This window comes from Procambarus clarkii, chromosome 87 (assembly GCF_040958095.1).
Source record: "Procambarus clarkii isolate CNS0578487 chromosome 87, FALCON_Pclarkii_2.0, whole genome shotgun sequence".
Lineage (NCBI taxonomy): Eukaryota > Metazoa > Arthropoda > Malacostraca > Decapoda > Cambaridae > Procambarus > Procambarus clarkii.
This window is the reverse complement of record NC_091236.1, coordinates 17,948,063-18,092,241: the sequence shown is the minus strand read 5'-3', so window position 1 is coordinate 18,092,241 and position 144,179 is coordinate 17,948,063.

The window sequence follows — 144,179 nt, the reverse complement described above, 5'->3', positions numbered from 1 at the left end:
GTAGTGAGACACTCTGGTGGCGTGAGGCACTCTGGTGGCGTGAGACGCTCTGCTGGCGTGAGACACTCTGGTGTAGTGAGACACTCTGGTGTAGTGAGACACTCTGGTGTAGTGAGGCACTCTTGTGTAGTGAGGCACTCTTGTGTAGTGAGGCACTCTTGTGTAGTGAGGCACTCTTGTGTAGTGAGGCACTCTTGTGTAGTGAGGCACTCTTGTGTAGTGAGGCACTCTGGTGTAGTGAGGCACTCTGGTGTAGTGAGGCACTCTGGTGTAGTGAGACACTCTGGTGTAGTGAGGCACTCTGGTGTGGTGAGACACTCTGGTGTAGTGAGACACTCTGGTGTAGTGAGGCACTCTGGTGGGGTGAGACACTGGTGTAGTGAGACACTCTGGTGTAGTGAGGCACTCTGGTGGGGTGAGACACTCTGGTGTAGTGAGACACTCTGGTGTGGTGAGACACTGGTGTAGTGAGGCACTCTGGTGGGGTGAGACACTCTGGTGTAGTGAGGCACTCTGGTGTGGTGAGGCACTCTGGTATAGTGAGGCACTCTGGTATAGTGAGGCACTCTGGTATAGTGAGACACTCTGGTGTAGTGAGGCACTCTGGTGTAGTGAGGCACTCTGGTATAGTGAGACACTCTGGTGTAGTGAGGCACTCTGGTGTTGTGAGGCACTCTGGTATAGTGAGACACTCTGGTGTAGTGAGGCACTCTGGTGTAGTGAGGCACTCTGGTATAGTGAGACACTCTGGTGTAGTGAGGCACTCTGGTGTAGTGAGGCACTCTGGTATAGTGAGACACTCTGGTGTAGTGAGCCACTCTGGTATAGTGAGACACTCTGGTGTAGTGAGGCACTCTGGTATAGTGAGACACTCTGGTGTAGTGAGCCACTCTGGTATAGTGAGACACTCTGGTGTAGTGAGGCACTCCTACTGACACAAACTTACTTTTTTACTCCCAACTGTGACGACCACTGGTCTGAGAACACGGTGCACAGTAGCTAATTGATCTCTACTTAATACGACTACTGGGCTCAGAACGTGGTACACAGTAGCTAATTATACATACCGACTACTGTTATCTTAGTTTAGAGTAGCCAAGTTATCAACATTTACTTATGAGTGAGAATGAAATCACGTATTATATATTATAATTCTTTGATATTATAGTCAAAATTTGTTCACAATAAAAGTGTCCATTAGCAAAGAAATCAAAGTTTATATATTATTAATTTTTAATTTTCTTTTATTTTTCTTACTTTAATTTTTATACAAAACTTAAATAGTTATTTAAGGAAATTTAAAGTTTTTTAACAACTTTACTCAAATTTATATAGGAATTTTAATTTTTATATAAATAAATTTTTTGGCTAAAAACTAATTGTAATTAAGATTATATAAATGCTCTTTATTTGATTGTCCTCCCAAACTCAAGAGATAGACAGTTGTGTTTTTTTATATCTTTAAAGGGTTACTAAAATATTCACAATATATTGTGATCATTCATTGTTTCGAGAGAAGTGCGATGGTGGAAGATGACCATTTGTTGATGGGTCAAGACTATAGGCGCACCCTTTCTCTCCTCTTCTAAACCTTCTTTCTCTTTATACACGACGACCACTAGGAAGCCTCGTGATGGTGCGAGTCACCAAACTCTTGTGGGTTGCAACCACACTGGTCTCAGAACACGGTACACAGTAGCTAAGTGAGCCATACTCACGACTGTGACGACCAGTGACCTTAAAACATGGTACACAGTAACTAAGTGATCCCCACTTACTGACAACTGTGACGATCGCTGGCCTCAAAACACGGTACACAGTAGCTAAGTAATAACCACATACTGATGACTGTGTGACGACAACTGGTGCAGTGAGGCACTCTGGTGTAGTGAGACACTCTGGTGTGGTGAGGCACTCTGGTGTAGTGAGACACTCTGGTGTAGTGAGACACTCTGGTGTAGTGAGAGACTCTGGTGTAGTGAGACACTCTGGTGTGGTGAGGCACTCTGGTGTAGTGAGGCACTCTGGTGTAGTGAGGAACTCTTACTGACACACACTTACTTCTTTACTCCCAACTTAATGACAACTGTGACGACCAATGACCTGAGAACCTCCTTACCTGGTTAGTACCTGCTGATGGAGTTCTGGGAGTTCTTCTACTCCCCAAGCCCTGCCCGGGGCCAGGCTTGACTTGCGAGAGTTTGGTCCACCAGGCTGTTGCTTGGAGCGGCCCGCAGGCCCACATACCCACCACAGCCCGGCTGATCCGGAACTTCTCTTAGAAAACAGTCCAGTTTCCTCTTGAAGATGTCCACGGTTGTTCCGGCAATATTTCTTATGCTCGCTGGGAGGGTGTTGAACAACCGCGGACCTCTGATGTTTATACAGTGTTCTCTGATTGTGCCTATGGCACCTCTGGTCTTCACTGGTTCTATCTTGCATTTCTTCCATATCGTTTACTCCAGTATGTTGTTATTTTACTGTGTAGATTAGGGACCTGGCCCTCCAGTATTTTCCATGTGTATATTATTTGGTATCTCTCTCGTCTCCTTTCTAGTGAGTACATTTGGAGAGCTTTGAGACGATCCCAATAGTTTAGGTGTTTTATCTCGTCTCTGCGTTCCGAATATGTTCTCTGTATTCCCTCTGTTTCAGCAATCTCTCCTGCTCTGAAGGGGGAAGTGAGTACTGAGCAGTACTAAAGACGGGACAACACAAGTGACTTGAAGAGTACAACCATTGTGATGGGATCCCTGGATTTGAAAGTTCTCGTAATCCATCCTATCTTGTAATCATCCTATCAGAACACGGTGTACAGTAGCTATAAAATCCTAACTTACTCATGACTGTGTGAAGACTATTGGTTTCGGAACACGGTGCACAGTAGTCAGGTGTTCCCTACTTACTGATGACTGTGTTACAACCAGTGGCCTCAGAACACGGTGCACAGTAGCTAATTGATCCCCACTTAATGACGACTACTGGGCTCAGAATGTTGTACACAGTAGGTAATTACACATACCGACTACTGTGATCTCGGTTCAGAGTAGCCAAGCGATCACCAATTACTGGCGAGAGAGAATCAACTCTTGTTTTTAACCACTATAATTATTAGATGTTTAAAAAAATTATTATAATTTTATAGTAGTCCTACAAACAAGTTTATTCATAGATATTCGTATTTTCCTAATAAATTAATTTATTCAGTTTTTATACAAAATTTTTCTTTAAAACTGCTCATTGCTTTATATATATGCTAATAACTTGTATATGAAAAAATATTTGCCTAAGAATTGATTGTAATTAATAAGATATAATGGCTATTTAATTTCCTCACTCATGCCAAAGGCAGAGTGTAGTGTTCTCTATACATAGTTATTTTTTTTTAAATCTTTTAAGGGTGACTGTAATATTCACAATATATTGTGTTCATTCATTGTTTTGAGAGAAGTGCGATGCTGGAAGATGACCATTTGTTGATGGGTCACGACTATCCGTTTTTCTCTCCGGTTCTAAACACACACACATACATTATGAGAAGGATTAAAACAGAGGAGGACAGCTTGAGGCTTCAAGAAGACCTGGACAAGCTGCAGGAATGGTCGAACAATTGGTTGTTAGAGTTTAACCCAAGCAAATGTAATGTAATGAAGATAGGTGTAGGGAGCAGGAGACCAGATACAAGGTATCATTTGGGAGATGAAATACTTCAAGAGTCAGAGAGAGAGAAAGACCTGGGGGTTGATATCACGCCAGACCTGTCCCCTGAAGCTCATATCAAGAGGATAACAGCAGCAGCATATGCCAGGTTGGCTAACATAAAAACGGCCTTTAGAAACTTGTGTAAGGAATCTTTCAGAACATTATATATACCACATATGTCAGACCAATCCTGGAGTATGCGGCTCCAGTATTGAGTCCATATCTAGTCAAGCATAAGACTAAACTGGAAAAGGTTCAAAAGTTTGCCACCAGACTAGTAACCGAGCTGAGAGGTATGAGCTACGAGGAGAGACTACGGGAATTGAACCTCACGTCACTGGGAGACAGAAGAGTTAGAGGGGACATGATCACCACATACAAGATTCTCAGAGGAATTGATAGGGTAGATAAAGATAGACTGTTTAACACAAGGGGCACACGCACTAGGGGACACAGGTGGAAATTGAGTGCCCAAATGAGTCATAGAGACGTTAGAAAGAATTTTTTCAATGTCAGAGTAGTAGACAAATGGAATGCATTAGGAAGTGATCTGGTGGAAGCTGACTCCATACAGAGCTTTAAGTGTAGATATGATAGAGCCCAATAGGCTCAGGAACCCTGTACGTTAGTTGATTGACCGTTGAGAGGCGGGACCAAAGAGCCAGAGCTCGACCCCCGCAAGCACAACTCGGTAAGTCCACAAGACAGAGAAGGATAGTATGAGGCTATAAGATGACCTAGACAAACTGAAGGAATGGTTCGACAAATGGCTACTAAAGTTCAACCCTAAGTAAATGTAAGGTAATGAAACAAGGAGGAGGAAACAGAAGGCCAGTCACTGGATACCGAATGGTATCCAGTGACATGAGTTTTGAGGACAAACTACGTACTGCACCTCACGTCGCTGAAAGACAGAGGAGCTAGGGGAGACATGATCACCACATACAAAAATTCTCAGGGGAATTGACAGGGTAGACAAGGATGGATTATTTAACATGGGTGGTACATGCACAAGGGGACACAGGTGGAAGCTGAGTACCCAAATGAGCCACAGAGACATTAGAAAGAACTTTTTCAGTGTCAGAGTAGTTAATAAATGGAATGCACTAGGAAGTGATGTGGTGGAGGCTGACTCCATACACAGTTTCAAATGTAGATATGACGGAGCCCAGTAGGCTCAGGAATCTGTAAATCACTTACTGACGACTGTGACGACCACTGGCCTCAGAACACGGTGCACAGTAGATAAGTGATCCCTACATAAGATTGTGACGACCAGTGGCCTCAGAACAAGGTGCACAGTAACTAAGTGATTCTCACTTACTGGCGACTGTAACGACTACTGGCATCAGAACACGGTGCACAGTAGCTAAGAGATTCCTTCTTACTGATGACAGTGACCTCAGAACACGGTGCACAGTAGCTAAGAGATCCCTACTTACTGATGACAGTGACCTCAGAACACGGTGCACAGTAGCTAAGAGATCCCAACTTACTGATGACAGTAACCTCAGAACACGGTGCACAGTAGCTAAGAGATCCCTACTTACTGATGACAGTGACCTCAGAACACGGTACACAGTAGCTAAGAGATCCCCACTTACTGACAATCGTGACGGCCACTGGCCTCAGAATACGGTGTACAATAGCCAAGTGATCCTCCTGGGAAGGATATTACTCTCAAATTTGCTTTGGTACAGATACGTTGACGATATTTTGTGCCTGTGGCCGGTTAACCATGACGAAACTGATTTTCTCAATCAAATTAATTCGCTGATTCCGTCAATTAAATTCACAATTGAGAACGAAGTGATTGGTGTTCTGCCTTTTTTAGACATCATGATTCATAGAATTGGTAGGAGTTTCAAATTCAATGTGTATAGGAAACCTACCAATGTGTGCTCGTATGTACATTTCTATTCAAATCATCATGTTCAGGTCAAGCGGGCAGTTTTTTCTGGTATGTTTCTCAGAGCACTGAGAGTTTGCAGTCCGGAATTTTTCGATGAAGAAATAGCAAATATATTTGAAATTGGGAAGAAGTTAAAATACCCAAAATCGATCTTGGATCTTGCGTTTGGTCAAGCAAAAAGGACTTTCTACAAACAGACTACTAAGTCTAAACCAGAACTGAAAAATTCGTTGGTATTACCATATTCTGATGGTCTAGTAAATCTTGCCCCAGCCCTGAAGAACCTTAATATTAATCTAGTGTTCAAAAATGACAATACAGTTAAGTCCATGTTAATTAAGAACTCGCCCTCGTCTGTAGCAGGTTGTGTGTATTCCATCCCTTGTAATGAGTGTGCATGTGTTTACATCGGCCAGACAGGTAAATCTCTTTCCTCGCGTTTAAAACAGCATTCATATGCTATTCGTACAGCTCAGCAATCCAGTGCATTGTATTTACATTCCAGTTTATGTAATCATTCTATCGACTTTACAGGGGCAAAATGTATTGTTAAAAGTAAGGATTTTGTTGAATGAAACGTGATCGAGTCTGCTCTGATAAAACATTGTAACAACAGCCTTAATGTGAGCCCCGGTATGTACAAGTTATATCCCTATTTAAGCCTCAATATACTCATCGTGAGCACCGTGGAACATCCTGTGTCTTCAGAGGAAAACTAATTTGTATATAATAAGTGTAGTTATAGCAACCCCGCGTGTGACTGATATATTTATGGTGGTGGTAGCAATATATATACAAAAGCAGTGCATTTGTATCCCTTCCCCTTTAATTTAACTTGCGTTACGGAACGCACCCCTTGAAAGCCAATACTAGCTTGGGGCCGGATACCCAAACTCTAATAACATCAGAGAAGAACCCAGTTGCGACCCAATAGGGCCGTAACAGAGGGTTGTATATATATATATATATATATATATATATATATATATATATATATATATATATATATATATATATATATATATATATATATAATATACACATATACATACATATACATACATATATACACACACACACATGTTAAGTGGGAGTACCCTACAGCATCACTGGAAAAACATAGCCTGGCCAATTATCAATGTCTAGAGTAGTGAAAGGCTTGCAAACAATATTCCAGTTTACTAGGCATTAAAATAAATCCACATTAACAAATAATACAGTCTACTAAACTCACACACTATTACTAATCCAGCTTCTCAACAACTGGGTATGATCACCAAACAAGTCTCAAAACTGCATACAATCAACACTAGCTGACACCAGGCTCTATCCTGGTGCAAAGGAACACTAGCGCCTATTATGCTGCTAATGTCAATATAAGGTGATGGTGGTGTCACAACCAGTAACAAATGAGGTATGAGGAATCAATATCATATACAGCACAATGGCATTTCTGAAGTTCCTCAGATACCCACCTCACTAATACATATAAAAGCACCTACCACCTGGTATGAATAATGCACAACGGTAGATATGATCCATGGTATACACTACTGCAACATGACAAATATCCTAACAGTCAAATAACAAAAATAAGGTCACTAATCCCGACCCATAACGCCAACAGATGCGCTCGCCTGAGAGGCGACATGTTCTAGAAATTTATAACATGTGTATCAAAAGCTTGTCTATGTGGCACCTGAAAGTTGAGTGGCACTTCGGAGTCCTGAGGTTCCGGGTTCGATCCCCGGTGGAGGCAGAGACAAATGGGCAAATTGTTTCTTACACCCTGAAGCCCATGTTCACCTAGCAGTAAATAGGTACCTGGGAATTAGACAGGTGCTACGGGCTGCTTCCTGTGAGGAGGGATGTGCAGCAAAACGGAGGCCTGGTCGAGGACCGGGCCGCGGGGACTTTATCATCTCAAGATAACCTCAAGAATCTCACAGTGCCATAATCTCAGTATATGTCACGACAAGAGGACAATACAATGAACAATTATGAAATGGAAGTTACACAGTATACATGATAGTAATACATCCGAGACCTAAATGTGTACATTTTCCATCATAGTTCACATAATATTTCCTATGCAGCATTAAGTGCCATTCAATACAAAAAGCATATAAGGAAGTTTTTCAAGCTACATGACATTAGGCTACTGCTATTCACTAGACTTCTAATATATATCCACAAATACATGGGATACATCTTTGATACAGAAATATAATATACATGGTTATGTATAACCTACATTGGCAATACACAAATTATAATAATATACTGCCAAAAAAGACTAACTATAATCTTCTACATAAATAAAAATGTAAATGTTCGTTTGTTCAAAATCGTTAATCTCCGAAATTCTTCACTGGTTGCTTTGAAACTTTCACACAATGATCCATTTGCGTCCGAGCGGGTTTTTATATACATAAAATATTTATGTCACGTCTGTGACGGAAAAAAACATGCTTCTTTTGAAAAATTTTGTTGTTCATGTGTTTTTCATATGAGAGAAATCTTCAAAACCTCTTTTCCGATTGCTTTGAAATTTTGACACGACGTTGCATTCGAATAGGCGCATGTTTTTGTATGCCTACTATATACACACCTCGCCTGAGACAGGAAAAAACATGTTTCTTTTGAAAAACAGTGCCTTCTGTTGGACGTAAGAGCAACACACGTTATAATCTCCCAAAGATTTTCACCGATTGCTTTGAAATTCTGGCACAACGTTCCATTGGAATATGCGCATGTTTTTATATACCTACTATATTGATGCCACACCTGTGACAGGTAAAAATATTTTTTTTTAAAAACAGCGCCATCTGTTGCACGTAATAGCAACACTCACACTATACAAAATATGTTACGAATTCCATTTCTATGTTTCCGTTTGCATTGGTAAATTTAAGTGTCATAAAGTTCGATTTATTAAAATTTTTATTGAATTAACTTGTGTGACATTGTGTTGGAATTGAGCTGTGTTGTTTACCATACCATTCATTTAATGAGTATAGTTTTTTTTTCAATTTTTTCATTTTGTTTTTTAATTGTTTTTCTTATATTTCAGTGATGGGAACATCAGATCATTTGATGTTCCCAATTTTCTGATGGGAACATCAGCTCATTTGGGAGTGCATTGGATAAGGGAGTGGGGAATGGTGGGGAGGACGAGGGGATAGGGGAGGGGGAGGGTAATGGTGGGGAGGAACAGGGGAGGGGGAGGGTAATGGTGGGGAGGAACAGGGGAGGGGGAGGGTAATAGTTGGGAGGAACAGGGGAGGGGGGAGATGGGGATGGTGGGGAGGACAAGGGGACCGGGAAGGGGGTAAGGGTGGGGAGGACGAAGCGAGTGGGAAGTTGGGGATGGTGGGGACGAGGGGACAAGTGAATGGAGATTGGTGGGGGAGGACAAGGGAACAAGGAAATGGTGGGGAGGACAAGGGAACAGGGGAGTGAGGTATGGTTGGGAGGATAAGGGGACAGGGGAGAGGGGAATGGTGGGGAGGACTGGGGGACAAGGAAGGTTGCTGTGGCTCAGCAACACACATGCTTTGCTGAGCCACAGCAACGCGTGGCCGGGTACAGTTAGTTTATAATATTCGTGATACTAGGCTAATCAACCAAGATATCACTATACAGTTAGAGCACATCACACACCAGCCTCAGTATTCACCTAGCTGTACTCACCTTGTTGTGCTTAGAGGGGTTGAGCTTTGTCTCATTGGTCCCGCCTCTCAACCGTCAATCAACTGGTGTACAGATTTCCGAACCTATTGGGCTCTATCATACTTATATATGAAACTGTGTATGGAGTCAGCCTCCACCACATCACTGCCTAGTGTATTCTAGTGCAGTTTGTACAGTGACCACCATACACCAGTTGGTACAGTGACCACCATACACCAGTTGGTATAGTGACCACCATACACCAGTTGGTACAGTGACCACCATACACCAGTTGGTATAGTGTCCACCATACACCAGTTGGTACAGTGACCACCATACACCAGTTGGTATAGTGACCACCATACACCAGTTGGTACAGTGACCACCATACACCAGTTGGTATAGTGACCACCATACACCAGTTTGTACAGTGACCACCATACACCAGTTGGTACAGTGACCACCATACACCAGTTGGTACAGTGACCACCATACACCAGTTGGTATAGTGACCACCATACACCAGTTGGTATAGTGACCACCATACACCAGTTGGTATAGTGACCACCATACACCAGTTGGTATAGTGACCACCATACACCAGTTGGTACAGTGACCACCATACACCAGTTGGTACAGTGACCACCATACACCAGTTGGTATAGTGACCACCATACACCAGTTTGTACAGTGACCACCATACACCAGTTGGTACAGTGACCACCATACACCAGTTGGTACAGTGACCACCATACACCAGTTGGTATAGTGACCACCATACACCAGTTGGTATAGTGACCACCATACACCAGTTGGTATAGTGACCACCATACACCAGTTGGTATAGTGACCACCATACACCAGTTGGTACAGTGACCACCATACACCAGTTGGTACAGTGACCACCATACACCAGTTGGTATAGTGACCACCATACACCAGTTGGTACAGTGACCACCATACACCAGTTGGTATAGTGACCACCATACACCAGTTGGTATAGTGACCACCATACACCAGTTGGTATAGTGACCACCATACACCAGTTGGTACAGTGACCACCATACACCAGTTGGTATAGTGACCATCATACACCAGTTGGTATAGTGTCCACCATACACCAGTTGGTATAAGGACCACCATACACCAGTTTGTACAGTGACCACCATACACCAGTTGGTACAGTGACCACCATACACCAGCTTGTACAGTGACCACCATACACCAGTTGGTACAGTGACCACCATACACCAGTTGGTATAGTGACCACCATACACAAGTTGGTACAGTGACCACCATACACCAGTTGGTACAGTGACCACCATACACCAGTTGGTATAGTGACCACCATACACCAGTTGGTATAGTGACCACCATACACCAGTTGGTATAGTGTCCACCATACACCAGTTGGTATAGTGTCCACCATACACCATTTGGTATAGTGTCCACCATACACCAGTTGGTATAGTGACCATCATACACCAGTTGGTATAGTGACCACCATACACCAGTTGGTATAGTGACCATCATACACCAGTTGGTACAGTGTCCACCATACACCAGTTGGTATAGTGTCCACCATATACCAGTTGGTATATGGTGGACACTATAACAACTTTGTTGGTATATACTATACCAAAGTGAATACTTTGTATTCACAAAGGCTTGTGAATGATTTGTTTGCAATATTGGGTCATCAGAGGGCACACCTGTGGTCAGGTTAGTTTAGTACGCAGCCGCACAGCAATGGACCGGAGTCGGTGCTATTTAGCTGTTGTTATAGTGCCACTTGATGGACATTAATGTAACGTAAACTTAATGTTGTAGTAGTTTAGTCTCTTGTAAATAAATTGTTTTGTATAAGAAAAACGGTCTTTGATGTCAACCCTTCAACCATTTTTTTCCACCCATGTTCTGCTTTATACGATTGTTGCAATGTGATATTTTTTTTATATGACGGCTGTTCTTGGGAAATTCGAATTCCAATTCATAGCACCACATCAAATATAAATATTTGATTGTGAGAACCCGTCGGTTACCCTTTATTAGTTTTAACGTCCTGTTTAACTAGGATGAGCCAGCGGCCTATTGTGGACAGGTTTTCACCCTTGTGGTGGAAGCCTAGCGGTTTGCTCCCGCTTTTCCTTTTTCTATTGGTCTCATGCTTAGAGTAGAAATATCTGCAGTGTGCAGCTCTTTATGCTTGAGGTCCACCTCCTAAGGTAGGTAGGCGTAGAAAAAAATCTCACAGATACACAGTAGCTAATTACACATACCGACGACTGTGACTCAGCTCAAAGTAGCCATTTACGAGTAGCTATCACCAATTACTCATGAGTAAGAATCAATTAATAGGTATTATACACACAAAAAATTTTAAGCTTAAATTATTATAAATAAATTTGAAGCACGTTTATATATAAATATCTATCTTAATATTTAAACAAAATAAGAGTGCTTATACAAAACTAGCAAAAATTTACCAAATATTTCAAATTGCTCTTAAAAGTATACAATATTTTGTATATACTATTTAATTTTCAATATAAAATAATATTTAGCTAGTAAATGATTGTAAATAAACAGAAAAAATGCAATTTATTTGCTTGTCCTCCCTCACTCCAGTGATAGATGGTAAAGTTGGTTTTTTATACATTTTTAAAGGTTGATTATAATATTCACAATATATTGTGATCATTCATTGTTTCGAGAGAAGTGCGATGGTGGAAGATGACCATTTGTTGATGGGTCATGACTATAGGCGCACCCTTTCTCTCCTCTTCTAAACCTTCTTTCTCTTTATACACGACGACCACTAGGAAGCCTCGTGATGGTGCGAGTCACCAAACTCTTGTGGGTTGTAACCACACTGGTCTCAGTACACCGTACACAGTAGCTAAGTGATCCCTACTTACTGATGACTGTGACGACCAATGGTCTCAGAACACCGTACACAGTAGCTAAGTGATCCCTACTTACTGATGACTGTGACAACCAATGGCCTCAAAACATGGTACACAGTAGCTAAGTGATCCCCACTTACTGACTGTGTGACGACCACTGGCTTCAGAATGCGGTGCACAGTAGATAAGTGATCCCCACTTACTGATGACCATTGGCCTCAGAACACGGTACAAATAAAATTAAATGTTTATTCAGGTAAAGTACATACATACAAGGTGAGATACAAATATTGATGGATTTATAGTTAGAGCTAGTACATACAATGCCTAAAGCCACTATTACGCAAAGCGTTTCGGGCAGGGGGACAACTTAGGTATACAGTAGCTAAGTGATCCCCACTTACAACTGTGACGACTACTGGCCTCAGAACAAGGTGCACAGTAGCTAAGTGTTCCCCACTTAATGACGACTACTGGGCTCAGAATGTGGTACACAGTAGCTAATTACACATAGCGACGACGGTGATCTCAGTTCAAAGTAGCCAAGCAATCAACAAATACTAATGAGTAATAATCAATTCCTGTATTGAAACTTTATAATATGCAATATCTTCAATTTTTTGGAGTTTATAATTAATTGCAAATGTACATGCAAGTTTATTAATTAAGGTTTTTTATTTTTGTGTATTATTTTACAAATTTTTATATAAAAGAACCAATTGAAGTACCAGAGTGTCTCACTTGTTACGATAATCTCCTTCAAGAGAGATTTGGCCTGCTCTTTCCTATCGTCATGTTACTTCAGTACATCTACAACATCTAGATACTACAAGCAAGTGTAGTACATATTGAGTAAAATACGTTTTGCAAGGCGTAAAAGTATCTCGCACTCGCTCTCCACCTCCCGCCGCCCTCGTCGCCGATCACCAAACTAGCATTTCCAGCCTGCCCGCTTCTGATTGGTGAATCGACGTCTGTACCACTGCACTTTTACACCTCAGCGCCATCTACCTAGCCGAGGTCTGGGCCTGTACCAGCCATTGGAGTCAGAATATTCTGTGCTCTCAAGCTGAAACAACCATCTGATATACGCTCTGTCTATTAGTGGATGTTCTCAGCCAGCGCTTTATTCTCAGCACCTGTTAATTTCACTTTGTCTTTATCCATTTAAAAGTAACGTCACCACTATATTATTTTATGTTATTTTTTTATGAATTTATAATCTTGTAAGTTTGCACTGTTCATAGCCAAGGAATTGTCTTATTCATAATTTATTTTCAATTTAATTAAAGTTACATTGTTCATACTATTTGTTTTGCCTTACTTTGCCACAGGACACAACAGCTACGCAGTCATTTTTTTTTAAATGTGATAGGCATTGACACCAGCCATTGAGAGAACACCTACACTTCTTTTTTTCCATGACACACTACACCCGAGAGCCTCGCCGCACCACTTGTCGTCACACAGTTGTAAGTAGGGATCACTTAGATACTGTACACCGTGTTCCGAAGCCAATAGTCTTCACACAGTCATCAGTAAATTGGGATTTTTAGCTACTGTGCACCGTGTTCTCAGGCAAGTGGTCGTCACAGTTGTCAGTAAGTTGGGAGTAAAAAAGTAAAAGTGTGTCAGTAAGAGTGCCTCGGCTCACCAGAGTGCCTCGGCTCACCAGAGTGCCTCACTTCGCCAGTGGTCGTCACACAGTCATCAGTAAGAAGGGATCACTTAGCTACTGTGTACCGTGGTCTGAGGCCAGTGGTCGTCACAGTGATCAGTAAGTATGGCTCACTTAGCTACTGTGTACGGTGTTCTGAGACCAGTGTGGTTGCAACCCACAGGAGTTTGGTGACTCGCACCATCACGAGGCTTCCTAGTGGTCGTCGTGTATAAAGAGAAAGAAGGTTTAGAAGAGGAGAGAAAGGGTGCGCCTATAGTCATGACCCATCAACAAATGGTCATCTTCCTCCATCGCACTTCTCTCGAAACAATGAATGATCACAATATATTGTGAATATTTTAGTTACCCATTAAAGATATAAAAAAACACTACTGTTTATCTCCTGAGTGTGAGCAAAAAAATAAATTGTATTTATATCATCTTAATTACAATAAATTCTGAGCCAAAATATAAATTTATATAAATTAAAATTGATATATAAATTTGTATAAACCTTTCACCAATACTTTGAAACTTCTTAATTTTCTTTTCTTAATTTTGTATAAACAATAAATTAAGTAAATTATAAAAATATTTTTAAATTTAATAGATAAACTTTGATATATATTCCTACTAACACCAGAACGACGTAAAATTTTAAATTTAAAATCTGATAATTTTATTAGTTAAGAGCGTGAAATCATTCTCACTCATAAGTAATTGGTAATAGCTTGGCTATTCTGACAACCCGTTCTCGCAAATTTAAATAAGTCAATATTGACTTATTAAATATGTGCATAGGTGACATACTTAACATAATAGATACCCTTAAAAAGATTCATAGAAAACACCGACCTTACCTAACCTTGTTAGTATGTTAAGATAAGCATCTTATAGCTTCGTAATTACAATTATTACCTAACCTATAATAGGTATAGGTTAAGTAATAATTGTAATTACGAAGCAATAAGATGCTTATCTTAAGATACTAACAAGGTTAGGTAAGGTCGGTGTTTTCTATGAATCTTTTTAAGGGTATCTATTATGTTTAGTATATCACCTATGCACGTAATTAATAAGTCAATATTGACTTTACGAATTTGCGAGAACGGGTTGATTCTGAACTGAAATCACAGTACTCGGTATGTGTAATTACCTACTGTGTACCACGTTCCGAGCCCAGTAGTCGTCATTAAGTGGGGATCAATTAGCTACTGTGCACCGTGTTCTGAGGCCACTGGTCGTCACACAGTCATCAGTAAGTAGAGATCACTTAGCTACTGTGCACTGTATTCTGAGGTCACTGGTCGTCACACAGTCATCAGTAAGTAGGGATCACCTAGCTACTGTGCACCGTGTTCCGAAGCCAATAGTCTTGACACAGTTATTAGTAAATTCGGATTGTTTAGCTACTGTGCACCGTGTTCTCAGGTCAGTGGTCGCCACAGTTGTCAGTAAGTTGGGAGTAAAAAAGTAAGAGTGCCTCACACTACACCAGTGTGTCTCACTACACCAGAGTGTCTCACTACACCAGAGTGTCTCACTACACCAGAGTGCCTCACTACACCAGAGTGTCTCAGTCCGCCAGAGTGTCTCACTATACCAGTGGTCGTCACAGTCGTCAGTAAGTAGGGATCACCTAGTGTCAGGGGGTGTGGAGGGGAGTCGGGAGAGGTTTCATTATTCCTGCACTGAAACTTGGTTATTTGAACCAACCTGATATTCGCTTACCATTGAACAGAGGTCCCAACCACTCCTTAACAGAACGAACAGTCGACCTCGTCAGCCACACTCCTGCTACCGTCAGTCGACCAGCACTGAACACTGGAGTGTTTGTAATTATTTAAGAGATCACCCTGGTGAGCGTCTGGTTCTGGGAGAGGAGTTCAGCGTCACCTTTGTTTGGGGTTACGGCTCACACTGCCTGGTTGTCATGTGTACACCCCCCTCTTGTGCCGCCGTGACTCCCCGCACTCTCCTTAGTGTGGGATGATCTCTCAATCCCCCTCAGTTATAGTCCACTATCACCCATGTTATATCCGGGTCTTTCTCTCTCTCTCTCTAGCCAGGAAGCCTCACCAGGACAAGAGCAAAAGCCAGCTAACAAACATAATACATTTAAATACATTTAATATAATACATTTAATACATTTAAACATACACAATACACATAAAGGAAATGGTTATAAAACAATACAATCACCTCTTAGGCTACTACCAACTGATAACACACTGATGTCACCTTATGTCTCCAACCTATAACTGCACCAGGCTGCTGCTCGGACTTCAGTCCACAGCCTTCTGCTTAGTCCTCCTTATATGCCAGTGAAGCTCTCTCCAAACGCTTCACACAAACGACGTGTAGCTACCTACACATCTCTAAGATTCATTAGGTCCATGAAGTTCCACTTCTCACTGGAAGTCCTATATCACCTCCAGTATAGCTTGTACTCCTCTGGCACGAAGTTCTCTCACTAACTTCCACCACACAAACATTGTAGCTTTCCCACACAAACGTTGTAGTTGTCCCACACAAACGTTGCAGTTCTCCCTCACAAACGTTGCCGTTCTCCCTCACAAACGTTGCCGTTCTCCCTCACAAACGTTGTAGTTCTCCCACACAAACGTTGCAGTTCTCCCTCACAAACGTTGCAGTGCTCCCACACAAACGTTGTAGTTCTCCCACACAAACGTTGTAGTTCTCCCACACAAACGTTGTAGTTCTCCCACACAAACGTTGTAGTTCTCTTCACAAACGTTGTAGTTCTCCCACACAAACGTTGCAGTTCTCCCTCACAAACGTTGCAGTTTTCCCACACAAACGATGCAGTTCTCCCACACAGACGTTGCAGTTCTCCCTCACAAACGTTGCAGTTCTCCCTCACAAACGTTGCAGTTCTCCCTCATAAACGTTGCAGTTCTCCCACACAAACGTTGCAGTTCTCCCACACAAACGTTGCAGTTCTCCCTCACAAACGTTGCAGTTTTCCCACACAAACGATGCAGTTCTCCCACACAAACGTTGTAGTTCTCCCAAACAAACGTTGTAGTTCTCCCACACACACGTTGTAGTTCTCCCACACAAACGTTGTAGTTCTCCCACACAAACGTTGTAGTTCTCTTCACAAACGTTGTAGTTCTCTTCACAAACGTTGCAGTTCTCCCTCACAAACGTTGCAGTTCTCCCTCACAAACGTTGCAGTTCTCCCACACAAACGTTGCAGTTTTCCCACACAAACGTTGCAGTTCTCCCACACAGACGTTGCAGTTCTCCCTCACAGACGTTGCAGTTCTCCCTCACAAACGTTGCAGTTCTCCCACACAAACGTTGCAGTTCTCCCTCACAAACGTTGCAGTTTTCCCACACAAACGATGCAGTTCTCCCACACAGACGTTGCAGTTCTCCCTCACAAACGTTGCAGTTCTCCCTCACAAACGTTGCAGTTCTCCCTCATAAACGTTGCAGTTCTCCCACACAAACGTTGCAGTTCTCCCACACAAACGTTGCAGTTCTCCCTCACAAACGTTGTAGTTCTCCTACACAAACGTTGCAGTTCTCCCTCACAAACGTTGCAGTTCTCCCTCACAAACGTTGCAGTTCTCCCACACAAACGTTGCAGTTCTCCCACACAAACGTTGCAGTTCTCCCACACAAACGTTGCAGTTCTCCCACACAAACGTTGCAGTTCTCCCACACAAACGTTGCAGTTCTCCCACACAAACGTTGTAGTTCTCCCACACAAACGTTGTAGTTCTCCCACACAAGCGTTGTAGTTCTCCCACACAAACGTTGCAGTTCTCCCTCACAAACGTTGCAGTTCTCCCACACAATCGTTGTAGTTCTCCCACACAAACGTTGCAGTTCTCCCACACAAGCGTTGTAGTTCTCCTTTAAGCGTTGCAGTTCTCCCTCACAAACGTTGCAGTTCTCCCTCACAAACGTTGCAGTTCTCCCACACAAACGTTGCAGTTCTCCCTCACAAACGTTGCAGTTCTCCCACACAAACGTTGTAGTTCTCCCACACAAACGTTGCAGTTCTCCCACACAAGCGTTGTAGTTCTCCTTTAAGCGTTGCAGTTCTCCCTCACAAACGTTGCAGTTCTCCCTCACAAACGTTGCAGTTCTCCCACACAAACGTTGCAGTTCTCCCTCATAAACGTTGCAGTTCTCCCTCACAAACGTTGTAGTTCTCCCACACAAACGTTGTAGTTCTCCCACACAAGCGTTGTAGTTCTCCCACTAAAACGTTGTAGTTCTCCCACACAAACGTTGTAGTTCTCCCACACAAACGTTGCAGTTCTTGTTACGAACCCGGATCCAGCGTCCGAGCACGGAGCAGTGACGACCGCGCCATCTGTGGGTCAGCTCCCGAAACCCCCTCCAAACGGACGGCGACACCTGGTGAGGACGACGTGTACTAGCCACAAGGGCCAGTTTCCAGTCCTGTTCAGCTCACAACACCGCCGCTGCTGACCTCTGGCGAGGTGGTGCTCAGACGACAACGCCATCTATGGAGTGGATATGTCGGGCGTTTGTGTCTGAGCCTGTAAGTGAGGTGCTTTAGTGTGTCCCTGTTATTGATGACGTGTCTGCTTACAGAGTCGACCTGGGACTGCTGTAAGGGAAGTTGAGTCAGTCTACCCAAGGCAGCCGTCCACATACCTTGTGCTTTGCTGCAGCAGCTGTGAGACGCCTCCCGGAGGAACACTGTGGTGTTACCCTGCCTGTGAAGCGGCAGTGAAGGATTGTCGTACCCGGGACCGACTGCTGGAGACGATTAACCACTGGGGTATTGTGGACAGGAGAGTGATCTGTGGTATCACACGAGGCTCCTGACTAGGGCGCTACTCTAGTATAGCTCGTGGAGTGGCCTGGACAGCGTTGCTGACCCGGAACCTGCCAGCAGTTTGCTGGACTTGTGGTTGACGGCCTCCACGGCGGTGCCCCCAGTGGAACTGTGTTTTGGCTGGCCTGTGTTTGGGGTAGACTCAGCTTGATCGAAGGATTCGTCAAGAGACTACGAGAGCACCGAGGACTTAGCACCGAGAGCTTGGATCCAGAGTCTTCAGGAGAAGACGATAGTGTAAATAATTCCCCTGTCCAGTGTTAATACCCCTCCCCCCGTGTAATCTTTTTATATATTATTTATTGGTGATGGAAATAATTATAGTATTAAGTTCTTGACTTTATTTCCCTTCCCCTTTAAGTTACTTGCGTCACGGATCACATCCCTTGAAAGCCACTACTGGCTTGGGGCCGGATACCCTTCCTCTAACGACATCAGAGTACGAACCCAGTTGCGACCCGAGAGGGCCGTAACAGTTCTCCCTCACAAACGTTGTAGTTCTCCCACACAAATGTTGTAGTTCTCCCACACAAACGTTGTAGTTCTCCCACACAAACGTTGTAGTTCTCCCACACAAACGTTGCAGTTCTCCCACACAAACGTTGTAGTTCTCCCACACAAACGTTGCAGTTCTCCCTCACAAACGTTGCAGTGCTCGCACACAAACGTTGTGGTTCTCCCACACAAACGTTGTAGTTCTCTTCACAAACGTTGTAGTTCTCCCACACAAACGTTGTAGTTCTCCCACACAAACGTTGTAGTTCTCTTCACAAACGTTGTAGTTCTCTTCACAAACGTTGTAGTTCTCCCACACAAACGTTGTAGTTCTCCCACACAAACGTTGCAGTTCTCCCTCACAAACGTTGCAGTTCTCCCTCACAAACGTTGCAGTTCTCCCTCACAAACGTTGCAGTTCTCCCTCACAAACGTTGCAGTTCTCCCACAAAGACGTTGCAGTTCTCCCTCACAAACGTGGCAGTTCTCCCTCACAAACGTTGCAGTTCTCCATCACAAACGTTGCAGTTCTCCCTCATAAACGTTGCAGTTCTCCCACACAAACGTTGCAGTTCTCCCACACAAACGTTGCAGTTCTCCCTCACAAACGTTGCAGTTCTCCCTCACAAACGTTGCAGTTCTCCCACACAAACGTTGCAGTTCTCCCACACAAACGTTGCAGTTCTCCCTCACAAACGTTGCAGTTCTCCTACACAAACGTTGCAGTTCTCCCACACAAACGTTGCAGTTCTCCCTCACAAACGATGCAGTTCTTTTTCACAAACGTTGTAGTTCTCCCACACAAACGTTGCAGTTCTCCCACACAAACGTTGCAGTTCTCCCTCACAAACGTTGCAGTTCTCCTACACAAACGTTGCAGTTCTCCCACACAAACGTTGCAGTTCTCCCTCACAAACGTTGCAGTTCTCCCACACAAACGTTGCAGTTCTCCCACACAAACGTTGTAGTTCTCCCACACAAACGTTGTAGTTCTCCCACACAAACGTTGTTGTTCTCCCACACAAACGTTGTAGTTCTCCCACACAAGCGTTGTAGTTCTCCTTTAAGCGTTGCAGTTCTCCCTCACAAACGTTGCAGTTCTCCCTCACAAACGTTGCAGTTTTCCCACACAAACGTTGCAGTTCTCCCACACAAACGTTGCAGTTCTCCCTCACAAACGTTGCAGTTCTCCCTCACAAACGTTGCAGTTCTTCCTCACAAACGTTGCAGTTCTCCCAAACAAACGTTGTAGTTCTCCCAAACAAACGTTGCAGTTCTACCACACAAGCGTTGTAGTTCTCCCACACAAACGTTGTAGTTCTCCCACACAAACGTTGTAGTTCTCCCACACAAACGTTGTAGTTCTCCCACACAAACGTTGCGGTTCTCCCTCACAAACGTTGTAGTTCTCCCACACAAACGTTGTAGTTCTCCCACACAAACGTTGCAGTTCTCCCACACCAACGTTGTAGTTCTCCCACACAAACGTTGCAGTTCTCCCACACAAACGTTGTAGTGCTCCCACACAAACGTTGCAGTTCTCCGTCACAAACGTTGCAGTGCTCCCACACAAACGCTGTAGTTCTCCCACACAAACGTTGTAGTTCTCCCACACAAACGTTGTAGTTCTCTTCACAAACGTTGTAGTTCTCCCCACACAAACGTTGCAGTTCTCCCACACAAACGTTGTAGTTCTCTTCACAAACGTTGAAGTTCTCCCACACAAACGTTGTAGTTCTCCCACACAAACGTTGTAGTTCTCCCACACAAACGTTGTAGTTCTCTTCACAAACGTTGTAGTTCTCTTCACAAACGTTGTAGTTCTCCCACACAAACGTTGTAGTTCTCCCACACAAACGTTGCAGTTCTCCCTCACAAACGTTGCAGTTCTCCCTCACAAACGTTGCAGTTCTCCCTCACAAACGTTGCAGTTCTCCCACACAAACGTTGCAGTTCTCCCACACAAACGTTGCAGTTTTCCCACACAAACGTTGCAGTTCTCCCACAAAGACGTTGCAGTTCTCCCTCACAAACGTGGCAGTTCTCCCTCACAAACGTTGCAGTTCTCCATCACAAACGTTGCAGTTCTCCCTCATAAACGTTGCAGTTCTCCCACACAAACGTTGCAGTTCTCCCTCACAAACGTTGCAGTTCTCCTACACAAACGTTGCAGTTCTCCCACACAAACGTTGCAGTTCTCCCTCACAAACGTTGCAGTTCTCCCTCACAAACGTTGCAGTTCTCCCACACAAACGTTGCAGTTCTCCCACACAAACGTTGCAGTTCTCCCTCACAAACGTTGCAGTTCTCCTACACAAACGTTGCAGTTCTCCCACACAAACGTTGCAGTTCTCCCTCACAAACGATGCAGTTCTTTTTCACAAACGTTGTAGTTCTCCCACACAAACGTTGCAGTTCTCCCTCACAAACGTTGCAGTTCTCCTACACAAACGTTGCAGTTCTCCCACACAAACGTTGCAGTTCTCCCTCACAAACGTTGCAGTTCTCCCACACAAACGTTGCAGTTCTCCCACACAAACGTTGTAGTTCTCCCACACAAACGTTGTAGTTCTCCCACACAAACGTTGTTGTTCTCCCACACAAACGTTGTAGTTCTCCCACACAAGCGTTGTAGTTCTCCTTTAAGCGTTGCAGTTCTCCCTCACAAACGTTGCAGTTCTCCCTCACAAACGTTGCAGTTTTCCCACACAAACGTTGCAGTTCTCCCACACAAACGTTGCAGTTCTCCCTCACAAACGTTGCAGTTCTCCCTCACAAACGTTGCAGTTCTTCCTCACAAACGTTGCAGTTCTCCCAAACAAACGTTGTAGTTCTCCCACACAAACGTTGCAGTTCTCCCAAACAAACGTTGTAGTTCTCCCACACAAACGTTGCAGTTCTACCACACAAGCGTTGTAGTTCTCCCACACAAACGTTGTAGTTCTCCCACACAAACGTTGTAGTTCTCCCACACAAACGTTGTAGTTCTCCCACACAAACGTTGCGGTTCTCCCTCACAAACGTTGTAGTTCTCCCACACAAACGTTGTAGTTCTCCCACACAAACGTTGCAGTTCTCCCACACAAACGTTGTAGTTCTCCCACACAAACGTTGCAGTTCTCCCACACAAACGTTGTAGTTCTCCCACACAAACGTTGCAGTTCTCCGTCACAAACGTTGCAGTGCTCCCACACAAACGCTGTAGTTCTCCCACACAAACGTTGTAGTTCTCCCACACAAACGTTGTAGTTCTCTTCACAAACGTTGTAGTTCTCCCACACAAACGTTGCAGTTCTCCCACACAAACGTTGTAGTTCTCTTCACAAACGTTGAAGTTCTCCCACACAAACGTTGTAGTTCTCCCACACAAACGTTGTAGTTCTCCCACACAAACGTTGTAGTTCTCTTCACAAACGTTGTAGTTCTCTTCACAAACGTTGTAGTTCTCCCACACAAACGTTGTAGTTCTCCCACACAAACGTTGTAGTTCTCCCTCACAAACGTTGCAGTTCTCCCTCACAAACGTTGCAGTTCTCCCTCACAAACGTTGCAGTTCTCCCTCACAAACGTTGCAGTTCTCCCACACAAACGTTGCAGTTCTCCCACACAAACGTTGCAGTTCTTCCACACAGACGTTGCAGTTCTCCCTCACAAACGTTGCAGTTCTCCCACACAAACGTTGTAGTTCTCCCACACAAACGTTGTAGTTCTCCCAGACAAACGTTGTAGTTCTCCCACACAAACGTTGTAGTTCTCCCACACAAACGTTGTAGTTCTCCTACACAAACGTTGCAGTTCTCCCTCACAAACGTTGTAGTTCTCCCACACAAACGTTGTAGTTCTCCCACACAAACGTTGCAGTTCTCCCACACAAACGTTGTAGTTCTCCCACACAAACGTTTCAGTTCTCCCACACAAACGTTTCAGTTCTCCCTCACAAACGTTGCAGTTCTCCCTCACAAACGTTGCAGTTCTTCCTCTCAAACGTTGCAGTTCTCCTTCACAAACGTTGCAGTTCTCCCACACAAACGTTGTAGTTCTCCTTTAAACGTTGCAGTTCTCCCACACAAACGTTGCAGTTCTCCCTCACAAACGTTGCAGTTCTCCCTCACAAACGTTGTAGTTCTTCCTCACAAACGTTGCATTTCTCCCTCACAAACGTTGCAGTTCTCCCACACAAGCGTTGTAGTTCTCCTTTAAACGTTGCAGTTCTCCTTCACAAACGTGTCAGTTCTCCTTCACAAACGTTGCAGTTCTCCCTCACAAACGTTGCAGTTCTCCCACACAAACGTTGTAGTTCTCCCACACAAGCGTTGTAGTTCTCCCTCACAAACGTTGCAGTTCTCCCTCACAAACGTTGCAGTTCTCCCACAAAAACGTTGCAGTTCTCCCTCACAAACGTTGCAATTCTTTCACACAAACGTTGTAGTTCTCCCACACAAAAGTTGCAGTTCTCCCACACAAGCGTTGTAGTTCTCCCTCACAAACGTTGCAGTTCTCCCTCACAAACGTTGCAGTTCTCCCACAAAAACGTTGTAGTTCTCCCACACAAGCGTTGCAGTTCTCCCACACAAACGTTGTAGTTCTCCCACACAAACGTTGCAGTTCTCCCACACAAACGTTGTAGTTCTCCCACACAAACGTTGCAATTCTCCCACACAAACGTTGTAGTTCTCCCACACAAGCGTTGTAGTTCTCCCACACAAACGTTGTAGTTCTCCCACACAAACGTTGCAGTTCTCCCACACAAACGTTGTTGTTCTCCCACAGTAACGTTGTAGTTCTCCCACACAAACGTTGTAGTTCTCCCACACAAACGTTGCAGTTCTCCCACACAAACGTTGCAGTTCTCCCACACAAACGTTGCAGTTCTCCCTCACAAACGTTGCAGTTCTCCCACACAAACGTTGCAGTTCTCCCACACAAACGTTGCAGTTCTCCTACACAAACGTTGCAGTTCTCCCACGCAAACGTTGCAGTTCTCCCTCACAAACGTTGCAGTTCTCCTACACAAACGTTGCAGTTCTCCCACACAAACGTTGCAGTTCTCCCTCACAAACGTTGCAGTTCTCCCACACAAACGTTGCAGTTCTCCGACACAAACGTTGTAGTTCTCCCACACAAACGTTGTAGTTCTCCCACACAAACGTTGTAGTTCTCCCTCACAAACGTTGCAGTTCTCCCACACAAACGTTGCAGTTCATCCTCACAAACGTTGTAGTTCTCCCACACAAACGTTGCAGTTCTCCCACACAAACGTTGTAGTTCTCCCACACAAACGTTGTAGTTCTCCCACACAAGCGTTGTAGTTCTCCCACACAAACGTTGCAGTTCTCCCTCACAAACGTTGCAGTTCTCCCTCACAAACGTTGCAGTTTTTCCTCACAAACGTTGCAGTTCTCCCTCACAAACGTTGCAGTTCTCCCACACAAGCGTTGTAGTTCTCCTTTAAACGTTGCAGTTCTCCCTCACAAACGTTGCAGTTCTCCCTCACAAACGTTGCAGTTCTCCCTCACAAACGTTGCAGTTCTCCCACACAAACGTTGCAGTTCTCCCACACAAACGTTGCAGTTGTCCCTCACAAACGTTGCAGTTCTCGCTCACAAACGTTGCAGTTCTCCCTGACAAACGTTGCAGTTCTCCTTCACAAACGGTTAAGTTCTCCTACACAAACGTTGCAGTTCTCCCACACAAACGTTGCAGTTCTCCCTCACAAACGTTGCAGTTCTCCCACACAAACGTTGTAGTTCTCCCACACAAACGTTTTAGTTCTCCCACACAAACGTTGTAGTTCTCCCACACAAACGTTTTAGTTCTCCCACACAAACGTTGTAGTTCTCCCACACAAGCGTTGTAGTTCTCCTTTAAGCGTTGCAGTTCTCCCTGACAAACGTTGCAGTTCTCCCTCACAAACGTTGCAGTTCTCCCACACAAACGTTACAGTTCTCCCTCACAAACGTTGCAGTTCTCGCACACAAACGTTATAGTTCTCCCACACAAACGTTGCAGTTCTCCCACACAAGCGTTGTAGTTCTCCTTTAAGCGTTGCAGTTCTCCCTCACAAACGTTGCAGTTCTCCCTCACAAACGTTGCAGCTCTCCCACACAAACGTTGTAGTTCTCCCACACAAACGTTGCAGTTCTCCCACACAAGCGTTGTAGTTCTCCCACACAAACGTTGTAGTTCTCCCACACAAACGTTGTAGTTCTCCCACACAAACGTTGCAGTTCTCCCTCACAAACGTTGTAGTTCTCCCACACAAACGTTGCAGTTCTCCCACACAAACGTTTTAGTTCTCCCACACAAACGTTGTAGTTCTCCCACACAAGCGTTGTAGTTCTCCTTTAAGCGTTGCAGTTCTCCCTGACAAACGTTGCAGTTCTCCCTCACAAACGTTGCAGTTCTCCCACACAAACGTTACAGTTCTCCCTCACAAACGTTGCAGTTCTCCCACACAAACGTTATAGTTCTCCCACACAAACGTTGCAGTTCTCCCACACAAGCGTTGTAGTTCTCCTTTAAGCGTTGCAGTTCTCCCTCACAAACGTTGCAGTTCTCCCTCACAAACGTTGCAGCTCTCCCACACAAACGTTGTAGTTCTCCCACACAAACGTTGCAGTTCTCCCACACAAGCGTTGTAGTTCTCCCACACAAACGTTGTAGTTCTCCCACACAAACGTTGTAGTTCTCCCACACAAACGTTGCAGTTCTCCCTCACAAACGTTGTAGTTCTCCCACACAAACGTTGTAGTTCTCCCACACAAACGTTGCAGTTCTCCCACACACACGTTGTAGTTCTCCCACACAAACGTTGCCGTTCTCCCACACAAACGTTGTAGTTCTCCCACACAAACGTTGCAGTTCTCCCACACAAACGTTGTAGTTCTCCCACACAAACGTTGTAGTTCTCCCTCACAAACGTTGCAGTTCTCCCTCACAAACGTTGCAGTTTTTCATCACAAACGTTGCAGTTCTCCCTCACAAACGTTGCAGTTCTCCCACACAAGCGTTGTAGTTCTCCTTTAAACGTTGCAGTTCTCCTTCACAAACGTTGCAGTTCTCCTTCACAAACGTTGCAGTTCTCCCTCACAAACGTTGCAGTTCTCCCTCACAAACGTTGCAGTTCTCCCTCACAAACGTTGCAGTTCTCCCTCACAAACGTTGCAGTTCTCCCACACAAACGTTGCAGTTCTCCCACACAAACGTTGCAGTTGTCCCTCACAAACGTTGCAGTTCTCGCTCACAAACGTTGCAGTTCTCCCACACAAACGTTGCAGTTCTCCCTCACAAACGATGCAGTTCTTTTTCACAAACGTTGCAGTTCTCCCACACAAACGTTGCAGTTCTCCCTCACAAACGGTTCAGTTCTCCTACACAAACGTTGCAGTTCTCCCACACAAACGTTGCAGTTCTCCCACACAAACGTTGTAGTTCTCCCACACAAACGTTTTAGTTCTCCCACACAAACGTTGTAGTTCTCCCACACAAACGTTGTAGTTCTCCCACACAAACGTTTTAGTTCTCCCACACAAACGTTGTAGTTCTCCCACACAAGCGTTGTAGTTCTCCTTTAAGCGTTGCAGTTCTCCCTGACAAACTTTGCAGTTCTCCCTCACAAACGTTGCAGTTCTCCCACACAAACGTTACAGTTCTCCATCACAAACGTTGCAGTTCACCCACACAAACGTTATAGTTCTCCCACACAAACGTTGCAGTTCTCCCACACAAGCGTTGTAGTTCTCCTTTAAGCGTTGCAGTTCTCCCTCACAAACGTTGCAGTTCTCCCTCACAAACGTTGCAGCTCTCCCACACAAACGTTGTAGTTCTCCCACACAAACGTTGCAGTTCTCCCACACAAGCGTTGTAGTTCTCCCACACAAACGTTGTAGTTCTCCCACACAAACGTTGTAGTTCTCCCACACAAACGTTGCAGTTCTCCCTCACAAACGTTGTAGTTCTCCCACACAAACGTTGCAGTTCTCCCACACAAACGTTTTAGTTCTCCCACACAAACGTTGTAGTTCTCCCACACAAGCGATGTAGTTCTCCTTTAAGCGTTGCAGTTCTCCCTGACAAACGTTGCAGTTCTCCCTCACAAACGTTGCAGTTCTCCCACACAAACGTTATAGTTCTCCCTCACAAACGTTGCAGTTCTCCCACACAAACGTTATAGTTCTCCCACACAAACGTTGCAGTTCTCCCACACAAGCGTTGTAGTTCTCCTTTAAGCGTTGCAGTTCTCCCTCACAAACGTTGCAGTTCTCCCTCACAAACGTTGCAGCTCTCCCACACAAACGTTGTTGTTCTCCCACACAAACGTTGCAGTTCTCCCACACAAGCGTTGTAGTTCTCCCACACAAACGTTGTAGTTCTCCCACACAAACGTTGTAGTTCTCCCTCACAAACGTTGCAGTTCTCCCACACAAACGTTGCAGTTCTCCCTCACAAACGTTGCAGTTCTCCCACACAAACGTTGCAGTTCTCCCACACAAACGTTGCAGTTCTCCCACACAAACGGTGTAGTTCTCCCACACAAACGTTGTAGTTCTCCCTCACAAACGTTGCAGTTCTCCCACACAAACGTTGCAGTTCTCCCTCACAAACGTTGTAGTTCTCCCACGCAAACGTTCCAGTTCTCCCAGACAAACGTTGTAGTTCTCCCACACAAACGTTGTAGTTCTCCCACACAAACGTTGTAGTTCTCCCACACAAACGTTGCAGTTCTCCCTCACAAACGTTGTAGTTCTCCCACACAAACGTTGTAGTTCTCCCACACAAACGTTGCAGTTCTCCCACACAAACGTTGTAGTTCTCCCACACAAACGTTGCAGTTCTCCCACACAAACGTTGCAGTTCTCCCACACAAACGTTGTAGTTCTCCCACACAAACGTTGTAGTTCTCCCACACAAACGTTGTAGTTCTCCCACACAAACGTTGCAGTTCTCCCACACAAACGTTGTAGTTCTCGGACACAAACGTTGTAGTTCTCCCACACAAACGTTGTAGTTCTCCCACACAAACGTTGTAGTTCTCTCACACAAACGTTGTAGTTCTCCCACACAAACGTTGTAGTTCTCCCACACAAACGTTGCAGTTCTCCCACACAAACGTTGTAGTTCTCCCTCACAAACGTTGCAGTTCTCCCTCACAAACGTTGCAGTTCTCCCACACAAACGTTGCAGTTCTCCCTCACAAACGTTGCAGTTCTCCCACACAAACGTTGCAGTTCTCCCACACAAACGTTGCAGTTCTCCCACACAAACGTTGCAGTTCTCCCTCACAAACGTTGCAGTTCTCCCTCACAAACGTTGCAGTTCTCCCTCACAAACGTTGCAGTTCTCCCTCACAAACGTTGCAGTTCTCCCTCACAAACGTTGCAGTTCTCCCACACAAGCGTTGCAGTTCTCCCACACAAGCGTTGTAGTTCTCCTTTAAACGTTGCAGTTCTCCCACACAAACGTTGCAGTTCTCCCACACAAACGTTGCAGCTCTCCCTCACAAACGTTGCAGTTCTTCCTCACAAACGTTGCAGCTCTCCCTCACAAACGTTGCAGTTCTCCTACACAAGCGTTGTAGTTCTACTTTAAACGTTGCAGTTCTCCCACACAAGCGTTGTAGTTCTCCTTTAAACGTTGCAGTTCTCCTTCACAAACGTTGCAGTTCTCCTTCACAAACGTTGCAGTTCTCCCTCAAAAACGTTGCAGTTCTCCCTCACAAACGTTGCAGTTCTCCCACACAAACGTTGCAGTTCTCCCACACAAACGTTGCAGTTCTTCCTCACAAACGTTGCAGTTCTCCCACACAAACGTTGCAGTTCTCCCACACAAACGTTGCAGTTGTCCCTCTCAAACGTTGCAGTTCTCCCGCACAAACGTTGCAGTTCTCCCACACAAACGTTGCAGTTCTCCCTCACAAACGTTGCAGTTCTCCCACACAAACGTTGCAGTTCTCCCACACAAACGTTGCAGTTCTCCCTCACAAACGTTGTAGTTCTCCCACACAAACGTTGCAGTTCTCCCACACAAACGTTGTAGTTCTCCCTCACAAACGTTGCAGTTCTCCCTCACAAACGTTGCAGTTCTCCCACACAAACGTTGCAGTTCTCCCTCACAAACGTTGCAGTTCTCCCACACAAACGTTGCAGTTCTCCCACACAAACGTTGCAGTTCTCCCACACAAACGTTGCAGTTCTCCCTCACAAACGTTGCAGTTCTCCCTCACAAACGTTGCAGTTCTCCCTCACAAACGTTGCAGTTCTCCCTCACAAACTTTGCAGTTCTCCCTCACAAACGTTGCAGTTCTACCACACAAGCGTTGCAGTTCTCCCACACAAGCGTTGTAGTTCTCCTTTAAACGTTGCAGTTCTCCCACACAAACGTTGCAGTTCTCCTTTAAACGTTGCAGTTCTCCCACACAAACGTTGCAGTTCTCCCACACAAACGTTGCAGTTCTCCCTCACAAACGTTGCAGTTCTTCCTCACAAACGTTGCAGTTCTCCCTCACAAACGTTGCAGTTCTCCTACACAAGCGTTGTAGTTCTCCTTTAAACGTTGCAGTTCTCCCACACAAGCGTTGTAGTTCTCCTTTAAACGTTGCAGTTCTCCTTCACAAACGTTGCAGTTCTCCTTCACAAACGTTGCAGTTCTCCTTCACAAACGTTGCAGTTCTCCCTCACAAACGTTGCAGTTCTCCCTCACAAATGTTGCAGTTGTCCCTCACAAACGTTGCAGTTCTCCCTCAAAAACGTTGCAGTTCGCCCTCACAAACGTTGCAGTTCTCCCACACAAACGTTGCAGTTCTCCCTCACAAACGTAGCAATTCTCCCACACAAACGTTGCAGTTCTCCCACACAAACGTTGCAGTTGTCCCTCTGAAACGTTGCAGTTCTCCCGCACAAACGTTGCAGTTCTCCCACACAAACGTTGCAGTTCTCCCTCACAAACGTTGCAGTTCTCCCACACAAACGTTGCAGTTCTCCCTCACAAACGTTGCAGTTCTCCCTCACAAACGTTGCAGTTCTCCCACACAAACGTTGCAGTTCTCCCACACAAACGTTGCAGTTCTCCCTCACAAACGTTGCAGTTCTCCCTCACAAACGTTGCAGTTCTCCCACACAAACGTTGCAGTTCTCCCACACAAACGTTGCAGTTCTCCCTCACAAACGTTGCAGTTCTCCCACACAAACGTTGCAGTTCTCCCACACAAACGTTGCAGTTCTCCCTCACAAACGTTGCAGTTCTCCCACACAAACGTTGCAGTTCTCCCACACAAACGTTGCAGTTCTCCCACACAAACGTTGTAGTTCTCCCACACAAACGTTGTAGTTCTCCCTCACAAACGTTGCAGTTCTCCCTCACAAACGTTGCAGTTTTTCATCACAAACGTTGCAGTTCTCCCTCACAAACGTTGCAGTTCTCCCACACAAGCGTTGTAGTTCTCCTTTAAACGTTGCAGTTCTCCTTCACAAACGTTGCAGTTCTCCTTCACAAACGTTGCAGTTCTCCCTCACAAACGTTGCAGTTCTCCCTCACAAACGTTGCAGTTCTCCCTCACAAACGTTGCAGTTCTCCCTCACAAACGTTGCAGTTCTCCCACACAAACGTTGCAGTTCTCCCACACAAACGTTGCAGTTGTCCCTCACAAACGTTGCAGTTCTCGCTCACAAACGTTGCAGTTCTCCCACACAAACGTTGCAGTTCTCCCTCACAAACGATGCAGTTCTTTTTCACAAACGTTGCAGTTCTCCCTCACAAACGGTTCAGTTCTCCTACACAAACGTTGCAGTTCTCCCACACAAACGTTGCAGTTCTCCCACACAAACGTTGTAGTTCTCCCACACAAACGTTTTAGTTCTCCCACACAAACGTTGTAGTTCTCCCACACAAACGTTTTAGTTCTCCCACACAAACGTTGTAGTTCTCCCACACAAGCGTTGTAGTTCTCCTTTAAGCGTTGCAGTTCTCCCTGACAAACTTTGCAGTTCTCCCTCACAAACGTTGCAGTTCTCCCACACAAACGTTACAGTTCTCCATCACAAACGTTGCAGTTCTCCCACACAAACGTTATAGTTCTCCCACACAAACGTTGCAGTTCTCCCACACAAGCGTTGTAGTTCTCCTTTAAGCGTTGCAGTTTTCCCTCACAAACGTTGCAGTTCTCCCTCACAAACGTTGCAGCTCTCCCACACAAACGTTGTAGTTCTCCCACACAAACGTTGCAGTTCTCCCACACAAGCGTTGTAGTTCTCCCACACAAACGTTGTAGTTCTCCCACACAAACGTTGTAGTTCTCCCACACAAACGTTGCAGTTCTCCCTCACAAACGTTGTAGTTCTCCCACACAAACGTTGCAGTTCTCCCACACAAACGTTTTAGTTCTCCCACACAAACGTTGTAGTTCTCCCACACAAGCGTTGTAGTTCTCCTTTAAGCGTTGCAGTTCTCCCTGACAAACGTTGCAGTTCTCCCTCACAAACGTTGCAGTTCTCCCACACAAACGTTATAGTTCTCCCACACAAACGTTGCAGTTCTCCCACACAAACGTTATAGTTCTCCCACACAAACGTTGCAGTTCTCCCACACAAGCGTTGTAGTTCTCCTTTAAGCGTTGCAGTTCTCCCTCACAAACGTTGCAGTTCTCCCTCACAAACGTTGCAGCTCTCCCACACAAACGTTGTTGTTCTCCCACACAAACGTTGCAGTTCTCCCACACAAGCGTTGTAGTTCTCCCACACAAACGTTGTAGTTCTCCCACACAAACGTTGTAGTTCTCCCACACAAACGTGGCAGTTCTCCCTCACAAACGTTGTAGTTCTCCCACACAAACGTTGTAGTTCTCCCACACAAACGTTGCAGTTCTCCCACACAAACGTTGTAGTTCTCCCACACAAACGTTGCCGTTCTCCCACACAAACGTTGTAGTTCTCCCACACAAACGTTGCAGTTCTCCCACACAAACGTTGTAGTTCTCCCACACAAACGTTGTAGTTCTCCCTCACAAACGTTGCAGTTCTCCCACACAAACATTGCAGTTCTCCCACTCAACCGTTGCAGTTCTCCTACACAAACGTTGCAGTTCTCCCACACAAACGTTGCTGTTCTCCCTCACAAACGTTGCAGTTCTCCTACACAAACGTTGCAGTTCTCCCACACAAACATTGCAGTTCTCCCACACAAACGTTGCAGTTCTCCCACACAAACGTTGTAGTTCTCCCACACAAACGTTGTAGTTCTCCCTCACAAACGTTGCAGTTCTCCCACACAAACGTTGCAGTTCTCCCTCACAAACGTTGCAGTTCTCCCACACAAACGTTGCAGTTCTCCCACACAAACGTTGCAGTTCTCCCACACAAACGGTGTAGTTCTCCCACACAAACGTTGTAGTTCTCCCTCACAAACGTTGCAGTTCTCCCACACAAACGTTGCAGTTCTCCCTCACAAACGTTGTAGTTCTCCCACGCAAACGTTCCAGTTCTCCCAGACAAACGTTGTAGTTCTCCCACACAAACGTTGTAGTTCTCCCACACAAACGTTGTAGTTCTCCCACACAAACGTTGCAGTTCTCCCTCACAAACGTTGTAGTTCTCCCACACAAACGTTGTAGTTCTCCCACACAAACGTTGCAGTTCTCCCACACAAACGTTGTAGTTCTCCCACACAAACGTTGCAGTTCTCCCACACAAACGTTGCAGTTCTCCCACACAAACGTTGTAGTTCTCCCACACAAACGTTGTAGTTCTCCCACACAAACATTGTAGTTCTCCCACACAAACGTTGCAGTAATCCCACACAAACGTTGTAGTTCTCGGACACAAACGTTGTAGTTCTCCCACACAAACGTTGTAGTTCTCCCACACAAACGTTGTAGTTCTCTCACACAAACGCTGTAGTTCTCCCACACAAACGTTGTAGTTCTCCCACACAAACGTTGCAGTTCTCCCACAAAAACGTTGTAGTTCTCCCTCACAAACGTTGCAGTTCTCCCTCACAAACGTTGCAGTTCTCCCACACAAACGTTGCAGTTCTCCCTCACAAACGTTGCAGTTCTCCCACACAAACGTTGCAGTTCTCCCACACAAACGTTGCAGTTCTCCCACACAAACGTTGCAGTTCTCCCTCACAAACGTTGCAGTTCTCCCTCACAAACGTTGCAGTTCTCCCTCACAAACGTTGCAGTTCTCCCTCACAAACGTTGCAGTTCTCCCTCACAAACGTTGCAGTTCTCCCACACAAGCGTTGCAGTTCTCCCACACAAGCGTTGTAGTTCTCCTTTAAACGTTGCAGTTCTCCCACACAAACGTTGCAGTTCTCCCACACAAACGTTGCAGCTCTCCCTCACAAACGTTGCAGTTCTTCCTCACAAACGTTGCAGCTCTCCCTCACAAACGTTGCAGTTCTCCTACACAAGCGTTGTAGTTCTACTTTAAACGTTGCAGTTCTCCCACACAAGCGTTGTAGTTCTCCTTTAAACGTTGCAGTTCTCCTTCACAAACGCTGCAGTTCTCCTTCACAAACGTTGCAGTTCTCCCTCAAAAACGTTGCAGTTCTCCCTCACAAACGTTGCAGTTCTCCCACACAAACGTTGCAGTTCTCCCACACAAACGTTGCAGTTCTCCCTCACAAACGTTGCAGTTCTCCCACACAAACGTTGCAGTTCTCCCACACAAACGTTGCAGTTGTCCCTCTCAAACGTTGCAGTTCTCCCGCACAAACGTTGCAGTTCTCCCACACAAACGTTGCAGTTCTCCCTCACAAACGTTGCAGTTCTCCCACACAAACGTTGCAGTTCTCCCACACAAACGTTGCAGTTCTCCCTCACAAACGTTGTAGTTCTCCCACACAAACGTTGCAGTTCTCCCACACAAACGTTGTAGTTCTCCCTCACAAACGTTCCAGTTCTCCCTCACAAACGTTGCAGTTCTCCCACACAAACGTTGCAGTTCTCCCTCACAAACGTTGCAGTTCTCCCACACAAACGTTGCAGTTCTCCTACACAAACGTTGCAGTTCTCCCACACAAACGTTGCAGTTCTCCCTCACAAACGTTGCAGTTCTCCCTCACAAACGTTGCAGTTCTCCCTCACAAACGTTGCAGTTCTCCCTCACAAACTTTGCAGTTCTCCCTCACAAACGTTGCAGTTCTACCACACAAGCGTTGCAGTTCTCCCACACAAGCGTTGTAGTTCTCCTTTAAACGTTGCAGTTCTCCCACACAAACGTTGCAGTTCTCCTTTAAACGTTGCAGTTCTCCCACACAAACGTTGCAGTTCTCCCACACAAACGTTGCAGTTCTCCCTCACAAACGTTGCAGTTCTTCCTCACAAACGTTGCAGTTCTCCCTCACAAACGTTGCAGTTCTCCTACACAAGCGTTGTAGTTCTCCTTTAAACGTTGCAGTTCTCCCACACAAGCGTTGTAGTTCTCCTTTAAACGTTGCAGTTCTCCTTCACAAACGTTGCAGTTCTCCTTCACAAACGTTGCAGTTCTCCTTCACAAACGTTGCAGTTCTCCCTCACAAACGTTGCAGTTCTCCCTCACAAATGTTGCAGTTGTCCCTCACAAACGTTGCAGTTCTCCCTCAAAAACGTTGCAGTTCTCCCTCTCAAACGTTGCAGTTCTCCCACACAAACGTTGCAGTTCTCCCTCACAAACGTTGCAATTCTCCCACACAAACGTTGCAGTTCTCCCACACAAACGTTGCAGTTGTCCCTCAGAAACGTTGCAGTTCTCCCGCACAAACGTTGCAGTTCTCCCACACAAACGTTGCAGTTCTCCCTCACAAACGTTGCAGTTCTCCCACACAAACGTTGCAGTTCTCCCTCACAAACGTTGCAGTTCTCCCTCACAAACGTTGCAGTTCTCCCACACAAACGTTGCAGTTCTCCCACACAAACGTTGCAGTTCTCCCTCACAAACGTTGCAGTTCTCCCTCACAAACGTTGCAGTTCTCCCACACAAACGTTGCAGTTCTCCCTCACAAGCGTTGCAGTTCTCCCACACAAACGTTGCAGTTCTCCCACACAAACGTTGCAGTTCTCCCACACAAACGATGCAGTTCTCCCACACAAACGTTGTAGTTCTCCCACACAAACGTTGTAGTTCTCCCACACAAACGTTGTAGTTCTTCCACACAAACGTTGCAGTTCTCCCACACAAACGTTGCAGTTCTCCCACACAAACGTTGTAGTTCTCCCACACAAACGTTGTAGTTCTTCCACACAAACGTTGCAGTTCTCCCACACAAACGTTGCAGTTCTCCCACACAAACGTTGTAGTTCTCGGACACAAACGTTGTAGTTCTCCCACACAAACGTTGTAGTTCTCCCACACAAACGTTGTAGTTCTCCCACACAAACGTTGTAGTTCTCCCACCCAAACGTTGTAGTTCTCCCACACAAACGTTGCAGTTCTCCCACACAAACGTTGTAGTTCTCCCTCACAAACGTTGCAGTTCTCCCTCACAAACGTTGCAGTTCTCCCACACAAGCGTTGCAGTTCTCCCACACAAGCGTTGTAGTTCTCCTTTAAACGTTGCAGTTCTCCCACACAAACGTTGCAGTTCTCCCTCACAAACGTTGCAGTTCTCCCACACAAACGTTGTAGTTCTCCCACACAAACGTTGTAGTTCTCCCACACAAACGTTGTAGTTCTCCCACACAAACGTTGCAGTTCTCCCACACAAATATTGTAGTTCTCGGACACAAACGTTCTAGTTCTCCCACACAAACGTTGTAGTTCTCCCACACAAACGTTGTAGTTCTCCCACACAAACGTTGTAGTTCTCCCACACAAACGTTGTAGTTCTCCCACACAAACGTTGCAGTTCTCCCACACAAACGTTGTAGTTCTCCCTCACAAACGTTGCAGTTCTCCCTCACAAACGTTGCAGTTCTCCCACACAAACGTTGCAGTTCTCCCTCACAAACGTTGCAGTTCTCCCACACAAACGTTGCAGTTCTCCTACACAAACGTTGCAGTTCTCCCACACAAACGTTGCAGTTCTCCCTCACAAACGTTGCAGTTCTCCCTCACAAACGTTGCAGTTCTCCCTCACAAACGTTGCAGTTCTCCCTCACAAACGTTGCAGTTCTCCCTCACAAACGTTGCAGTTCTCCCACACAAGCGTTGCAGTTCTCCCACACAAGCGTTGTAGTTCTCCTTTAAACGTTGCAGTTCTCCCACACAAACGTTGCAGTTCTCCCTCACAAACGTTGCAGTTCTCCCTCACAAACGTTGCAGTTCTTCCTCACAAACGTTGCAGTTCTCCCTCACAAACGTTGCAGTTCTCCTACACAAGCGTTGTAGTTCTCCTTTAAACGTTGCAGTTCTCCCACACAAGCGTTGTAGTTCTCCTTTAAACGTTGCAGTTCTCCTTCACAAACGTTGCAGTTCTCCTTCACAAACGTTGCAGTTCTCCCACACAAACGTTGCAGTTCTCCCTCACAAATGTTGCAGTTGTCCCTCACAAACGTTGCAGTTCTCCCTCAAAAACGTTGCAGTTCTCCCTCACAAACGTTGCAGTTCTCCCACACAAACGTTGCAGTTCTCCCTCACAAACGTTGCAGTTCTCCCACACAAACGTTGCAGTTCTCCCACACAAACGTTGCAGTTGTCCCTCTCAAACGTTGCAGTTCTCCCGCACAAACGTTGCAGTTCTCCCACACAAACGTTGCAGTTCTCCCTCACAAACGTTGTAGTTCTCCCACACAAACGTTGCAGTTCTCCCACACAAACGTTGCAGTTCTCCCTCACAAACGTTGCAGTTCTCCCACACAAACGTTGCAGTTCTCCCACACAAACGTTGCAGTTCTCCCTCACAAACGTTGCAGTTCTCCCTCACAAACGTTGCAGTTCTCCCACACAAACGTTGCAGTTCTCCCTCACAAACGTTGCAGTTCTCCCACACAAACGTTGCAGTTCTCCCACACAAACGTTGCAGTTCTCCCACACAAACGATGCAGTTCTCCCACACAAACGTTGTAGTTCTCCCACACAAACGTTGTAGTTCTCCCACACAAACGTTGTAGTTCTCCCACACAAACGTTGCAGTTCTCCCACACAAACGTTGCAGTTCTCCCACACAAACGTTGTAGTTCTCCCACACAAATGTTGTAGTTCTCCCACACAAACGTTGTAGTTCTCCCACACAAACGTTGTAGTTCTCGGACACAAACGTTGTAGTTCTCCCACACAAACGTTGTAGTTCTCCCACACAAACGTTGTAGTTCTCTCACACAAACGTTGTAGTTCTCCCACACAAACGTTGTAGTTCTCCCACACAAACGTTGTAGTTCTCCCACACAAACGTTGCAGTTCTTCCACACAAACGTTGTAGTTCTCCCTCACAAACGTTGCAGTTCTCCCTCACAAACGTTGCAGTTCTCCCACACAAACGTTGCAGTTCTCCCTCACAAACGTTGCAGTTCTCCCACACAAACGTTGCAGTTCTCCCTCACAAACGTTGCAGTTCTCCCACACAAACGTTGCAGTTCTCCCTCACAAACGTTGCAGTTCTCCCTCACAAACGTTGCAGTTCTCCCTCACAAACGTTGCAGTTCTCCCTCACAAACGTTGCAGTTCTCCCTCACAAACGTTGCAGTTCTCCCACACAAGCGTTGCAGTTCTCCCACACAAGCGTTGTAGTTCTCCTTTAAACGTTGCAGTTCTCCCACACAAACGTTGCAGTTCTCCCTCACAACCGTTGCAGTTCTCCCACACAAACGTTGTAGTTCTCCCACACAAACGTTGTAGTTCTCCCACACAAACGTTGCAGTTCTCCCACACAAACGTTGTAGTTCTCGGACACAAACGTTGTAGTTCTCCCACACAAACGTTGTAGTTCTCCCACACAAACGTTGTAGTTCTCCCACACAAACGTTGTAGTTCTCCCACACAAACGTTGTAGTTCTTCCACACAAACGTTGTAGTTCTCCCACACAAACGTTGCAGTTCTCCCACACAAACGTTGTAGTTCTCCCTCACAAACGTTGCAGTTCTCCCTCACAAACGTTGCAGTTCTCCCACACAAACGTTGCAGTTCTCCCTCACAAACGTTGCAGTTCTCCCACACAAACGTTGCAGTTCTCCTACACAAACGTTGCAGTTCTCCCACACAAATGTTGCAGTTCTCCCTCACAAACGTTGCAGTTCTCCCTCACAAACGTTGCAGTTCTCCCTCACAAACGTTGCAGTTCTCCCACACAAGCGTTGCAGTTCTCCCACACAAGCGTTGTAGTTCTCCTTTAAACGTTGCAGTTCTCCCACACAAACGTTGCAGTTCTCCCTCACAAACGTTGCAGTTCTCCCTCACAAACGTTGCAGTTCTTCCTCACAAACGTTGCAGTTCTCCCTCACAAACGGGGCAGTTCTCCTACACAAGCGTTGTAGTTCTCTTTTAAACGTTGCAGTTCTCCCACACAAGCGTTGTAGTTCTCCTTTAAACGTTGCAGTTCTCCTTCACAAACGTTGCAGTTCTCCTTCACAAACGTTGCAGTTCTCCTTCACAAACGTTGCAGTTCTCCCTCACAAACGTTGCAGTTCTCCCTCACAAATGTTGCAGTTGTCCCTCACAAACGTTGCAGTTCTCCCTCAAAAACGTTGCAGTTCTCCCTCACAAACGTTGCAGTTCTCCCACACAAACGTTGCAGTTCTCCCACACAAACGTTGCAGTTCTCCTTCACAAACGTTGCAGTTCTCCCTCACAAACGTTGCAGTTCTCCCTCACAAATGTTGCAGTTGTCCCTCACAAACGTTGCAGTTCTCCCTCAAAAACGTTGCAGTTCTCCCTCTCAAACGTTGCAGTTCTCCCACACAAACGTTGCAGTTCTCCCTCACAAACGTTGCAATTCTCCCACACAAACGTTGCAGTTCTCCCACACAAACGTTGCAGTTGTCCCTCTGAAACGTTGCAGTTCTCCCGCACAAACGTTGCAGTTCTCCCACACAAACGTTGCAGTTCTCCCTCACAAACGTTGCAGTTCTCCCACACAAACGTTGCAGTTCTCCCTCACAAACGTTGCAGTTCTCCCTCACAAACGTTGCAGTTCTCCCACACAAACGTTGCAGTTCTCCCACACAAACGTTGCAGTTCTCCCTCACAAACGTTGCAGTTCTCCCTCACAAACGTTGCAGTTCTCCCACACAAACGTTGCAGTTCTCCCTCACAAGCGTTGCAGTTCTCCCACACAAACGTTGCAGTTCTCCCACACAAACGTTGCAGTTCTCCCACACAAACGATGCAGTTCTCCCACACAAACGTTGTAGTTCTCCCACACAAACGTTGTAGTTCTCCCACACAAACGTTGTAGTTCTTCCACACAAACGTTGCAGTTCTCCCACACAAACGTTGCAGTTCTCCCACACAAACGTTGTAGTTCTCCCACACAAACGTTGTAGTTCTTCCACACAAACGTTGCAGTTCTCCCACACAAACGTTGCAGTTCTCCCACACAAACGTTGTAGTTCTCGTACACAAACGTTGTAGTTCTCCCACACAAACGTTGTAGTTCTCCCACACAAACGTTGTAGTTCTCCCACACAAACGTTGTAGTTCTCCCACCCAAACGTTGTAGTTCTCCCACACAAACGTTGCAGTTCTCCCACACAAACGTTGTAGTTCTCCCTCACAAACGTTGCAGTTCTCCCTCACAAACGTTGCAGTTCTCCCACACAAGCGTTGCAGTTCTCCCACACAAGCGTTGTAGTTCTCCTTTAAACGTTGCAGTTCTCCCACACAAACGTTGCAGTTCTCCCTCACAAACGTTGCAGTTCTCCCACACAAACGTTGTAGTTCTCCCACACAAACGTTGTAGTTCTCCCACACAAACGTTGTAGTTCTCCCACACAAACGTTGCAGTTCTCCCACACAAATATTGTAGTTCTCGGACACAAACGTTCTAGTTCTCCCACACAAACGTTGTAGTTCTCCCACACAAACGTTGTAGTTCTCCCACACAAACGTTGTAGTTCTCCCACACAAACGTTGTAGTTCTCCCACACAAACGTTGCAGTTCTCCCACACAAACGTTGTAGTTCTCCCTCACAAACGTTGCAGTTCTCCCTCACAAACGTTGCAGTTCTCCCACACAAACGTTGCAGTTCTCCCTCACAAACGTTGCAGTTCTCCCACACAAACGTTGCAGTTCTCCCTCACAAACGTTGCAGTTCTCCCACACAAACGTTGCAGTTCTCCTACACAAACGTTGCAGTTCTCCCACACAAACGTTGCAGTTCTCCCTCACAAACGTTGCAGTTCTCCCTCACAAACGTTGCAGTTCTCCCTCACAAACGTTGCAGTTCTCCCTCACAAACGTTGCAGTTCTCCCTCACAAACGTTGCAGTTCTCCCACACAAGCGTTGCAGTTCTCCCACACAAGCGTTGTAGTTCTCCTTTAAACGTTGCAGTTCTCCCACACAAACGTTGCAGTTCTCCCTCACAAACGTTGCAGTTCTCCCTCACAAACGTTGCAGTTCTTCCTCACAAACGTTGCAGTTCTCCCTCACAAACGTTGCAGTTCTCCTACACAAGCGTTGTAGTTCTCCTTTAAACGTTGCAGTTCTCCCACACAAGCGTTGTAGTTCTCCTTTAAACGTTGCAGTTCTCCTTCACAAACGTTGCAGTTCTCCTTCACAAACGTTGCAGTTCTCCCACACAAACGTTGCAGTTCTCCCTCACAAATGTTGCAGTTGTCCCTCACAAACGTTGCAGTTCTCCCTCAAAAACGTTGCAGTTCTCCCTCACAAACGTTGCAGTTCTCCCACACAAACGTTGCAGTTCTCCCTCACAAACGTTGCAGTTCTCCCACACAAACGTTGCAGTTCTCCCACACAAACGTTGCAGTTGTCCCTCGCAAACGTTGCAGTTCTCCCGCACAAACGTTGCAGTTCTCCCACACAAACGTTGCAGTTCTCCCTCACAAACGTTGTAGTTCTCCCACACAAACGTTGCAGTTCTCCCACACAAACGTTGCAGTTCTCCCTCACAAACGTTGCAGTTCTCCCACACAAACGTTGCAGTTCTCCCACACAAACGTTGCAGTTCTCCCTCACAAACGTTGCAGTTCTCCCACACAAACGTTGCAGTTCTCCCTCACAAACGTTGCAGTTCTCCCACACAAACGTTGCAGTTCTCCCACACAAACGTTGCAGTTCTCCCACACAAACGATGCAGTTCTCCCACACAAACGTTGTAGTTCTCCCACACAAACGTTGTAGTTCTCCCACACAAACGTTGTAGTTCTCCCACACAAACGTTGCAGTTCTCCCACACAAACGTTGTAGTTCTCCCACACAAACGTTGTAGTTCTCCCACACAAACGTTGTAGTTCTCCCACACAAACGTTGCAGTTCTTCCACACAAACGTTGTAGTTCTCCCTCACAAACGTTGCAGTTCTCCCTCACAAAGGTTGCAGTTCTCCCACACAAACGTTGCAGTTCTCCCTCACAAACGTTGCAGTTCTCCCACACAAACGTTGCAGTTCTCCCTCACAAACGTTGCAGTTCTCCCACACAAACGTTGCAGTTCTCCCTCACAAACGTTGCAGTTCTCCCTCACAAACGTTGCAGTTCTCCCTCACAAACGTTGCAGTTCTCCCTCACAAACGTTGCAGTTCTCCCTCACAAACGTTGCAGTTCTCCCACACAAGCGTTGCAGTTCTCCCACACAAGCGTTGTAGTTCTCCTTTAAACGTTGCAGTTCTCCCACACAAACGTTGCAGTTCTCCCTCACAACCGTTGCAGTTCTCCCACACAAACGTTGTAGTTCTCCCACACAAACGTTGTAGTTCTCCCACACAAACGTTGCAGTTCTCCCACACAAACGTTGTAGTTCTCGGACACAAACGTTGTAGTTCTCCCACACAAACGTTGTAGTTCTCCCACACAAACGTTGTAGTTCTCCCACACAAACGTTGTAGTTCTCCCACACAAACGTTGTAGTTCTTCCACACAAACGTTGTAGTTCTCCCACACAAACGTTGCAGTTCTCCCACACAAACGTTGTAGTTCTCCCTCACAAACGTTGCAGTTCTCCCTCACAAACGTTGCAGTTCTCCCACACAAACGTTGCAGTTCTCCCTCACAAACGTTGCAGTTCTCCCACACAAACGTTGCAGTTCTCCTACACAAACGTTGCAGTTCTCCCACACAAATGTTGCAGTTCTCCCTCACAAACGTTGCAGTTCTCCCTCACAAACGTTGCAGTTCTCCCTCACAAACGTTGCAGTTCTCCCTCACAAACGTTGCAGTTCTCCCTCACAAACGTTGCAGTTCTCCCACACAAGCGTTGCAGTTCTCCCACACAAGCGTTGTAGTTCTCCTTTAAACGTTGCAGTTCTCCCACACAAACGTTGCAGTTCTCCCTCACAAACGTTGCAGTTCTCCCTCACAAACGTTGCAGTTCTTCCTCACAAACGTTGCAGTTCTCCCTCACAAACGGGGCAGTTCTCCTACACAAGCGTTGTAGTTCTCCTTTAAACGTTGCAGTTCTCCCACACAAGCGTTGTAGTTCTCCTTTAAACGTTGCAGTTCTCCTTCACAAACGTTGCAGTTCTCCTTCACAAACGTTGCAGTTCTCCTTCACAAACGTTGCAGTTCTCCCTCACAAACGTTGCAGTTCTCCCTCACAAATGTTGCAGTTGTCCCTCACAAACGTTGCAGTTCTCCCTCAAAAACGTTGCAGTTCTCCCTCACAAACGTTGCAGTTCTCCCACACAAACGTTGCAGTTCTCCCTCACAAACGTTGCAGTTCTCCCACACAAACGTTGCAGTTCTCCCACACAAACGTTGCAGTTGTCCCTCTCAAACGTTGCAGTTCTCCCGCACAAACGTTGCAGTTCTCCCACACAAACGTTGCAGTTCTCCCTCACAAACGTTGCAGTTCTCCCACACAAACGTTGCAGTTCTCCCACACAAACGTTGCAGTTCTCCCTCACAAACGTTGCAGTTCTCCCACACAAACGTTGCAGTTCTCCCACACAAACGTTGTAGTTCTCCCACACAAGCGTTGTAGTTCTCCTTTAAGCGTTGCAGTTCTCCCTGACAAACTTTGCAGTTCTCCCTCACAAACGTTGCATTTCTCCCACACAAACGTTACAGTTCTCCCTCACAAACGTTGCAGTTCTCCCACACAAACGTTATAGTTCTCCCACACAAACGTTGCAGTTCTCCCACACAAGCGTTATAGTTCTCCTTTAAGCGTTGCAGTTCTCCCTCACAAACGTTGCAGTTCTCCCTCACAAACGTTGCAGCTCTCCCACACAAACGTTGTAGTTCTCCCTCACAAACGTTGCAGTTCTCCCACACAAGCGTTGTAGTTCTCCCACACAAACGTTGTAGTTCTCCCACACAAACGTTGTAGTTCTCCCACACAAACGTTGCAGTTCTCCCTCACAAACGTTGTAGTTCTCCCACACAAACGTTGCAGTTCTCCCACACAAACGTTTTAGTTCTCCCACACAAACGTTGTAGTTCTCCCACACAAGCGTTGTAGTTCTCCTTTAAGCGTTGCAGTTCTCCCTGACAAACGTTGCAGTTCTCCCTCACAAACGTTGCAGTTCTCCCTGACAAACGTTGCAGTTCTCCCTCACAAACGTTGCAGTTCTCCCACACAAACGTTACAGTTCTCCCTCACAAACGTTGCAGTTCTCACACACAAACGTTATAGTTCTCCCACACAAACGTTGCAGTTCTCCCACACAAGCGTTGTAGTTCTCCTTTAAGCGTTGCAGTTCTCCCTCACAAACGTTGCAGTTCTCCCTCACAAACGTTGCAGCTCTCCCACACAAACGTTGTTGTTCTCCCACACAAACGTTGCAGTTCTCCCACACAAGCGTTGTAGTTCTCCCACACAAACGTTGTAGTTCTCCCACACAAACGTTGTAGTTCTCCCACACAAACGTGGCAGTTCTCCCTCACAAACGTTGTAGTTCTCCCACACAAACGTTGTAGTTCTCCCACACAAACGTTGCAGTTCTCCCACACAAACGTTGTAGTTCTCCCACACAAACGTTGCCGTTCTCCCACACAAACGTTGTAGTTCTCCCACACAAACGTTGCAGTTCTCCCACACAAACGTTGTAGTTCTCCCACACAAACGTTGTAGTTCTCCCTCACAAACGTTGCAGTTCTCCCACACAAACGTTGCAGTTCTCCCACTCAAACGTTGCAGTTCTCCTACACAAACGTTGCAGTTCTCCCACACAAACGTTGCTGTTCTCCCTCACAAACGTTGCAGTTCTCCTACACAAACGTTGCAGTTCTCCCACACAAACGTTGCAGTTCTCCCACACAAACGTTGCAGTTCTCCCACACAAACGTTGTAGTTCTCCCACACAAACGTTGTAGTTCTCCCTCACAAACGTTGCAGTTCTCCCACACAAACGTTGCAGTTCTCCCTCACAAACGTTGCAGTTCTCCCACACAAACGTTGCAGTTCTCCCACACAAACGTTGCAGTTCTCCCACACAAACGTTGTAGTTCTCCCACACAAACGTTGTAGTTCTCCCTCACAAACGTTGCAGTTCTCCCACACAAACGTTGCAGTTCTCCCTCACAAACGTTGTAGTTCTCCCACACAAACGTTCCAGTTCTCCCACACAAACGTTGTAGTTCTCCCACACAAAAGTTGTAGTTCTCCCACACAAACGTTGTAGTTCTCCCACACAAACATTGCAGTTCTCCCTCACAAACGTTGTAGTTCTCCCACACAAACGTTGTAGTTCTCCCACACAAACGTTGCAGTTCTTCCACACAAACGTTGTAGTTCTCCCACACAAACGTTGCAGTTCTCCCTCACAAACGTTGCAGTTCTCCTACACAAACGTTGCAGTTCTCCCACACAAACGTTGCAGTTCTCCCACACAAACGTTGTAGTTCTCCCACACAAACGTTGTAGTTCTCCTTTAAACGTTGCAGTTCTCCCACACAAACGTTGCAGTTCTCCCACACAAACGTTGCAGTTCTCCCTCACAAACGTAGCAGTTCTTCCTCACAAACGTTGCAGTTCTCCCTCACAAACGTTGCAGTTCTCCTACACAAGCGTTGTAGTTCTCCTTTAAACGTTGCAGTTCTCCCACACAAGCGTTGTAGTTCTCCTTTAAACGTTGCAGTTCTCCTTCACAAACGTTGCAGTTCTCCTTCACAAACGTTGCAGTTCTCCCACACAAACGTTGCAGTTCTCCCTCACAAACGTTGCAGTTCTCCCACACAAACGTTGCAGTTCTCCCACACAAACGTTGCAGTTCTCCCTCACAAACGTTGCAGTTCTCCCTCACAAACGTTGCAGTTCTCCCTCACAAACGTTGCAGTTCTCCCACACAAACGTTGCAGTTCTCCCACACAAACGTTGCAGTTCTCCCACACAAACGATGCAGTTCTCCCACACAAACGTTGTAGTTCTCCCACACAAACGTTGTAGTTCTCCCACACAAACGTTGTAGTTCTCCCACACAAACGTTGCAGTTCTCCCACACAAACGTTGCAGTTCTCCCACACAAACGTTGTAGTTCTCCCTCACAAACGTTGCAGTTCTCCCACACAAACGTTGCAGTTCTCCCACACAAACGTTGCAGTTCTCCCACACAAACGATGCAGTTCTCCCACACAAACGTTGTAGTTCTCCCACACAAACGTTGTAGTTCTCCCACACAAACGTTGCAGTTCTCCCACACAAACGTTGTAGTTCTCCCACACAAACGTTGTAGTTCTCCCACACAAACGTTGCAGTTCTCCCACACAAACGTTGTAGTTCTCCCTCACAAACGTTGCAGTTCTCCCTCACAAACGTTGCAGTTCTCCCACACAAACGTTGCAGTTCTCCCTCACAAACGTTGCAGTTCTCCCACACTAACGTTGCAGTTCTCCTTCACAAACGTTGCAGTTGTCCCACACAAACGTTGCAGTTCTCCCTCACAAACGTTGCAGTTCTCCCTCACAAACGTTGCAGTTCTCCCTCACAAACGTTACAGTTCTCCCTCACAAACGTTGCAGTTCTCCCTCACAAACGTTGTAGTTCTCCCACACAAGCGTTGCAGTTCTCCCACACAAGCGTTGTAGTTCTCCTTTAAACGTTGCAGTTCTCCCACACAAACGTTGCAGTTCTCCCTCACAAACGTTGCAGTTCTCCCACACAAACGTTGTAGTTCTCCCACACAAACGTTGTAGTTCTCCCACACAAACGTTGTAGTTCTCCCACACAAACGTTGCAGTTCTCCCACACAAACGTTGTAGTTCTCGGACACAAACGTTGTAGTTCTCCCACACAAACGTTGTAGTTCTCCCACACAAACGTTGTAGTTCTCCCACACAAACGTTGTAGTTCTCCCACACAAACGTTGTAGTTCTCCCACACAAACGTTGCAGTTCTCCCACACAAACGTTGTAGTTCTCCCTCACAAACGTTGCAGTTCTCCCTCACAAACGTTACAGTTCTCCCACACAAACGTTGCAGTTCTCCCTCACAAACGTTGCAGTTCTCCCACACAAACGTTGCAGTTCTCCCTCACAAACGTTGCAGTTCTTCCTCACAAACGTTGCAGTTCTCCCTCACAAACGTTGCAGTTCTCCTACACAAGCGTTGTAGTTCTCCTTTAAACGTTGCAGTTCTCCCACACAAGCGTTGTAGTTCTCCTTTAAACGTTGCAGTTCTCCTTCACAAACGTTGCAGTTCTCCTTCACAAACGTTGCAGTTCTCCCTCACAAACGTTGCAGTTCTCCCTCACAAATGTTGCAATTGTCCCTCACAAACGTTGCAGTTCTCCCTCAAAAACGTTGCAGTTCTCCCTCACAAACGTTGCAGTTCTCCCACACAAACGTTGCAGTTCTCCCTCACAAACGTTGCAGTTCTCCCACACAAACGTTGCAGTTCTCCCACACAAACGTTGCAGTTCTCCCACACAAACGTTGCAGTTGTCCCTCTCAAACGTTGCAGTTCTCCCGCACAAACGTTGCAGTTCTCCCACACAAACGTTGCAGTTCTCCCTCACAAACGTTGCAGTTCTCCCACGCAAACGTTGCAGTTCTCCCACACAAACGTTGCAGTTCTCCCTCACAAACGTTGCAGTTCTCCCACACAAACGTTGCAGTTCTCCCACACAAACGTTGCAGTTCTCCCTCACAAACGTTGCAGTTCTCCCTCACAAACGTTGCAGTTCTCCCACACAAACGTTGCAGTTCTCCCTCACAAACGTTGCAGTTCTCCCACACAAACGTTGCAGTTCTCCCACACAAACGTTGCAGTTCTCCCACACAAACGATGCAGTTCTCCCACACAAACGTTGTAGTTCTCCCACACAAACTTTGTAGTTCTCCCACACAAACGTTGTAGTTCTCCCACACAAACGTTGCAGTTCTCCCACACAAACGTTGCAGTTCTCCCACACAAACGTTGTAGTTCTCCCACACAAACGTTGTAGTTCTCCCACACAAACGTTGTAGTTCTCCCACACAAACGTTGCAGTTCTCCCACACAAACGTTGTAGTTCTCGGACACAAACGTTGTAGTTCTCCCACACAAACGTTGTAGTTCTCCCACACAAACGTTGTAGTTCTCCCACACAAACGTTGTAGTTCTCCCACACAAACGTTGTAGTTCTCCCACACAAACGTTGTAGTTCTCCCACACAAACGTTGTAGTTCTCCCACACAAACGTTGTAGTTCTCCCACACAAACGTTGCAGTTCTCCCTCACAAACGTTGCAGTTCTCCCACACAAACGTTGCAGTTCTCCCTCACAAACGTTGCAGTTCTTCCTCACAAACGTTGCAGTTCTCCCTCACAAACGTTGCAGTTCTCCTTCACAAACGTTGCAGTTCTCCTTCACAAACGTTGCAGTTCTCCCTCACAAACGTTGCAGTTCTCCCTCACAAATGTTGCAGTTGTCCCTCACAAACGTTGCAGTTCTCCCTCAAAAACGTTGCAGTTCTCCCTCACAAACGTTGCAGTTCTCCCACACAAACGTTGCAGTTCTCCCTCACAAACGTTGCAGTTCTCCCACACAAACGTTGCAGTTCTCCCACACAAACGTTGCAGTTGTCCCTCTCAAACGTTGCAGTTCTCCCGCACAAACGTTGCAGTTCTCCCTCACAAACGTTGCAGTTCTCCCTCACAAACGTTGCAGTTCTCCCACACAAACGTTGCAGTTCTCCCTCACAAACGTTGCAGTTCTCCCACACAAACGTTGCAGTTCTCCCACACAAACGTTGCAGTTCTCCCACACAAACGATGCAGTTCTCCCACACAAACGTTGTAGTTCTCCCACACAAACTTTGTAGTTCTCCCACACAAACGTTGTAGTTCTCCCACACAAACGTTGTAGTTCTCCCACACAAACGTTGTAGTTCTCCCACACAAACGTTGTAGTTCTCCCACACAAACGTTGTAGTTCTCCCACACAAACGTTGCAGTTCTCCCACACAAACGTTGTAGTTCTCCCTCACAAACGTTGCAGTTCTCCCTCACAAACGTTGCAGTTCTCCCACACAAACGTTGCAGTTCTCCCTCACAAACGTTGCAGTTCTCCCACACTAACGTTGCAGTTCTCCTACACAAACGTTGCAGTTCTCCCACACAAACGTTGCAGTTCTCCCTCACAAACGTTGCAGTTCTCCCTCACAAACGTTGCAGTTCTCCCTCACAAACGTTGCAGTTCTTCCTCACAAACGTTGCAGTTCTCCCTCACAAACGTTGCAGTTCTCCCACACAAGCGTTGCAGTTCTCCCACACAAGCGTTGTAGTTCTCCTTTAAACGTTGCAGTTCTCCCACACAAACGTTGCAGTTCTCCCTCACAAACGTTGCAGTTCTCCCACACAAACGTTGTAGTTCTCCCACACAAACGTTGTAGTTCTCCCACACAAACGTTGTAGTTCCCCCACACAAACGTTGCAGTTCTCCCACACAAACGTTGCAGTTCTCCCTCACAAACGTTGCAGTTCTTCCTCACAAACGTTGCAGTTCTCCCTCACAAACGTTGCAGTTCTCCTACACAAGCGTTGTAGTTCTCCTTTAAACGTTGCAGTTCTCCCACACAAGCGTTGTAGTTCTCCTTTAAACGTTGCAGTTCTCCTTCACAAACGTTGCAGTTCTCCTTCACAAACGTTGCAGTTCTCCCTCACAAACGTTGCAGTTCTCCCTCACAAATGTTGCAGTTGTCCCTCACAAACGTTGCAGTTCTCCCTCAAAAACGTTGCAGTTCTCCCTCACAAACGTTGCAGTTCTCCCACACAAACGTTGCAGTTCTCCCTCATAAACGTTGCAGTTCTCCCACACAAACGTTGCAGTTCTCCCACACAAACGTTGCAGTTGTCCCTCTCAAACGTTGCAGTTCTCCCGCACAAACGTTGCAGTTCTCCCACACAAACGTTGCAGTTCTCCCTCACAAACGTTGCAGTTCTCCCACACAAACGTTGCAGTTCTCCCACACAAACGTTGCAGTTCTCCCTCACAAACGTTGCAGTTCTCCCACGCAAACGTTCCAGTTCTCCCAGACAAACGTTGTAGTTCTCCCACACAAACGTTGTAGTTCTCCCACACAAACGTTGTAGTTCTCCCACACAAACGTTGCAGTTCTCCCTCACAAACGTTGTAGTTCTCCCACACAAACGTTGTAGTTCTCCCACACAAACGTTGCAGTTCTCCCACACAAACGTTGTAGTTCTCCCACACAAACGTTGCAGTTCTCCCACACAAACGTTGCAATTCTCCCACACAAACGTTGTAGTTCTCCCACACAAACGTTGTAGTTCTCCCACACAAACGTTGTAGTTCTCCCACACAAACGTTGCAGTTCTCCCACACAAACGTTGTAGTTCTCGGACACAAACGTTGTAGTTCTCCCACACAAACGTTGTAGTTCTCCCACACAAACGTTGTAGTTCTCTCACACAAACGTTGTAGTTCTCCCACACAAACGTTGTAGTTCTCCCACACAAACGTTGCAGTTCTCCCACACAAACGTTGTAGTTCTCCCTCACAAACGTTGCAGTTCTCCCTCACAAACGTTGCAGTTCTCCCACACAAACGTTGCAGTTCTCCCTCACAAACGTTGCAGTTCTCCCACACAAACGTTGCAGTTCTCCCACACAAACGTTGCAGTTCTCCCACACAAACGTTGCAGTTCTCCCTCACAAACGTTGCAGTTCTCCCTCACAAACGTTGCAGTTCTCCCTCACAAACGTTGCAGTTCTCCCTCACAAACGTTGCAGTTCTCCCTCACAAACGTTGCAGTTCTCCCACACAAGCGTTGCAGTTCTCCCACACAAGCGTTGTAGTTCTCCTTTAAACGTTGCAGTTCTCCCACACAAACGTTGCAGTTCTCCCACACAAACGTTGCAGTTCTCCCTCACAAACGTTGCAGTTCTTCCTCACAAACGTTGCAGCTCTCCCTCACAAACGTTGCAGTTCTCCTACACAAGCGTTGTAGTTCTACTTTAAACGTTGCAGTTCTCCCACACAAGCGTTGTAGTTCTCCTTTAAACGTTGCAGTTCTCCTTCACAAACGTTGCAGTTCTCCTTCACAAACGTTGCAGTTCTCCCTCAAAAACGTTGCAGTTCTCCCTCACAAACGTTGCAGTTCTCCCACACAAACGTTGCAGTTCTCCCACACAAACGTTGCAGTTCTCCCTCACAAACGTTGCAGTTCTCCCACACAAACGTTGCAGTTCTCCCACACAAACGTTGCAGTTGTCCCTCTCAAACGTTGCAGTTCTCCCGCACAAACGTTGCAGTTCTCCCACACAAACGTTGCAGTTCTCCCTCACAAACGTTGCAGTTCTCCCACACAAACGTTGCAGTTCTCCCACACAAACGTTGCAGTTCTCCCTCACAAACGTTGTAGTTCTCCCACACAAACGTTGCAGTTCTCCCACACAAACGTTGTAGTTCTCCCTCACAAACGTTGCAGTTCTCCCTCACAAACGTTGCAGTTCTCCCACACAAACGTTGCAGTTCTCCCTCACAAACGTTGCAGTTCTCCCACACAAACGTTGCAGTTCTCCTACACAAACGTTGCAGTTCTCCCACACAAACGTTGCAGTTCTCCCTCACAAACGTTGCAGTTCTCCCTCACAAACGTTGCAGTTCTCCCTCACAAACGTTGCAGTTCTCCCTCACAAACTTTGCAGTTCTCCCTCACAAACGTTGCAGTTCTACCACACAAGCGTTGCAGTTCTCCCACACAAGCGTTGTAGTTCTCCTTTAAACGTTGCAGTTCTCCCACACAAACGTTGCAGTTCTCCTTTAAACGTTGCAGTTCTCCCACACAAACGTTGCAGTTCTCCCACACAAACGTTGCAGTTCTCCCTCACAAACGTTGCAGTTCTTCCTCACAAACGTTGCAGTTCTCCCTCACAAACGTTGCAGTTCTCCTACACAAGCGTTGTAGTTCTCCTTTAAACGTTGCAGTTCTCCCACACAAGCGTTGTAGTTCTCCTTTAAACGTTGCAGTTCTCCTTCACAAACGTTGCAGTTCTCCTTCACAAACGTTGCAGTTCTCCTTCACAAACGTTGCAGTTCTCCCTCACAAACGTTGCAGTTCTCCCTCACAAATGTTGCAGTTGTCCCTCACAAACGTTGCAGTTCTCCCTCAAAAACGTTGCAGTTCTCCCTCACAAACGTTGCAGTTCTCCCACACAAACGTTGCAGTTCTCCCTCACAAACGTTGCAATTCTCCCACACAAACGTTGCAGTTCTCCCACACAAACGTTGCAGTTGTCCCTCTGAAACGTTGCAGTTCTCCCGCACAAACGTTGCAGTTCTCCCACACAAACGTTGCAGTTCTCCCTCACAAACGTTGCAGTTCTCCCACACAAACGTTGCAGTTCTCCCTCACAAACGTTGCAGTTCTCCCTCACAAACGTTGCAGTTCTCCCACACAAACGTTGCAGTTCTCCCACACAAACGTTGCAGTTCTCCCTCACAAACGATGCAGTTCTCCCTCACAAACGTTGCAGTTCTCCCACACAAACGTTGCAGTTCTCCCTCACAAGCGTTGCAGTTCTCCCACACAAACGTTGCAGTTCTCCCACACAAACGTTGCAGTTCTCCCACACAAACGATGCAGTTCTCCCACACAAACGTTGTAGTTCTCCCACACAAACGTTGTAGTTCTCCCACACAAACGTTGTAGTTCTTCCACACAAACGTTGCAGTTCTCCCACACAAACGTTGCAGTTCTCCCACACAAACGTTGTAGTTCTCCCACACAAACGTTGTAGTTCTTCCACACAAACGTTGCAGTTCTCCCACACAAACGTTGCAGTTCTCCCACACAAACGTTGTAGTTCTCGGACACAAACGTTGTAGTTCTCCCACACAAACGTTGTAGTTCTCCCACACAAACGTTGTAGTTCTCCCACACAAACGTTGTAGTTCTCCCACCCAAACGTTGTAGTTCTCCCACACAAACGTTGCAGTTCTCCCACACAAACGTTGTAGTTCTCCCTCACAAACGTTGCAGTTCTCCCTCACAAACGTTGCAGTTCTCCCACACAAGCGTTGCAGTTCTCCCACACAAGCGTTGTAGTTCTCCTTTAAACGTTGCAGTTCTCCCACACAAACGTTGCAGTTCTCCCTCACAAACGTTGCAGTTCTCCCACACAAACGTTGTAGTTCTCCCACACAAACGTTGTAGTTCTCCCACACAAACGTTGTAGTTCTCCCACACAAACGTTGCAGTTCTCCCACACAAATATTGTAGTTCTCGGACACAAACGGTCTAGTTCTCCCACACAAACGTTGTAGTTCTCCCACACAAACGTTGTAGTTCTCCCACACAAACGTTGTAGTTCTCCCACACAAACGTTGCAGTTCTCCCACACAAACGTTGTAGTTCTCCCTCACAAACGTTGCAGTTCTCCCTCACAAACGTTGCAGTTCTCCCTCACAAACGTTGCAGTTCTCCCTCACAAACGTTGCAGTTCTCCCTCACAAACGTTGCAGTTCTCCCACACAAGCGTTGCAGTTCTCCCACACAAGCGTTGTAGTTCTCCTTTAAACGTTGCAGTTCTCCCACACAAACGTTGCAGTTCTCCCTCACAAACGTTGCAGTTCTCCCTCACAAACGTTGCAGTTCTTCCTCACAAACGTTGCAGTTCTCCCTCACAAACGTTGCAGTTCTCCTACACAAGCGTTGTAGTTCTCCTTTAAACGTTGCAGTTCTCCCACACAAGCGTTGTAGTTCTCCTTTAAACGTTGCAGTTCTCCTTCACAAACGTTGCAGTTCTCCTTCACAAACGTTGCAGTTCTCCCACACAAACGTTGCAGTTCTCCCTCACAAATGTTGCAGTTGTCCCTCACAAACGTTGCAGTTCTCCCTCAAAAACGTTGCAGTTCTCCCGCACAAACGTTGCAGTTCTCCCACACAAACGTTGCAGTTCTCCCTCACAAACGTTGCAGTTCTCCCACACAAACGTTGCAGTTCTCCCACACAAACGTTGCAGTTCTCCCTCACAAACGTTGCAGTTCTCCCACACAAACGTTGCAGTTCTCCCACACAAACGTTGCAGTTCTCCCTCACAAACGTTGCAGTTCTCCCTCACAAACGTTGCAGTTCTCCCACACAAACGTTGCAGTTCTCCCTCACAAACGTTGCAGTTCTCCCACACAAACGTTGCAGTTCTCCCACACAAACGTTGCAGTTCTCCCACACAAACGTTGTAGTTCTCCCACACAAACGTTGTAGTTCTCCCACACAAATGTTGCAGTTCTCCCACACAAACGTTGCAGTTCTCCCACACAAACGTTGTAGTTCTCCCACACAAATGTTGTAGTTCTCCCACACAAACGTTGTAGTTCTCCCACACAAACGTTGTAGTTCTCGGACACAAACGTTGTAGTTCTCCCACACAAACGTTGTAGTTCTCTCACACAAACGTTGTAGTTCTCCCACACAAACGTTGTAGTTCTCCCACACAAACGTTGTAGTTCTCCCACACAAACGTTGCAGTTCTTCCACACAAACGTTGCAGTTCTTCCACACAAACGTTGTAGTTCTCCCTCACAAACGTTGCAGTTCTCCCTCACAAACGTTGCAGTTCTCCCACACAAACGTTGCAGTTCTCCCTCACAAACGTTGCAGTTCTCCCACACAAACGTTGCAGTTCTCCCTCACAAACGTTGCAGTTCTCCCACACAAACGTTGCAGTTCTCCCTCACAAACGTTGCAGTTCTCCCTCACAAACGTTGCAGTTCTCCCTCACAAACGTTGCAGTTCTCCCTCACAAACGTTGCAGTTCTCCCTCACAAACGTTGCAGTTCTCCCACACAAGCGTTGCAGTTCTCCCACACAAGCGTTGTAGTTCTCCTTTAAACGTTGCAGTTCTCCCACACAAACGTTGCAGTTCTCCCTCACTACCGTTGCAGTTCTCCCACACAAACGTTGTAGTTCTCCCACACAAACGTTGTAGTTCTCCCACACAAACGTTGCAGTTCTCCCACACAAACGTTGTAGTTCTCGGACACAAACGTTGTAGTTCTCCCACACAAACGTTGTAGTTCTCCCACACAAACGTTGTAGTTCTCCCACACAAACGTTGTAGTTCTCCCACACAAACGTTGTAGTTCTCCCACACAAACGTTGTAGTTCTCCCACACAAACGTTGCAGTTCTCCCACACAAACGTTGTAGTTCTCCCTCACAAACGTTGCAGTTCTCCCTCACAAACGTTGCAGTTCTCCCACACAAACGTTGCAGTTCTCCCTCACAAACGTTGCAGTTCTCCCACACAAACGTTGCAGTTCTCCTACACAAACGTTGCAGTTCTCCCACACAAATGTTGCAGTTCTCCCTCACAAACGTTGCAGTTCTCCCTCACAAACGTTGCAGTTCTCCCTCACAAACGTTGCAGTTCTCCCTCACAAACGTTGCAGTTCTCCCTCACAAACGTTGCAGTTCTCCCACACAAGCGTTGCAGTTCTCCCACACAAGCGTTGTAGTTCTCCTTTAAACGTTGCAGTTCTCCCACACAAACGTTGCAGTTCTCCCTCACAAACGTTGCAGTTCTCCCTCACAAACGTTGCAGTTCTTCCTCACAAACGTTGCAGTTCTCCCTCACAAACGTTGCAGTTCTCCTACACAAGCGTTGTAGTTCTCCTTTAAACGTTGCAGTTCTCCCACACAAGCGTTGTAGTTCTCCTTTAAACGTTGCAGTTCTCCTTCACAAACGTTGCAGTTCTCCTTCACAAACGTTGCAGTTCTCCCTCACAAACGTTGCAGTTCTCCCTCACAAATGTTGCAGTTGTCCCTCACAAACGTTGCAGTTCTCCCTCAAAAACGTTGCAGTTCTCCCTCACAAACGTTGCAGTTCTCCCACACAAACGTTGCAGTTCTCCCTCACAAACGTTGCAGTTCTCCCACACAAACGTTGCAGTTCTCCCACACAAACGTTGCAGTTGTCCCTCTCAAACGTTGCAGTTCTCCCGCACAAACGTTGCAGTTCTCCCACATAAACGTTGCAGTTCTCCCTCACAAACGTGGCAGTTCTCCCACACAAACGTTGCAGTTCTCCCACACAAACGTTGCAGTTCTCCCTCACAAACGTTGCAGTTCTCCCACACAAACGTTGCAGTTCTCCCACACAAACGTTGTAGTTCTCCCACACAAGCGTTGTAGTTCTCCTTTAAGCGTTGCAGTTCTCCCTGACAAACTTTGCAGTTCTCCCTCACAAACGTTGCATTTCTCCCACACAAACGTTACAGTTCTCCCTCACAAACGTTGCAGTTCTCCCACACAAACGTTATAGTTCTCCCACACAAACGTTGCAGTTCTCCCACACAAGCGTTGTAGTTCTCCTTTAAGCGTTTCAGTTCTCCCTCACAAACGTTGCAGTTCTCCCTCACAAACGTTGCAGCTCTCCCACACAAACGTTGTAGTTCTCCCTCACAAACGTTGCAGTTCTCCCACACAAGCGTTGTAGTTCTCCCACACAAACGTTGTAGTTCTCCCACACAAACGTTGTAGTTCTCCCACACAAACGTTGCAGTTCTCCCTCACAAACGTTGTAGTTCTCCCACACAAACGTTGCAGTTCTCCCACACAAACGTTTTAGTTCTCCCACACAAACGTTGTAGTTCTCCCACACAAGCGTTGTAGTTCTCCTTTAAGCGTTGCAGTTCTCCCTGACAAACGTTGCAGTTCTCCCTCACAAACGTTGCAGTTCTCCCTGACAAACGTTGCAGTTCTCCCTCACAAACGTTGCAGTTCTCCCACACAAACGTTACAGTTCTCCCTCACAAACGTTGCAGTTCTCACACACAAACGTTATAGTTCTCCCACACAAACGTTGCAGTTCTCCCACACAAGCGTTGTAGTTCTCCTTTAAGCGTTGCAGTTCTCCCTCACAAACGTTGCAGTTCTCCCTCACAAACGTTGCAGCTCTCCCACACAAACGTTGTTGTTCTCCCACACAAACGTTGCAGTTCTCCCACACAAGCGTTGTAGTTCTCCCACACAAACGTTGTAGTTCTCCCACACAAACGTTGTAGTTCTCCCACACAAACGTGGCAGTTCTCCCTCACAAACGTTGTAGTTCTCCCACACAAACGTTGTAGTTCTCCCACACAAACGTTGCAGTTCTCCCACACAAACGTTGTAGTTCTCCCACACAAACGTTGCCGTTCTCCCACACAAACGTTGTAGTTCTCCCACACAAACGTTGCAGTTCTCCCACACAAACGTTGTAGTTCTCCCACACAAACGTTGTAGTTCTCCCTCACAAACGTTGCAGTTCTCCCACACAAACGTTGCAGTTCTCCCACTCAAACGTTGCAGTTCTCCTACACAAACGTTGAAGTTCTCCCACACAAACGTTGCTGTTCTCCCTCACAAACGTTGCAGTTCTCCTACACAAACGTTGCAGTTCTCCCACACAAACGTTGCAGTTCTCCCACACAAACGTTGCAGTTCTCCCACACAAACGTTGTAGTTCTCCCACACAAACGTTGTAGTTCTCCCTCACAAACGTTGCTGTTCTCCCACACAAACGTTGCAGTTCTCCCTCACAAACGTTGCAGTTCTCCCACACAAACGTTGCAGTTCTCCCACACAAACGTTGCAGTTCTCCCACACAAACGTTGTAGTTCTCCCACACAAACGTTGTAGTTCTCCCTCACAAACGTTGCAGTTCTCCCACACAAACGTTGCAGTTCTCTCTCACAAACGTTGTAGTTCTCCCACACAAACGTTCCAGTTCTCCCACACAAACGTTGTAGTTCTCCCACACAAAAGTTGTAGTTCTCCCACACAAACGTTGTAGTTCTCCCACACAAACATTGCAGTTCTCCCTCACAAACGTTGTAGTTCTCCCACACAAACGTTGTAGTTCTCCCACACAAACGTTGCAGTTCTTCCACACAAACGTTGTAGTTCTCCCACACAAACGTTGCAGTTCTCCCTCACAAACGTTGCAGTTCTCCTACACAAACGTTGCAGTTCTCCCACACAAACGTTGCAGTTCTCCCACACAAACGTTGTAGTTCTCCCACACAAACGTTGTAGTTCTCCCACACAAACGATGCAGTTCTCCCACACAAACGTTGTAGTTCTCCCACACAAACGTTGTAGTTCTCCCACACAAACGTTGTAGTTCTCCCACACAAACGTTGTAGTTCTCCCACACAAACGTTGCAGTTCTCCCACACAAACGTTGTAGTTCTCCCACACAAACGTTGTAGTTCTCCCACACAAACGTTGTAGTTCTCCCACACAAACGTTGTAGTTCTCCCACACAAACGTTGCAGTTCTCCCACACAAACGTTGTAGTTCTCGGACACAAACGTTGTAGTTCTCCCACACAAACGTTGTAGTTCTCCCACACAAACGTTGTAGTTCTCCCACACAAACGTTGTAGTTCTCCCACACAAACGTTGTAGTTCTCCCACACAAACGTTGCAGTTCTCCCACACAAACGTTGTAGTTCTCCCTCACAAACGTTGCAGTTCTCCGTCACAAACGTTGCAGTTCTCCCACACAAACGTTGCAGTTCTCCCTCACAAACGTTGTAGTTCTCCCACACAAACGTTGTAGTTCTCCCACACAAACGTTGCAGTTCTCCCACACAAACGTTGCAGTTCTCCCTCACAAACGTTGCAGTTCTCCCTCACTAACGTTGCAGTTCTCCCTCACAAACGTTGCAGTTCTCCCTCACAAACGTTGCAGTTCTCCCTCACAAACGTTGCAGTTCTCCCACACAAGCGTTGCAGTTCTCCCACACAAGCGTTGTAGTTCTCCCTCACAAACGTTGCAGTTCTCCCTCACAAACGTTGCAGTTCTCCCTCACAAACGTTGCAGTTCTCCCTCACAAACGTTGTAGTTCTCCCACACAAACGTTGCAGTTCTCCCACACAAACGTTGTAGTTCTCCCACACAAACGTTGCCGTTCTCCCACACAAACGTTGTAGTTCTCCCACACAAACGTTGCAGTTCTCCCACACAAATGTTGTAGTTCTCCCACACAAACGTTGTAGTTCTCCCTCACAAACGTTGCAGTTCTCCCACACAAACGTTGCAGTTCTCCCACTCAAACGTTGCAGTTCTCCTACACAAACGTTGCAGTTCTCCCACACAAACGTTGCTGTTCTCCCTCACAAACGTTGCAGTTCTCCTACACAAACGTTGCAGTTCTCCCACACAAACGTTGCAGTTCTCCCACACAAACGTTGCAGTTCTCCCACACAAACGTTGTAGTTCTCCCACACAAACGTTGTAGTTCTCCCTCACAAACGTTGCAGTTCTCCCACACAAACGTTGCAGTTCTCCCTCGCAAACGTTGCAGTTCTCCCACACAAACGTTGCAGTTCTCCCACACAAACGTTGCAGTTCTCCCACACAAACGTTGTAGTTCTCCCACACAAACGTTGTAGTTCTCCCTCACAAACGTTGCAGTTCTCCCACACAAACGTTGCAGTTCTCCCTCACAAACGTTGTAGTTCTCCCACACAAACGTTCCAGTTCTCCCACACAAACGTTGTAGTTCTCCCACACAAAAGTTGTAGTTCTCCCACACAAACGTTGTAGTTCTCCCACACAAACATTGCAGTTCTCCCTCACAAACGTTGTAGTTCTCCCACACAAACGTTGTAGTTCTCCCACACAAACGTTGCAGTTCTTCCACACAAACGTTGTAGTTCTCCCACACAAACGTTGCAGTTCTCCCTCACAAACGTTGCAGTTCTCCTACACAAACGTTGCAGTTCTCCCACACAAACGTTGCAGTTCTCCCACACAAACGTTGTAGTTCTCCCACACAAACGTTGTAGTTCTCCCACACAAACGATGCAGTTCTCCCACACAAACGTTGTAGTTCTCCCACACAAACGTTGTAGTTCTCCCACACAAACGTTGTAGTTCTCCCACACAAACGTTGTAGTTCTCCCACACAAACGTTGCAGTTCTCCCACACAAACGTTGTAGTTCTCCCACACAAACGTTGTAGTTCTCCCACACAAACGTTGTAGTTCTCCCACACAAACGTTGTAGTTCTCCCACACAAACGTTGCAGTTCTCCCACACAAACGTTGTAGTTCTCGGACACAAACGTTGTAGTTCTCCCACACAAACGTTGTAGTTCTCCCACACAAACGTTGTAGTTCTCCCACACAAACGTTGTAGTTCTCCCACACAAACGTTGTAGTTCTCCCACACAAACGTTGCAGTTCTCCCACACAAACGTTGTAGTTCTCCCTCACAAACGTTGCAGTTCTCCCTCACAAACGTTGCAGTTCTCCCACACAAACGTTGCAGTTCTCCCTCACAAACGTTGTAGTTCTCCCACACAAACGTTGTAGTTCTCCCACACAAACGTTGCAGTTCTCCCACACAAACGTTGCAGTTCTCCCTCACAAACGTTGCAGTTCTCCCTCACTAACGTTGCAGTTCTCCCTCACAAACGTTGCAGTTCTCCCTCACAAACGTTGCAGTTCTCCCTCACAAACGTTGCAGTTCTCCCACACAAGCGTTGCAGTTCTCCCACACAAGCGTTGTAGTTCTCCTTCACAAACGTTGCAGTTCTCCCTCACAAACGTTGCAGTTCTCCCTCACAAACGTTGCAGTTCTCTCTCACAAACGTTGCAGTTCTCCCTCACAAACGTTGCAGTTCTCCCACACAAGCGTTGCAGTTCTCCCACACAAGCGTTGTAGTTCTCCTTTAAACGTTGCAGTTCTCCCACACAAACGTTGCAGTTCTCCCACACAAACGTTGCTGTTCTCCCTCACAAACGTAGCAGTTCTTCCTCACAAACGTTGCAGTTCTCCCTCACAAACGTTGCAGTTCTCCTACACAAGCGTTGTAGTTCTCCTTTAAACGTTGCAGTTCTCCCACACAAGCGTTGTAGTTCTCCTTTAAACGTTGCAGTTCTCCTTCACAAACGTTGCAGTTCTCCTTCACAAACGTTGCAGTTCTCCCACACAAACGTTGCAGTTCTCCCTCACAAACGTTGCAGTTCTCCCACACAAACGTTGCAGTTCTCCCTCACAAACGTTGCAGTTCTCCCACACAAACGTTGCAGTTCTCCCACACAAACGTTGCAGTTCTCCCTCACAAACGTTGCAGTTCTCCCTCACAAACGTTGCAGTTCTCCCACACAAACGTTGCAGTTCTCCCTCACAAACGTTGCAGTTCTCCCACACAAACGTTGCAGTTCTCCCACACAAACGTTGCAGTTCTCCCACACAAACGATGCAGTTCTCCCACACAAACGTTGTAGTTCTCCCACACAAACGTTGTAGTTCTCCCACACAAACGTTGTAGTTCTCCCACACAATTGTTGCAGTTCTCCCACACAAACGTTGCAGTTCTCCCACACAAACGTTGTAGTTCTCCCACACAAACGTTGTAGTTCTCCCACACAAACGTTGCAGTTCTCCCACACAAACGTTGTAGTTCTCCCACACAAACGTTGTAGTTCTCCCACACAAACGTTGCAGTTCTCCCACACAAACGTTGTAGTTCTCCCTCACAAACGTTGCAGTTCTCCCTCACAAACGTTGCAGTTCTCCCTCACAAACGTTGCAGTTCTCCCACACAAACGTTGCAGTTCTCCCACACTAACGTTGCAGTTCTCCTTCACAAACGTTGCAGTTGTCCCACACAAACGTTGCAGTTCTCCCTCACAAACGTTGCAGTTCTCCCTCACAAACGTTGCAGTTCTCCCTCACAAACGTTGCAGTTCTCCCTCACAAACGTTGCAGTTCTCCCTCACAAACGTTGCAGTTCTCCCACACAAGCGTTGCAGTTCTCCCACACAAGCGTTGTAGTTCTCCTTTAAACGTTGCAGTTCTCCCACACAAACGTTGCAGTTCTCCCTCACAAACGTTGCAGTTCTCCCACACAAACGTTGTAGTTCTCCCACACAAACGTTGTAGTTCTCCCACACAAACGTTGTAGTTCTCCCACACAAACGTTGCAGTTCTCCCACACAAACGTTGTAGTTCTCGGACACAAACGTTGTAGTTCTACCACACAAACGTTGTAGTTCTCCCACACAAACGTTGTAGTTCTCCCACACAAACGTTGTAGTTCTCCCACACAAACGTTGTAGTTCTCCCACACAAACGTTGCAGTTCTCCCACACAAACGTTGTAGTTCTCCCTCACAAACGTTGCAGTTCTCCCTCACAAACGTTACAGTTCTCCCACACAAACGTTGCAGTTCTCCCTCACAAACGTTGCAGTTCTCCCACACAAACGTTGCAGTTCTCCCTCACAAACGTTGCAGTTCTTCCTCACAAACGTTGCAGTTCTCCCTCACAAACGTTGCAGTTCTCCTACACAAGCGTTGTAGTTCTCCTTTAAACGTTGCAGTTCTCCCACACAAGCGTTGTAGTTCTCCTTTAAACGTTGCAGTTCTCCTTCACAAACGTTGCAGTTCTCCTTCACAAACGTTGCAGTTCTCCCTCACAAACGTTGCAGTTCTCCCTCACAAATGTTGCAATTGTCCCTCACAAACGTTGCAGTTCTCCCTCAAAAACGTTGCAGTTCTCCCTCACAAACGTTGCAGTTCTCCCACACAAACGTTGCAGTTCTCCCTCACAAACGTTGCAGTTCTCCCACACAAACGTTGCAGTTCTCCCACACAAACGTTGCAGTTCTCCCACACAAACGTTGCAGTTGTCCCTCTCAAACGTTGCAGTTCTCCCGCACAAACGTTGCAGTTCTCCCACACAAACGTTGCAGTTCTCCCTCACAAACGTTGCAGTTCTCCCACGCAAACGTTGCAGTTCTCCCACACAAACGTTGCAGTTCTCCCTCACAAACGTTGCAGTTCTCCCACACAAACGTTGCAGTTCTCCCACACAAACGTTGCAGTTCTCCCTCACAAACGTTGCAGTTCTCCCTCACAAACGTTGCAGTTCTCCCACACAAACGTTGCAGTTCTCCCTCACAAACGTTGCAGTTCTCCCACACAAACGTTGCAGTTCTCCCACACAAACGTTGCAGTTCTCCCACACAAACGATGCAGTTCTCCCACACAAACGTTGTAGTTCTCCCACACAAACTTTGTAGTTCTCCCACACAAACGTTGTAGTTCTCCCACACAAACGTTGCAGTTCTCCCACACAAACGTTGCAGTACTCCCACACAAACGTTGTAGTTCTCCCACACAAACGTTGTAGTTCTCCCACACAAACGTTGTAGTTCTCCCACACAAACGTTGCAGTTCTCCCACACAAACGTTGTAGTTCTCGGACACAAACGTTGTAGTTCTCCCACACAAACGTTGTAGTTCTCCCACACAAACGTTGTAGTTCTCCCACACAAACGTTGTAGTTCTCCCACACAAACGTTGTAGTTCTCCCACACAAACGTTGTAGTTCTCCCACACAAACGTTGTAGTTCTCCCACACAAACGTTGCAGTTCTCCCTCACAAACGTTGCAGTTCTCCCACACAAACGTTGCAGTTCTCCCTCACAAACGTTGCAGTTCTTCCTCACAAACGTTGCAGTTCTCCCTCACAAACGATGCAGTTCTCCTACACAAGCGTTGTAGTTCTCCTTTAAACGTTGCAGTTCTCCCACACAAGCGTTGTAGTTCTCCTTTAAATGTTGCAGTTCTCCTTCACAAACGTTGCAGTTCTCCTTCACAAACGTTGCAGTTCTCCCTCACAAACGTTGCAGTTCTCCCTCACAAATGTTGCAGTTGTCCCTCACAAACGTTGCAGTTCTCCCTCAAAAACGTTGCAGTTCTCCCTCACAAACGTTGCAGTTCTCCCACACAAACGTTGCAGTTCTCCCTCACAAACGTTGCAGTTCTCCCACACAAACGTTGCAGTTCTCCCACACAAACGTTGCAGTTGTCCCTCTCAAACGTTGCAGTTCTCCCGCACAAACGTTGCAGTTCTCCCTCACAAACGTTGCAGTTCTCCCTCACAAACGTTGCAGTTCTCCCACACAAACGTTGCAGTTCTCCCTCACAAACGTTGCAGTTCTCCCACACAAACGTTGCAGTTCTCCCACACAAACGTTGCAGTTCTCCCACACAAACGATGCAGTTCTCCCACACAAACGTTGTAGTTCTCCCACACAAACTTTGTAGTTCTCCCACACAAACGTTGTAGTTCTCCCACACAAACGTTGTAGTTCTCCCACACAAACGTTGTAGTTCTCCCACACAAACGTTGTAGTTCTCCCACACAAACGTTGTAGTTCTCCCACACAAACGTTGCAGTTCTCCCACACAAACGTTGTAGTTCTCCCTCACAAACGTTGCAGTTCTCCCTCACAAACATTGCAGTTCTCCCACACAAACGTTGCAGTTCTCCCTCACAAACGTTGCAGTTCTCCCACACTAACGTTGCAGTTCTCCTACACAAACGTTGCAGTTCTCCCACACAAACGTTGCAGTTCTCCCTCACAAACGTTGCAGTTCTCCCTCACAAACGTTGCAGTTCTCCATCACAAACGTTGCAGTTCTTCCTCACAAACGTTGCAGTTCTCCCTCACAAACGTTGCAGTTCTCCCACACAAGCGTTGCAGTTCTCCCACACAAGCGTTGTAGTTCTCCTTTAAACGTTGCAGTTCTCCCACACAAACGTTGCAGTTCTCCCTCACAAACGTTGCAGTTCTCCCACACAAACGTTGTAGTTCTCCCACACAAACGTTGTAGTTCTCCCACACAAACGTTGTAGTTCTCCCACACAAACGTTGCAGTTCTCCCACACAAACGTTGCAGTTCTCCCTCACAAACGTTGCAGTTCTTCCTCACAAACGTTGCAGTTCTCCCTCACAAACGTTGCAGTTCTCCTACACAAGCGTTGTAGTTCTCCTTTAAACGTTGCAGTTCTCCCACACAAGCGTTGTAGTTCTCCTTTAAACGTTGCAGTTCTCCTTCACAAACGTTGCAGTTCTCCTTCACAAACGTTGCAGTTCTCCCTCACAAACGTTGCAGTTCTCCCTCACAAATGTTGCAGTTGTCCCTCACAAACGTTGCAGTTCTCCCTCAAAAACGTTGCAGTTCTCCCTCACAAACGTTGCAGTTCTCCCACACAAACGTTGCAGTTCTCCCTCATAAACGTTGCAGTTCTCCCACACAAACGTTGCAGTTCTCCCACACAAACGTTGCAGTTGTCCCTCTTAAACGTTGCAGTTCTCCCGCACAAACGTTGCAGTTCTCCCACACAAACGTTGCAGTTCTCCCTCACAAACGTTGCAGTTCTCCCACACAAACGTTGCAGTTCTCCCACACAAACGTTGCAGTTCTCCCTCACAAACGTTGCAGTTCTCCCACACAAACGTTGCAGTTCTCCCACACAAACGTTGCAGTTCTCCCTCACAAACGTTGTAGTTCTCCCTCACAAACGTTGCAGTTCTCCCACACAAACGTTGCAGTTCTCCCTCACAAACGTTGCAGTTCTCCCACACAAACGTTGCAGTTCTCCCACACAAACGTTGCAGTTCTCCCACACAAACGATGCAGTTCTCCCACACAAACGTTGTAGTTCTCCCACACAAACTTTGTAGTTCTCCCACACAAACGTTGTAGTTCTCCCACACAAACGTTGTAGTTCTCCCACACAAACGTTGTAGTTCTCCCACACAAACGTTGTAGTTCTCCCACACAAACGTTGTAGTTCTCCCACACAAACGTTGCAGTTCTCCCACACAAACGTTGTAGTTCTCCCTCACAAACGTTGCAGTTCTCCCTCACAAACGTTGCAGTTCTCCCACACAAACGTTGCAGTTCTCCCTCACAAACGTTGCAGTTCTCCCACACTAACGTTGCAGTTCTCCTACACAAACGTTGCAGTTCTCCCACACAAACGTTGCAGTTCTCCCTCACAAACGTTGCAGTTCTCCCTCACAAACGTTGCAGTTCTCCATCACAAACGTTGCAGTTCTTCCTCACAAACGTTGCAGTTCTCCCTCACAAACGTTGCAGTTCTCCCACACAAGCGTTGCAGTTCTCCCACACAAGCGTTGTAGTTCTCCTTTAAACGTTGCAGTTCTCCCACACAAACGTTGCAGTTCTCCCTCACAAACGTTGCAGTTCTCCCACACAAACGTTGTAGTTCTCCCACACAAACGTTGTAGTTCTCCCACACAAACGTTGTAGTTCTCCCACACAAACGTTGCAGTTCTCCCACACAAACGTTGCAGTTCTCCCTCACAAACGTTGCAGTTCTTCCTCACAAACGTTGCAGTTCTCCCTCACAAACGTTGCAGTTCTCCTACACAAGCGTTGTAGTTCTCCTTTAAACGTTGCAGTTCTCCCACACAAGCGTTGTAGTTCTCCTTTAAACGTTGCAGTTCTCCTTCACAAACGTTGCAGTTCTCCTTCACAAACGTTGCAGTTCTCCCTCACAAACGTTGCAGTTCTCCCTCACAAATGTTGCAGTTGTCCCTCACAAACGTTGCAGTTCTCCCTCAAAAACGTTGCAGTTCTCCCTCACAAACGTTGCAGTTCTCCCACACAAACGTTGCAGTTCTCCCTCATAAACGTTGCAGTTCTCCCACACAAACGTTGCAGTTCTCCCACACAAACGTTGCAGTTGTCCCTCTCAAACGTTGCAGTTCTCCCGCACAAACGTTGCAGTTCTCCCACACAAACGTTGCAGTTCTCCCTCACAAACGTTGCAGTTCTCCCACACAAACGTTGCAGTTCTCCCACACAAACGTTGCAGTTCTCCCTCACAAACGTTGCAGTTCTCCCACACAAACGTTGCAGTTCTCCCACACAAACGTTGCAGTTCTCCCTCACAAACGTTGCAGTTCTCCCTCACAAACGTTGCAGTTCTCCCACACAAACGTTGCAGTTCTCCCTCACAAACGTTGCAGTTCTCCCACACAAACGTTGCAGTTCTCCCACACAAACGATGCAGTTCTCCCACACAAACGTTGTAGTTCTCCCACACAAACGTTGTAGTTCTCCCACACAAACGTTGTAGTTCTCCCACACAAACGTTGCAGTTCTCCCACACAAACGTTGCAGTTCTCCCACACAAACGTTGTAGTTCTCCCACACAAACGTTGTAGTTCTCCCACACAAACGTTGTAGTTCTCCCACACAAACGTTGCAGTTCTCCCACACAAACGTTGTAGTTCTCGGACACAAACGTTGTAGTTCTCCCACACAAACGTTGTAGTTCTCCCACACAAACGTTGTAGTTCTCCCACACAAACGTTGTAGTTCTCCCACACAAACGTTGTAGTTCTCCCACACAAACGTTGCAGTTCTCCCACACAAACGTTGTAGTTCTCCCTCACAAACGTTGCAGTTCTCCCTCACAAACGTTGCAGTTCTCCCACACAAACGTTGCAGTTCTCCCTCACAAACGTTGCAGTTCTCCCTCACAAACGTTGCAGTTCTCCCTCACAAACGTTGCAGTTCTCCCTCACAAACGTTGCAGTTCTCCCACACAAGCGTTGCAGTTCTCCCACACAAGCGTTGTAGTTCTCCTTTAAACGTTGCAGTTCTCCCACACAAACGTTGCAGTTCTCCCTCACAAACGTTGCAGTTCTCCCACACAAACGTTGTAGTTCTCCCACACAAACGTTGTAGTTCTCCCACACAAACGTTGCAGTTCTCCCACACAAACGTTGTAGTTCTCGGACACAAACGTTGTAGTTCTCCCACACAAACGTTGTAGTTCTCCCACACAAACGTTGTAGTTCTCCCACACAAACGTTGTAGTTCTCCCACACAAACGTTTTAGTTCTCCCACACAAACGTTGCAGTTCTCCCACACAAACGTTGTAGTTCTCCCTCACAAACGTTGCAGTTCTCCCTCACAAACGTTGCAGTTCTCCCACACAAACGTTGCAGTTCTCCCTCACAAACGTTGCAGTTCTCCCACACAAACGTTGCAGTTCTCCTACACAAACGTTGCAGTTCTCCCACACAAACGTTGCAGTTCTCCCTCACAAACGTTGCAGTTCTCCCTCACAAACGTTGCAGTTCTCCCTCACAAACGTTGCAGTTCTCCCTCACAAACGTTGCAGTTCTCCCTCACAAACGTTGCAGTTCTCCCACACAAGCGTTGCAGTTCTCCCACACAAGCGTTGTAGTTCTCCTTTAAACGTTGCAGTTCTCCCACACAAACGTTGCAGTTCTCCCTCACAAACGTTGCAGTTCTCCCTCACAAACGTTGCAGTTCTTCCTCACAAACGTTGCAGTTCTCTCTCACAAACGTTGCAGTTCTCCTACACAAGCGTTGTAGTTCTCCTTTAAACGTTGCAGTTCTCCCACACAAGCGTTGTAGTTCTCCTTTAAACGTTGCAGTTCTCCTTCACAAACGTTGCAGTTCTCCTTCACAAACGTTGCAGTTCTCCCTCACAAACGTTGCAGTTCTCCCTCACAAATGTTGCAGTTGTCCCTCACAAACGTTGCAGTTCTCCCTCAAAAACGTTGCAGTTCTCCCTCACAAACGTTGCAGTTCTCCCACACAAACGTTGCAGTTCTCCCTCACAAACGTTGCAGTTCTCCCACACAAACGTTGCAGTTCTCCCACACAAACGTTGCAGTTGTCCCTCTCAAACGTTGCAGTTCTCCCGCACAAACGTTGCAGTTCTCCCTCACAAACGTTGCAGTTCTCCCTCACAAACGTTGCAGTTCTCCCACACAAACGTTGCAGTTCTCCCACACAAACGTTGCAGTTCTCCCTCACAAACGTTGCAGTTCTCCCACACAAACGTTGCAGTTCTCCCACACAAACGTTGCAGTTCTCCCTCACAAACGTTGCAGTTCTCCCTCATAAACGTTGCAGTTCTCCCACACAAACGTTGCAGTTCTCCCTCACAAACGTTGCAGTTCTCCCACACAAACGTTGCAGTTCTCCCACACAAACGTTGCAGTTCTCCCACACAAACGATGCAGTTCTCCCACACAAACGTTGTAGTTCTCCCACACAAACGTTGTAGTTCTCCCACACAAACGTTGTAGTTCTCCCACACAAACGTTGCAGTTCTCCCACACAAACGTTGCAGTTCTCCCACACAAACGTTGTAGTTCTCCCACACAAACGTTGTAGTTCTCCCACACAAACGTTGTAGTTCTCCCACACAAACGTTGCAGTTCTCCCACACAAACGTTGTAGTTCTCGGACACAAACGTTGTAGTTCTCCCACACAAACGTTGTAGTTCTCCCACACAAACGTTGTAGTTCTCCCACACAAACGTTGTAGTTCTCCCGCACAAACGTTGCAGTTCTCCCACACAAACGTTGTAGTTCTCCCTCACAAACGTTGCAGTTCTCCCTCACAAACGTTGCAGTTCTCCCACCCAAACGTTGCAGTTCTCCCTCACAAACGTTGCAGTTCTCCCACACAAACGTTGCAGTTCTCCTACACAAACGTTGCAGTTCTCCCTCACAAACGTTGCAGTTCTCCCTCACAAACGTTGCAGTTCTCCCTCACAAACGTTGCAGTTCTCCCTCACAAACGTTGCAGTTCTCCCTCACAAACGTTGCAGTTCTCCCTCACAAACGTTGCAGTTCTCCCACACAAGCGTTGCAGTTCTCCCACACAAGCGTTGTAGTTCTCCTTTAAACGTTGCAGTTCTCCCACACAAACGTTGCAGTTCTCCCTCACAAACGTTGCAGTTCTCCCACACAAACGTTGTAGTTCTCCCACACAAACTTTGTAGTTCTCCCACACAAACGTTGCAGTTCTCCCACACAAACGTTGTAGTTCTCGGACACAAACGTTGTAGTTCTCCCACACAAACGTTGTAGTTCTCCCACACAAACGTTGTAGTTCTCCCACACAAACGTTGTAGTTCTCCCACACAAACGTTGTAGTTCTCCCACACAAACGTTGTAGTTCTCCCACACAAACTTGCAGTTCTCCCACACAAACGTTGTAGTTCTCCCTCACAAACGTTGCAGTTCTCCCTCACAAACGTTGCAGTTCTCCCACACAAACGTTGCAGTTCTCCCTCACAAACGTTGCAGTTCTCCCACACAAACGTTGCAGTTCTCCTACACAAACGTTGCAGTTCTCCCACACAAACGTTGCAGTTCTCCCTCACAAACGTTGCAGTTCTCCCTCACAAACGTTGCAGTTCTCCCTCACAAACGTTGCAGTTCTCCCTCACAAACGTTGCAGTTCTCCCACACAAGCGTTGCAGTTCTCCCACACAAGCGTTGTAGTTCTCCTTTAAACGTTGCAGTTCTCCCACACAAACGTTGCAGTTCTCCCTCACAAACGTTGCAGTTCTCCCTCACAAACGTTGCAGTTCTTCCTCACAAACGTTGCAGTTCTCCCTCACAAACGTTGCAGTTCTCCTACACAAGCGTTGTAGTTCTCCTTTAAACGTTGCAGTTCTCCCACACAAGCGTTGTAGTTCTCCTTTAAACGTTGCAGTTCTCCGTCACAAACGTTGCAGTTCTCCTTCACAAACGTTGCAGTTCTCCCTCACAAACGTTGCAGTTCTCCCTCACAAATGTTGCAGTTGTCCCTCACAAACGTTGCAGTTCTCCCTCAAAAACGTTGCAGTTCTCCCTCACAAACGTTGCAGTTCTCCCACACAAACGTTGCAGTTCTCCCTCACAAACGTTGCAGTTCTCCCACACAAACGTTGCAGTTCTCCCACACAAACGTTGCAGTTGTCCCTCTCAAACGTTGCAGTTCTCCCGCACAAACGTTGCAGTTCTCCCACACAAACGTTGCAGTTCTCCCTCACAAACGTTGCAGTTCTCCCACACAAACGTTGCAGTTCTCCCTCACAAACGTTGCAGTTCTCCCACACAGACGTTGCAGTTCTCCCACACAAACTTTGCAGTTCTCCCTCACAAACGTTGCAGTTCTCCCTCATAAACGTTGCAGTTCTCCCACACAAACGTTGCAGTTCTCCCTCACAAACGTTGCAGTTCTCCCACACAAACGTTGCAGTTCTCCCACACAAACGTTGCAGTTCTCCCTCACAAACGTTGCAGTTCACCCTCACAAACGTTGCAGTTCTCCTTCACAAACGTTGCAGTTCTCCCTCACAAACCGCAGAATTTGTATCTGGAGGGCGCTCAATCAGCTGCTGCTCCAAGATGTTGTCCTCCTATGACATCCAACCAGGTCTCTTTTAGACTGCCTCACAGCTCTTCTGCTCCTGACTTGAGTACATTAAGTCTTCCCACATAAACGCCTGCCTGATTCCCTCCTCTTGAAGGAGCACATAACTAGGTGGTCCTCCTCGACCAGGAGCTCAACAGAACGCGACATTCCCTCTCATTCTGTTGCTCAAGTATGGTCAAGATGTCCCGCGAGTCTCACTTCATGTCAACAAAGTATCGACATCTTATGTCATGTCACTTATTTACATGTTCATCCTCTGCGCATGCTTTTAAACTATTCACTGACATTTGTCATGTATTTAGAATACATTCATATATATACACTTCCTCTAACTTCTCAATCAGGTCCAGTAGGCGGAATAACTCTAAGACAGTTAGACTCGTTCTTCAGGCTACCTGGGGTCCTAACATTAGCTACAGTGTACCATGTTCTGAGACCAGTGTGGTTGCAACCCACAGGAGTTTGGTGACTCGCACCATCACGAGGCTTCCTAGTGGTCGTCGTGTATAAAGAGAAAGAAGGTTTAGAAGAGGAGAGAAAGGGTGCGCCTATAGTCATGACCGATTCCCAAATGGTCATCTTTCATCATTGAAACAATGAATGAACGCAATATATTCTGAATATTATAGTAACCCTTTAACGATGAATAGAAAATCAACACTTCAATTTTCTTCAGGCGTTTGGGAGGACAAGCAAATAAATAGCACTTATATCATCTTAATTACAGTAAGACAAAAATAAATCATATAATAATTAAATATATTATATAAAATAATGATCAGTTTTTAGGACAATTTTAAATTCGCCTGAAATCATTAGACAGTTTTGTATAAAAAATAGTAAAAAATATAAAATAAAAACAAAAAATATTTATGTATAAACTTGCGCATAATAATTTACAAAAGAATTATTTACCACAAAATTTTGTAAATTATACTTAATAATTATAGTATATAGCAGCCCGTCCTCTAAAAATGGGGTGGTAAATGTAAGAAGACAAATAAGTGCAATTATATACTATTCATAGCAGTTAGGAATTTTACTTATTTTCACTTAGTATTAAATCGTACTGTCAATTTGGAGGATGGGATGCAGCTAGAAACAATGACTGGGTTCTCACTCATCAGTAATTGGTGATAGCTTGGCTACTCTGAACTGAGATCACATTTGTCGTTATGAGTAATGAACTACTGTGTACCATGTTCTGAGCCCAGTAGTCGTCATTAAGCGCGGATTACTTAGCTACTGTGCACCGTGTTCTGAGGCCACTATTCGTCAGCACGTAGGAATCACTTATCTACTGTGCACCGTATTCTGAGAACAGTGGTCGTCATAGAGTCAGTAAGTAGGGATCAGTTAACTACTGTGCAGCATGTTCTGAGGCAAATGGTCGTCACACAGTCATCACTGGTCCTGGGGGCCATGATCACTTAGCTACTGTGCACCTTGTTCTGGGGCCACTGATCGTCATAGTCGTAAGTGGGGATCACTTATATACTATATACCATGTTCTGAGACCAGTGTGGTTGCAACCCACAGGAGTTTGGTGACTCGCACCATCACGAGGCTTCCTAGTGGTCGTCGTGTATAAAGAGAAAGAAGGTTTAGAAGAGGAGAGAAAGGGTGCGCCTATAGTCATGACCCATCAACAAATGGTCATCTTCCACCATCGCACTTCTCTCGAAACAATGAATGATCACAATATATTGTCAATATTATAGTCACCCTTTAAATATCTAATAAAAGTTAACTCTATAGTCTTCCTCAGGAGTGAGGGAAGACAAGCAAATAAAAAACATTTTCTTAATTACGATAAATTTTTAGCAAAAATACTAATTATTATAAAAAAATCAAATTTTATATAAAAGAAGATATATATTTTAAAGCAATTTTTAAATCACCTAAATTCACCTGACAGTTTTGCATAAAAACTGAAAAAATATTTAAAAGAAAAAGTAATTTCTTTTTATAAATAAACTTGCTTGAATTTAATACATAGAATTTTCTTGTAATTTTTTCTAGTATAATACTGTACCTCATAATTATAATAGTTAAGTACAGGAGTTGGTGATAGTTTGGCTACTCTGAACTGAGATCACAGTCGTCGGTATGTGTAATTGGCTACTGTGAACCGTGTTCTGAGTCCGTTGGTTGTCAGTCATCAGTAGGTAGGGATCACTTAGCTACTGTGCAGCGTGATTTCAGGCCAGTAATCGTCACAGTCGTCAGTAAGTGGGGAGTAAGAGTGGCTTGAAGGCCAAGCCAAGTGACACTGGTCCTGGTGGCCAAACCAAGTGATTTTGGGCCTAGGGGGCCAAGCCAAGTGACACTGGGCCTGGGGGCCCAGCCAAGTGACACTGATCCTAGGGGCCAAGCCAAGTGACACTGGTCCTGGGGGCCAAGCCAAGTGACACTGGTCCTGGGGGGCCAAACCAAGTGACACTGGTCCTGGGGGCCAAGCCAAGTGACACTGGCCCTGGTGGCCAAGCCAAGTGACACTGGTCCTGGGGGCCAAGCCAAGTGACACTGGTCCTGGGGGCCAAGCCAAGTGACACTGGTCCTGGGGGGCCAAGCCAAGTGACACAGGTCCTGGGAGCCAAGCCAAGTGACACTGGCCCTGGTGGCCAAGCCAAGTGACACTGATCCTGGGGGCCAAGCCAAGTGACACTGATCCTAGGGGCCAAGCCAAGTGACACAGGGTTGTTATGGCCAAGTAAACTATGCCATGAGAAGTGTTAAAACAAATTTCCATGCTTCACCAACTTACTGATAAGCAATTTAAACTTTCCTCCTTTGTGCATTACTTAGAAAACTGATGACTTTAAAGTTGAAGTCAATTTTGAACTTTGATGAAAGCCAACAAGCACAATGAGTGATGTCATCATGATGTTCCTTTGTTATGTTCAATATATATTATCTCATTGATTGTGCAAGATTGCGTGGCAATGTTTGCAGCTGGACGTTGCAGCCCAGACTCCTTAAATGGAAGTACTTATTGGCACTTTCCCACCAAATAGTTCCTATATATAGCGATGGACCAACAAAAAGTAGACCTTTGCATTATTGAATTTAGACAAACCGGAAACTTTTCATCAGCAACATAACTATGTGAAGCTGACTGACCCAAACGTCTCCTATCATTCCTAGGCCTAATACACACTGTCCTCGGCCTAATAAAGTACATATATGTGCTATATACTAAGCCTATAAATAGTTAGGTTTGGCTCTTATATTCACTTTTTACGAACTCTGTAAATTATTCCAAAAGAAGGTTTACTGGTGGTTCTTCGCTCCACATTGGTATTTTCTACCAAATAGTTAAAATAAGTACTATCATCTTATGAAGTAGATAGTACACTATTGACTGTAGTGCAGCGTGTCGGTGATGCCTGGAGTTAATGGGAATACTTGTTATTCTCTTATAAGTTTGTGTGTATTCATAATGAATACTTAGAATATTACTAATTTGGTTGTAATATTACGCGTCTCTGAAACATTTGTGAATAACTGATGAATATTTAATGGTTTGTCACACTTGTCAAAAAGAAAGTGTTTTGTTAAGCAATAATGAGGCCTTCATCCTGAGGTCTGCTAATTACGGTAATGTTAATGTCGTTCTGGAGGCAGAAACCTTTTATGTGTGGAAACAGAAGCCATGACAGTTTTAGAGCAGAGAATTATACTCAACCTTTTATATTAATGTAATTTAAGCTGTTGAGTGTCTTCCTCAGTGAGTGTGCTTGTTGCTTGTGTTCTCTAAATTGTGTCTATATTGTGTGTGTTCTCATTTTGAACACCTGAGTCGCGTTCGCTATTTATGCATGATCTACTTTATTATACTTGCCTAAGCGCTTTCTTGAATCCGCTCTCAGGGTCGAGTTTCAGCTCTAGAGCCCTGCAGTCGGCTATTGCAATGAATTTTCTTGCATTTTCTAAAGTATTTGGTATAAAACATGTGTACTGACATGCCTTCATCTATTTCCCCATCTAACTCGCTGCATTTATTTACAACTATAATGCTGGGGAAGTTTTTCCTTGAGGTCTACGATGCACATTTCTTTCCGTAGTCTCAGTATTTAGACTCAAAAAAAGTCTGCGTAATTCTTTCCTTCTAACGTTCCTCATATTGGACGTTGTATCTTTCTCTATTCTATCAATCAAACATTCATTGTTGGACCTCACATGCCTATTGATAGACCTCATTCACTCATTGATTGATCTCCCATAATCATTGATTGATCTCACATAATCATTGATGAATCTCATATTCTCATTGACGAAACACATACTCTTAATAATATTTCTTGATTATGATATTAACCATCCCAAACAAAGATAAACTACAGTGCTAATATATGCAGGAGATATATTTGGAGATATTCCAGCTCCAGATATTTGGTGCTGGTAACGCCTTATATTATTGCAGGTGCCGATGTTCTTATTATCTATATCTATCAAAGAATGTCTCTTTAACTGTCCACGGTTGATGACCTGTTATATGAGGCTTGTCTCGCGGAATTTTGCAGGGTGATTTGTCATGGTATAGTGAGTGTCATAGGGTGTTTGGGGTCCGCACACTTGCCCCTCACTAAGAAGGACTGGCTCCTATTCCGAATTCCAGCGACTCTTGCGAAGTCTGAAATCAGTCAAATTAAAAACATTATGCATCAGGATTTCTAGCTATTGTTGACGTTGACTCAAAGTTGAGTCATGTCGATTCATCATCCCTCAAGCACGTGTTTTTTTCAATGAGAGGGAGAGAAAACGGGAGAGAGGGAGAGAAAACGGGAGGGAAGGGGAGAAAACGGGAGGGGAGGGAAGTAGAGTACGTCAAATAGACAGACAGAGAAATCTGGGCACCGCCGGGTATCACTATCTGTACAGGAGAAAGTCAATGTCTTTTGTACGGTCACCAACCGTGACCATACAAAAGATTGTATACGGTTGCCAACCGTGACCATACTAAAGATTGTATACGGTTACCAACCGTGACCATACAAAAGATTGTGTACGGTTACCAACCGTGACCATACAAAAGATTGTATACGGTTGCCAACCGTGACCATACTAAAGATTGTATACGGTTACCAACCGTGACCATACAAAAGATTGTGTACGGTTACCAACCGTGACCATACAAAAGATTGTGTACGGTTACTTGGTAGTAAGCTTGGGTTTAGTTATTTCATCGAATCACCTCAATTTGTGGGGCCACGTGAGCAAAGTGAGGTGATTCTATGAAATAACTATGCCCAGGCTTACCACCAAGTCTCGTCGGGACGTTGGGGATATAGCCTCGGCTTCCAATGGCTTTAGTACGGTCACGGTTGGTCGAGTGGTTAAGGTACTGGGTAAGCCAGTTGCAGTGCTCCGGGCAAATTGCTTTCGAATCCTTCTGGGGGTGTGGAGTTTTCAGTTGCATATTGGCTTGGAGACCATTCAAGCTCGTTCACATTTGTGTGAACATGCTCACGTGGCCACACAAAGTGAGGTGATATAGAATAAGAGAAGGGTAAAAATAAGAGACCAAAAAAGGGGGGTGGGGTGGGGGTAGGCTTATATTTGGTCACGTTTGTAGGCTTATGTGTCTTTCGACACGCTGGTTGTGTTTGTGAGAATATCTCTGGTGATGGTCTGGTTATTAAAAAGGATTATATGAGTAGGGCTTAATTATCCACTAAGTTTTTTGGAAGTTTGCCGTAGCAAAGCACTCGTACATATTATAACAAAATATGCACTGAGAAACTCCGGCCAAAGAATATATTATATTTACTGTATTTATCGGAGTTCGAAAATATTGACAAAGTCTTGAAACGTTTTGATATACATGTATTGTTTAAGTAATTATTGTTTAATTGTTGAATTATTCGTAGTTAGTGTCTTCCTCTTGGGTATATATATATATATATATATATATATATATATATATATATATATATATATATATATATATATATATATATATATATATAATATATATGTCGTACCTAGTAGCCACAACGCACTTCTCAGGTTACTATGCAAGGCCTGATTTGCCAAATAAGCCAAGTTTTCATGAATAAATTGTTTTTCGACTACCTAACCTAACTTTTTCGGCTACCTAACCTAACCTAACCTATAAAGATAGGTTAGGTTAGGTTAGGTAGGGTTGGTTAGGTTCGGTCTAATATCTACGTTAATTTTAACTCCAATAAAAAAAATTGACCTCATACATAATGAAATGGGTAGCTTTATCATTTCATAAGAAAAAAAAATAAAGAAAATATATTAATTCAGGAAAACTTGGCTTATTAGGCAAATCGGGCCTTGCATAGTAGGCTGAGAAGTGCGTTCTGGCTACTAGGTACGACATATATATATATATATATATATATATATATATATATATATATATATATATATATATATATATATATATATATATATATATATATATATTAGTATATTTTGGTACCAGTCTTTCCTGTAGACATATATTATTAAATATGACCGAAAAAGTAAGATTAATAATTCTAACACGAATTTTCTCTATCTTTCGTACATTTCTTTTCACTGTGGTGGTAATTCAAAAATCAATTCTCCAAAATTCATTTTTATTTCTAGTCTGACGCGACACTAGAGCGCGTTTCGTAAAACTTATTACATTTTCAAAGACTTTAGTTTACACAACTGAATAGAACTTACACATCTCCGATTTGTTTATATCTACATTTGAGTGAGGTGGATGGGGTGAAGTGGCATTAATAGGGTATTAATTTCATCAACACAAGACAGAACACGAAACAATGGGTATTGAATGGAAGTGATTGTAGAAAGCCTATTGGTCCATATTTCTTGATGCTTCTATATTGGAGCGGAGTCTTGAGGTGGGTAGAATATAGTTGTGCATTAATTGGCTGTTGATTGCTGGTGTTGACTTTTTAATGTGTAGTGCCTCGCAAACGTCAAGCCGCCTGCTATCGCTGTATCTATCGATGATTTCTGTGTTGTTTACTAGGATTTCTCTGGCGATGGTTTGGTTGTGGGAAGAGATTATATGTTCCTTAATGGAGCCCTGTTGCTTATGCATCGTTAAACGCCTAGAAAGAGATGTTGTTGTCTTGCCTATATACTGTTTTTTTTGGAGCTTACAGTCCCCAAGAGGGCATTTGAAGGCATAGACGACGTTGGTCTCTTTTAAAGCGTTCTGCTTTGTGTCTGGAGAGTTTCTCATGAGTAGGCTGGCCGTTTTTCTGATTTTATAGTAAATCGTCAGTTGTATCCTCTGATTTTTGTCTGTAGGGATAACGTTTCTATTAACAATATCTTTCAGGACCCTTTCCTCCGTTTTATGAGCTGTGGAAAAGAAGTTCCTGTAAAATAGTCTAATAGGGGGTATAGGTGTTGTGTTAGTTGTCTCTTCAGAGGTTGCATGGCGTTTCACTTTCCTTCTTATGATGTCTTTGACGAAACCATTGGAGAAGCCGTTGTTGACTAGGACCTGCCTTACCCTACAGAGTTCTTCGTCGACTTGCTTTTATTCTGAGCTGTGGCTGAGAGCAAGGTCGACATATGCGTTAACAACACTCCTCTTGTACCTATCTGGGCAGTCGCTTTTGGCATTTAGGCACATTCCTATGTTCGTTTCCTTAGTGTAGACTGCAGTGTGGAAACCTCCGCCCTTTTCCATGACTGTTACATTTAGAAAGGGCAGCTTCCCATCCTTTTCCATCTCGTAAGTGAAACGCAGCACGGAACTCTGCTCAAACGCCTCCTTCAGCTCCTGCAGATGTCTGACATAAGGTACCTGTGTAAAAATGTCGTCAACATACCTGCAGTATATGGCCGGTTTCAAGTTCATGTCGACTAGGACTTTTTGCTCGATGGTACCCATGTAGAAGTTTGCAAACAGGACACCTAGGGGAGAACCCATGGCGACCCCATCTACTTGCTTATACATGTGCCCATCCGGGCTCAAGAAGGGTGCCTATTTAGTACAAGCTTGGAGTAGTTGCCTTAGAATATTTTCTGGTATGTCAAGAGGAGTACAGGCTGGATCACGATACACTCTGTCGGCTATCATTAGCCAGATACCCACACCTACGTACAGACTGGCGAAGCGACTCAACGGCCTGCTGGCTCCTTATGTCCCTTGTGCCTTCAGCCTGAAGTCTCCAAAGGAATTTGTTGACTTACTGCGGGGCACACGGGCCACAGGGATAAGAGCCTCGTTGGACGTAGAATCACTGTTCACCAACGTACCTGTGGACGAGACAATCGGGATGATAGCCGACAGAGTGTATCGTGATCCAGCCTGTACTCCTCTTGACATACCAGAAAATATTCTAAGGAAACTACTCCAAGCTTGTACTAAAGAGGCACCCTTCTTGAGCCCGGATGGGCACATGTATAAGCAAGTAGATGGGGTCGCCATGGGTTCTCCCCTAGGTGTCCTGTTTGCAAACTTCTACATGGGTACCATCGAGCAAAAAGTCCTAGTCGACATGAACTTGAATCCGGCCATATACTGCAGGTATGTTGACGACATTTTTACACAGGTACCTGATGTCAGACATCTGCAGGAGCTGAAGGAGGCGTTTGAGCAGAGTTCCGTGCTGCGTTTCACTTACGAGATGGAAAAGGATGGGAAGCTGCCCTTTCTAGATGTAACAGTCATGGAAAAGAGCGGAGGTTTCCACACTGCAGTCTACACTAAGGAAACGAACATAGGAATGTGCCTAAATGCCAACAGCGACTGCCCAGACAGGTACAAAAGGAGTGTTGTTAACGCATATGTCGACCGTGCTCTCAGCCACAGCTCAGAATAAAAGCAAGTCGACGAAGAACTCTGTAGGGTAAGGCAGGTCCTAGTCAACAACGGCTTCTCCAATGGTTTCGTCGATGACATCATAAGAAGGAAAGTGAAACGCCATGCAACCTCTGAAGAGACAACTAACACAACACCTATACCCCTATTAGACTATTTTACAGGAACTTCTTTTCCACAGCTCATAAAACGGAGGAAAGGGTCCTGAAAGATATTGTTAATAGAAACGTTATCCCTACAGACAAAAATCAGAGGATACAACTGACGATTTACTATAAAACCAGAAAAACGGCCAGCCTACTCATGAGAAACTCTCCAGACACAAAGCAGAACGCTTTAAAAGAGACCAACGTCGTCTATGCCTTCAAATGCCCTCTTCGGGACTGTAAGCTCCAAAAAAAAAAAAACAGTATATAGGCAAGACAACAACATCTCTTTCTAGGCGTTTAACGATGCATAAGCAACAGGGCTCCATTAAGGAACATATAATCTCTTCCCACAACCAAACCATCGCCAGAGAAATCCTAGTAAACAACACAGAAATCATCGATAGATACAGCGATAGCAGGCGGCTTGACGTTTGCGAGGCACTACACATTAAAAAGTCAACACCAGCAATCAACAGCCAATTAATGCACAACTATATTCTACCCACCTCAAGACTCCGCTCCAATATAGAAGCATCAAGAAATATGGACCAATAGGCTTTCTACAATCACTTCCATTCAATACCCATTGTTTCGTGTTCTGTCTTGTGTTGATGAAATTAATACCATATTAATGCCACCTCACCCCATCCATCTCACTCAAATGTAGATATAAACAAATCGGAGATGTGTAAGTTCTATTCAGTTGTGTAAACTAAAGTCTTTGAAAATGTAATAAGTTTTACGAAACGCGCTCAAGTGTCGCGTCAGACTAGAAATAAAAATTAATTTTGGAGAATTGATTTTTGAATTACCACCAACAGTGAAAAGAAATGTAGGAAAGATAGAGAAAATTCGTGTTAGAATTATTAATCTTACTTTTTCGGTCATATTTAATAATATATATTGTGACGATAATCTCCTTCAAGAGATTGAGCCTGCTCTTCCCTCCATAATTACGTCTTCACAATTATATAAAAAGACTATGGAAGAAATGTCCAACAACGACAACAACACCAGCAAGGCTTGCCAGGGTGAGCAGAAACGTATGCAACCAGCCACCTGTTCGAACTCCAACCACCAAACTACCCGTTGATCGCTACGGCTCCGCTGATTGGTCGCCGGTCTGGCTGCACCTGCACTCGCCCCCAATACTACCTGATGTCTGGGGTCGCCCCAACATCAGTCCTCAGAATGTTCAGTGCTTTCGTAGCCAGCACTCCTCCCAGCTAGACTCTAGAGTGTACTGAGAGAGGTGGTGGCTTTAAGCCAATATTCCAGCACCTCCCACTTAACTTTTGTATTGCACTTCTTGTTATTTTGCCTTAACGTAACTTTTCATTGTGTCATTTAAGTATTCTTATTATTTTGATTGATTTTATTATAAGAATTTGTTTGTGCATTATTTTCATGTTTTGATTTATTTAACGTAATTAAAATTTCATTGTTAAAGTTTTACTTGTGTTTTGTGTGTCTTCTCCTTACCTTACCACAGACGAAGTTCCAGTTTTTCTATTTTTTTTTATAACTATGTGACGAGGCCATACCCCTAGCCTTAAACAGCCGAACACCAACGCGTTACCGTCACAAGTTATATGGGGGCCTGTCCTAGGAGCTTCACTCAGGTACTGGTGCCAAGTGGTAATTTATGGTAAGCGTATTTAACTTTGTTAACGTAGCTTTACTATTTTCATTCAATTTCATTTTTTATAAGGTGCGGTGTATTGTGCATTACGAGAGTAACATATAGTGAAGGTGAGACAACTTTGGATTACGTGGTGACTGTAGGCCGCAGTCATACTCTTAATTGGTCATCTCTCCCTCCTTGTTATTACTCGTGTTTACCATCTATGTCCCTTGAATATTTCTCATTCTGACAGATCATCATATTGGTACCCTGGTACTGTGGTCTGCCCCGGGTCAAGAGTACCCAATCTTCTGCAATCTGACTGTAGGAGGACAAAGAGGGCCATAGTTCCTCTAGCTCGAACCTTAGTTGCTGAATTGGGACCTCAGCAGCAGTTCTCGTCACCAGTTGACACCTCGCACCCCTACACGTCAGTCAGAGATGATGATACATACAACGGTAGGGAATTAGCTTATTTTTTCAGAGCACAAAAGTTCGCTAATTCTGTAAGTATCATATTAAATTCAGTAGGAAAAACTTGCTTTATGTCCTATAGAGACTTGGCAAGGTATGCCTACATCCTTGGACTACCAATTTTACTTTTGAAGCATTTAACTGTTTCATTTGTTTTCGAAACTTTGTTTCATTTGTTAGTAGGATTTTCTTGCCCTTATTCTCTTACATGAGTACCGGGTACAAGATTTCCTGCGCCCTTGATTTAATTTAATCATTTAATATCTTTCACTTAACGTTAATTGTTAAAGATCACACAGGATAGGTACCAGTTGCCACGTTGTCCTGTTTCTGACATTTCATTATTGAACATTCGTGTACCTTTATTTGCTAATTTCACCATGTTTCGTCTCCAAACTTTCCGTGCAAATCCAGCAGGTGAAATAGGGACTTTGAGTCGTGCCAAGAGGACTGAACTACAAACTCTTGCACATGAGTATCAACTAGAAGTTCCCTACCAAGCCAACAAAAATGACCTACACAACCTGTTGCTGGATTACTATTTAGAGCAAGGTAAGATAGACTCTGAAACTCATGAAACTTACTATATTGCAGAGAAAACTGACTTGGCAACGATGAAACTTAAACTAGAGCTGGCCAAGATTGAAGAACGAACAGCTGCCATAAGGAGGGAAGAACAAGAACGAGAAATCACCCTCAGAGAACGCGAAGCTGCTTTGAGGAGAGACGAACAAGAACGCGAAGCTGCTTTGAGGAGAGACGAACAAGAACGCGAAGCTGCTTTGAGGAGAGAAGAACACGAACGCGAGGTCGCATTACTCCGTGAACGTGAACGAGTACAGCTTGAAACCAAACAACGCGAGTTGGAAATACAACGCGAACATGACAAGCAACAAGCGACTCTGGCTCTAGAGTGTCGTCAACGCGAAATCGCCTTGGAAACTTCACACTTCACTCAACGCCAACAAGCTACTGCCAATCTTCCCGTCAGTTTTAATATATCACATGCAAGTAAGTTAATGCCATCCTTTGTAGAAGCAGAAGTTGATGTGTTCTTTACCACCTTTGAAACCCTTGCTAATCAACTCAGTTGGCCTGTCGACCAATGGGCCACACTTCTCAGAGTCCATCTTACAGGTAGAGCTGCAGTCACACTCAGTACTTTGGCGTCTGAGAATGACTACTACACTCTGAAACAAGCAGTGTTAGACGCCTACCTACTTTCCACCGAAAGTTATAGAAGGAAATTCCGTGACCACCTGAAGGCAAGTACCACTACCTTCCTCGAGTTTGCTAACACGAAACGGAGGTATTTCATGAAATGGCTGGAAGCAGCACATGTCTCTACTTTTACAGAACTCGTGAACCTGATGCTTGTTGAAGAATTCTTGAGACGTGTGCCGCCTCCTGTCCGCCTCTACTTAGCAGATAAAGAAGAAACCGACTACCTGAGGTGTGCTAAGTCGGCTGACACTTACAGCCTCATCCACCGGCTGACACCCGAACCATCCTCCAGTAAGAAGTCGTGGTACAGTTACGAGAAGGTGAGCCCCGATCAAGCTGGTTCACAACTGTACTGCAAGTATTGTAGACTCTATGGACATACCATAGACAAGTGTGGTAAGTCTCAATACAAGGGAACCACTGACCAACAACGACCCAAACCAACTCCTCCTAAGTCCGGTAAGCCTGTGATGAATGTTGGTGTTGATGTTAATGATCTTTCTCTTTTCAGTAACCACCTGTATACTGGAACTGTCTCTGCCAACGGTTCAAATCCGGAGGGACGTTTCAAATTGAAGATCTTGAGGGACACAGCGGCTCTACAATCGATCATCTTGAAGTCGGCTGTGCCCAACATAGTCTACACCGGGGAAACAGTCTTCATCACTGACCTCACTGCTACCACTCCATACCCTCTCGCCAGAGTCCACCTGGATTGTCCCTACGTGAACGGGGAAGTCCAAGTCGCCGTCAGGGAAAAGCCTTTTCCCATGCCTGGAGTGCAACTTCTCCTAGGCAACGACTTGGCAGAAGACCTGCAACCGACCAACCTGATCGTCATGGACAAACCCCAGGTGTGTAACTCTGTGCCAATAAGTCCTATTCTTGAGTATGTTCCAGCAGAGGTTCAAGAGAGTGATGAAGTTTCTCCTCCGGTTCTCGTGACCACCCGTGCACAAGCCGCACGTCCACAGCCAGCTGACTCTACTGCTACCGCTGTCCCTCAAGACCCTCAGAAACTACCCCCGCATCTGACCAAGTTGGAGTTCCGTAAGTTGCAGAGGGAAGATCTTACTTTAACACCATTGTTTTTCCAGGCTGAGACTCAACCCGACAGTATTCCTGGGTTCTTCCTAGAGAACGACTTGCTCTACCGCAGATATAGACCCAGTAAACTGAAGGAGGAGGACGATTGGGCCAACACCGAACAACTTGTGATTCCCACCAGCCTGCGGCCCACTATTCTACACCTGGCCCACGGAGCATTCTCCCACTACGGCTTCAACAAGACTTACCATGGGATTCGTCAAGACTACTACTGGCCAGGTATGGTAAACAACGTCAAACAGTACGTAAAACAGTGTCATACATGTCAGATGGCAGGCAAACCGAACGTCTCCATTCCCAGAGCACCACTGATTCCCATACAGGTGCCTGCGGAACCTTTCCACAGACTCATAATAGACTGTGTTGGTCCTTTACCTCGGACCAGTTCAGGTAACGCCTACATCCTAACCATCCTGTGTCCTACCACCAGATTTCCCATAGCAGTTCCAGTGAAGAACATCACGGCTGCTACGGTTATCAAACATCTACTGAAGATCTTCACTCAATACGGATTTCCCAGGGAGATTCAAAGTGACTGTGGCACCAACTTCACCAGTGATCTCTTCAAAAGGACACTGGAGGAGTTCAACATCAAACAGGTATTGTCCAGCCCCTATCATCCTGCTTCACAGGGTTCTCTTGAACGTAGTCATCAGACCATCAAAGCACTCTTGAAAAAGTTTTGTAGTGAAACCTCAAAGGATTGGGATAAGCAGATTGACCTAATAATGTGTATTTTCAGAAGTCTCCCCAATGAGTCCCTAGGAGTATCTCCTTATGAGATGCTCTACGGCCGTAAGTGCCGTACTCCCCTTAAGGCTTTCAAAGACTCTCTCAGAGATGCCACCTTCAGTGAGCATCAGAATGTGCCCCAGTTTCTTCAAAACCTTCAACACATTCTAGAGAGAGTCCACCGCTTTGCTCATGATAATCTATTGAAAGCCCAGGTGAGAATGAAGACTCATTACGACCAGACCAGCAAAGTAAGAAAATTCAAGCCGGGAGACTTCGTCCTTGCTTATTTCCCTATCCCAGGTTCACCTTTACAAAACAGATTTTCAGGACCCTACTGCGTCAAAGAGTGCAGGAATAATAATAATTATGTGATAGAGACTCCAGATAGGCGGCGGAAGACCCAGCTGTGCCACGTCAACCTCCTGAAGCAATATAATGGTACTCCTCCCACTGTCTTGACTAACTATTCCACATTCACAGAACCCTACATCCACAGTGAGACCTTCCCAGCTTCTCCTCCCGAAAGCACTGACAAGGAGTCAGCGCTTTCTAATTCCGAAATCCTTAATGATCTTCCCAAATACTTTCAGGATAATCATAGTGCACCTCTCGTCAAGATCTTCAGAGAACATCAAGAGTTGTTCCGAGATGATCCCCAAGAGTGTAATGTTACCCAGCACGACATCCAACTGCTCCCCGACACCCGGCCGATTCGTCAACCCTTCTACCGAATCAGCCCGAGCAAGAAGGAAGTCATGCGTGCTGAGGTGCAATACCTCTTGGATCATGGACTGGCTACACCTTATATGAACGCCTTCCTTTCGGACTATGTAATGCCCCGGCCACCTTTCAAAGAGCTGTCAACCGTGTCATCCAGGGCTTGGATAACACATACGCCTACCTGGACGATATCGTCGTAGCCTCCAACTCCTGGAGTGAACATCTGCTCCAGCTGCGACGTCTGTTCTCCAAGCTCCTGACAGCCGGCCTCACCATCAACCTGGGCAAGTCCACTTTCGCGAAAGGTAAAGTGCGTTATCTGGGTCATGTTATTGGGAGTGGCAGCATAGCTCCGTTAGACTCACACACTCAAGCCATCCTACAGTATCCACAGCCTACCACCAGGAAGCAGCTCCTGCGCTTCCTTGGTCTTGCCTCTTACTACCGTAGGTTTGTGAGGAATTTCAGTACAGTCGCCACACCTCTAATTCTATTAACCAGTCCCAAGCAACGGTATAATTGGACCATGCAGCAAACCGTTGCTTTCGAACAACTCAAATTCCTCCTCTGTTCTAACCCCATTCTCGCCTCTCCAGATATCACCAAGCCTTTCGTCCTTCATGTCGACGCCAGTGGTACCGGCGTTGGTGGTGTCCTGATGCAACAACGAGGCGAGGAGGTTCTACCTGTCAGCTACTACAGCTACAAACTGAAACCACACCAGAGGAACTACAGCACTATTGAAAAGGAGCTACTATCCATCGTCCTGAACCTCCAACACTTCGCTCCGTACCTACAAGGCGCCAGGTCTACCACCATCTTCTCAGACCACAACCCTCTCCGCTTCCTACATCAAGCCCAATTCACCAACCAGCGTCTTCTACGATGGGCTCTGTATTTACAAGACTTCAACCTGGAGATCCGCTATATCAAGGGTTCTGACAACACCATAGCCGATGCCCTCTCCAGAGTTTATGAAGTAGAAGCAACTCCATCCATTACTCCACCACATAACGACGTACTTCTTCCAGAACCGCAGGCTTCGGGGGAGAGTTGTGACGATAATCTCCTTCAAGAGATTGAGCCTGCTCTTCCCTCCATAATTACGTCTTCACAATTATATAAAAAGACTATGGAAGAAATGTCCAACAACGACAACAACACCAGCAAGGCTTGCCAGGGTGAGCAGAAACGTATGCAACCAGCCACCTGTTCGAACTCCAACCACCAAACTACCCGTTGATCGCTACGGCTCCGCTGATTGGTCGCCGGTCTGGCTGCACCTGCACTCGCCCCCAATACTACCTGATGTCTGGGGTCGCCCCAACATCAGTCCTCAGAATGTTCAGTGCTTTCGTAGCCAGCACTCCTCCCAGCTAGACTCTAGAGTGTACTGAGAGAGGTGGTGGCTTTAAGCCAATATTCCAGCACCTCCCACTTAACTTTTGTATTGCACTTCTTGTTATTTTGCCTTAACGTAACTTTTCATTGTGTCATTTAAGTATTCTTATTATTTTGATTGATTTTATTATAAGAATTTGTTTGTGCATTATTTTCATGTTTTGATTTATTTAACGTAATTAAAATTTCATTGTTAAAGTTTTACTTGTGTTTTGTGTGTCTTCTCCTTACCTTACCACAGACGAAGTTCCAGTTTTTCTATTTTTTTTTATAACTATGTGACGAGGCCATACCCCTAGCCTTAAACAGCCGAACACCAACGCGTTACCGTCACAATATATATATATATATATATATATATATATATATATATATATATATATATATATATATATATTGTGACGGTAAAGCGTTGGTGTTCGGCTGTTTCAAAAGCTAGGGGCAGGGCCTCGTCACATAATAGAAAAAAAGAGAAAAGCTGGAGCTTTCGTCTGTGGTAAGGTAATAGGAAGACACACAAAACACAAGTAAATTAACAATGAAATTTTAATTACTCTAGAAAAACAAGACATGAATAAAGTTAAGCACATAAAAATATGAAAGACAAGTCAACAAACAAAATAATATGAATAATCACTGGCAAATGAAAAGTTACGTTAAGACAAGTGAGTTACAGTGATAGCAAAATAAAATGTTAGTGGTGCTGGAATACCGGTTTCGAGCTGCCACCTCCCTTAGTACACGAAAGCCCAGGCTTAGTCTACCAGCGAGAGATGTCAACTGCTTGGAGTACTGAGATATTCTGACGATATTAGCGCACTGCAGCCCAGACGTCAACTTGTGGCGGAGGCGGAGGGCAGGTGCGACGGGACACCAGCCAATCAGCGACAGGCAGGCAAAGGATGAGCAGTTTGCTGGTTACGGCGGTGGTAGGTAGCAGGTGTCACTGTGTGCTGGGTACGATTTGCTTTCTGGGTAAAACGTTTGGTGATACTTGGTGGACGTATCTTCTATATTATCTTGTATATTGATGTACTTTGTAGGGAAGAGCAGGCTCAATCTCTCTTGAAAGAGATTATCGTCACAATATTATATGTATATATATATATATATATATATATATATATATATATATATATATATATATATATATATATATATATATATGTGAACAAGCCTGAATGGTCCCCAGGACTATATGCGAATGAAATATATATATATATATATATATATATATATATATATATATATTCATATATATATATATATATATATATATTCATATATATATATATATATATATATATATATATGCAATTGACGATCACAAAACACTGATCATTTTATGCAGAAAATCCACAGAGAAATATGAAATGAGGTGAACGTTTCGGCTTGCTAAAGCCTTTGTCAACACCAGACTGACTAAGGAGAAGGGAAGGGGGAGGATATATAGGCCGACACCTGACCAACCCATCCCTTGGGAAAGAATTAACCAAAAACAGGTATAGCTTAGCTTAGAATGGTCAAAGAGGATTAAGCGGTCAAAGAATAAGGATGAAAGATTAAAGAAAAGCCTCATGAACACACAATATATGAATATACAATTATAATGAGACATTGTAAGCCTCTCTATCAGAGTTGTTTCTTAAACTGTTGTGCAATATTATAACTTAAAAATGGATCAAGTTTGTACATACCAGTACTAACATTAACAAGATTTGGACACTGACTGATTAGAGCAGACTCAATCAAATTCCGTTCCACGAAATCCCCACAATTGGTAATGCTTTTTGCCCCATTCCAGTTAATATTGTGATCGCATAAACTCGTATGTAGATACAATGCATTAGACGTTTGGGCAGTTCTAATACTATAAGCATGTTGTGACAACCGCAATTGTAAGGACTTTCCTGTTTGTCCAAGGTACACAGAATCACAATCATTGCAGGGAATCGAATACACACAACCTGCTGTGTCAGGGGAGTTTTTTATTAAATTGGATTTGATCGTACTATTAGTGAACACCAAATTTATATTAAGTTTCTTAAAAATCAGAGACAATTTTTCAAGTCCACTCGCATAAGGTACCACCAATGAGTAAATAATTTTTGGTTTCGCCTTAGGGACGTGATTATTAAACGTACACTTGGCTTGTACAAACAAGAAATCCAAAAACCTCTTAGGATATTGTAAACTCTTCCCAATTTCATATATTTTAGCAATCTCTTCATCAAAAAACCTCAGGGCTGCAAACCCTCAAAGCTCGTAGAAACATTCCTGAAAATACTGCCTGTTTAACTTTACTATGATGATTCAAATAAAAATGAACATACAACCCCACGTTGGTAGGTTTCCTATACACATTAAATTTGAACTTTCTAGTGACTATGAATCATAATGTCCAAAAACGGAAGAGTACCATTCTCCTCAGTCTCACAAGTGAATTTTATTGAAGGTACCAAAGAAACCAAAGGTTATGGAAACCAAAGGTGTACCATTATCAACACACTGTCAACAAATACAAGCTAAGTGTTCTGCCGAAACCCATTTATCTAATCATTTTTGGCCATTAATGTCAGTAGATAGGGTGGCCGGTTAGAATACGAACTGCCTCTTAATAAAAGGTAATTAAGCCTAGGTCTTTATGGTTCCATGTACAGCGTTTTCTCTGATATAGCTGTCATATATTAGGATTCTAGCTTCATAGATAGCGCCCTTTTGACAGGTCAAGACGAGGAAGCATGCTTTGTGTACCAGTTACTGGGTGATGGAAGCTACCTCAAAGAGGATAATTTGGTGTCTACATCCTGGTTATACCTGGTGGACAAATGCCTGCTGTACAATAAGATAAGGAACCTCTTCAATGTACACTAATGTGTAGTTAATACTGTAGTTTGATTGGCTGCATATATATAAATTTAATATAAACCCCCCCTAATGTGTAGAGGATCGATTTGTGAGATTATTGCAGAAATACAGTCCACTTATCATCATACTTATTGCTATCGAAGTATATATATTAACGTAAATATAAATTCTATATAAATTCATATAAATTAAATATATATAAATCTCACAGGTCGGTTCCCACACCTTGTCGAGCCTGGGAACGAGACAGGCAGAACCATTCATGTAAGATACCCTGATGGTACACAGATAGATATGATCGAGGTATCCCTGATTGTTGACACACCATATGTAAATGGTAAAATACGAGCGGTGAAATGCAAGGACGCTTTATACGGGTTGTTGTTGGGAAACGCCCCTGGAGTGTCAAATAGTAAGAGTCGGTCCTGTGGAAGTGACTCACAGAGAACGGGACTCACACCAGCTGGAGGTGACGTCACGCGCCAGTCAGCTGGTAGCCAAGCCATAGCCGCCTCCCCGGCTAAGGAACAGAGGCAGCAGGCGCAAGGAAAACGGGGAAAGCCTGCTCCTTTCTGCCAACAGAAAACAGGAAGAAACTCAAGGAGGTGGGTGGGGGCTCGATCAGCTGATCCAGACAGGTCCCGCCAACCCCGGGGGTGGGCAAGGGTCACCGCCTCGGAGGTAGATAAGAGGAGAGGGGGAAGACCCCTGGTGACTGTAGGTGTCACTGCTGCTCCCAGGGGGAACAAGGCTTTAGTAGTCGCGGTGACCACACGTGCAATGAGTGCGCAACCCACCAAAGTAGTCAAGACGCTGAAACTACATTCTTTGAAAGGAGTAAGCGCTAAAGAATTCCAGGAAGCTCAAAGTTAAGACCCCACACTCAGGAAGATGGGAGAGCATGCCGCAGAGGGTAGGGTCTTCACCACGAATAAGTGCAAGTATAAGTACTTGAAGGTTAAGTGTAAGGTAGTGCGCAGGGTGGAAACAACTCAGGACACTTGAGAACAATTACTGGTCCCCAAAGAGCACCGCCTAGCTGTGTTTACTCTCGGTCATGAGGGAGTAATGGGGGGTCACATGGGACATGCTAAGACCAGTGAACGAATTCAGTCAACGTTCTATTGGCCAGGGATGACTGGGGACATACAGCGGTATACTCGGTCATGTGACGCCTGTCAACGCACCGCTGACAGAGGTAAGGTGCAGCCAGGGAAGCTGCAGCCTTTCCCCATCATTGATCAACCATTTAAGATGGTCAGTGTAGATATAATTGGCCCGATTGAGCCGAGGGCATCAGACGGCAGTAGATATATCCTGACCATGGTAGATCATGCTACTCGGTATCCAGAGGCGGCACCTTTGAAGAATATCGAGACCGTCACAGTGGCGGAAGCATTGGTTGGATTCTTCAGTCGCTTAGGTATACCGGAGAAGATACACAGCGACAGGGGGGCACAGTTCACCAGTGAGATGATGGCGGAAGTAGCTAGGCTACTCATGTTTAAGTCATCATTCACCACACCTTATCATGCTATGGAAAATGGGTTGGTGGAACGGTTTAATGGTACCCTAAAGAGAATGCTCAGGAAGATGTGCATAGAGCAACCAAAAGAGTGGCCAAGGTACATTAACCCGGTACTGTTTGCCTACAGGGAAGTACCCCAGGCAAGTACCCGGTTCTCACCGTTCGAGCTCCTGTATGGTCGCACGGTAAAGGGACCGCTGCATGTGTTGAAGAATCTATGGGAGGAGGAAGACTGTACCCCAGAAACCAAGACGACGTATGAGTACGTCATAGATTTGAGGAACCGTCTAGAAGAGACGTGTAAGTTGGCCAGGGAGGAACTCGTACCAGAAGTACCAGAGTACCAGCAGAGCAGGTACGACCAGAAGGCCAGGGAGAGGAAGTTTAAGGTGGGAGATAAAGTACTCCTACTCCTTCCTACAAGCAGGAACAAGCTCCTGCTGCAGTGGAAGGGACCCTTCACTATCACTGAGTGCAGTCACTCATTGACGTATGTCATATGCGTAAGGGGGGTCAATAAGAAGTACCATGTTAACATGTTAATACGTTATAAGGAACGTGACGATGCGTCATCAAGGTCAGAGGAGAGTGAAGATAGTGCCTCTCTGGGTAGTCCATCCCAGGGTGTTGCTAGTGTGTCCGGTATGACACAGACTGAAGCTGGAGCTGCAGAGCTTGGGGTTCAGCCTAGCTTCGAGGCGTCGAGCTGGCTAGAGCCTGGCCCTGGAGCCGAGCACCACTCTGTGCCAAAGTCAAGTAATACTACCCAGGGCAAACCGGAGGAGTCGCCCCCCAAGTCTCTCAGGGCGACGACCCATAGAAAATGGAGTCTCCACCCACCACTACCCAGCCGGAAGGGAACTATCAAAGAGTGTGACAGCTCGTGCACAGTGCACCCTCGAGCTGGTAAAATGGTGGGGTGTATTTCGCTTCCAGTGAAATAAACCCTTAGTGGGAGGTTGATGTCAGGGGACATATTTTCCCTGCTCTCTCGTGCACTGAATGAAGTACGAAATTGCATGGTGCACCAGTGATGTGCACCGTGATTCAACTTTCTGAATATAACTTTTCCACAGTCGTGTTGGGTGTCGTTGGACAGCCCATGACATTTGCTAGCCATTGATGTCATTCTGATCGCTGTATCAGGTCTGTGAAGGAAATTACAGGAGGGAGTTGATTTCAGGGAAATTTTTGTACAAGTCAAGTATAGAGAGGGAGGTATGGGGGGTTAACGGCTGTAGACCCCCCTACCCTATCACGTGTTCACCTCGTGAGAGAGAGAGGGGGGGCAGCGTCGTGAGGCAGGTGCGATATTGGCCAAGTCGCTTGGGCCTCAGGAATGCTGAACCGTGATTGTCAAGATGCTGAGGGGTACCGCATGGTATCCCTAGGCCGTCTTGGCGGCAACATTATTCTTACCAAGAACGTTGCTAGAGAAGGACGTACTTTCTCGTGCTAAGGCCAAGCACCGGGAACTACCACCTGCAGCGTTACTAAAGTCCCGCTCATTGTCTTGCAATCTTTCCGGGTGCCGTACATAAGAATCCGACGATTTAGCATTGTGAACTTTCTCATCTAAGCTGCGTAATCGTGAGACGCCAGAGCTACTGGACTGAGTGAGGCTGTTATCGCTGTGTGTTAGTGACATCTGCCGTCTGTCATCTTGATTAACGTAAGGGGTTGTTCGGTCTGTTATGATCAGAGTCAATTGCGCTGTAATTAAGCTGCTGTAATTCGTTGGACTGATCAGGTCTGTCTGCGGACAGAGGGATTAAGCATTCGTTGCTAATTAAGGAGCATTAGTAACCGCCACTTAGTGAATTCACCAGGTGTTGACGTTGCTTACATGGAGTGTCTTGTAACCTTGTGTGGTACAGTAATCTACCTTCGTTGAGGTAATCTTGTCGTAAGACCGGAGGAGAACTGTCAGTCGAGAAACAGTAGGCTTTATCAATACTCGTCTCAATTAATAGGCTGTTGTATTCAGTAATTAATTGGGAATTACTCACCGAATGCTTGACTTTCAAGTTGATGTAATTATTTGCTTTACGAGTTATTTCTGCCATATATGTGTCGTTGAGACACGTGTGTGTTAACGTAATTGTTTAAATTCAATTAGTGTAACTTTTGTTGTTGATTGTCCTGAGAGACAAGTGTTAACGTAAGATGTTTTATAAGGGGTTATCATTCTTGGATTAACCGCCTTGTTACTTGGTACCTCGTTGAGAGCAGCGAGCACTAGTCAAGTTTTGTGATTAAAGTATTTGTTCACTGTGAAGCCGTGACAATATTGATTGCAAGCTTGCGTCACTAGTGGGCACTACTTTGTGCCCACTAGTGGCACTCATTAGTCAGTCAGCGACGACGGGATAAGGATACCGTGCGTCCATCTGGCTGTTGAATAGCTGTTCTTTAATGTGCCACTGGAGTGACAGTAAAGCAACGTGAACTCTTTGTTGCAGTAGTTCTAGTTTTTGGTGAATAAATTGTTATATTATAGAAGTAATTATCAAAAAGAAGGCACCAAACCAGGAAGGCTATGTAGCACCATCAAATGTGCGGGATAATCAGAGGGCGCTAAATATCACCAAAAAAAGTATCAGATTCGCCAAGAATACTATCGAGAGACAAGCGACCGCGGGGGATGGTCGGAAAACAAGACACACGCTCATCCCGGAAGTCAAGATATTCAACAAGGATATGCACGACCGTAAGAGGGACAATGCAATTAGGACAATAAGGAGCAGGGCGGTGCTGCATCAAGTGTCCATGAGTTAAGCGAGTATGGCCAATACGCAACCTCGCCAGAGCCGTTTCCCATCCCCGGTTACAGTGGTAGGAGGACGGCCACGAGGACACAACTTTTAAAAGAACATAGTTTGTTACCAGTAACAGACGACCAATAAGACTGCCGACTGGTAAGAATGGAGGAATGGATATCCGGGTAAAAGTCGGAATAAGGAATACCTTTTCGAGAGATAGGACAAGAGCGGACAGCTTCCCTACCGGCAGCATCCGCACACTCATTTAAAGAGACACCAATATGGCTGGGAACCCAACAAATCTCAACCGACTTAAATTTACTGTGAACAAGAAACAGCCAATGCTGGATCTCGACAACTGGATGAACCGGATTAAAGGACCTGAGAGCCATGAGGGCACTACGAGAGTCAACAACAACCACAAAGGAAGATTGACAACGAGGGAGCAGGAGACGAAGAGCATAAAGAATACCATAAAGCTCCGCTGTGAAGATGCTAGTCTCCGGAGGCAAGCGACACATATAAGTGCGATCAGGAAAAACAACAGAGTTGCCAACACCGTCCGCAGACTTAGACCCATCGGTGAAGACGGAAACGGAGTGGGAGCGAGAAGAAAAGTGCTCAAGGAAAAGGCGTTTTAGAACTGTAGGAGGGGTAAAAGCATTAGGGATGAGGGTCAAGGATGTACAAAACTGCGGAAGGGAGACTCTCCACAGGGGCAAAGAAGAAACAACACAAGGAGAAATATTAGAAATACGAATGGAAAGAGAATCCTGTAAGCGAGACAACCGGACAGAAAGAGGGAGGTGGAGAAGAGGAACAGGAACCGCAGGAGGGGTAAAAGTTAAAGCACGACAGAGGCGAGAGGAAGGATGTTGCAAGGACCGCGCAAGACAGCGAAGACAGGAGCGATCACAGCGGTCCTGGAGAGACAGGAAGCCAGTGTCAAACATACAAGCTGAGGACAGGAGTCGAACAAAAGGCACCAGAACCGAGGCGCAACCCAGTATGGTGCAAAGCATCAAGACGACGAAGAGTAGAAGGAGAAGCAGACGAGTAAGCAGGGCAACCATAATCGAGCTTAGACAGGACGAGAAAGGAATGTAAAGCAAGGAGAGTGCGCCTATCCACTCCCCAGGAAGGATGGGACAATACCCGAAGGAGGGTAAGGGCCTTAGAGCACTCAACACGGAGGTAAGAGATATGGGGAGACCAAGACAAACGGGTGTCAAAGAATAACCCCAAAAGCTCCGCGAAATCTTTGTACTCAAGGGGATGACCATAAAGTGACAAAGAGGGACGAAGAACGACCCGTTTCCGCGTAAAAGTCATGGAATAAGTCTTAGTAGTAGAGAACTTTAAGCCATGATCGGTGGCCCAAGATGACACGGCATCAATCGCAAGTTGAAGGAGAGGCGAATCATCACCCTGACAGCAAAGGGTAAGATCATCGACATAGAGAGCGGAGAAGACACCTGAAGGAAGAGAGGAAAGAAAACCATTGAGGGCAACCAGAAAAATAGTGCTCAGAACACTACCCTGGGGCACACCTTCGTATTGCTGAAAAGAGGCAGAGAAAGCAGTACCAAGCCGCACACGAATGGAACTACGAGAGGGGAAGCTCTGGAGGGAGAGACTGAGGTTCCCTCGAAGGCCAAAAGAATGAAGTTGAGACAGAATATGATACCGCCAGGTAGTGTCGTAAGCCTTTTCCAGGTCAAAAAGGACGGCAACAACGGAGGTCTTCGCAGCAAAAGCAGTACGAATATAGACCTCCAAGTTCACCAGGACATTTGTTGTGCTGCGGCATTTGCAGAAACCAAATTGAGAAGGGGAGAGGAGGTGATGGTGTTCCAGGAACCACATCAAACGAATGTTAACCATAAGTTCAAAGAGTTTGTGTACACAACTTGTGAGGGCAATAGGGCGAAAGTCCTTAGGGGAAGTACCCAGAGACCCCGGTTTGCAAACAGGGAGGACAAAGGCATCGAGCCAGTCCTCAGGGACTGACGACAACTCCCAGATCCGATTATACAGACTCAGTAAATACTGAGACGAGCACGGAGGGAGATGGCGAAGCATCTCATAATGAATGCCATCAGAGCCCGCCGCCGTAGAACCGCAGAGGGCCAGGGCAGAACGAAGTTCAGAGAGAGAGAAGGGATCGTTATAGGGAAGTCGAAGACGAGTGTAGAAATCTAAAGGACGAGATTCAAGGACAGGTTTACGAAGAAGGAAAGATTGGAGAAGATGAAGACCAGAGCTAACAGAAGAAAAGTGGGAACCCAGTTCGGTAGCGACCGGCAACGGATCCGCCACAAGAGTACCATGGAGGTGAAGGACCGGTGAAACATCGGGAACGAACTTACCCGCTATCTTGCGGATACGCTTCCAGATCTGTGGCAGAGGAGTTTCGGACGTAATGGTGGAGACATAAGATGCCCAACACGCATGTTTAGCCATACAGATGGCCCTACGGGCAACCGCACTTGCCTTCCGATAGAAAAGAAAAAAATCGGCCATCTGTCGACGGCGGTGCCTCTTCCAGGCTGCACGCTTACAGTGGACAGCCCGAGCACAGTCTGCATTTGTTACGGCCCTCTCGGGTCGCAACTGGGTTCTTACTCTGATGTCGTTAGAGGAAGGGTATCCGGCCCCAAGCCAGTAGTGGCTTTCAAGGGATGTGATCAGTAACGCAAGTAAACAAAAAAGGGGAAGGGAAAGAAAGGCAAAAACTTAATATTATAATTAACACCACCACCAATAAATAATATATAAAAGGTTACTCAGGGGGAGGGGTATTAACACTGCACAGGGGAATTATTTACACGGTCATCTTCTCCTGAAGACTCTGGATCTTCTTGGTGCCAAGTTCTCGGTGCTCTCGTGGTCTCTCGACGAATCCTTCGACAAGCTGAGTCTACCCCAAACACAGGCCAGCCAAAACACAGTTCCACTGGGGGCACCGCCGTGGAGGCCGTCAACCACAAGTCCAGCAAACTGCTGGCAGGTTCCGGATCAGCAACGCTGTTCAGGCCACTCCACGAGCGATACTAGGGTAGCGCCCTAGTCAGGAGCCTCGTGTGATACCACAGATCACTCTCCTGTCCACAATACCCCAGTGGTCAATCGTCTCCAGCAGTCGGTCCCGGGTACGACAATCCTTCAACTGCCACTTCACTGGCAGGGCAACACCACAGTGTTCCTCCGGGAGGCGACTCACAGCTGCTGCAGCAAAGCACTTGGTATGGGGACGGCGGCTTTGGGTAGACTGACTCAACTTCCCTTACAGCAGTCCCAGGTCGACTCTGTAAGCAGACACGTCATCAATAACAGGGACACACTAAAGCACCTCACTTACAGGCTCAGACACAAACGCCCGATATATCCACTCCATAGATGGCGTTGTCGTCTGAGCACCACCTCACCAGAGGTCAGCAGCGGCGGTGTTGTGAGCTGAACAGGACTGGAAACTGGCCCTTGTGGCCGGTACACTTCGTCCTCACCAGGTGTCTTCGTCCATTTGGAGGGGGTATGGGAACTGACCCACAGATGGCGTGGTCGTCACTGCTCCAGGCCCGGACGCTGGATTCGGGTTCGTAACACCTCCCCACCAAAAAGAATTTGGTTTGGGGTTCTATAAAGAGAAACACAAACCAAATTAGTACGGGGACACAACTCCAAATGGACTCACATGCTTTATAAACTGGAGCGGCGAGGCTGCCTTGTCCACAGAACTGTCCTAAGGACGACACCCTGGCACAAAGGGAACTTGAAAATGGCAGGCGATGACCTGCCTGACGTAATTTTCCACACCTCCTCTGCGATGTCAAGCAGGGGCATCATCTCACGTCTCTCGAGTAAGGATCGGTGTAGACATGATGTGGGGCGACTCGACACTTCCCTGTGTCGTGGCACCGATGATGGTTGGTCCCAGACGGTATTTCTAGTACCGGTCCGGTAGTCCTTCAGGGAGACGGGAACCTGGAATACAGGGGTCTGATAATTTAGAGTGACAGTGACAGCGGGTAAAACAGTACTTACAGCATACTCCTCTACTAGGTCCACGCCTAGTCCCAACAGGGCTGTTCGTACATCGCAGATGGTGTCTGCTCTGCCATTGTCAGGTCGACCAACGTTCCGCATAACGCTGAATCCAGGCTCAGCAATCATGCGGGGGGTGTCAACCTGTCGGAAATAGTCACTCATATTATCGTATCGCGTACCTCCTGTATCTACCATCACCTTCCAGGTCCCTTCTTCAACTGCAACACTCACTGTGCACGTCTCCAATCCCTGGGACCTCTTCTCGATATTCAAGGGGGCCATCATCTGTCGGGTCGTCCACTGGTCCTTACTGAGAACACACACGAGAACAAAAAATACCGCTAGGAAACATTTGGTCAACTGAGGGGTAAGCTTCTTGAGCCTGTCATGTCCATAGCCGACTACATCCATTAGCCTGGTTTGGACCGAAGAGGGCACTAGACCTTTCGAACACACCTCACATACCTCTGACGTCTGGGGAATCTCTAGCCGGTTCAATAGACGCTGTACCTTGCCATACCGCAAGTACACATCCGCCTTCACTCCAGACTCGTTGGTATCCGTGGGTGCTTGCACACAAGACCTCTCTTCTTGCTCAGTTGCTTCTGCTATCGTAACCACATGTTCCTTGTCGGGAGAAGAGTCAGGAGACACTGCTAGAAAACTGTAGACTCTGTCGTCAATCTGTAGGCGAGAGGAAGGATTAAACATACTTAAATCCGGGTCTGTCTTTACCTGGACATTACCACTGCCTGTTGTTACCTCAGACCTTGCTGTGCCGGCAGACTCGTCCGCGATCTTGGGATGATTGGTGCTCCAATCCGATACCAAGTCGTTGGCTAGTACCACGTCAATCCCAGCTACAGGGAGGGTATCGACTACTGCCAACGCACATGTGCCGCTGAAATAAGGCGAGTCGAGATGTACCGGCACTAAGGGGGCGATATACTGTGTTCTAGGAAACCCCACCAGGATAACCTTTTGTCTCCCGTCTACACTCATTCCCTCGGGTAACGAGCTTCTCACGATCAGGGACTGGGCTGCTCCACTATCTCTGAGCACTATAACTGATCTACCAGTATGATCACTCGTTACGTACCCGCTTGAAGTGTGAGGGGCGAACAAACTTGGTTCTTCCTGCGTAGTCGCCGACTGGCTTCCTGCTGGTGTTGTTACACAGCTCATCATCATCACTTCCCTACGTGCGCCGCCACCTCTTCTGCCTCGGCACATAGCAGCTACATGCCCTTTCTGCCCACAAGTCCAGCACACCATATTCCTCCTTGGACTACGGTGTTTCGGACTGCTAGGACTCGTCCTTCGAGGGCTACTTGGGGGCGTCTTCTTAGCGCTTCGTGGGACGGGAGTCTCTTCTTCGTCCTGAGTTTTGTCAAACCGGCGTTGGTAATTCCACGGGACGTACTTAGCAGACGGCCTATGAGTCAGGATGTATTCCTCAGCCATAGTGGCTGCCGCACTCAAGGTCTCTACGTGCTGTTCCTCCAAGTACGTCTTCAGGTCTCCAGACAAACAATCCTTGAAGTCCTCTAACAGTATGAGCTGCTCGAGGTCTTCTTTGGTCTCCACCTTCCGAGAGGCACACCATTCCTGGAAAAGTCGCTCCTTGATAGTGGCGAATTCGGTGAAAGTGTGCTCTGAGGTCTTTTTCAGGTTCCTGAACTTCTGCCTGTAAGCCTCAGGTACCAATTGGTACGCCATGAGCACGACCTTCTTCACCTTATCGTAATCGCCGGAGTCGTCAAGGGATAACGTGGAGTAGGCGATTTGGGCCTTCCCAGTCAAGACTGACTGTATCATGATGGCCCAATTCTCCCTTGGCCACTCCAAAGAGGCAGCGACTTTCTCGAAGGCTGCGAAAAATTTCGAAACTTCCCTCTCGTTGAATTTTGGGACCATTTTGATGTTCCTTACCGGATCGAAACTACTGGTGTCCGTTGTTTGCCTCCGACCACCTAACCGCAATACTTCTAGTTCATGTTGTCTCTCTCTTTCCTCTCTATCCCGTCGTTCTTGCCTGTCTCGTTCTTCTCTTTCTCTTTCTCGTTCTTTTTCCCGTTCTTCTCTTTCTCGCTCTCGCTCTTCTCTCTCCCCTCTTTCTCGTTCTTTTTCTCGTTCTTCTTTTTCTCGCTCTCGCTCTTCTCTTTCTCTTTCTCGTTCTAATTCTAAACGTCGTATCTCTAGTTCTTTTCCTAATCGCTCTCTTTCCGTTTCTAATTTCTTATCTTCTCTCTTTCTCGCTTCCTCTTCTCTCTCTTTAGCGATTTCTAGCTTTTTCCATTCTATTTCTCGATGGATCTCTAGTTCACGCATTTTCACAGTAAGCACACTTATATTTAGTTCACTCTCATCACTTTCGACATCACTGCTCTTACCTTCCTGTTCAGTGGAAGCTATTTCCTCACCTTCCTTTATACTAGGAGTCTCGCCTTCCTGTTTCTCCTCTGCCTTTAAATGCTGGTGAACCTTGGACAAGATTTCCACACGGGAATCACTGGCACGGATCTTTATCTCCAGGAAAGCGCTCACTAATACAAGTTCCTGTTTGCTCAGATATTTTAATCTGGCAAGACAGTCCTCTCTGTTCAGAAAAGCCTGAACATCGTCCAGATCATCGATGGTAGCTTTTTCTGCCATTGTCACAGATGGAACACTTAACTAGCACTTAACACACCGCTTTCACATTAGCACTTAACGCACCGAGCACTGTTATACGCCAATATTGCACTTTATCGCACCAAACACTGCACTTGCCAATATTGCACGTAATTACTTCGGGCACCGCACTACACAATATTGCACTGAATCACAGAGAACACTTCGCTCTACAATATTGCACTGAATCACGCCGAGCACCGCACTACACAATATTGCACTTAATCGCTTAATCACAGCGAGCACCGCACTGCACAATATCGCACTTAGTCACTCTGGGCACCGCACAGGACGTATAGCGTTCCAATCGTCACACACAGGGGGAATTATTTACAGGGATTACGCCACTTCACCACCCCTGTCAAACATACTTAACAAGGGGACGGATCCCGCTGGGGATGCCAATTATGTTACGGCCCTCTCGGGGCGCAACTGGGTTCTTACTCTGATGTCGTTAGAGGAAGGGTATCCGGCCCCAAGCCAGTAGTGGCTTTCAAGGGATGTGATCAGTAACGCAAGTAAACAAAAAAGGGGAAGGGAAAGAAAGGCAAAAACTTAATATTATAATTAACACCACCACCAATAAATAATATATAAAAGGTTACTCAGGGGGAGGGGTATTAACACTGCACAGGGGAATTATTTACACGGTCGTCTTCTGAAGACTCTGGATCTTCTTGGTGCCAAGTTCTCGGTGCTCTCGTGGTCTCTCGACGAATCCTTCGACAAGCTGAGTCTACCCCGGACACAGGCCAGCCAAAACACAGTTCCACTGGGGGCACCGCCGTGGAGGCCGTCAACCACAAGTCCAGCAAACTGCTGGCAGGTTCCGGATCAGCAACGCTGTTCAGGCCACTCCACGAGCGATACTAGGGTAGCGCCCTAGTCAGGAGCCTCGTGTGATACCACAGATCACTCTCCTGTCCACAATACCCCAGTGGTCAATCGTCTCCAGCAGTCGGTCCCGGGTACGACAATCCTTCAACTGCCACTTCACTGGCAGGGCAACACCACAGTGTTCCTCTGGGAGGCGACTCACAGCTGCTGCAGCAAAGCACTTGGTATGGGGACGGCGGCCTTGGGTAGACTGACTCAACTTCCCTTACAGCAGTCCCAGGTCGACTCTGTAAGCAGACACGTCATCAATAACAGGGACACACTAAAGCACCTCACTTACAGGCTCAGACACAAACGCCCGATATATCCACTCCATAGATGGCGTTGTCGTCTGAGCACCACCTCACCAGAGGTCAGCAGCGGCGGTGTTGTGAGCTGAACAGGACTGGAAACTGGCCCTTGTGGCCGGTACACTTCGTCCTCACCAGGTGTCTTCGTCCATTTGGAGGGGGTTTCGGGAGCTGACCCACAGATGGCGTGGTCGTCACTGCTCCAGGCCCAGACGCTGGATTCGGGTTCGTAACAGCATTCCACCAGGGAACGCACTTCCGTGGACCCCGAGAGGAAGAGCGAGGAAGAAAGCGGAGGGCAGCTTCAAAGACAGTGTCATGAAAAAGGAGGAGAAAGCGAGGGAGAGGTCAGAGAGAGCAGCACTGAGAGTAAATAGGTTCCAGTCCGCTTTAGCAAACTGCCACCTAGGGAAGGAGAGGAAAGGGCGAAAAGAGAAGGTAACAAGGATGGGGAAATGGTCACTGCCATGGAGGTCATCAAGAACCTGCCACGTAAAGAGAAGACAAGCAAAGAGAAAGATCGAGACAGGAAAGGGTACGAATCCCAGAGTCCAAATGCATGGACTCACCAGAATTTAGAAGACAGTGAAGACGAGAGGATAAACGTCTCAAGAAGGCGACCTCGGGTGTTCGTTAGAACATCACCCCAAAGGGAATGACAATTGAAATCACCCAGCAGGAGCACAGGCTCTGGCAAGGAGTCCAGAAGGTGTTTCAGATCAGGAAGAGAAAGCGGGACACTCGGGGAGGAGGGGGGAGATAAATGGAATAAACGGTGTACCATTTCCCGACAAAGATACGAGCAGCAGACAATGGAGAGGCAAAGGAAAAAGTAAGGGGACAAAGGGAACATCAGAGCAAATCAAGAGAGCAGAAGAGTTAGGAGCCCCAACTAAAGCTGGGGGGAGGGGGGAGAAAGGAATAGCCACGAAAGCGACCAGGACGAGCACCAAGCATCGGCTCCTGGAGACAGACACAAAGGAACGAAAACCGCGAAACCAGAAGTTGGAATGCAAGGAAATTGGCGTAATAACCTCGAACGTTCCATTGAAGAATAGACATCGACCAGAATAGAAAGGACAACAACAGAGAACAAGGAAGAAACAAAGGCGAAAGAGCAACATGGCACATTGAAGAATATCAGGGTTGGGATCAGGGTCAGCAAAGTCAGGGTTAGAGGGCATGGGTAAACTGAGCAAAGACGGAGGGAAGGAAGCGGGAGAACAGACCTGAGGGGGGTGGGAGGGGTCCGGAGGAGGAGGAGGAGGAAGAGGAGGAGACAACCGAGAGGAGCAGTCAAGGACAGCAGCAGGAAGAGGGAGAGGAGAAAGAGGGGAGTGCACCTCAGCAAGGGCAGCAACCGAGAGGGAAGCGGGGGCCAAAGAAACCTCCATAGCAGGAACAGGGGGCACAAAAACCGAAATGGGAGTGGAAGGAGTGATAGAGGCAGAAGTAGGGGGCAAGGAAGAAAGCAACGCCTTCTTACCCGCTGGGGGAGAGGAGCCAGGCTTACACTTCTGACTTAAAGAGACAGGTGTCCCAGCATCTACGTACTGGGCAAAAGATTTCAGCGTCTCAACAGGAGAAGCTGAACGAGAGCACACACAACGGCCAGTAGGAGAGCGATGGACATCAGCCCGCACCGACAGGCGGCGGGGAGAGTCAAGAGACGGAGGAGAAGGATGGGAAGAAGGATCAGAGGGAGATGAGGAAGAAGACACGGGAGACATGACAGACCGGGTAGAAAGAAGGGGAACCCCAGACAGAGGACCAGGAGGGGGACCCTTCGTGACAGAACTCAAAGGAACAGAGGAGGGGGCAGTGGGCGTATCAGGGTCCAAGGCCCAGAAACGGTTGTGAGTCTGAGGAAGGCGGGAAGGACGAGGAGAGGAAGAGTGCAGCACGTGAGCATAAGAGATATTAGCATAAGGCGGGAGCCGACGAACCTGGCGCCTCGCCTCAGGAAAAGACAAACGCTCCCGGTGTTTCAAGTTGAGGACGGCTGCCTCAAGCTTTTAATGGATACAGGCACGGGAGAAGGTAGGATGGGCCTCACCGCAGTTGAGGCAACGAGCCTGGGAAGAAGTGCACTCCGACTTAGAGTGACCTGCGCCCCCACACAAAGGACAGAGAGAGAGACAGTCCCGGAGCAGCGGAGGGCACCATGCCCAAACCTCCAGCACTTGTTACAGAGCCGAGGAGAAGGAACGTACTCCTGGACAGAGCACCTGGCACCAGCAAGAGTGACAGGGTGGAAGGGTCCTACCATCAAAGCTAATCTTCAAAACGCGAAGGGATTGACGGCGACGACCACGAGGGGGACGAGTAAACGAGTCAACCTGGAGGACAGAATATGGCCTTGGGCATCAGGAATTTGCCAAATATCATCGTGGCAGTCCTGCAGATTCTGAACACCGGTCGCAACATGGGGCAGGAGGTGAATAGTGCCAACACTGGCATTCAACTGAGCATTCTTTGAGACCCAAACAGGGATCTCGCCAAGGCAGGATAAGGCAGCCAAGCGGGAAGCTGCATCCTGAGAAGGAGCAGCAACGACACATGTACCGAGACGAGTGGGGTTAAAGGTAACGGACACATCCACGGAAACAACGAGATGCCGATGGAGGGAAAAATCGTCAGGAGGCGCAGAATCAAAAGGAGATCAGAGTATTTGGCCCACAAAGCAGGACCAAACAAGGCCTGATACACATCAGTACAGGAAGGAAACGAGCGAGTGCAGCCGTGGCACTGACGGCGTTGAGAACCCCTAGAGAGAGAGGGGTCAAAAGGCGCAGTAGTCACAACGAGAGACTTAGCCGCACCAGGCGACGAAGTGGTCACCACTGGGGGCTTGAGGCTCGACCCAACCACAGAGGAGGGAGGGGAGCTGGGGGAAGAAGTCAGGACGGTCAAAGGAGGAGCAAGGTGGGGGCCCAATGCGACGGGGGCTACAGAGCCCGGTCTTCCAATACAGGCCGACTCGGGGGCTTGGTCGCCTACCCCACGAGCCTGAGAGGGTACAACAGAAACATTCAACGACATATAGACGAAGAGAGAGAAATTCATCCACGAATGTGCCCCCATACCCACCATGGAGCCACAATTAGAGGCAGGGCACCCAACAGGAAGCTATTGCCAATCATGCCGGGGCCCCCAGGGGTGCGTCGTGAGTATACGCCCCACAAACGCCATCTTAAGAACCGTCAGTCCGTCGAGATCGGGTTCAGCGACGAAAGGGGGATTGACAATAAAAGGTTCCCCTCGCTCGAGACGTCGGGTACTACAGTTCTACGGGTGCAAGAGTATGCCTCCTCAAGCACCTGGGCGTCAAAATACAAGAAGTCCAAAGGAGTAACCAAAACAAGCAAAAGGTCAGCAGGAAACGACAAGCAGATAGGAGAAGAGGGGGGAAGAAAAACGAAACAAAAGGAAAAGGAAAAGCGATCCACCACAATTAGAGAAGACAGCAGCAGGAGTGCAAGGCCACAAAAGGACAGAGGACTGTCCCACGGAGCATCACACTCCAGCAGCCGTCCACTAAGCCCCCTCACGGCACTAACGGGCTGGATGGGGAGGGGGCCACACGAAGGTAACTGCAGATTCCTATAGGCCCATACGAGGCAGCTCCTATTGATAAACATCCAATCCCACTCATATACATGTCCAACCCATGTTTAAAACAATCGAGGGACCCTACCTCCACCATGTTACGCGGTAATTGGTTCCACAAATCAAAATCTTGTTACCGAACCAGTATTTACCCAAGTCTTTCCTAAATCTAAATCTAAATAAGAGGAAACGAAGGAGGAGACCAGTGTTGACGAGACCTCATCGTGGAGAGTAGTGAAAGACAGGGGTCTTAAGAAGACCTTGACAAGGCCGCCTACAGACGCCCTAAGGACGGCAAATTCCTTTGCCGTGTTGGAGGACGAGTGCTGTAGTGCGCCTGCAGCGAGGAAATCAGCGAGAAACGACGGAGCGCAGGCCCCTCAGGCTGCTCAGAAAGTTAAGACGGTACCGAAGCGAATTTTGGTTGTGGGAGATTCCCAGGTGAGGTATTTAGACAGAACGTTTTGTGCCAGAGATAGGGGGAACAGATTAAGGGTTTACTATCCGGGAGCTGGAATTGGTGATATTGTTGAAAACATGAATGATATTATGACTGGAAATGGGAACAAACCCATTATTTGTATTAGTGCAGGGGGTAATGATGTTGGGTGAGTTAGGAGTGAGGAACTAATACAGAGATTTAGGACAGCAATTGAATTAGTTAGGAACAAGGGAGGAATCCCGATCATATGTGGCATTTTTCCAAGAAAGAGAGTGGGAAATGAATGGATGTCGAGGGCACTTGGTGTCAATTGCCGGCTGGAAAGATATTGCAAATCAAGTGCAATATCTTTCATAGACAACTGGGAACGCTTCTATGGAAGAAATGAAATGTATGCTCGTGATGGGGTGCATCTATCGAGGGCTGGGGTTGTTGCTGTTGCGAACTCGTTGGAACCAGTGGTTAGAGGTGTTTGTTTGGGTTTAAACTGTTAGTAGATAGTGGTATGGGAATTGATTTGGAGGAAGGAGGTAATAGAAGTATGTTATCGTGGGAGAAAAGAATTGGCAAAATGATCAGGGAAAGAAAAGGGCCTCAAAATAACAATTCACTCAGGATATATTACACTAACAGTAGAAGTCTAAGAAATGAAATTAATGAATTAAATGCTCTTGTCTGCACAGAAAAAATAGATATTATTGCACTTACCGAAACGTGGATGAATGTAGAAAATAGAGAACTATTAGCTGAATATCAGATAAATGGATTTAAACTATTTCACCCAGATAGATATATTAGACGAGGAGGGGGAGTAGCCATATATGTTAGGGACAATTTGAAATGTAGTCTCAAAAAGGGACTCAAAACTGAGCCACACACAGAAACTATTTGGATAGAATTAAACGAAAAAGCAAATAATATTATAATAGGAGCTATATATAGGCCACCAAATTTAGACAGAATGGAAGCAAAGCATCTATGGGATGAAATATCTAGAGCATCTAGATCTAACAGTATTTATGTCATGGGTGACTTTAATTTTAGTGGAATAAACTGGGTGAACCAAACAAGGAATAGTGAAGCAGAAGATTTTCTAGAATTAATTGACGATTGCTTTCTTACGCAACACATTAAGGAACCAACGCGGGAAAATAATATTTTAGATTTAGTGTTAACTAACAGGGAAACACAAATTAATGACATCGAAATAGGGAGTGAGCTAGGGTACAGTGATCACAAAGTTATCAGATTTAGCATTGAATGGAATAGACCTGTAAGAGAAAATTCTGTTAAAGTGCCAGATTTTCGAAAAGCTGATTTTAATAGCCTAAGAATTTTTTTGGGTCAAATAGATTGGAAAGTCTTGGGTATGGGGTGTGGGCCGGTCTTAGAGCGAGACATGAACCCAGCGACAGGTGACGTAAAAGGGGATTTCGATGTGGATTTAATATATAACTTATTTAAGAATATTCTAAACAAAGCACAGGAATGTAGTATACCATACAAATTGAATAGATCGAATACTAATGACCCAAAGTGGATAACAAATAATTTAAAGAACTTTATAGGTAAAAAGAGAAATTGGTGCAAAAGGATTAAGAATGGGGAAGTCAGGTTAGAACAGGAATTCATACAACTGGTTAGAAATGTTAAAAAGAGAGATTAGGAAAGCAAAAAGAAACTATGAAGTTCGCATAGCAGAGCAAGCAAAGTCAAATCCTAAAGGGTTTTTTCAGTTATATCGAACTAAGACTAGGGAAAGGATAGGTCCATTAAAATCTGAGACAGGTCAAATAACGGATAATGACAAGGAGATGAGTAGTATTTTTAACAAATATTTTATATCTGTATTTACTAAAGAAGAACTTAACAATATGCCTTCAGCCGAACAAGTCTATGTGGGTGGGGATGAGGACAGGTTGACTAGTTTAGCAGTTACCAGGGAGGATGTAATTAAACAATTAAAAAAACTAAAACCAAACAAATCCCCAGGGCCGGATGAAGTGTTTGCCAGGGTGCTTAAAGAATGCAAAGAGGAGCTTTCCGAGCCACTGTCTACCATATTTAATAAATCAATAGAGTCAGGCAGTGCCAGAGTCATGGAAGGTAGCTAATGTGGTACCAATTTTTAAGAAAGGAGATAGATCACTTGCGTCAAACTATCGGCCAATTAGCCTAACGTCTATTGTGGGAAAGTTACTTGAATCAATAATTGCAAATACAATTCGTCTCCATCTTGAAAAACATAAATTAATAAATAAGTCGCAACATGGTTTTACAAATGGCCGTTCATGTTTAACAAATTTGCTAACTTTTTATTCCAGCATAGTTGAGGCAGTTGATAGTGGTAAGGATTGTGATGTTGTGTACCTTGACTTTAGCAAAGCTTTTGATACAGTGCCACATGAAAGACTAATTAAAAAAATAGAAGCTCATGGTATTGGGGGTGCTATATTAACTTGGATTAGGGCATGGCTATTCCAAAGGAAACAGAGAGTTAGTATAAATGGGGTTAAGTCAGAGTGGGATAATGTTGTTAGTGGAGTACCTCAGGGCTCTGTCCTGGGACCTCTGTTGTTTATAATATATATAAATGATTTAGATTCAGGTTTGAGTAGCAACATTTGCAAATTTGCCGATGATATGAAAATCGGTAGGGAAATTAATTCGGAGGAGGACTCACTATCACTTCAAGTTAATCTAGATAGGGTTTTGAAATGGTCAAATGATTGGCAAATGCAGTTTAATGGTGATAAATGTAAAGTTCTGAGGCTAAGAACATAAGAACATAAGAACAAAGGCAACTGCAGAAGGCCTATTGTCCCATACGAGGCAGCTCCTATTTATAACCACCCAATCCCACTCTTATACATGTCCAACCCATGCTTGAAACAATCGAGGGACCCCACCTCCACAATGTTACGCGGCAATTGGTTCCACAAATCAACAACCCTGTTACTGAACCAGTATTTACCCAAGTCTTTCCTAAATGTTTAACAAATTTGTTATCTTTTTATTCTAGCATTGTTGAGGCAGTTGATAGTGGTAAGGATTGCGATGTTGTATACCTTGACTTTAGCAAAGCTTTTGATACAGTGCCACATGAAAGACTGATTAAAAAGATAGAGTCTCATGGTATTGGGGGTGCTATATTAAGCTGGATTAGGGCATGGCTATACCAAAGGAAACAGAGAGTTAGTATAAATGGAATCAAGTCAGAGTGGGAAAATGTTGTAAGTGGAGTGCCTCAAGGCTCTGTCCTGGGACCTCTGTTGTTTATAATATATATAAATGATTTAGATTCAGGTTTGAGTAGCAACATTTGCAAATTTGCCGATGATACGAAAATCGGTAGGGAAATTAATTCGGAGGAGGACTCGCTATCACTTCAAGTTGATCTAGATAGGGTTTTGAAATGGTCAAAGGATTGGCAGATGCAGTTTAATGCTGATAAATGTAAAGTTCTGAGGTTAAGTAATGATGATAGAGTTACAAGATACGAACTAGATGGTGTTGTGATTGCGAAGTCGGATTGCGAAAGGGATCTGGGAGTTATGATTAGTAAGAATTTAAAACAAAAGGATCAATGCATAAATGTTCGTAATAAGGCAAATCGGACACTTGGATTTATTAATCGCAGCGTTAGTAACAAGACACCTGGTGTGGTTCTCAAGCTATATCTTGCTCTAGTTAGGCCCCATTTAGATTATGCAGTTCAGTTTTGTTCGCCATATTATAGAATGGATATAAATTCACATGAACGTGTCCAGCGTAGGATGACTAAGTTAATTCCCCAAATTAGAAATCTTTCATATGAAGAAAGATTAACAAAGCTTAAGTTGCATTCACTGGAAAGGCGAAGAGTTAGGGGCGACATGATAGAGGTTTACAAGTGGGTGAATGGACATAACAAGGGGGATATTAATAGGGTATTAAAAGTATCAACACAGGACAGAACACGAAACAATGGGTATAAATTGGATAAGTTTAGATTTAGGAAAGACTTGGGTAAATACTGGTTCAGTAACAGGGTTGTTGATTTGTGGAACCAATTGCCGCGTAACGTGGTGGAGGTGGGGTCCCTCGATTGTTTCAAGCGCGGATTGGACAAGTATATGAGTGGGATTTGGTGGTTATAGAATAGGAGCTGCCTCGAATGGGCCAATAGGCCTTCTGCAGTTACCTTTGTTCTTATGTTCTTAAATCTAAACTTATCCAATTTATACCCATTGTTTCGTGTTCTGTCTTGTGTTGATACTTTTAATACCCTATTAATATCACCTTTGTTATTTCCATTCACCCACTTGTAAACCTCTATCATGTCACCCCTAACTCTTCGCCTTTCCAGTGAATGCAACTTAAGCTTTGTTAATCTTTCTTCATATGAAAGATTTCTAATTTGGAGAATTAACTTAGTCATCCTACGCTGGACACGTTCAAGTAAATTTATATCCATTCTATAATATGGCGACCAAAACTGAACTGCAAAATCTAAATGGGGCCTAACTAGAGCCAGATATAGCTTGAGAACCACACCAGGTGTCTTCTTACTAACGCTGCGATTAATAAATCCAAGTGTCCGATTTGCCTTATTACGAACATTTATGCATTGATCCTTTTGTTTTAAATTCTTACTAATCATAACTCCCAGATCCCTTTCGCAATCCGTCTTCGCAATCTCAACACCATCTAGCTCGTATCTTGTAACTCTATCATCATTACCTAACCTCAGAACTTTACATTTATCAGCATTAAACTGCATCTGCCAATCCTTTGACCATTTCAAAACCCTATCTAGATCAACTTGAAGTGATAGTGAGTCCTCCTCCGAATTAATTTCCCTACCGATTTTCGTATCATCGGCAAATTTGCAAATGTTGCTACTCAAATCTGAATCTAAATCATTTATATATATTATAAACAACAGAGGTCCAAGGACAGAGCCTTGAGGCACTCCACTTACAACAGTTTCCCACTCTGACTTGACTCCATTTATACTAACTCTCTGTTTCCTTTGGTATAGCCATGCCCTAATCCAGCTTAATATAGCACCCCAATACCATGAGACTAACTTTTTAATCAGTCTTTCATGTGGCACTGTATCAAAAGCTTTGCTAAAGTCAAGGTACACAACATCACAATCCTTACCACTATCAACTGCCTCAACTATGCTAGAATAAAAAGATAACCAATTTGTTAAACATGAACGGTCATTTATAAAACCATGTTGCGACTCAATAATTAATTTATGTTTTTCAAGATGAAGACGAATTTTATTTGCTATTATAGATTCGAGTAAATTTCCCACAATAGACGTTAGGCTAATTGGTCGATAGTTAGACGCAAGTGATCTATCTCCTTTCTTAAAAACTGGTATCACATTAGCAACTTTCCAAAACTCTGGCACTCTGCCTGACTCTATTGATTTATTAAATATGGTTGACAGTGGGTCACAAAGCTCCTCTTTGCACTCTTTAAGCACCCTGGCAAACACTTCATCCGGCCCTGGGGATTTGTTTGGTTTGAGTTTTACTATTTGTTTAAGAACATCCTCCCTGGTAACTGCTAAACTCGTCAACCTGTCCTCGTCCCTACCCACATAGACTTGTTCGGCTGAAGGCATATTGTTAAGTTCCTCTTTAGTAAATACAGATACAAAATATTTATTAAAAATACTACTCATCTCTTCATCACTATCTGTTATTTGACCTGTCTCGGTTTTTAATGGACCTATCCTTTCCCTAGTCTTAGTACGATATAACTGAAAAAAACCTTTAGGATTTGTCTTTGCTTGCCCTGCTATACGAACTTCATAGTTTCTTTTTGCTTTCCTTATCTCTTTTTTAACATTTCTAAGCAGTTGTAGGAATTCCTGTTCTAAAGTGACCTCCCCATTTTTAATCCTTTTGTACCAAGCTCTCTTTTTACCTATAAGGTTCTTCAAATTCTTTGTTATCCACTTTGGGTCATTAGTATTCGATCTATTCAATTTGTATGGTATACTACGTTCCTGTGCTTTGTTTAGAATATTCTTAAATAAGTTATATATTGAATCCACATCGAAATCCCCATTTACGTCACCTATCGCTGGGTTCATGTCTCGCTCCAAGACCGGCCCCCACCCCATACCCAAGACTTTCCAATCAATTTGACCCAAAGAATTTCTTAGGCAATTAAAATCAGCTTTTCGAAAATTTGGCACTTTAACAAAATTTTCTCCTACAGGTCTATTCCATTCTATGCTAAATCTGATTTCTTTGTGATCACTGTTCCCTACCTCACTCCCTATTTCGATGTCATTAATTTGTGTTTCCCTGTTAGTTAACACTAAATCTAAAATATTATTTTCCTGTGTTGGTTCCTTAATGTGTTGCACAAGGAAAGCAATCGTCAATTAATTCTAGAAAATCTTCTGCTTCACTATTCCTTGTTTTGTTCAACCAGTTTATTCCACTAAACAGGGAATAGTGAAGCAGAAGATTTTCTAGAATTAATTGACGATTGCTTTCTTACGCAACACATTAAGGAACCAACACGGGAAAATAATATTTTAGATTTAGTGTTAATTAACAGGGAAACGCAAATTAATGACATCGAAATAGGGAGTGAGCTAGGGAGCAGTGATCACAAAGAAATCAGATTTAGCATAGAATGGAATAGACCAGTAGGAGAAAATTCTGTTAAAGTGCCAGATTTTCGAAAAGCTGATTTTAATAGCCTAAGAAATTTTTTGGGTCAAATTGATTGGAAAGGCTTGGTATGGGGTGTGGGCCGGTCTTGGAGCGAGACATGAACCCAGCGATAGGTGACTTAAATGGGGATTTCGATGTGGATTCAATATATAACTTATTTAAGAATATTCTAAACAAAGCACAGGAACGTAGTATACCATACAAATTGAATAGATCGTATACTAATGACCCAAAGTGGATAACAAAGAATTTGAAGAACCTTATAAGATTGAAGATTGGAGAGTTGCGAAAGACAGGGGCCTTAAGAAGACTTTGATAAAGCCGCCTTCAAACGCCATAGCAACTTCAAATTCATTTGACGTTTTGGAGGACGAGTGCTGTGGAGAGACTGTGGATCGCGCAAAAGGGAAAGCAACGAAGAGAAAGGAAGCGCAGGCCCCTCAGAAAGTAAAGGAAGTACCTAAGCAAACATTAGTTGTGGGAGATTCCCAGATAAGGTATTTGGATAGAACGTTTTGTGCTAGAGATAGGGGGAACAGGTTAAGGGTTTGCTATCCCGGAGCTGGCATTGGTGATATTATAAACAACATGAATGATATTATGGCTGGTAATGGGAACAATCCCATTATTTGCATTAGCGTGGGAGGAAATGATGTTGGTCGAGTCAGGAGTGAGGAACTGATTCAGAGGTATAAAACAGCCATAGAGTTAGGAGCAAGGGAGGAATCCCGATCATATGTGGCATTCTTCCAAGAAAGGGAGTGGGAAATGAATGGATATCGAGGGCACTTGGTGTCAATTGCCGGCTGGAAAGATATTGCAAATCAAATGCAATATCTTTCATAGACAACTGGGAACACTTCTATGGAAGAAATGAAATGTATGCTCGTGATGGGGTGCATCTATCGAGAGCTGGGGTTGTTGCTGTTGCGAACTCGCTAGAAGAAGTGGTTAGAGGTGTTTGTTTGGGTTTAAACTGTTAGTAGATAGAGGTATGGGAATTGATTTGGAGGAAGGAGGTAATAAAAGTATGTGTTTGTGGGAGAAAGGAATTGGCAAAACGATCAGGGAAAGAGAAGGTCCGCAAAATAACAATTCACTTAGGGTATATTACACTAACAGTAGAAGTCTAAGAAATAAAATTAACGAATTAAATGCTCTTGTCTGCACAGAAAAAATAGATATTATTGCACTTACCGAAACGTGGATGAATGTAGAAAATAGAGAACTATTAGCTGAATATCAAATATATGGATTTAAACTATTTCACACAGATAGATATATTAGACGAGGAGGTGGAGTAGCCATATATGTTAGGGACAATTTGAAATGTAGTCTCAAAGAGGGAATCAAAACAGAGCCACACACAGAAACTATTTGGATTGAATTAAACGAAAAAGCTAATAATATTATAATAGGAGTAATATATAGGCCACCAAATTTAGACAGAATGGAAGCAAAGCATCTATGGGATGAAATATCTAGAGCATCTAGATCTAACAGTATTTATGTCATGGGTGACTTTAATTTTAGCGGAATAAACTGGTTGAACAAAACAGGGAATAGTGAAGCAGAAGATTTTCTAGAATTAATTGACGATTGCTTTCTTACGCAACACATTAAGGAACCAACACGGGAAAATAATATTTTAGATTTAGTGTTAACTAACAGGGAAACGCAAATTAATGACATCGAAATAGGGAGTGAGCTAGGGAGCAGTGATCACAAAGAAATCAGATTTAGCATAGAATGGAATAGACCAGTAGGAGAAAATTCTGTTAAAGTGCCAGATTTTCGAAAAGCTGATTTTAATAGCCTAAGAAATTTTTTGGGTCAAATTGATTGGAAAGGCTTGGGTATGGAGTGTGGGCCGGTCTTGGAGCGAGACATGAACCCAGCGATAGGTGACTTAAATGGGGATTTCGATGTGGATTCAATATATAACTTATTTAAGAATATTCTAAACAAAGCACAGGAACGTAGTATACCATACAAATTGAATAGATCGTATACTAATGACCCAAAGTGGATAACAAAGAATTTGAAGAACCTTATAGGTAAAAAGAGAGCTTGGTACAAAAGGATTAAAAATGGGGAGGTCACTTTAGAACAGGAATTCGTACAACTGGTTAGAAATGTTAAAAAAGAGATAAGGAAAGCAAAAAGAAACTATGAAGTTCGCATAGCAGGGCAAGCAAAGACAAATCCTAAAGGGTTTTTTCAGTTATATCGTACTAAGACTAGGGAAAGGATAGGTCCATTAAAAACTGAGACAGGTCAAATAACAGATAGTGATGAAGAGATGAGTAGTATTTTTAATAAATATTTTGTATCTGTATTTACTAAAGAGGAACTTAACAATATGCCTTCAGCCGAACAAGTCTATGTGGGTGGGGACGAGGACAGGTTGACGAGTTTAGCAGTTACCAGGGAGGATGTTCTTAAACAAATAGTAAAACTCAAACCAAACAAATCCCCAGGGCCGGATGAAGTGTTTGCTAGGGTGCTTAAAGAATGCAAAGAGGAGCTTTGTGACCCACTGTCAACCATATTTAATAAATCAATAGAGTCAGGCAGAGTGCCAGAGTTTTGGAAAGTTGCTAATGTGATACCAGTTTTTAAGAAAGGAGATAGATCACTTGCGTCTAACTATCGACCAATTAGCCTAACGTCTATTGTGGGAAAGTTACTCGAATCTATAATAGCAAATAAAATTCGTCTTCATCTTGAAAAACAGAAATTAATAATTGAGTCGCAACATGGTTTTATAAATGGCCGTTCATGTTTAACAAATTTGTTATCTTTTTATTCTAGCATTGTTGAGGCAGTTGATAGTGGTAAGGATTGCGATGTTGTATACCTTGACTTTAGCAAAGCTTTTGATACAGTGCCACATGAAAGACTGATTAAAAAAATAGAGTCTCATGGTATTGGGGGTGCTATATTAAGCTGGATTAGGGCATGGCTATACCAAAGGAAACAGAGTTAGTATAAATGGAATCAAGTCAGAGTGGGAAAATGTTGTAAGTGGAGTGCCTCAAGGCTCTGTCCTGGGACCTCTGTTGTTTATAATATATATAAATGATTTAGATTCAGGTTTGAGTAGCAACATTTGCAAATTTGCCGATGATACGAAAATCGGTAGGGAAATTAATTCGGAGGAGGACTCACTATCACTTCAAGTTGATCTAGATAGGGTTTTGAAATGGTCAAAGGATTGGCAGATGCAGTTTAATGCTGATAAATGTAAAGTTCTGAGGTTAGGTAATGATGATAGAGTTACAAGATACGAGCTAGATGGTGTTGTGATTGCGAAGTCGGATTGCGAAAGGGATCTGGGAGTTATGATTAGTAAGAATTTAAAACAAAAGGATCAATGCATAAATGTTCGTAATAAGGCAAATCGGACACTTGGATTTATTAATCGCAGCGTTAGTAACAAGACACCTGGTGTGGTTCTCAAGCTATATCATGCTCTAGTTAGGCCCCATTTAGATTATGCAGTTCAGTTTTGGTCGCCATATTATAGAATGGATATAAATTCACTTGAACGTGTCCAGCGTAGGATGACTAAGTTAATTCCCCAAATTAGAAATCTTTCATATGAAGAAAGATTAACAAAGCTTAAGTTGCATTCACTGGAAAGGCGAAGAGTTAGGGGTGACATGATAGAGGTTTACAAGTGGATGAATGGACATAACCGGGGGGATATTAATAGGGTATTAAAAGTATCAACACAGGACAGAACACGAAACAATGGATATAAATTGGATAAGTTTAGATTTAGGAAAGACTTGGGTAAATACTGGTTCAGTAACAGGGTTGTTGATTTGTGGAACCAATTGCCGCGTAACATTGTGGAGGTGGGGTCCCTCGATTGTTTCAAGCACGGGTTGGACAAGTATATGAGTGGGATTGGGTGGTTATAGAATAGGAGCTGCCTCGTATGGGCCAATAGGCCTTCTGCAGTTACCTTTGTTCTTATGTTCTTATGTTCACTAAAATTAAAGTCACCCATGACGTAAATACTGTTAGATCTAGATGCCCTAGATATTTCATCCCATATATGCTTTTCTTCCATTCTGTCTAAATTTGGTGGCCTATATATAACTCCTATTATAATATTATTTGCTTTTTCGTATAATTCTATCCAAATAGTTTCTGAGAGTGGCTCAGTTTTGATTCCCTCTTTGAGACTACATTTCAAATTGTCCCTAACATATATGGCTACTCCCCCTCCTCGTCAAATATATCTATCTGTGTGAAATAGTTTAAATCCATTTATCTGATATTCAGCTAATAGTTCTATATTGTCTACATTCATCCACGTTTCGGTAAGTGCAATAATATCTATTTTTTCTGTGCAGACAAGAGCATTTAATTCGTTAATTTTATTTCTTAGACTTCTACTGTTAGTGTAATATACCCTAAGTGAATTGTTATTTTGAGGCCCTTCTCTTTCCCTGATCATTTTGCCAATTCCTTTCTCCCACAAACACATACTTTTATTATCTCCTTCCTAATAGGTAATGATGATAGAGTTACAAGATACGAGCTAGATGGTGTTGAGATTGCGAAGTCGGATTGCGAAAGGGATCTGGGAGTTATGATTAGTAAGAATTTAAAACAAAAGGATCAATGCATGAATGTTCGTAATAAGGCGAATAGGACACTGGGATTTATTAATCGAAGCGTTAGTAACAAGACACCTGGTGTGGTTCTTAAGCTATATCTTGCTCTGGTTAGGCCCCATTTAGATTATGCAGTTCAGTTTTGGTCGCCGTATTATAGAATGGATATAAATTAACTTGAACGTGTCCAACGTAGGATGACTAAGTTAATTCCCCAAATTAGAAATCTTTCATATGAAGAAAGATTAACAAAGCTTAAGTTGCATTCACTGGAAAGGCGAAGAGTTAGGGGTGACATGATAGAGGTTTACAAGTGGATGATTGGACATAACAGGGGGGATATTAATAGGGTATTAAAAATATGAACACAAAACAGAACACGAAACAATGGGTATAAATTGGATAAGTTTAGATTTAGGAAAGACTTGGGTAAATACTGGTTCAGTAACAGGGTTGTTGATTTGTGGAACCAATTGCCGTGTAACGTGGTGGAGGTGGTGTCCCTCGATTGTTTCAAGTGCGGGTTGGACAAGTATATGAGTGGGATTGGGTGGTTATAGAATAGGAGCTGCCTCGTATGGGCCAATAGACCTTCTGCAGTTACCTTTGTTCTTATGTTCTTATCTAAACTTATCCAATGTATACCCATTCTTTCGTGTTGCGAAAGGGATCTGGGAGTTATGATTAGTAAGAATTTAAAACAAAAGGATCAATGCATAAATGTTCGTAATAAGGCAAATCAGACACTTGGATTTATTAATCGCAGCGTTAGTAACAAGACACCTGGTGTGGTTCTCAAGCTATATCTTGCTCTAGTTAGGCCCCATTTAGATTATGCAGTTCAGTTTTGGTCGCCATATTATAGAATGGATATAAATTCACTTGAACGTGTCCAGCGTAGGATGACTAAGTTAATTCCCCAAATTAGAAATCTTTCATATGAAGAAAGATTAACAAAGCTTAAGTTGCATTCACTGGAAAGGCGAAGAGTTAGGGGTGACATGATAGAGGTTTACAAGTGGATGAATGGACATAACCGGGGGGATATTAATAGGGTATTAAAAGTATCAACACAGGACAGAACACGAAATAATGGATATAAATTGGATAAGTTTAGATTTAGGAAAGACTTGGGTAAATACTGGTTCAGTAACAGGGTTGTTGATTTGTGGAACCAATTGCCGCGTAACATTGTGGAGGTGGGGTCCCTCGATTGTTTCAAGCACGGGTTGGACAAGTATATGAGTGGGATTGGGTGGTTATAGAATAGGAGCTGCCTCGTATGGGCCAATAGGCCTTCTGCAGTTACCTTTGTTCTTATGTTCTTATGTTCTTATGTGTTCTTAAATAATGGCCGTTAAACATGTGGCCGTTCATGTTTAACAAATTTGTTATCTTTTTATTCTAGCATTGTTGAGGCAGTTGATAGTGGTAAGGATTGCGATGTTGTATACCTTGACTTTAGCAAAGCTTTTGATACAGTGCCACATGAAAGACTGATTAAAAAAATAGAGTCTCATGGTATTGGGGGTGCTATATTAAGCTGGATTAGGGCATGGCTATACCAAAGGAAACAGAGAGTTAGTATAAATGGTATCAAGTCAGAGTGGGAAAATGTTGTAAGTGGAGTGCCTCAAGGCTCTGTCCTGGGACCTCTGTTGTTTATAATATATATAAATGATTTAGATTCAGGTTTGAGTAGCAACATTTGCAAATTTGCCGATGATACGAAAATCGGTAGGGAAATTAATTCGGAGGAGGACTCACTATCACTTCAAGTTGATCTAGATAGGGTTTTGAAATGGTCAAAGGATTGGCAGATGCAGTTTAATGCTGATAAATGTAAAGTTCTGAGGTTAGGGAATAATGATAGAGTTACAAGATACGAGCTAGATGGTGTTGTGATTGCGAAGTCGGATTGCGAAAGGGATCTGGGAGTTATGATTAGTAAGAATTTAAAACAAAAGGATCAATGCATAAATGTTCGTAATAAGGCAAATCGGACACTTGGATTTATTAATCGCAGCGTTAGTAACAAGACACCTGGTGTGGTTCTCAAGCTATATCTTGCTCTAGTTAGGCCCCATTTAGATTATGCAGTTCAGTTTTGGTCGCCATATTATAGAATGGATATAAATTCACTTGAACGTGTCCAGCGTAGGATGACTAAGTTAATTCCCCAAATTAGAAATCTTTCATATGTAGAAAGATTAACAAAGCTTAAGTTGCATTCACTGGAAAGGCGAAGAGTTAGGGGTGACATGATAGAGGTTTACAAGTGGATGAATGGACATAACCGGGGGGATATTAATAGGGTATTAAAAGTATCAACACAGGACAGAACACGAAACAATGGATATAAATTGGATAAGTTTAGATGTAGGAAAGACTTGGGTAAATACTGGTTCAGTAACAGGGTTGTTGATTTGTGGAACCAATTGCCGCGTAACATTGTGGAGGTGGGGTCCCTCGATTGTTTCAAGCACGGGTTGGACAAGTATATGAGTGGGATTGGGTGGTTATAGAATAGGAGCTGCCTCGTATGGGCCAATAGGCCTTCTGCAGTTACCTTTGTTCTTATGTTCTTATGTTCTTATGTTCTGTCTTGTGTTGATACTTTTAATACCCTATCAATATCCCCTTTGTTTTGTCCATTCATCCACTTGTAAACCTCTATCATGTCACCCCTAACTCTTCGCCTTTCCAGTGAATGAAATTTAAGCTTTTTTAATCTTTCTTCGTACGACAGATTTCTAATTTGGGGAATTAAATTTGTCATCCTAAGCTGGATACGTTCAAGTAAATTTATATCCAGTCTATAGTATAGCGACCAAAACTGAACTGCATAATCTAAATGGGGCCTAACCAGAGCAAGATATAGCTGTTGAACCACACCAGGTGTCTTGTTACTAATGCCTCGATTAATAAATCCCAGTGTCCTATTTGCCTTATTACGAACATTCTTGCATCGATCCTTTGGTTTTTAAATTCTTACTAATCGTAACTCTCAGATCCCTTTCACAACCCGACTTCACAATCTCAACACTATCTAGCTCGTATCTTGCAACTAGCTTCATTACCTAGCTTCAGAACTTTACATTTATTAGCATTAAACTGCATCTGCAAATCTTTTGACCATTTCAAAACCCTATTTATGTCAACATGAAGTGAAAGAGAGTCTTCTTCCGTGTTAATTTCCCTACCGATTTTTGTATCATCAGCGTATAGGCAAATGTTGCTACTCAAACCTAAATCTAAATCATAAATATATATTATAAACAACAGAGGTCCCAAGACAGAGCCTTGAGGCACTAACTTAAAACACTTTCTCATGCTGACTTAACCAAATTTATACTAACTCTGTTTCCTTTGGTACAGCCATGCCCTAATCCAACTTAATATAGCACCGCCAATACCATGAGCCTCTATGTTTTTAATCAGTCTTTCATGTGGCACTGTAACAAAAGCTTTGCTAAAGTCAAGGTATACAACACCGCAAGTAGTAACTAATTATCAAAAGAAGGCACCAAACCAGGAAGGCTTTGTAGCACCAGTACGGGATAATCAGAGGTTGCTAAATATCACCAAGGATGCCATTACAAGAACAGAAATGCATAAGGCGAACGATATCAAAAGTATCCGAGTCACCAAGAATACTATCGAGGGACAAGCGACCGCGGGGGGATGGTCGGAAAACAAGACACATGCTCGTCCCGGAAGTCAGGACATTCAACAAGGATATGCACGACCGTAAGAGGGGCAATGCAATTTGGACAATAAGGAGCAGGGCGGCGCTCCATCAAGTGACCGTGAGTTAAGCGAGTATGGCCAATATACAACCTCGGCAGAGCCGTTTCCCATCACCGGTTACGGTAATAGGAGGACGGCCACGAGGACACACAACTCTTAAGAGTATGCAGTTTGTTACCAGTAACAGAAGACCAACAAGCCTGCCAACGGGTAAGAATGGAGGATTGGATAACCGGGTAAAATTCGGAATAAGGAATACCTTTACGAGAGATGGGACAAGAGCGGATAGCTTCCCTGGCGGCAGCATCCACACGCTCACTTAAAGAGACACTAATATGATTGGGAATCCAACAAAACTCAACTGACTTAAATTTACTGTGAACAAGAAACAGCCAATGCTGGATCTCGACAACTACTGGATGAACCGGATTAAAGGACCCGAGAGCCATGAGGGCACTACGAGAGTCAACAAGGAAGTGAAGTTGTCAAGGAAGATTGACAACGAGAAAGCAGGAGACGAAGAGCAAAGAGAATAGCATAAAGTTCCACAGTGAAGATACTAGTCTTTGGAGGTAAGCGTCACATATAAGTGCAATCAGGAAAAACAACAGAGTAGCCTATACCGTCCGCAGACTTAGACCCATCGGTGAAGACGGAAGCGGGAGTGAGAAGAATATTGCTCAAGGAAAAGAAGTTTTAGAAACTTAGAAGAGGTAACAGCTTTAGTGATTCGGTTTAAGGATGTACAAAACTTTTAAAGGGGGACTCTCCATGGGGACAAAGAAGGAACAACATGAGAAATATTATATATATGAACTGAAAGAGAATCCTGTAAGCGAGTTAACCGGACAGAGAGAGGGACGTGGTGAAGAGGAATAGGAACCACAGGAGGGGGCAAAAGTTAAAGCACAACTGTTACGGACCCGAGTCCAGCGTCGTAGCATGGAGCAGTGACGACAACGCCATCTGTGAGTCCGCTCCCGAAACCCCCTCCAAATGGACGACGCCATCTAGTGAGGACGGGATATACCGGCCACAGGGGCTGGATTCCCGTCTTAATCAGCTCGTAACATAGCCGATGCTGACCTCTGGTGAGGTGGCGTTTAGATAGAAACGCCATCTATGGAGTAGATAGGTGGACGTTTGTGTCCAAGCCTGTAAGTGAGGTTCCCTAGTCCCAGTACTAATGACGTGTCTGATTACAGAGTCGACCTGGGACTGCTGTATTGGACGATGGATCAGTCTACCCAAGGCAGCCAAGGTCTCTCCACGAGTTTGCTGAAGAAACTGTGAGTCACCCCCGGACGAACACTGCTGAGAGTGTTAGCCTGCCTGTGACGTGGCAGTATCAGTGATCGCCTTATCCGGGGCTGGCTGGTGGAAGAGACTAGCCACTGTGGTGCTGAGAGAGGAGAGTGATCAGCGGAATCACACGAAGCTCCTGCCTAGGGCTCGCAATCCTAGTATCGGTCGTGGAGTGGCCTACACAGCAGAGCTGATCGGAACCTGCCAGCTACAGGCTGGATTGTGGTTGAAGGCCTCCACGACGGAGGACCAGTGGGACTGTGATTTGGCTGGCCTGTGGCCAGGGTAGATTCGCAGAGAGAATCAAAGAGGATTCATCGTGGGCCGAAGAAGAGAACCAGGGCTACTCATCGTGAGCACCGTGGAGCATCCTAAGTCTTCGGAGGAAGACAAGTCATTGTACATTAGTGTATTTATAACCCCTGTGTGACTGTTTATATATTTATTTATGGTGGTGGTGACAATATATAAATCAGAGCATTTGTATCCCTCCCCCTTTAATTCTAACTTGTGTTACGGAACACATCCCTTGAAAGCCTCTACTAACTTGGGGCCAGATTCCCGAATTCTAATAACACCAGAAAAGAACCCGGTTGCGACCCAGTAGGGCCGTAACAACAACAGAGGCAAGAGGAAGGATGTTGTTAGGACGGCGCAAGATGGCAAAGACAGTAGCGATCACGGCGGTCCTAGAGAGATAGGAAGCCAGCGTCAACATACAAGCTGAGGACGGGAGTCGAACAAAAGGCACCAAAACTGAGGCACAACCCATTATGGTGCAAAGCATCAGGACAACGAAGTGTAGAAGGAGAAGCAGGCGAGTAAGCAGGGCAACGACAATCGAGCTTACACAGAGGACGAGAGAGGAACGTAAAGCGAGTAGAGTGTGCCTATCCACTGCCCAAGAAATATGGGACAATACCCGAATGAGGATAAGGGCCTTAAAGCATTCAACACGGAGGCAAGAGATATGGGTCTACAAAGACAAATGAGTGTCAAAAACCAACTCCAAAAGCTTAGCGGAATCCTTGTACACAATGGGGTGACCATAAAGCGACAAAGAAGGACGAAGAACGACATGCTTCCGAGTAAGTCACAGCACAAATCTTAGACTTAGAGAACCTGAAGCGTTGATCGGTGGCCCAAGATGACATCGCATCATTCACAAATTGAAGCCGGCGTTGAAGGAGAGGCGAATCATCACCTTGACAGCAAAGGGTAAGATCGTCGACATAGAGAGCGGAGAAGACACCTGAAGGAAGAGAGTAAGCCTTTTCCAGGTCAAAAAGGACGGCAATAACGGAGGTCTTCGCAGCAAAAGCAGTACGAATATAGACCTCCAAGTTCAACAGGACATCTGTTGTGCTGTAGCACTTGCGGAAACCAAATTGAGAAGGGGAGAGGTGGTGATGGTGTTCTAGGAACCATATCAGACAAATGTTAACCATACGTTCAAAGAGTTTGCAGACACAACTTGTGAGAGCAATAGGGCGAAAGTCCTTAGGGGAAGTACCCAGAGACCCCGGTTTGCGAATAGGGAGGACTACGACATCCAGCCAGTCCTCAGGGACTGACGACGACTCCCAGATCCGATTATACAGACTCAGTAAATACTGAGTCGTGCACGGAGGGAGATGGCGAAGCATCTCAAAATGAATGCCATCGGATCCTGCCGCCATAGAACTGTAGAGGGACAGGGCAGACAGAAGTTCAGAGAGAGAGAGAGAGAGAAGGGATCATTATAGGAAAGTCGAAGACGAGTGCAGAAATCTAAAGGACGAGATTCAAGGACAGGTTTACGAAGAAGGAAAGTTTGGGGAAGATGAAAACCAGAGCTAACAGAAGAAAAGTGGGAACCCAGTTCAGTAATGGGTCCTGTCTGCAATGGTCCAGTCTGTAATTGCCCAGTCTGCAATGGGTCCGCCACAAGAGTACCATGGAGGAGAAGGACCGGTGAGACATCGGGAACGAACTTACAAGCTATCTTGCGGATACACTTCCAGATTTGCGGCACAGGAGTTTCGGACGTAATGGAGATGACACAAGACATTCAACATTCACGTTTAGCCGTACGGATGGCCCTACAGGCCACCTCTCTCGTCTTCCAAAATAAAAGAAAAGAATCGGCCGCCTGCCGGCGGCGGTCTCTCTTCCAGGCTGCACGCTTACAGCGGACAGCCCGAGCACAGTCTGCATTCCACCAGGGAACGCACTTGCGTGGTCCCCGAGAGGTAGAGCGAGGAATAGAGCGGAGGGCAGCGTCGAAGATGGTGTCATGAAAAAGGAAGAGAGAGCAAGGGAGAGGCAGGAGAGAGAGGTCAGAGAAAGCAGCACTGAGGGTAAATTGGTTGCAGTCTGCCTTAGCAAACTGGCACCTAGGGAAGGAGAGGGAAGGGTGAAAAAGAGAAAAAGGTAACAAGGATGGGGAAATGGTCACTGCCATGGAGGTCATCAAGAACCTGCCACGTGAAATCTAAGTAAAGAGAAGACGAGCAAAGAGAAAGATCAAGACAGGAAAGGGTGCGAGTCTGAGAGTCCAAAGGTGTGGGCTCACCAGATTTCAGAAGAGACTGAAGAAGAGAGGATAAACGGCTCAAGTAAGTAAGTAATTATCAAAAGAAGGCACCAAACCTTGAAGGCTATGTAGCACCATCAAAAGCGCAAAATAATCAGAGGGCGCTAAATATCACCAAGGATGCCAATACGAGAACAAAAACGCATAAGGCGAACGATATCAAAAGTATATGAGTCACCAAGAATTCTATTGAGGGACAGGTGACCGCAAGAGGCAGTCGGAAAGAAAGACACACGCTCGTCCTGGAAGTCAGGACATTCAAGAAGAACATGCACGACCGTAAGAGGGAAAATGCAACTAGGACAATAAGGAGCAGGGCGGCGCTCCATCAAGTGACCATGGGTTAAGCGAGTATGGCCAATACGCAACCTCACCAGAGCTGTTTCCCACTGCCGGTTACGGTGGAAGGAGGACGGCCACGAGGAAACAAAACATTTAAGAGTACGTAGTTTGTTACCAGTAACAGACAACCAAGAAGCCTGCCAACGGGTAAGGACTGAGGAATGGATAACCGGGTAAAAGTCGGAATACGGAATGCCTTTACGAGAGATGGGACAAGAGCGGACAGCTTCCTTGGCAGCAGCATCCGCACGCTCATTTAAAGACACACCAATATGGCTGGGAACCCAGCAAAACTCAACGGACTTAAATTTACTATGAACAAGAAACAGCCAATGCTGGATCTCGACAACTACTGGATGAACCGGATTAAAGGACCCGAGAGCCATGAGGGCACTACGAGAGTCAACAACAACTACAAAGGAAGACTGACAACGAGAAAGCAGGAGACGAAGAGCATAGAGAATAGCATAAAGTTCCGCTGTAAAGATGCTAGTCTCCGGAGGTAAGCGACACATATAAGTGCGATCAGGAAAAACAACAGAGTAGCCAACACCGTCCGCCGACTTAGACCCATCGGTGAAGACAGAAACGGAGCGGGAGTGAGAAGAAAAGTGCTCAAGGAAAAGGCGTTTTAGAACCGTAGGAGGGGTAAAAGCTTTAGTGATACTGGTCAAGGAAGTACAAAACCGCGGAAGAGGGACTCTCCACGGGGGCAAAGAAGGAACAACACGAGGAGAAACATTAGAAATACGAACGGAAAGAGAATCCTGGAGGCGAGATAACAGGACAGAAAGAGGGAGGTGGTGAAGAGGAACAGGAACCGCAGGAGGGGTAAAAGTTAAAGCATGACAGAGGCGAGAGGAAGGATGTTGCAAGGACCGCGCAAGACAGCGAAGACAGTAGCGATCACGGCGGTCCTGGAGAGACAGGAAGCCAGTGTCAACATACAAGCTAAGGACGGGAGTCGAACGAAAGGCACCAGAACTGAGGCGCAACCCAGTATGGTGCAAAGCATCAAGACGGCGAAGAGTAGAAGGAGAAGCAAACGAGTAAGCAGGGTAACCATAATCGAGCTTAGACAGGACGAGAGAGGAATGTAAAGCAAGGAGTGCGCGCCTATCCACACTGGTTCAGGACACGGCGAACCTCCAGTCAGATGTAGATCAGGTCTTTCTATGGGCTACAGAAAATAATATGGTGTTTAACGATGATAAGTTCCAGCTCATGCGCTATGGAAAAAATGAAAATATAAAAGCGGAATCCACGTACAAAACTCAGGCAAATCATAACATAGAACGAAAAGGCAATGTAAAGGATCTGGGTGTACTCATGTCGGAAGACCTTACCTTTAAAGAACACAATAAAGTAGCCGTCACAACTGCAAGAAAAATAACAGGTTGGATAACAAGAACTTTTCACACTAGAGATGCTATACCGATGATGATACTTTTCAAAACGTTTGTGCTCTCTAGAGTAGAGTCCGGCTGCACAATGACAGCACCTTTCAAAGCTGGAGACATTGCTGACCTGGAGAGCGTGCAGAGATCCTTTACTGCTAGAATCCACTTAGTAAAACATCTAAACTATTGGGACCGACTAAAGAGCCTAAAACTGTACTCCCTTGAGCGCAGGCGGGAGAGGTACATAATAATTTACACGTGGAAAATATTAGAGGGGCTGGTCCCAAACCTGCACACAGAAATAACATCACATGAGACCAGAAGACATGGCAGGATGTGCAGAATACCCCCGTTGAAAAACAGAGGTGCAACAGGTACTCTGAGAGAGAACTCTATCAACATCAGAGGTCCGAGACTGTTCAACACGCTTCCACTACACATAAGGGGCATAACTGGCCGACCCCTCACAGTGTTCAAGAGAGAACTGGATAAGCACCTCCAAAGGATACCTGATCAACCAGGCTATGACTCATACGTCAGGCTGCTAGCAGCCGCGTCCAACAGCCTGGTTGATCAGTCCGGCAACCAGGAGGCCTGGTCAACGACCGGGCCGCGGGGACGCTAAGCCCCGGAAGCACCTCAAGGTCAAGGTAAGGTAACCCCAAGAAGTGTGGGACAATACCCGAAGGAGGGCAAGAGCCTTAGAGCACTCAACAAGGAGGTAAGAGATGGGGAGACCAAGACAAACGACTGTCAAAGAATAATTCCAAAAGCTTCGCGGAATCTTTACACTCAAGGGGATGACCATAAAGCAACAAAGAGGGACGAAGAACGACCCACTTCCGAGTAAAAGTCATGGCACAAGACTTAGTAGAAGACAGCTTGAAGCCATGATCGGTGGCCCAAGACGACACGGCATCAATCGCAAGTTGAAGCCGGCGTTGAAGGAGAGGCGAATCATCTCCCTGACAGCAAAGGGTAAGATCATCGACATAAAGAACGGAGAAGATGCCTTAAGGAAGATAGGAAAGAAGACCATTGAAGGCAACCAGAAAAAGAGTAGTTCTCAGAACACTACCCTGGGGCACACCCTCGCATTGCTGAAAAGAGGCAGAGAGAGCAGTACCAAGGCGCACCCGAAAGGAACGACGAGAAAGGAAGCTGCGGAGAAAGAGAGGGAGATGACCACTAAGGCTAAAACAATGTAGCTGGAACAGAATATGATAACGCCAAGTGGTGTCGTAAGCCTTTTCCAGGTCAAAAAGAACGGCAACAACATAGGTCTTTGCAGCAAAAGCAGTACGAATATAGACCTCCATGTTCACCAGGACATCTGTTGTGCTGCGGCACTTGCGGAAACCAAATTGAGAAGGGGAGAGGAGGTGATGGTGTTCCAGGAACCACATCAGACGAACGTTAACCATACGTTCATATAGTTTGTAGACAACTTGTGAGGGCAATAGGGCGAAAGTCCTTAGGGGATGTTCCCAGAGACCCCGGTTTGCGAACAGGGAGGACAACGGCATCGAGCCAGTCCTCAGGGAGTGACGACTACTCCCAGATCCGATTGTACAGACTCAGTAAATACTGAGACGTGCACGGAGGGAGATGGCGAAGCATCTCATAATGAATGCCATCGGTGCCTGCTGCCGGTGAACTGCAGAGGGCCAGGGCAGAACGAAGTTCAAAAAGAGAATTGAAGAGAGAGATAGGGAAGTCGAAGACGAGTGTAGAAATCTAAAGGACGTGATTCAAGGACAGGTTTACGAAGAAGGAAAGATTGGGGAAGACCAGAGCTAACAGAAAAAAAGTGGGAACCCAGTTTGGTAGCGACCTGCAACGGGTCCGCCACAAGAGTACCACGGAGGTGAAGGACCGGTGAAACATCGGGAACGAACTTACCCGCTATCTTGCGGATACGCTTCCAGATCTGTGGCAGAGGTGTTTCGGACGTAATGGTGGAGACATAAGATGCCCAACATACACGTTTAGCTGTACGGATGGCCCTATGGGCCACAGCACTCGCTTTCCAAAAGAAAAGAAAAGAATCGACCGTCTGCCGACGGCGGTGTCTCTTCCAGGCTGCACGCTTACAGTGGACAGCCCGAGCAGTCAGCATTCCACCAGGGAACGCACTTTCATGGACCCCGAGAGGAAGAGCGAGGAATAGAGCGGAGGGCAGTGTCGAAAACACCGTCATGAAAAAGGAAGAGAGCGAGGGAGAGGTCAGAGAGAGCAGCACTGAGGGTAAATACGTTCCAGTCCACTTTAGCAAACTGCCACCTAGGGAAGGAGAGGGGGAGGGGAGGGCGAAAGGAGAAAAAGGTAACAAGGATGGGGAAATGGTCACTGCCATGGAGGTCATCAAGAACCTGCCACGTGAAATCTAAGTAAAGAGAAGATGAGCAAAGAGAGAGAGGAAAGGGTGCGACTCTGAGATTCCAAATGCGTGGGCTCATCAGAATTCAGAAGAGACAGGGAAGAAGAGAGGATAAACGGCTCAAGAAGGCGACCTCGGGTGTTTATCAGAACGTCACCCCAAAGAGAATGACGACAATTGAAATCACCCAGCAGGAGCACAGGCTCCGGCAAAGAGTCCAGTAGGTGTTTCAGATCAGGAAGAGAAAGCGGGACACTCGAGGGGACATAAATGGAACAAACTGTGTACCATTTCCCCACAAAGATACGAGCAACAGAACAATGGAGAGGTGAAGGAAAATGTAAAGGAACAAAGGGAACATCAGCACGAATCAAGAGAGCAGAGGAATTAGGGGGGGGGGGAAGAGAAAGGAATAGCCACGAAAGCGACCAGGACGAGCACCAAGCATCGGTTCCTGGAGACAGACACAAAGGGGTGAAAACAGCGAAATCAGAAGTTGGAGTTCGAGGAAATTGGTGTAATAACCTCGAACGTTCCATTGAAGAATAGACATCGACCAGAATAGAAAGGACTACAACAGAGAACAAGGAAGAAACAAAGGCGAAAGAGCAACATGGCACATTGAAGAATATCAGGGACAGGATCAGGGTCAGCAAAGTCAGGGTTAGGGGGCATGGGTAAACTGAGCAAAGATGGAGGGAAGGAAGCGGGAGAACAGACCAGAGATGGGCGGGCGGGGTCCGGAGTAGGAGGAGTCAACGGAGAGGAGCAGTCAAGGACAGCAGCAGGAGGAGGGAAGTAGAAAGAAGGGAGCGCACCTCAGCAAGGGCAGCAACCGAGAGGGAAGCGGGGGCCAAAGAAACCTCCATAGCAGGAACAGGGGGCGCAACCACTGAAACGGGAGGGGAAGGAGCAATAAAGGTAGTAGTAGGGCAAGGAAGAAAGCGAAGCCTTCTTACCCGCTGGGGAAGAGGAAGGAGAGGAGCCAGGCTTACGCTTCTTACTTAAAGAGACCGGTGTCCCAGCAACTACGTACCGGGCAACAGATTCCAGCATCTCAACAGGAAAAGCTGAACAAGAACACACACGACGGCCGTTAGGAGAGCGATGGACATCAGCCTGGACCAACCGGCGGCAGGGAGAGTCAATAGACGGAGGAGAAGGATGGGAAGGAGGATCGGAGGGAGACGAGGAAGAAGACACAGGAGACACGACAGACCGGGTAGAAAGAAGGGGAACCCCAGACAGAGGACCAGGAGGGGGACCCTTCGGGATAGAACTCAAAGGAACAGAGGAGGGGGCAGTGGGCATATCCGGGTCCAAGACCCGGAAACGGTTGAGTCTGAGGAAGGTGGGAAGGACGAGGAGAGGAAGAGCGCAACACACGAGCATAAGGCGGGAGCCGGCGAACTCGGCGCCTCGCCTCAGGAAAAGATAAACGCTCCCGGTGCTTCAAGGTGAGGACGGCTGCCTCAAGCTTGTAATGGACACACGCACGGGAGAAGATAGGATGGGCCTCACCGCAGTTGAGGCAGCGAGCCTGGGGAGAAGTGCACTCCGACAGAGTGACCTTCGCCCCCACACAAAGGACAGAGAGAGACAGTCCCGGAGCAGCGGACGGCACCATGCCCAAACCTCCAGCACTTGTTACAGAGCCTAGGAGAAGGAATGTACTCCTGGACAGAGCACCTGGCACGAGCAAGAATGACAGAGGGTGGAAGGGTCCTACCATCAAAGGTGATCTTCACAACCCGAAGGGGTTGACGGCGACGACTACGAGGGAAACGAGTAAACGTGTCCACCTGGAGGACAGAATGGCCTTGGGCATCGAGGATATGCCGAATATCATCGTGGCAGTCCTGCAGATTCCGAACACCGGTCGCAACATGGGGCGGGAGGAGAATAGTGCCAACACTGGCGTTCAACTGAGCGTTCTTTGAGACCCGAACAGGGGTCTCGCCAAGGCAGGATAAGGCAGCCAAGCGGGAAGCTGCATCCTGAAAAGGAGCAGCAACGACACGTGTACCGAGACGAGTTGGGTTGAAGGTTCCAGAGGCATCCACGGAATCAACAAGATGCCGATGGAGGGAGAAATCGTCAGGAGGCGCAGAATCAAGAGGGAGGAGATCAAAGTATTTGGCCCACGAAGCGGGACCAAACAAGGCTTGATAGGCATCAGAACGGGAAGGAATCGAGCGAGTGCGGCCGTGACGAGGACGGCGGTGAGAACCCCCAGAGAAAGAGGGGTTAAAAGGCGCAGTAGTTACAACTAGAGAAGGAGCCGCGCCAGGGGACGAGGTAGTCACCACTGGGGGCTCGACCCAACCACAGAGGAGGGAGGGGAGTAGTCAGAGAGGCCTAAGGAGGAGCAAGATCGGGGCCCAATGCAGCGGAGGCTACAGAACCCGGTCTTCCAACACAGACCGACTCGGGGGCTTGGTCGCCCACCCCACGAGCCTGAGAAGGTAAAGGAGGAAGAGAATACAACATAGGTACGAAAAAGAAACATTCATTGACGAATGTGCCCCCACACCCACCATGGAGCCACAATTAGAGGCAGGACACCCAACAAGAAGCTATCACCGATCATGCCGGGGCCTCCTAGGGGTGCGTCGTGAGTATACGCCCCACAAACGCCACCTTAAGAAACCGACAGTCCGTCGAGATCGGGTTCAGTGATGAAAGGGGGATTGACAATAAAAGGTTCCCCTCGCTCTTGACGTTGGGTACTACAGTTCTACGGGTGCAAGAGTATGCCTCCTCAAGCACCCGGGCGTCAAAATAGAAGAAGTCCAAAGGAATAACCAAAAGAAGCAAAAGGTCGGCAGGAAACAACAAGCAGATAGGAGAAGAGGGGGGAGAAAAACGAAACAAAAGGAAAAGGAAAAGTTGTTTAGCACAATTTGAGAGGACAGCAGCAGGAGCACAAAGCTACAAATGGACAGAGGACTGTCCCAAGGAGCATCACACTCCGGGAGCCGCCCACTCAGCCCCCCTCACGGCATTAACGAGCTGAACGGAGAGGGGGGGAGGAGCGTCCTGGGAACCGTGGAACCTCACACCGTTGGAGGACAGGCGTTGTGGACAGGAGTGATTAAGGTAGATCATATTTCCCTCCAGATTCCCCTCGATGTTTAGGCTAGATAGGCTGGTAGAAATACAAATACATTATTAGTATGTTTCTTATTACATTAGTGTTAGAATAGGCTGTAGGGCAGTCAGTATCTTCAACTGTTTGGAGAAGACAGTGTGTGGATGACGTGGCAGTTGGTGAGGCAGCAGACGACGCTGATGAAGCTGCCCCCTTCGAGAGGGTGCTAGTCCCCCCATTGATATTTGCCCAGTTGACATAGTTGCCAGAGGTGGCAAGAGAGCTGCCAACGTTCTCCAGAGTATCTATTTCATATTTCCACCCATGTATTATTCTATATATGTTTATTGTAGTTTTCGTTAGTAAATTTCATATAATTTTACTGACGTGTTTATGTGCGCCCTCAATATATTTGAGCATTAACGAGTGAAACTATAGCACCATATATGAGCAGTATTATTTCATATGGAAATATCCTAGTGGCTGGCACAGTTGGAGCAACACTGATGTTTATGGAAACGTACCCGTGGCTGGCAATCCTGTTTTAATAATAAGAGAAGCAACATGTAACACTGTCAGGCAACAGTGTAACCACTGAACTGCACTGCTGGGGACCTTGTGGATAGTCGAGTAACATAGGTGTGGACGAGGGACCTGTGACTCCTTTGTTATGGCAAGCAAGACTGATGTCGGAAAATCCGACACCATTTAATAATCATACAGATAATAGCTGTATTGTATAAACAAGTTACCCATAGAAAACGTAACTTGTAGTGGAATTACCGTCTAAAGAAAACGGGATATCATCACCACATACCATTATAAATTCACCAGCTATTCTGCTGGGAATTATTCTTAAATACATTAGTCTTTGGACTTTACCATCATAAACCATCTCATATAAATTAACTTAATTATCAATATTAAAGTAGAGTAAATGTGACCCTTCTATCACTTTCTGTCATGTGGACAATGTAAGCCAGGCGTCAGGGAGGAAGGAGGGCAGCCATTGTTGAGACTAGACCAGAGGCTCTCGGGAGCAAATTCGGCTCCTGTTAATTTTACTTGGACGTAGTGTTATGGAAACCAAAGGTGTACCATTATCACACGCTGTCAACAAATTCAAGTTAAGTGTTCTTTCCGAAACCCATGTATCTTTCATTTATGGCCATTAATGTCATTATATAGGGTGAACCGGTTAGAGCACGACATAGCCTCAAACTAAAGGTAATTAAGCCAGGTCTTTATTGTTCCATTTATAGTGTTTTCTCTGATATAACTTGTCATATATAGGTTTCTGGTTTCACAGTTAGAGCCCTTTTGACAAGTCAAGACGAGGAAGCATATGCTTTGTACATCAATTACTGGGTGATGGAACCTACCTCAAAGAGGATAATTAGTGTCTACATCCTAGTTATACCTGGTGGACTTAAGGCCTGCTGTACTATAAGATAAGGAACCTCTTCAATGTATGTAGTCTATTACTGTAGTTTGATTGGCTGCATATATATTCAATTAATATAAACCCCCCCTAATGTGTAGAGGATCAATTTGTGAGATTGAGATTATTGCAGAAATACAGTCCACTTAACATCATACAAATTGCTATCGAAGTATATAAATTAACGTAAATATAAATTCATATAAATTAAATAAATATAAATCTCACAGGTCGGTTCCCACAACTGAGAAAGTGCTGTTGCCGCACAAAGTGACATCTTGAAGGTAAATCTGAGTCTTCTTCACTTTTCCGCGACACAAGGCTGGAATTGCTGGTAGCAGTTCCCCCGTGTTTCGACTGAGGGACTCCCAGGGCGATCAGTGGCACCCAGGTGTGTGGGAGCATAGACCTGCGGCTGTGGGCATGACGTGGTCCCCATCGTAGGGACCGATAGACTCTGGTAAGTTATGCGAGTCGGACAGACTAACCCCTTTTTACCTTTGCCCGGCCCACTCCCTGTAAAAATACTCACAAGCATTGTGAAATTAGACACATTAGAAACATGCACTTTCTTTTTATTTTCCATTTAACCAGACTGAGCTACAGCAATGTGTAAATACTTAATTCATAATGATGTGCTGTGGGGAATCTTAGCACAGTATCCAAAATTTGTGTACTGTGGGTAATGCAGTCACACGAGTGTAAAGTAAGTAATTATCAAAAGAAGGCACCAAACAGGGAAGGATATGTAACACTATCAAATGTGTGGAATAATCAGAGTGTGCTAAACATCACCAAGGATGCCAATACGAGAACAGAAATGCATAAGGCGATCAATTTCAAAAGTATTTAATTCACCAAGAAGTCTATCAAGGGACAAGCGACAGCGAAGGATGGTCAGAAAACAAGATGCACGTTCGTTCTGGAAGTCAGGACATTCAACAAGGATATGCACAACTGTAAGAGGGACATTGCGATTTGGACAATAAGGAGCATGACGGCGCTCCATTAAGTAACCCTGAGATAAGCGTGTATGGCCAATATGCAACCTCGCCAGAGCTGTTTCCCATCGCCAGTTACAGTGGTAGGAGGAAGGCCATGAGGACACATGACTTAAGAGTACGCAGTTTGTTACCAGTAACAGGACACCAACAATCGCACCCAGATGCGATTCATCAGTGCTTCGTTAGAGATGGCTTGATTAAAGTGAGAAAGACTGCAGGGGGTAAAATGTTTACAATTGCTAATAAAGAGAACCTCAACACTTTCCTCTCCCAATGTGGTTTGTCTCACCTTATTACCACTCTCAATGAATCAACTTAATTAACCCCCCTTGTCACCTAGTGCGGGCTAGGTATCCTAAGTCTCCTTGTTTCACTTTTTAAATTAATTTTTAATTTACTCTTTACTAGTCATTTACTGGACTTAATTGAGTGCATTAATATTTCTTTAGGTCTTATTAATTATACAGTCATAACTGAACTATTTATAGTTAATAATCATTAGCTTAAATTTGCTTGTGTTTATTATTCAACTTTTTTCTTTGATTTCATTTATTACCTAGTTTGTCTAGCCTCGCCATGCTCCCTTACTTCATTGTACCCCTGGCTTTGCCTGTACCTCAAATTGCAAATTGTTACTTACAGTGTACCTGAGAGTACTTGTAAGCAATCTACCTCATTTTACTTTTTTTGTTCATTTTGTTTTTGTATTGTATAGTCTTTTTTATATATTTTTCCCCCTTCTATATCAAAATTCTATTTTGTAATTGCCATTCTTGCCTTTTTTTCCTACAACCAGCCTTTTTATGCAGACAAGTATAGACCCAGAACTAAACCTCTTATCCACTATCTATGACAATCATCACTTTAATCATCAAAATTGCAGATATTTTACAGCACATGATGTAAACAATGTATTAACACAATCACAATATGTCTGTAATCAACTTGAACGTTAGATCCCTAGGTAAACATTTCGATGATGTTAGTGCCTTGATTGAAACTATTGACAACAAATTCTCTTATTATACTTACTGAAACGTGGTTGAAAGAGGATACTACTCAACTCTTTAACATGCCTAACTACGCGGCAATTCACAACTGTCGTCAAAATCAGAGAGGTGGTGGTACTGCTGTTTACTACAAGAACTAACATGCTTAAAAGTAATTAGAACTAGAGACTGCTGTGGGGAGTATATCTTCGTCAGTTTCAGAGTCAAGGGTGCCGAGTCTGTCCTGTCTGTGGGTGCAGTCTATAGAATTCCTAACACTGGTGTGTCCGAATTCAACTCAAACCTTAGAAATCTAATACTAGATAACAGACTGAACAAAAACTATAATTATCGCAGGGGATTTCAATATTGACTCTGCGAGCCTGAACACCCTACTGCTGTTAGCTTCCTCAACTGTATGAATTCCTGCTTCCTCATACCCTTAATCACTAGACATACTAGAATCACCGATAGTACTGCTACGACTCTAGATCACATCTGGACCAACATAACCTCTCCGCTTACTTCAGGTATAATCTCCGATAGCACTACAGAGCATTACCCCACATTTCTCTTAACTAACATTAGCAAACCACCTCTAGAGTCAAGGGAATTAAGCTTTAGGCTGCACAATGAAACTGCTATAGACAATTTTATAACTGCTCCTGATAATGTCAACTGGGAGTTCGAGTTAGGTAACTTAGGGGACATCACCCTAGCAGTGCAATCTTTTCTACAAACAACTCTTAGCCTTTATAACACCCACTGTCCTATGCTAACGAAACAAGTCACAACCAAAAGGCTTAATCCTTGGCTTACAAAAGGAATACTTAAATCCATTGATAAAAAACATGACCTTGAGAAGAAGTATAGGTTAGGAACCGTCTCCAGAGAATTCTCAAAGAATTTCTCGTTATTGCTATCTAAAATAATTAGACGAGCCAAAACCAAGTACTACGAAGATAAATTTACCCAAATAAAGAGCAACATTAAAAAAAACTTGGAGCACAATTTCACAAATATTGGGATCCAAGAAGATTTTAAATAACAAACCAACACTCCTGTCCAATAACGATGGTCGACTTTCAGCCTCTGATTCTGCTATTAAGTTCAATAGGTTCTTCTCTTCCATTGGGACATCCTTTGCAAATGATATTCCATCTTCCAGTACTGATGTTAAGGACTATCTTACAGGTAACTATCCACAGTCTCTGAACCTAAAGCCTACTAATTCCACTGACGTTAACGAGATAATCCTTTCCCTTAAAACCAAGTCTAGTGCCCTTGAGGAGATACCAACTTTAATTTACAAAAAAACCTCCAGATCTTTAGCCCCTGCTATTGCATTGCTCTTCAACAAGTCACTTGAACTCCAAACCTTTCCAGATATGCTAAAAAAGCGAGAGTAACCCCTGTCCACAAATGTGGTGATCTCACAGATGTTAACAACTACAGACCTATATCAATCCTGCCTAACTTGTCAAAAATTTTTGAAAAACTAATCTACAAGCAGTTTTACTCTTATCTAGCCAAACACAATATACTTAGCTCTTGTCAATATGGGTTCAGACCCCAAAAAATCATTAACGATGCACTTATTAATATGATTAACTTGATTCATGCATCTCTTGATAAAATTGAGTTTCCTGTTGGGTTATTTGTGGACCTGCGGAAGGCTTTTCACACTGTCAACCACCAAAACCTTCTTCTTAAATTACATCATTATGGAGTCAGAGGACACTCCCTGAAATACCTCAAACCTTACCTTACTGACAGGCTCCAGTATGTTTCTGTGAATAATTCAATTTTTTCCACCTTACCCATCAACATTGGTGTTCCTCTGGGCAGCATACTTGGCCCTCTCCTCTTTCTCATCTATATTAATGACCTTCCAAATGCCTCCCAACACCTCAAACCAATTCTATTTGCTGACGACAACCTTCATTTACTCCAGTCCTGACCCCCTTGCTCTAAATGCCACAGTAAATACTGAGCTAAATAAAGTCCATCTTTGGCTAACTGCCAACAAACTCACCCTTAACATTGACAAAACTTTCTACCTTCTGTTTGGCAATAAATCCTCTAATCAAATAAATCTCAAAATAAACAATACCCAAATTTGTTATAAATTAGATGACAAATTCCTTGGCGTTCTCATTGAGCACAAGCTGAATTTCCAGGGACACATTCTAAATATATAAAAAAAAAAAGTTTCAAAAACTGTTGGCATTCTTTCTAAGATAAGATATTATGTACCCCACCATGCCCTGGTGATGCTCGATTACTCCCTCATCTATCCATATCTCAACTATGGTATTTGTTCTTGGGGTTCTACTACCCAAAATCATTTACGTCCTCTAATTACTCAACAAAGCTGCCATTAGGACAATATCCAACTCTGGCCCCAGATATCACTCGGTACCCCTACTCAAATCTCTGAATATGATAGATATTAAGTCACTGCACATTCTCTCATGTGAATTATACATATATAAAACGCTGAACTGTAATGCCAATCCTGACCTCAAAAGCTTCAATGAAGGTTGTAACAGAGCCTATGAGCACCACACCAGAAATAAATTCAGTTTTGATATTCCAAGAGTACGACTTAAACTATAAATGCTCTACAATAGTAGAGCATTTATACACAAGGGACCCAGAATGTGGAATGACCTTCCCAACCATGTTAAAGACTGTACTTCTCTCAACCAGTTTAAGATAAAAACAAAGCACTACCTAATAAATTCCCTGTAACCTACCTTACCCCTCTATTGTCAACCCATGTCTGTTTTCTTAAACAACACTGTTTGTCGACCTATTTGTATTTGTGCAGCTTTTTCAGCCATGTTTCCCCCTTTTTATCTTTATTTTTATTTGTTCTCAACACATTTTATTCTTTATACTCATTTAGTATTAAGTATTAGTCATTAATGTGTTCCCTGCCCAAAACGCTTTGCGTAATAGTGGCTTTAGGCATTGTATGTACTAGCTCTATCTATAAATCTATCAATTTATGTAAAATCTCTTGTATGTATGTACCTTACCTGAATAAACATTTTATTTTATTTATTTTTTTTATTAATCCTGCTAACGGGTAAGGATGGAGGAATGAATTACCGAGTAAATGTCTGAATAAGGAATACCTTTATGGGAGATAGGACAAGAGCGGACAGCTTCCCTAGCAGCAGCATCCGCACGCTCATTTAAAAATCACCAATATGGCTGGGAACCCAGCAAAACTCAACTGACAAACTTACTGGAAATAAGAAACAGCCAATGTTGAATCTCGACGACCATTGGATGAACCGGATTAAAGGACCCTAGAGCCATGAAGGCACTACGAGAGTCAACGACAACTACAAAAGAAGATTGACAACGAGAAAGTAAGAGACGAAGAGCATTGAGAATAGCATAAAGTTCCGCTGCCAAGATGCTAGTCTCCGGAGGTAGGCGACACATACAAGTGCGATCAGGAAAAAGAACAGAGTAGCCTACACCGTCTGCAGACTTAGACCCATCTGTGAAGATGGAAACGGAGCAGGAGTGAGAAGAAAAGTGCTCAAGGAAAAGGCGTTTTAGAACCGTAGGAGGGATAAAAGCTTTAGTGATACGGGTCAAGGATGTACAAAACTGCGGAAGAGGGACTCTCCACTGGGGGCAAAGAAGGAACAACACGAGGAGAAACATTAGAAATACGAACGGAAAGAGAGTACTGTAGGCGAGATAACCGGACAGAAAGTGGGAGGTGGTGAAGAGGAACAGGAACCACAGGAGGGGTAAAAGTTAAAGCACGACAGAGGCGAGAGGAAGGATGTTGAAAGGACCGCACAAGATAGCGAAGACAATAGCCATCACGGCGGTCTTGGAGAGACAGGAAGCCAGTGTCAACATACAAGCTAAGGACGGGAGTCGAACGAAAGGCACCAGAACTGAGGTGCAACCCAGTATGGTGCAAAGCATCAAGACGGCGAAGAGTAGAAGGAGAAGCAGACGAGTAAGCAGGGCAACCATAATCTGCCCCCCCAAGAAGTATGGGACCAGACCCGAAGGAGGGTAAGGGCCTTAGAGCACTCAACACGGAGGTAAGAGATATGGGGAGACCAAGACAAACGAGTGTCAAGGAATAACCCCAAAAGCTTCGCGGAATCTTTGTACCCAAGGGGCTGACCATAAAGTGACAGAGGGACGAAGAACGACCCGTTTCCGCATAAAAGTCATGGCACAAGTCTTAGAAGTAGAGAACTTGAAGACATGATCGGTGGCCCAAGACGACACGGCATCAATCGCAATTTGAAGCAGGCGTTGAAGGAGAGGCGAATCATCACCCTGACAGCAAAGGGTAAGATCATCGACATAGAGAGCGGAGAAGACACCTGAAGGAAGAGAGGAAAGAAGACCATTGAGGGCAACCGGAAAAAGAGTAGTGCTCAGAACACTACCCTGGGGCACACCTTTGTATTGCTGAAAAAGAGGCAGAGAGCAGTACCAAGCCGCACACTAATGGAACTACGAGAGGGGAAGCTCTGGAGGGAGAGACTGAGGTTCCCACGAAGGCCAAAAGAATGAAGTTGAGACAGAATATGATACCGCCAGGTAGTGTCGTAAGCCTTTTCCAGGTCAAAAAGGACGGCAACAACGAAGGTCTTTGCAGCAAAATCAGTACGAATATAGATCTCCAAGTTCACCAGGACATCTGTCGTGCTGCGGCACTTGCGGAAACCAAATTGAGAAGGGGAGAGGTGGTGATAGTGTTCTAAGAACATCAAACGAACGTTAACCATACGTTCAAAGAGCTTGCAGACAACTAGTCTGCAAGCAATAGGGCGATAGGGCGGAAGTCCTTGGGGGATGACCCGAGAGACCCTGGTTTGTGAAAAGGGAGGACAACAACATCGAGCCAGTCTTCAGGGACTGACGACGACTCCCAGACCCGATTGTACAGACTCAGTAAATACCGAGGCTTACGAAGAAGGAAGGATAGGGAGAAATGAGAACCAGAACTAACAGGAGAAATGGGAACCCAGTTCGGTCGCAACCTGCAACGGGTCTGCCACAAGAGCACCATGTAGGCGAAGGACCGGTGAGACATCGGGAACGAACTTACCCGTAATCTTGCGGATACACTTCCAGACCAGTGGGAGAGGAGTTTCAGACATAACGGTTGAGACAAGACGCCCAGCAAGCACGTTTAGCCGCACGGATGGTCCTACGGGCCACTGCACTCGCCTTCCGAAACAAAAGAAAAGACTCGACTGTCTGCCGGTGGCAATGTCTCTTCCAGGCTGCACGCTTATAGCTGACAGCCTGAGCACAGTCCATATTCCACCAGGGAACGCACTTCCGCGTTCCCCAGAGAGGAACAGCGAGGAATAGAGTGGAGGGCAGTGTCAAACACAGTGTCATAAAAAAGAAGGAGGGCGCGAAAGAGACAGGACGGAGAGGTCGGAAATAGTAGCACGGAGAGTAAAGAGGCGCCAGTCAGCCTCGGAAAACTGTCACCTAGGGAAGGAGAGAGGAGGGCGAAAAGAGAAAAGAAACAAGGATAGGAAAGTGGTCACTGCCATGGAGGTCATCAAGGACCCACCACCCGAAATCTAAGGAAAGGTATGACGAGCACAAAGATCGAGACAAGAAAGGGAGCGAGTCTGAGTTCAAATGAGTGGGCTCACCAGAATTAAGAAGGGACAGAGAAGAAGAGAGGATGAAAGGTTCAAGGAGGCGACCCCGGGTGTTTGTCAGCACATCATCCCAGAGGGCATGACGGCAATTGAATTCACCCAGCAGGAGCACAGGCTCCGGCAAGGAGTCTAGGTTTTGTTTAAGATCGGAAAGAGAAAGTGGGGGGAGAGAAATGTGAGAAACCGTGTACCATCTACGCAAAAAGACATGGACGGCAGAACAGTGGAGAAAAAAGTAAAGGGACAAAGGGAACATCTGAGCGATTCAAGAGAGCAGAAAATTATGGACTCCAGCGACATGGGGGTGGGGGAGAAAAGATTAGCCACGGAAGCGACCAGGACGAGCAAGCATCGGCTCCTGGAGAGAGACAAAGGGGCGAAAACTGAAATGAGAAGTTGGAGGCAAAGGAAATTTGCGTAAAATCCACGGATGTTCCATTGAAGAAAAGACATCAGCAAAGAGAGAGGAGAGCAACAGAGCAAAGAAAAAGGTGAAGGAACACAGCACGCCAAAAAAAAGCACAGTCAGGATCAGGGTCAGCGAAGTCAGGGGGCACGGGTAAACCGAGTAAAGGAGGTAAAGAAGCAGGACAGACCAGAGGTGGACGAGCAGGGTCTGGAGGAAGGGGAGGAGGGGGCAGAAAGAGGGGAGCGCACCTCAGCAAGGGCAGTAACCGAGATGGAACCGGGAGGTAAAGAAACCCCTACAGTAGGAACAGGGGCTCCATCACCGAAGCAGAAGGGGAAGGAACGATAGAATCAGAGATAGGGGGTAAAGAAGAAAGCAAAGCCTTCTTACCGACAGGGGAGGAGAAAGGAGAGAAGCCAGGTTTCCGCTTCCGACTCCAAGATACGGGCGTCCCAGCAGCAATGTACTGGGCAACAGACTCCAGCGTCTCGATAGCACAAGAGCGAGAGCGAACAACAACCATCAGGAGAGCGATGGACGTCGGCCGCAAGTCAGGCGGCGTGGAGAGCCAAGAGACGGACGAGAATGACGGGAAGGAGGACTAGAGGGAGAGGCAAAAGAAGACATGACAGACTGGGTAGAAAGAAGGGGAGCCCTTGACAGAACCAGGAGGGGGTCCCTTCGGAACAGAACGGAGGGAAACAGGGGCGGTGATGGTGGGCGTGTCCGGGTCCAAGGCTCTGAAAAGGTTGCGAGACTGATGAAGGCGGGAAGGACGAGGAGACGAAGAGTGCACCACGCGAGCATAGGAGACACCAGCGAAAGAGGGGAGACGATGAACTTGGTGCAGAGTCTCGGGAAAAGACAAACGGTCCCGATGCTTCAAGTTGAGGACAGCCGCCTCAAGTTTGTAACGAATACACACATGGGAGAAGGTACGGTGGGCCTCACTGCAGTTTAGGCAGCAGGCCTGGGGAGAAGTGCACTCCAACTTAGAGTGACCCTCACTTCCACACAGGGAACAGAGAGAGACAGGACTAGAGCATTTGAGGGCACCATGCCCAAACCTCCAGCACTTACTGCAGAGCCGAGGAGATGGAATATATTCCTGAACGGAGCATCTGGCACCAGCAAGAATGATGGTAGGACCCTTCTGCCCCGTCAAAGGTAACCTTCGCAACCTGAAAGGGTAGACTGCGATGACCACGAGGGGGACGAGTAAATTTATCCACCTGGAGGACAGAATGACCCTGGGCCTCGAGGATATGCTTGATATCCTCGCGGCAGTCCTCGAGATCCCTAACACCAGTCGCAATATGGTGCGGGAGGAGAACAGTGCCAACCCTGGCATTTAACCGAGCGTTCTTCGAGACCCGAACAGGGGTCTCGCCAAGGCAGGATAAGGCGGCCAAGCGAGTGGCCGCATCCTGAGAAGGAGCAGCAACGACACGGGTACCAAGACGGGTGGGGTTAAAGGTGATAGAGGCATCCACGGAATCGACAAGATGCCTACGAAGGGAAAAATCGCTAGGAGTTTAATCCGAAGGTAGGAGGTCAAAGTACTTAGTCCATGTAGCAGGACCAAACAAAGCATGGAACGAAGTAGGATGGGAAGGGAGCATACGAGAGCGGCCGTGGCGGGGACGGCGATGAGAACCCATAGAGAGAGAGAGAGAGAGACGGGTCGAAAGGTGCAGTAGTCGCAAGAAGAGATGGAGCCGTGCAAGGGAACGAGACAGTCACCACAGCAGGATTGAGGCTCTACCCAACCACAGAGGAGGGAGGGGAGCAGGGAGGAAGAGTCCGGTCTGGGCCTAAACCGGGTCCTGTAGCGGAGGCTACAGATTCCAGTCTTCCAGGACGGTCCGACTCAGGGGCCTGGTCGCCCATCATGAGCCTGGGTAAGAGAAGTCAAGTCGTAATCCATACAGCAAACTAATATATAAGGGATGGGACCGGGAAACAAGGGATACCACCTACTAGGGCAGCCGAGCGCGGGCCAGTGCAGGAAGGGTGTGTTGTCCCCAGCGGTGCTCCCCCTTTTCAACAGTGGAGTCCTACTTCGTTCATTCTCCCACACTGGTGCCAAGACCCCAGTCCCCCTATCGCCCCAGCCTGGACACCCAACCATCCACTCAGGGCGGCCTCTCACAGGCGACCCCTCCAGCGGGTGGTCCGATGGCTCACAAGGCCCCTACATGGTGCCCTTCAGCACGTATACCACCCAAAGAGGGGGCAGGAGAGGGGGCACAGGCAACCCACACCGGTCCCAGGGAGGTGTACGCGAGCCCCTCACCACGGCAAGGAGGCACCACGGAGGTGATAACAATAGGTATTCTCCAATATCACATACTACACACCTAGTTTTGCATACGTAACTATTTCACTCTTATCCATATCTATTGTAGTATCTGCCTGGGGATCAACCACCCTTAATTACTCAATGACAATCAGG